The sequence below is a fragment of the Acomys minous genome (assembly GCF_964271855.1).
Source record: "Acomys minous genome assembly, chromosome: 7".
Lineage (NCBI taxonomy): Eukaryota > Metazoa > Chordata > Mammalia > Rodentia > Muridae > Acomys > Acomys minous.
Genome location: NC_140488.1, coordinates 110,273,039 through 110,417,217, shown reverse-complemented (window position 1 = coordinate 110,417,217; position 144,179 = coordinate 110,273,039). Strand labels below are relative to the sequence as shown.

Genomic DNA, 144,179 nt, shown 5'->3' with positions numbered 1-144,179 from the left:
GTAGGAGGGTTAGGTCCAGTCCACAAATGGTCTTTGGTTGATCAGTCCCTGTGAGCCCCAAGATCCTCAGTTAGGAGACTCTGTTGATCTTCTTGTGGACAGGAGTTCCTTCACCTCAAGATCCTTAATCACACTTGCATTGTGATGTTCGCTGTATCTTTAACATAGCCTCAGGTTCTGGTAAATGGTATGGAGACATTTTTTTTGGCAAGGAGGCTAGAATATTTATCACAGCACTACAATAGGTTAACAGCCCTTACCCAAAGAAATGGAGCCCCGGAAGACATCCTTCAGACCACCTGCCACTGCCTTACTGAACAGAAGCTAATTAGAAAGCTGGTAAAGGACTCAGGAGATGACTCCAGGGATGAGAAGAGTGGAAATGGATGGATGCTGGGTTCAATGAAAAGGAGATGGAGTCACTAGCATAGTGACTGTGGCTAGTTGAGGGTCACTTTCATGCTGCAGACTTCAGCCTGTTCATATGCTCAGGAAAGATACTTATTTTGATACATATGGATGTTTCTTGGATGAAGACTGTCAAGAGAATCCTCTGGAGTCCCTGTACCAGTGAATTAAAATAGCCGAACATGGTTTTAGTTATTGCCATCCTTTTTATGTTTCAGAATTGAACCAGAGTCTCACTTTCTCTGGGAACCTATTTTTGATGGCACCAACCCATAATTATCTCTTCTATTCTGTAAGTCACTCATGTAGTCTACCAACGCTTATTGGTGACTTCGTACTAAGAACTGGGCTAAGCTCTTTCTAGTACAGAACTGAGCGTCATAGTCTATGCCCTCAAGAAACCCACAGTCTACTATGGGAACACAAAGAAACAAAAAAAAAATCCTGAGAAATGGAGAAAATAACACTTGAGGAAGATCTTCTGAAATCTTCAAAATTGAAGCATAAAAATGGAAGATGCAAACATATGGAAAAGCATGTTGTTGAAAAATGTCTCCGGAATATTCAGAGAAGAGAGAGAAGTTTAAAGAGGTTGAGCATGGAGAGCATGGTACTCACCTAGCAACTAGGTGTGAAAATTCAGGCTGTGACCAGGCTAAGGACCTCGCATGCAAACTACAACACTGCTTTCCTGTGTCTAAGAGGAAGCAATACAAGCCTGCTCTGATGTGGCAGCAACAGAGGCTCATGTTAGGAGACTGATGCAAGATTTTTATAGAAGTCTCTGATTGTTGGTTTCAAAATATGTTCCTGGAGTCCAAGATTTCATTTGCTTCCAGGTTTAGAGTGTGTGTGTGTGTGTGTGTGTGTGTGTGTGTGTGTGTGTGTGTACGCACATGTGCGTGACCTTAATCTTTATCCATAGTCACAATATTCATCAGCTTCACACCTCAGGATTTAGTATAACAAGTCAGTTGGTGGAAGTGTGGCTGTCAGATTGCTTAGATGCCACTGGTAGGGGGACTGGGATGATGATCTTGGCTAAAGTTGATAGAGAGGTAGACAGGCAAGCAGAAGTGTGATTTGAGCCTCTCTTCTGAACATCTGTGGCAGGCTAGCCTTGGGAAATGAAGAGAAGTATCTGACTATGTGTGCCCTGCAGAGAAGCGTTAGGCTAAATCTGCCACTGAGGTAGATATGAAATCTATCCAGAGCAAATGGGTCATTGGAGGTCAAAATGGCCTGATGCTTCTGGAAAACGTCTTGGTTTATAGAAATTAGATAATCATGCATGCATTCATTCAATAATCAGTGAGAGGGGCTGGGAAGGTCAGCCTAGATTTATCCCCACCCTTGCCCTAAAATGCTTCACAGCTTGGCTTACAGATGGCAGCAGGAGAAGGTCCTGAGTGTCCCTGGATAGAGGTGTAGTGCATGGTTGTCAGGTGTGTGTGGGGGGTGCTATGCACTCCTTCCTGCATGGGCATTTCTTCTTGCCCCACAGTGGCCATCCTTAGTCTCTTGGCACAATGAAGACAGATGGGAAGATGCCAAGTCTCTTCTTTGCCTTAGTCACTGAATGCGCTCACTCAGCTGAGACATTTAGGTGCTTGTGGGGAGCTTGGCGAGAAGAATGGAGAAAGCTTTTGTCCCCCTGCATTGGAGAGCCACTCTAAAATATGGTTTTCTACCTAGAGTCCTCAAGCTAGTCTGTTTTTGAGAGAGAAGTAGAAAAGAAGAAGAGCAAAGTGGGTTTTCATTATGGTTCCTGATGACCATTGAGAATGGGCTCCAAATGTAAAGTAATACAGTCTCCACTGGAGATGCTCAGCCAGATGGATAACCAAGAAGGATTATGTAGCAAAGCAGGACGGGCCAAAAGTTTTCTAGAAGAATCCACAGAAGTTGCACAATTAAGCTGCCTTTCCCCTTTTGATTTCCGAGTCTTCATACTCTGAATGATTTGAAGCCTTCAGGCTTCAGGGTTGCCCTGGTGAAAGACAAGGGGGATACAGCTCAAGAAAATATTCGGTGGAAAATGGTCGTTCATATTCTCAGATAAATAAATGAGGTTGCTATGAAAGGGTCCAACGTTGTCTTTCCAAAGTCCATGTCTAAGTATAGGCGTGATGATGAATCAAAAGATTGTAAGTTGTGTGCTGATTTCTGGATTTTCCCTCCCCCTTGAGCTTTCCCTCCCCCTTGGGCTTTCCCTCTCAAATAACAGACATCCAGAACAACAGAAATGTCCCAACAAAGGCACCCCCAGGGTGGGGGGCTTGAATAGACAGAGGCAAATATTTACAATTCAACAATTTAAAGAGAGATAAGCAGAAGAGTAGCTGATTCTGAACGTTTGACAAACACTGAAGAAGGGGACCCAGTTACTATGGGTCCTGCTGTAATATGGAACCTAACCTTCCCCCCACATCTTATGACTTTGTAGGGTCCAGTCTTCTCCTAAAACTGCTTTAGGGTAGTAGGTATGCTGAATGCCTTATTCAAAGCCGACTGCGATATACTTATATAATAGTTCCGGTTTCAACTGCAGGGGAGCACCACTTCTCAATTGGAGACTTCCTAACCTAGAAGTGCTCAGCTAAAATCCCACCACCTTTCAAGGGAGGCTGCTGCAAGCCTAATATTGATGATATTTTCACTCCACATCAGAAGCATTCCCTGTAACTGTTCTATAGTGAACATCAGAGTGGATTTTTTTTTAATAGTGAAAGGAGTGGCCTATTGGATAGTTGAAGGAGTGTCTGCAATGGGCTGCCTCCATACCTGTAGCAGATGCTGTCAGCATGTCACCCATGTCTCACTGTCCTTACACTTTGGGCATGCCTGAATGTCATCTCTGCCAAATGCCAGCAGATGCACTTCCAAGTTGATTCGTTTTCTTTTGTCATTAGAGCCCACTTTGCAGCCCATGTGGCAAGCCGAAAGAGCCAGGACTCGGATGTCTTCTGACTATCCCTGGATAAATAGCTAATCAGAGTCAGTAAATAAATATCCCCAGCTTCCTCACTCCTCAGATGGGGTAACCCAGAGGCATATGTTTGGTACCAGCTCCCAGCATTTTTCCTGTAGATTTAAGTTGACGTTTTCAATAGTGGTAATTGCCTTGATACTCCTTTTACTTGCTGCCCTTCCTGGGATTCATTTATTTACTCTTTCTGGTGCTTCCTTCATCTCTTATTTGGACAACATACATTTAAACCCTGGCTTAAAGGAAAACCTAAGTGAGAACATGACTAAACCATAAGAACGCAGGAAGTCTGAGGCCGTGTCCACAGGCAGCCCTAGGCTAAACCTCAACATGCTCTTGTTTGTATCCAGCCTTGAGGAGAAGGGCTTCTCCAAGTTCAAGACTTGAGAATTTGGTCTTTGCAAGTTTAAAATTATCCTCAACATTCTAAGCAAGAAGGTGATTGGAACAGAGACTGGGGAATTTCTAAGCCTACAGGTTGTATAAACTGTATCTGCTCTTTCCTTTTAAAAAGTAATAAATGTCCACGGAAGTAACGGAGTGTGCTGGTAGACTTACATTCTTCTGGCAGGTCATAGGAAGGGCACCTAATACTTCCCCCACCTTAAAGTTTCTAGTGGCAATAACTGTCTATGAAAAAACTCAGAAACTGTCATTGCATAGCTATTTGTAATTTCAAGGGACTTATTACTAAATAGGAAGAGCCGTGGTTTGTACACGTCTGAGGAGTGCTTGAAAACAATGTGTATCTTCTTATTAAATTAATGATTAGCAAGTATTGACTAGATTTTTGTTGATTGATGACAATATTCCCTTTATCTACATTCTTGAAATATTTCTGTCCAGTTGTTATACAAGAGTTTGAATAATTAAAATAAAGTATTTTCCTCAGAAAAAAAAGAGCCTGTGCAAAGGACCCTGACTTAGCTTGTCCCTAAAAGCCATAACAGCTTTCAAGAGCCTATGTAGCAGGCTGGAGAGGTAGATCAATGGTTAAGAGCCCTTGCTGCTTTTACAGAGACCCTAATTCATTCTTAGCACCCATGTCAGGCACCTCCCAACCACCTGTAACACCAGCTCCAGGACTTTTACATTAATGTGTACAACCCACAAATTAGACATGAATAAAAATAATTAAATCTTTCTAATGAGCCCATGCAGGCCCTAACAACGGGCATATGTATAGACCAGTTGTAACATTGGGTGCTGCACACACTTTCTGGTTCCTTCAGATGTCTGGGCTGCACCTGTTACTCAAACCTTTTACACAACTTTGCAACAGGGGCACAGTGACTAGTAACTGAGATTGAGGTGTCTTTTTAAAACTACTTCAAACAAGATTAGGTTAAACATAGTAGAATAAAGTGTAATTCACTTCTTATGGTCAGACTTGATTTGTTCATATTTTTCTGTATTGCTAACGAAACTTATACTGTATCCTGACTTGTTAGGCTTTCTACAGTGCCCATTAGGTTAACCTGCTCTCAAATGCATCACATCTTCCCTACACCAAGTGTAATGACTATTCTTGGTTCTCAAGTTGACTACATCTTGAATTAAGTAAAATCCCCAGACAGGGCACACCTGGAGGGATTTTTACTTAATTTGAAGTGGGAAGATCCACTTTGTTGCTGTTGTTGTTGTTTTCGAGACAGAGTTTCTTTGTGTAGCTTTGGCTACACTGGAACTTGCTCTGTAAACCAGGCTGGCCTCAAACTCACAGAGATCTGCCTGCCTCTGCCTCTGCCTCCCAAGTGCTGGGATTACAGGTGTGTGCCATGGTACCCAGTGGAAGATCTACTTCTAATCTGGAATTTTGAGGCAGAAAGACACACCTTTAATCCAGATCTTTTGAGGTGGGTAACCAACCTCTAATCTGAGCTATGCCTTCTGCTGGCAGGCTATATAAGGACATGAAGAAGGAAGCTTGCTCTTTGCCTGCTTGCTCTCACCATGCTAACATGTCCATTTCTTCACTGGCTTTAGAGCCTCCTTCTCTGAAATCCCAGTGTATGCTGAAGACCAGCTGAGACATGTAGCCTCATGGACTGAGAATCTACTGGATTATTGGACCGTCAGTTCATAGGCAGCCATTGCCGGATTATCTGGACTACAACCTGTATATAATTCTAATAACCCACCTTTCTACATAACACATAGAGAGATTCATTCTACAAATTCTGCTACTCTAGAGCACCCAATACAACAACTAATACAACAGGCTAGGGTCCCGCCATACCTTCTAAACTAGGTCTCCTCACCACTCATTCTCCAAACCTCATACTCCATAAGTGATTCTCCTCACTTAAACAAGGATGATGATCCTGGTGCTGAAGAGATGGGGCTCAGTGGCTAAGAGCATTTGTTGCTCTTCCACAGGACCTGAATTTGTATTCTAGTACCCACATGGTTGCTCACAAACATTTGTAACTCTAACACCAGTGAATCTGGACACTCTGTTCACCTGTACACATGTAGCATATGCTCACACAAACATGAATATATAAATAAAATAAGAAATAAAAGCACTCTGAGCACCTTATGGTTTGAAGATGAAAATGCTCCCCTAACCTGAGCTCATGTGTTGAATGCTTGGTCCTCAGTTGGCAATGCTATATTGGGAGGTGATAGAAACATTAGGAGGTGGGTTCAGCTGGAAGAAGTTCATCAGAAGGCATAAACCTATGGAGGCTGTAAGTAAGTCATTGCTGGTCCCTTCCACATCTCTGTGTGCTCTCCGTACAATGTGAGGTGAGTAGCCTCTCTCACAGGCTCATGTTATCATCACATTCTGCCTGCCTCACCATGGGCAGAGAATCAACAGAGCTAAGGACCGCAGACAGAAAGCACTGAAGGCATAAGCTAAAAGTAAGCATCTCTCGGGCATCTTGTCATAGCTATGGAAGTCTAACACAGAGTATATGCCACTTTTCTATGTCTTCTCACTGCTCTGTGGGAAAGAATGGAATCCAGTAAGATAGCTCCAGAAGTGGCCTCTCCTCTAGGTCCAGGACATAGTGGATGGGAGGTATTTTCTTGTTTGTTTTTGTTTTCCTGATGCTACAACAACGTACACAGGCTGGGTAATTTATAAAGACCAAGTAATTCCTTACAGTTTTCGAGTCTGAAAAGTCCAATATCAAGGTATTGGTAAAGTAGAGAAGCTTTCTTACTGTGATACAGTATAGTGGAGGGTGCTCCATGATGCAAAAGTGTGTGATAGTGATCTTATTCTCACGCTAAAAAACACCCTCTACAACTTACTCACTGCCTAAGGATATTAGTCCATTGATGAAGACAGTGCTCTTACAACCCAATCATCTCATTTTAAAGAGATTTATGTTTTTAATCATGTGGATAATGCTATTTGTGTGTGGAGTAAGAGCACGCTAGTGCATGTGCCTGCAAAGACCATAAGTGTCAGTCTCCTGGAGCTGGAGTTACAGGTAGTTATGAGCTGCCTGATATGGGTGCTGGGAACTGAACTCACGTCCTTTGCAAGAGCAGTATGTGATCTTAACCACTGAGCCATCTCTCTAATACCATCCTGAATTCACCTTTTAAAGGTCCTATGTCCCAATACTGTCATAGTGGAAATCACATGTCAACATGAGATTTAGAAAGGGCGCTTAATTGGTGAAGTCTTTTATACCCAGAATGTGATATAAACATTACAGCCTCTGAGTTGTATTTTTTTTTCAAGTACTCTGCCCACCTTGTTCACTACCTTCATCTGCTTATTTTCATTCTTCTTTAAATTATCACCTCAAAGGCTCTTCTTCAAGAAACCTGTTATTGGCACATCATTACTCCCCAGATTGGGTGAGGACTCCAAGTCACTGTGATACATCAATTCCTGTAGGTATTACTTTATATGGATGAGATTAAATTAATGATATTAAGATGAGAAGATTGTTCTGACTTATCCAGATGGTCTCTATATGTAATTAAATGTATCTTTTCAAAAAAAAAAAGAAAAGAAAAGAAAAGATCCAGAGGGAACTGTGGAACTTCTCCACAGAGGAAAAATCCAAGTGAAGAAAGAAAGGAGTCTTGAAGGTTCTGGTCTTAAAAAGTGGAGAGATATGGCCACAAGTCAATAAAGGCCAACAGCTACCAGACACCATAAGAGTCAAGGAAAAGAGCACAGCCCAGTGATGCGGATTTGGGACTTGTAGAAGCTAGAACTAAACAAGAATAAATTTCTTCTTCTTAAACCACCAAGTTTGTAGTTTGTTACAGAAATCTCAGAAAAACATTCATATAACAGGTACCAAAAGTTTATTGTACACTGGTGTTATCATTTCATTAATGTCTGACAGGGATTTTTAAACTTCAGCTACATAGACTATAAACTATAGAATTTAAAATATTGACTACTTTGATAAGAACATCTGTTAGCTTTTACTAAGTCTTACTAAAATTTAGGTCTTTCTTCTATTAACTATGTAGGTAACAAGCAATAATCATAGCATTGATATCTTTGACTTTGTTACCAATATGCCATAGATGTTTTTCATGATACAGGTTTTGGATCTACCCCAGTGTTCTATTTTTACTCATCTCCACCATGAAATTAATAAGACTCACCATTAGATCTGATTAATGTATGAAAAACACATACATTACTATACCTCAAATGTTTTTCAAACTCTTTCAGTAATTGATGCAATATTAATTTCCTTTATGAGTTTAACTATTTTTACATGTAATTGATTTAAAGACCCAATTCTGGTAAAAGATTCAGAGAACTAACTAGAGTGAAAAATTATGGTGGTATGAACAAGATTAATAGCCCCCCAGAAAGACAGAGCTCCTTTGTATGGACCATCATGTCTTAAACATGTAGAAGTATGCGCTCAGCATAGTAGGAGTGCAATAGGGATTAATTTCCTAATCACATCAATAAGTGAATGAATTATGAAAACCCTGTCAAGAGAGGACAGAGGAAGAAAATTTAGCACAAAGAAGTGGCCTTTCTACTCAGAAGTCAACACAGATAGGCATGTCCAAGCAGGCATGTCCAATGTGTCCCACGGGAAACGTATTGTCTGTCTCCCAGGTTAGCTATGAGCAGGACTCACCACAAACTCATAGTAACTTGCAACATTATGAGATGTTGTTGTGATTATTTTTGCTTGATGGTGCAGTTTTCAAACAGAAACTTTGTAGATGACAGCATCATGATATTTTGTCAAGATTTGGACAAGCCTGATAAAGTGGCCGCTGAGGGCCTGGTGTTGATTCTCATTTAGAGACCCAGCACAGTCTGCCTGTTTCGAAGAAGTTTGTTCTCTTAAACAGTCAAGAATTTTTCATGTACTTGGGAAAGAACAAGAAAGTCACTGAATGTTCTATCAATTGTCATATAATAACCTACTGCAAACTCAGCAGAATCAAGCACAACAATTGTATTATATGCATGGCTTCTGATGTTTTAGATTTCAGCCACAGAAGTTGAAATGACTCCATAATGCCCTGATTCGTAATGTGTCTTAAGCAGGGAGACTTAAGTAGCTAGATGAATCCATGGCTGGGGATAGAGATTAGCTAGATGCTTCTTTACTAACATAGGCAGTGCCTAGGCTGGGTTGATTTAAAGGCTTGTCACACCCAGTATAATTGGTCACAACATCTATAAATAAGATTTCCCCTGCTTGCTTGGGTTTCTCTCAGCACAACAGCTAGCTTCTGAAAGGGACACCCTTAGAGAGAGCAACTAGAGAATAAACAATTCAAGAGACACAGAGGAATAGTCTTGATAGTACATGGCCTACTCTTGGACTTCACAGACATAACATGCTTCTACTGTTCTCTTGGTCAAAGCACTCTCTAGACTTCCCGATTCACAAGGAAAAGAGTCAGTTTATCACCTCAAAATAAGAACTTAAAAGTGTTATAAAAAAAGAATTTAAAGACATTTTATCTTAAAGCCAGCAGAATCAGGTTGAGGTAAGAGGTGTCAAAGGCAAATTATCCATGTATTTGGAATCCTCCTGGAACTTCCCCTCTGTGAGTTGGCCCTTCATTGAATGCAGAGGAAGCTCTGGATGTTTGATATCGACTCAGTTCAGGAATGATTCATGTGATTGTTGCTGCCACATCCAGAGGATGAAATGGAAGGGAAGACAGCTGAAATATTAATCTATGGAGGCCTGTCTTTTCATGGGCTCTTATAAATTATACAAAGCGAGTCACTGGTTTTAAGTGGATTAGCTGCCCATCATGGAGGCAAGGTCATGGCCCTGGGCTCCAGTTAAGGAAGATTGTTTCCCTCTAGTTTAAATGATAATGTATCTAGAGAAACTTGGTACTTAAACACAAGTAGGCAGGCTGAAATCTTTTATCACGAAACCAAATGAATTTCCTTATAATGAGGCACAGCAGTAATTTTGTAAATTCTAGAGGACAAAAGTCAGAATTGAAAAACAACAAAAAAATTTCAGTCTATTATTATCCATAGAATTTCAGCTTAGCTATTTTCTAAAATTATCTAGACTAGAGGAAAAATCACTGGTATTAATAACTTCATAGTGGTCTAACCAGGTCACTCAAGATTATCCAAATGATTGGCATAATGCCTTTAACAGTGTATCTTTCATAATAGTGTGACCACATTTTTACATTTAAAGAGTTCCTTTGAGTTTGAGGGGAGGGGAAGCCTCATGTCTATTATGCCATTTTATCTTCATGATTACACCTTAAGATGGGAAAGGAGGTAAAAGTATCTCGCAAATAAAGAAAATTAGTCAGTAAGAGATTTAATGAATTATCCTCAGCTATCCAATAAATTATTGGCAGACCACACCTCAGCATCCTCTATCTGGTTCCCAGGTAACCAGATCATCCTGCAACATCTGTTTAGTCCTCAAGTGAATGATATATATATAATGTTTTCAGTCTCTTACTAGATATGCTCTCCTAACGGCCACAGACCAAAGGATGAGGAAATAGAGTCTTCAAAGTTTCCCTCCTAGCAAGCTTGCTCCGCAAAGTCTACTAAGCATATTGAAATCTTATGGCTTTTTGACTCTTCAAAGATGCTTTAAACTATAACAATAAGAGGCTGTCAAGCTAATGAGTTTGAGAGTGACCATAGATGCCTGTTGCTATTGTCAATTAATCTGGGCACAAATCCCTAGACTTATATCTTGTAATTTATTTACTTGCAGTAGACTGTCACCCTATGGGCTATTTTGTGCCCCCCCTTTCTGTATTAGTTACTTTTCTGTTGCTTTGATAAAACATTATTGAACAGTCCGGCTGGTCAGTTATTGGGGAGCCGAGGAGGGTCGCAATCTGTGAATAAAGAATAGGCGAGAGAACAGGCAGAGCTCAAGGAAACCATAGCTTGTCAAGAGCCGTTTATTGAAGGTGAGGGCAGGCTTTTTAAAACCTGCTTTAGGGAGGGCGGGGGTAGGCGAGGAGGGTAATGGAAAAGTACAGAATCTTCTGGGGTTGGGCCCCAGGAACATGTGCAGGGGGAGGGGTTTTCCTAGTTCGGGGCAAAGCAAGATGTCTCTGTGGTTATCTCAGGGTCGGATCGCTCTCTTCTCAGGGCTAAGCCGGATGCCTTTGTGCCTAGTGAGTGGCCACGCAGGATGTTTGCTGCAGGTGCTGAATGGGTGGGGGTCGGCCACGGGCCGTGTGGTTCCTGGCACATTATGAGAAAAAAAGTCATCTTGTAGAAGAAAGAATTAATGTGGGCTTACAATTCTAGAGGAGTAACAGTCCATGATGGCGGAGAAAAGGCAGGGCACCAAGTGGCAGGCAGGATGACCAGAATAGGAAGCTGATCACTCACATCCGGAACTGTAAGCAGGAAGAAGAGAAGGGCAACTGAAGGTAGGTTGGGGATTTAAACTTCCAAAGTCCACCCCAGCAGTGTACTTCCTGTAGCAAAGCCACATGTCCTAAACTGCTCTCAGAGAGTTTCACCAAGGGGAGACTCAAATGCCCAAGGTTATGGCGAGGGGGACATTTTCCATTTAAACCACCACATCCTTCCTGTGTAATTCACCATCAGATCCTCTCTAATACCGACAAAGAAGCTTCTCAGCCATAGATAGACTGGGGAATGTTGAACCAGCAATTCTAACAACAACAAAACGAAAACCAAAAGCAAACCAAACAGCAACAACAGCACCACGAAACAAACAATTTGTCATCCCTTCTGGGTCGTAACGTTTGCCGATTTCGGCTATGGAAATACAGAAGCGAGGAGGGACATGTTGTCATTGAATATGGAGCTAGGGGAGAGAGATGTGCACAGTTCACCCTCGCAAGTAAGTTCAATCAGCTCTGGCATACTGCTGATTCATTCTACCTCTCGTCTTACTCCTTGTTGTGATTGATTTGAGTACACAGTAAATCACTTTCCAGTAGGATTTGTGCAATATCTTTCCAGTTGGTCTGTCTCTCTCTCATCTTAAAATCCTGTCACATATATCATAACTGCCGTTCCCCACCTACTTATCGCTCAGCACCCAAAACAACTTTCCAAACCAGACAGCTGATGATATCTTCTTGTTTCCTTATGCCCAGACCTGGTTCTTTGGCACACTACAAATCTCAAGATGGTGTTCAGGTTCCTTTTAGGTCTAGAGCAGTGGTCCTCAATGCTGGTTGCACCTTATAACCATCTAAAAAGTCTATCTCTCTTTAAACATTTTGTTTTGCTTGTTGTGGAGTTTTGGCATTAATCCTAATTTCCTAAAATATTGCATTCAAAGTATAATTTATCATGGTTACTGAAAAATTTTTGGTTGTTTCCTTAAAAAATGTATTTTATGTGTTTGAGTGTTTTGGCTACATGCATGTGGAACACATGCATGCAGAGCCCATGTTGATCAGAAGGGGGCATCAGATGCCCTGAAATTGGAATTAGAGACAGTTGTGAACTGCCATGTGAGTGTCAGGAACAGAACCCCAGGATCTCTGTAAAAGCAGCAAATGGCCTTAACTATGAAGCCACCTCTCCAGACCAGTTACTGAGTTTTGTAATGTTCCCTTAAATCTTTTTTAAAAGACAAACACCACAGTATATATGTATATATGTATGTACGTATATATGTATGTATGTATATATGTATGTATTACACACACACACACACACACACACACACACACACACACACACACACACACAAAGTTAGGGTCGCTATTTATGTGACCCATTCTGTTTTTCTTTTTCTTTTCCTTTTTTCGAGACAGGGTTTCTCTGTGTAGCTCTAGCTGTCCTGTTGTGGGCCAAGCTGGTCTCAAACTCACAGCAATCTACCTAACTCTGGGTCCCTAAGTGCAGGGATTAAAGGCATGTGCCAACACACCCTGCTTTTACCTGAAGAATCCTTTTAAAAATCCAATCCCTGTGTCAACAAAGCATCCCACATGCACTTCAACAGAACCTCTGCAAGTGATAACAGACACCAGAATTTTCCAGACACCCGGTTAATTTTAGGATTCTAATGCCCAGTGAAGTTTGAAAGTGACTGTCAAGTTTTCTTGACTTCCTGGATTCATCTCTTACCAGGTACTCCCATGTGTTGTAGTCTAGCAACACTACAGTAGCCAGGACCTTGTATTTGCTGCTTCCTCGGTTGACTATGCTCTTATTCCCCTTTGAAAAAAATATTCTTCCTTACAAACTTCCGCTAAGATGCTTCTCTGGGTGTCTCCATCCCACATCATTCATCATGAGATTAGTTATCTCCTGCTGGGTACCAAATTCCCACAAACCTAACAACTTCAAGCAACAAAACATTGATTGTTTCACTGAGTCTGGGGTCAGGAGCCAGGGTAATACTTTAGTTGAGTTCTTTACTTCGGAGTCTTTCAGGAGGCTACAGCAACATTGTTAGCTGGGCCTTGGGAACAAAGCCTCAGATCTCATCTGCATCCTTATGGCTGCCCTTGACCTTTCGCTCTTTTGTCATAAGGTAAGGGCTTCAGGGTGTTGCTACTCATCTGCCTCTGTTCCTTCACCAATATGTCCTGTGTCCCTGAAGGTTGGAATCCTACAATTTCTTTTCCCTCAGACTCCTTTGCAGCAGACTTTCAGACAGTTTCTGCTAATTGGAAGAACTGGTGAGTATTGGGAAAGTGAAAGGAAGATAGAAGACATTTTTCTTTTTTTCTATTTCTGGTGGCATCTTAATCAGCATTGGGCAGCTCCAGGCTCCAGCGACTTGTGTGATTCAGAAAGGCTTCTGGACTTGGCAGCGATGGCTCAGTTCCAAGCCTGTCAAATGTTCCAGGCATGTCAGTGGTAAGTGGATTCTGGGCTCTGGGGACCTGCCTCCTGCTCTGTAGCTCAAGCCTAGGGGTGTCTGCGACTTCCTGCAATTAGTCACTAATCTCTGGGCTACCTCATGCCACAGGTAGGGTTCTCTGGAAGCTGACACTGAGTTGTAGTTTGGCAGGCTGGATATTTATTATGGCTTAACATTTGTGAGTGGGAGGAAGAGGGAACAATACTGGGCAGAGAGAGAGAGAGAGAGAGAGAGAGAGAGAGAGAGAGAGAGAGAGAGAGAGAGAGTGTAAAACTGGGATACAGGTCTATGACATCCCATGCCAACCTCTCAAGGAGATCTAGAGTAGATAGTGTCCCAAGAGAGCATAGCTTTGGGCAAGATATTGTTCAAAAACTGAGGCAGGTCTTGAAGAATGCCGATGCCTGCAGTCTGCTAGCTTGCAGAACTCCCAGCACGTGAGACAACAAGACCTTCCTTGAAGGGGCTTTGAAGTGTCGCTTCTTTTTTCTCTTTTTTAAAAAAATATTTATTTATTTATTTATTTATTTATTTATTATGTATATAGTGTTCTGCTTGCATGTACACCTACACATCTGAAGAGAGCACCAGATCTCATTGTAGATGGCTGGGGGCCACCCTGTGGTTGTTGGGAATTGAACTCAGGACCTTTGGAAGAGCATGCAGTGCTCTTAACCTCTGAGCCATCTCTCCAGCCACCGCCTTTTGATATCCTCCACATATCCCTTCTGCAAGCCCCTTGAACACATTTATAATCAATTCTCTGTGCCCAGTTTCCTTTCTTTTGAAATACCCGGAGCACTTTATACTTCCTTGGCTGAACATGAACGAATACGGAAGGCACGGTGCCACCTACGAAATGAGAAGGTCATTTCTCATTTAGCATACAAAGCCAGCAGAGTGAAGGTGCAGAGGATTGCTCTGGCAGTGAGAGAAGGGGGCGGCTCAGAAAGAAGGAAGGGCCAAAAGTCAGGTGGCAGCTCTGGCAGGCTCATGCCCTCCACACATCCACAAGCATCACAGTTGAGACAGGCAGCAACCGAGGGATCTAGAAACACTAAGATAGCTTGGGAAAACTCTAAGCCTGGAGCATATGTGTTGTTTCTAGCTTCCTAGAGAAAAGTACAGGTTACTCAGAAGGAACACCAGTGCCATGCTAGTGTGCCATGTTCCTACAAAGGTACTTATTTTAAACTGAAAGAAGGAAAGAAAAAGAAGGCAAAGAACGAAACCAACCAGGCTATGTACACGTGTCTTTCGGAGTGTTCTCGGGGGTACTCCATCCCGATGCCCACGAGAGCGGGGAAAGATAGTGTTGCCTTTGCTATGGCACCACAGGAAGAAAAATAGCACTCTGTTTATCAGGAAGAAGAGGTGGGGGGCAGATATTCAGTTTGCAATTATCAGCCTTGGCTACAGATGGTGTAATTGTAAAGTTGAGTATTTTTTTTCTTGCCAAAACTCAGGGTTCACATCGTTATGACCCACCTCCTTGAATTTTGAAAATTGTAGTCCTTGAAATTCCAAATCCAAACCCACTGTTCTTAATCATTTTTCAGTATGAGTTTGAGCTGTAGAAAAAAAAAGAATACTTAGATGAAAATTAGCACTGATTGAATTGTTGAAGAGAAAAGACAAGAAGACCATCCATTACCCAGGTAGTTTTCCTTTTTGCTGTTCCATAAAGGGGCCTTTAACATTGGGGTTAGTATTTTCTGGGTATAGTCCAAGGAATGGAATAGCTGGGTCTTGAGGAAGCCCTATTCCCAGTTTTCTGAGAAAGTGCCAGATAGATTTCCAAAGTGGCTGCACTAGTTTGCATTCCCACCAGCAATGAAGGAGTGTTCCTCTTTCTCCACATCCTCGCCATTATGTGGTGTCACTTGAATTTTTTATCCTAGCCATTCTGATGGGTGTAAGATGGAATCTCAGAGTCATTTTGATTTGCATTTCTCTGATGACTAACGATGTTGAGCATTTCTTTAAGTGTTTCTCAGCCATTGGATATTCCTCTGTTGAGAATTCTCTGTTTAGTTCTGAGCCCCATTTCTTAATTGGGTTATTTGGTTTGGTGGTGTTTAATTTCTTAAGTTCTTCATATATTTTGGATATTAGACCTTTGTCAGATGTAGGGTTGCTGAGGATCTTTTCCCAGTCTGTAGGCTGTCGTGTTGTTCCACTCCTTGGAATATACCCAGAAAATGCTCCACCACACAACAGGGACATATGCTTAACCATGTTCATAATAGCCAGAACACGGAAACAGCCTAAGTGTTCCTCAACATAGAAGAATGGATAAAGAAACTGTGGTACATTTACACTATGGAATACTACTCAGCTATTAAAAACAAGGAATTCCCGAAACTTGTGGACAAATGGATTGAACTAGAAATGATCATAATGAGTGAGTTAACCCAGAAGCAGAAAGAGTCAAATGGTATATACTCACTTATATCTGGACACTAGCCCAAGGGGCATGTCCCATGAAAGTCTTCACTTACCAGGAAAGTGGGTCAGAGGTGAGGACATATTATTGGAACTTTAGGTGATAGAAGCATGGGAGAATGGGGAAATAGAAGGACCCAGAGGGTCCTAGAAACCTACAAGAAGAACATTATGATGGGCAGATCTGGGCCCAGGGGTCCTGCCTAAACTATGGCACCAGCCAAGGACAATACATGCAGTAGGCTTTGAACCCCTACCCAGATCTAGCCAATGGACAAGGCATTCTCCACAGCTGAGTGGAGAGTGGGGTATGACTTTCACACGAACTCTGGTGCTCCATATTTGACCATGTCCCCTGGATGGGGAGGCCTGGTGGCACTCAGAGGAAGGATAGCAGGCTACTAAGAAGAGACTTGATACCCTATGAGCATATACAGGGGGAGGAGCTCCCCCTCAGTCACAGTCATAGGGGAGGGGAGTAAGGGGAAAATGGGAGGGAGGGAGGAATGGGAGGGTACAAGAGATGGGCTAACAATTGAGATGTGATTTGAATAAATTAATAAAATATTTAAAAATCATTGGGGTTAGCCGCCCTCTTAGAGTTGGAAGTGGTGCATCATGTCACTGGACTATAGCCTAGTCACCCTAAGTGGCTTACTTGGCATTTATCAATCACCTGGCCTTCATTCCCATGCCGAGCCTACATTTCTACTTAGTTTCTGTCACGCTGGACAAAAGTCCTTCTATCTCATCAAGCTCAATTCAAATGCATAACTTTCTGACATTTCTTACGACAGGATCAACCCCGCCCCCCGTCTCCCCCGAGTACCCAGAGAACCTCAATGGTACTCCCCATAAGTAGTATGACTAGTCCATAATGTGGGTGAGTCCTTCATTTAAGTTAAGACCTTTGCCCTATTTATCACTATAAGGCCAGACCCTAGAATAGTAGCTGGTAGATGGAAACTACTCGGGACATATTTATTGGGAGAACATACGATGAACAGACAATATATAATTAATGGTTATAGAATGAATAAATGACCATGTACTAAAAGAAATGGTGGGGAGAGTGTAAAAAGGTCAGCAAGATGACTCAACAGGCAAAGGTGCTTGCTGCCAAGCACGACGACCTGAGTTTGCTCCCCAGGAGCCACATGGTGAAAGATGGGAACCTACTTCAGCAAGTTTTCCTCTGGCCTTCATGAGTGTGTTGAGGTGCGTTCTCGTGTGAACACTCTCTCTCTCTCTCTCTCTCTCTCTCTCTCTCTCTCTCTCTCTCTCTCTCTCTCTCTCTCTCTCACACACACACACACACACACACAGAGTCTACAAATTAACTAAAAACGATTAAAAGAAGGGAAGGAGGAATGGGGAGGGCAAAAGGCGAGAGAAAAAAGGAAGGAGGAAGGAGAAAAGAAAGGAAGGGAGGAAGGAAAGAAAGGAGGGAGGGAAAGACAGAAAGAAAGGAAAAATATGAATGAGGGACTGAGTGAGCCCGCAGCTCACTCTGGGTGAGCATCCCCCGGCATGGGTACTGACAGCTTCCAGGGTGGATAACTCACACTCAGCAGTACTCACACCTTCCTTTTGTCAGATTTTCCGTGACAGGAGCCCTCTCTTGTCACTGCTCATTATCTTTCCTAGATCTGAGCTGCCTTGTATCCTCTTCCCCACAGATAAAGAAGGGAATCCAACTTAGCAGGCTCAGCATGACCACGGGGAAGAGGAAGCCTCAGCTGCCTGCGTTCCAGACAGCGCCTGCACGGCAATGACTGGCTGAGACAGGTCTCTCCGAGGTAGACAAAGACAGGAGAGCAGTCCGAAAGGGACCTGCCAGGGTGACTTGTCATTTAACAAGAGGAAGCCCCCCCCCCACCCTACCCCGTCTTTCCACAAGAGAAGCAGACAATCAGGCCACAAATGCAAAACCAAAGAGCTATGTTGGCCAAACAACATGAGTCATACTTGGCTTAGCTTTATAGTAAAAAAAAAAAAAAAAAAAAAAAAGCAGCAAACTAAGCAAGCCACTAACCAAATAGGCAGACAGATAATGTAAAGCCAAGTAAAACAGTCCTTACCACCTTAACTGGAAAAAGCAGCTGGTTTGAGTTAACAGTGATCATATCTTTTCTAAGACCACATTACATTTGCTTTCAGCGAGCTTTACAAAAATATAAGGGCAGGCTAAAACTCTCTGATTCTGACAATAATTGGCTCTCTCTCTCTCTCTCTCTCTCTCTCTCTCTCTCTCTCTCTCTCTCTCTCTCCTTCTCATCCCCTCCCCTTTCTCTCACCCCCTTTCTCTTTCTTCTCCATTCCCAGTCCCCTGCTTCCATCCTCTTATAATTCATGCTTTCATGGTCTCTTTCTCTCAATATGCCCTCCTCTTATATCATCCTTGGCCACTGGGCAGGGCCCCAGTGCCATGTGTCCTCTCCCAGATGTTGTCCTTTGATCTGGAAGGAAGCGGCAACCACAGTTCCCACAAAGAAAGACCCTCTTCAGAGATAGGAACTACATTTGCCTCCTGTGATATCACACCTAGGGGTGGAATCAGATTGAGTATTTGGGGATAGAAGACATTTCATCTCAAAGCACTCAACAGACATTAGCGAATCCATCCTCCCTGGTGAGCGAAGTGGCTTCCGGCTCTCAGGAAGGTGTTGCTGGGTTCCTAGCCCCCTTAGCACACACAGTGCTTTTCTTTATACAAGCGGGTTAAAATGAAAAGGAGAGCAGAGCAAAGCAAAACCTGTCTTCTGTATTACACTGGTATGCTTTGTGTAAGTCCTCTGTCCTAGAAAGGCACCTTCTTATCAGATTCCAAATCCAAGTCACAGCTTCTATTTCAAGCCTCACCTGAGCAGGGATAATCATTTCCACCCATTTCTCCTTCCAGCTAATGGGAATGAAGGCAGGAGTACTGAGATTAATAACAATGTAACCCAGATCTCTACTAAACACTGGATGGAGATGCTGACACACAAATGACATGAGGTGGGAAGCAGGCTAATGGCTCTGCTCCCCAAATAGAATGACCTCTGAGTGCCCGAGAGAACGCAGACTTGTTAAAATTAAGATTTAGGATATGGTGTGTGTGTGTGTGTATGTGTGTGTGTGTGTGTGTGTGTGTGTGTGTGTGTGTGTGTCCCTACACGTGTGTAGGAACAGAAGGCAGGAACCAATAGTGTATGAGAGAGTGCCCTAAGCCATTATTTGAAAGGCAACCCAGTCCCCATGCTAACTTTCCTCTAGGAGACATCACAGTCTTGAGGGTAAAATGGGTTCCATTTATTTTTAGATTTATTTATTTTATGTATATGAGTGTTTTGCCTGCATGTATGTATGTGCACCATGCACAGGTCTTGTCAAAAAGGAGATCAGATGCCCTGAAACTGGAGTTACAGATGGCTTTGAGCTGTCATGTGGGTGCTGGGAACTGAACTCAGGTCCTCTGAAGGAACAAATGCTCTTAACCACTGAGCCATCTCTGCAGCCCCAAACAGGTTACATTTTTAAATGATTCTGTTTTGTGAGTTTTCCACACAGCCTTTGTTTAAGATCTTCTGAATTTCTGTGGCTGTGCCTCTTTCCAGATTCACACTTTGTCAGAAAGGCAGGGGTAGCCTCATTTGGTTGTTTTCCAGGCCAATTTCAGTGTTGGCCACGTGCCTCATATTCGCATGCTGGAGACTTCAATCATCTAGCTACATAGTAAGCACCAATTCGGTCAAGATATCTAATTCTATGAGGATGTCTTGGAGATGCAACTCTGTTTTCTCTTTCCTTTATATTTATGCACTTTCAAAGCTGGGAGGGACAGTAGTAGCCATCTCAGTTATCTTTTTTTAAAAGATTTATTTATTTATTATTTATTGTATATGAGCATGTTTATCTGCAGAAGAGGGCGTCAGATCACACTACAGATGGTTGTAAGCCACCATGTGGTTGCTGGGAATTGAACTCAGGACCTCCAGAAGAACAGGCGGTGCTCTAAACCACTGAGCCATCTTTCCAGCCCCTTATCTTTTTTAATGCATATTTTATTTATTGTAATTTATTCACATTACATCCTGATTGTTAACCCCTACCTCTTATCTTCCCATTCCCATCCTCCCTCTCTCTTCTGCCCTATTCCCCTCACCTAGACCTCTGATGGGTTGGGGGGGGGGTCAGGATAGCCTGCATCCCCTCCCTCTGTGTTCCCACTAGGCTGTCTTGCCAAGGGGTAGTAACCAAATCATGGGCACCAGAGTGCATGTCAGAGGTTCAGCAGTAGTCCCTCACACCACCATCATGTGGAGAATCGGCAGTTCATCAGTTGCATCTGAACAGGGGGGCTTGGTTCTCTGCATGCATTGTCCTTGGCTAGTGCATCGGTTTGTGCAGGCTCCCCTGTGCTCAGATCTGCAGGCCTTGATGGAGCTCCTGTTCCCTCCAGAACCTTCCATACCCTCACTCTTGCCTACAACTCTCAGCACTCTGCCCAGAGTCCAGCTTCTAGTCCCAGTATCTGTCCAGATACCCCACTGGGTAGAGTCACTCAGAGGACTTCTATGTTAGGTTAATACCTGTTTATAAGGGCATCTCAATTATCTTGATCATCCCATAAGAAACCGCAGCCTGACAGAGTATAGGTATCAGGAAGCTACCCAGATGTGCCTTACTACATGAGTCTCTGCAATGTATCCCTGGTCTCTAGTTCAGGATATGTGAGAAAAATGCACCAAATTGCAAATTTCTTTCTTTCTAACCATAAAAGATTTAAGCTTTTGGGGGAACAACTTGTCTATTCCTCAGCCTGCATTTTCCATGCCTTCCTTCCAAAGTCTTTTGTGGGAAGGAAAGCTTGCACTACAGCTCTGTTTCCTCTGCTAGGAAGATAAGAAACAGACAGCTGAGCCAAGATGGACTTTCCTCCACGAACTCGAGTACATTTGTGCTGTGGCAAATGTCAGGAGTCTCCAGAGAGGCAGAACCAATGGAATAGATAGACGTACACAGGCTAGATAATGGTATAGATTAAAATTATATAGTTATAGAGATGTAGATGTAGGCATATTGAATAATATTTAGTTAAGTCTTTGGCCCATACGATTATGGAGGTTGAGAAATCCCAAGTAAAGCAACTCACTATCTGATACTCAATACCTTTTAATTTCTGTTTCTGTTCTGTTTCCACTCTTCATGTCCTTGGGTTCATGGAGACAATGTCACATTCTTGCAATGCCTGCTCCTTTCTCTTAAAATACTTAAATTAGATTTCTTACATGCTCCAAAGTCCATGTATTACTCATACTTTCATTGCCTCCATCAAATTCAATGTCTTCTATATTAATCATCTTTGGCTGTCTAAAAAAATTCTCACAAAATTTAGAAAATTAGACTTTGAGGATCAAGAACCTAGGTATGACCTAACTGATCTTGTGATAAGCATTCCTCATACGCTTACAATCAAAGTGTCATTTGGGCCACAGTTCAATCGGAAGTTAAAACTTGGAGAAAGTATTCTTCTAAGTTCATTCATAAGGATTTGAAAGTCCACTTCTAAGTTCATTCACTCATATTAATCTTTCTGCATTGTTCTCTGATGATGTGGCACTTGGCTACTCTAAAGCAAGTAATGTAAGAGAGTAAGAGAAGAAGATTCCAGAACAGAAGCCACGATCTTTTCAGTGAACCAATTCTGCAATCCATATCCTACCACTTCTGCTATATTTTATTGATTAGAAGTGAGTCCCTAGGACTAGCCTACTCTCAGGAGAGTAGGAATTTCACAAGGGCATGAATACCAGAAGGTGGGGGTTCTTCAGAGAAGCACGTTCTTAGATACCGCCTGCCACAATTTCCTGACTCTATATTTATAGCAGGTATCCTGTATTTTCTGTACCCTTTTGGTCTCTTTCTGTTTCTGGACATCATCTGATTGTACAGTGAATCTGAAGCCATCCCTCCTCTAGCACATGCTTATACTGATAACTGAGGACACAACTTATCATCAGCTTGCAAATTCTTTGGAAGCAGATGCTATTGCTATACTTTGCAGTGAATGGCGTAGCATGTCAATAAAGATACCATTAGTGACTGACTAGATGACTGGGTAGATCTATAATGACACAGAAGAGAGAGCTCTGCCATGACTCTCTGGCACCTCTACTCTAATTCTGACTGATTTAATCACTTTGACCTTGGGAAAATAGAAGCTTCATAGGGCCCCAGTCTCTCCTTTACCATAAAACATAGAGATTAGATTGGAACTGGAAAACCTCAGCAATGGTATGTTCTAAAGATTTGCTTTTTATTTAAATTCTCCCTGGGGTGGCATAACAGAAATTTCCAGTGGCCCTTTCTATTCCCTTGACCCACTTTTAAGATCTGCAACACCTATGGTGGGCACTCTTCACGCTGAACGTGTCTGTCTTCCTACCTCAGGGCTGTCTCTAATGACTCTGGAGTTTGCCTGTTCTTTGTATTCACATATCTTGCAAAAAGGGAGGGGTATTTACATCCCTGGAGGCAATCCTTAACTGTGGTCAGATTGCAGATAGTGGGTAAAGGCCTCCTGATCTCCCTGTAGACTCCACAGAACATTCTCTGCTCTTTTTTATTTTTAATTTTATTGTATTTACAGTGCTTTGCCTGCATGTACCCGTTTATGCCAGAAGAGGGCACCAGATCTCATTATAGATGGTTGTGAGCTACTATATGTGGTTGCTGGGAATTGAACTCATGACCTTTGGAAGAGCAGGCAGTGCTCTTAACCTCTGAGCCATCTCTCCAGCCCTCTCTGCTCTTTCTTGACAACTAAGGCTGGTTTGGTTGCCCTTCATCCTATTGAAGTTTTGTCCTCCCCTGTCTCCCTCTTTCCCTTAATCCTTTTCCTACGTTCTTTCACATGGATCTACTATTTCACCATGACCTCCCGGGGTCTGTATTTTGCTTTGAAGAGAACTCCAAACTAAACCAGGAGATTTTTTTTTCTCTGTTGGGTCTCAACCATTAAAACCAAAAACATGAAGAAACTTGGATAAAAAAGACAATGTATGTGACCTGAACAAAATCTCAAACAGATCAAAAAAGCCTGGTCCTCTAAGCCAGTTTCAAAGTAGACATTGTCTAAATACAGTGAAGAGCAGAAATGCAGCCACTCTTCTTTGCCTGGCCCTCTAAGAAGAGCCAGGCACCACATTTCCCCCCCCCCCCCCAGCAAGTGGCCTAGAGCAATTAGAGATAAAATACAGAGCAATCCAGAGTCCCCAGTTTTGAGTTGTCCTAGGATACACTGGGCATAGGAGAAATCCCAGCAACATCCAAAGCCTCCTGGGACTATACATGAGGTCAGCCATTGGCCAGAGAGCTTCTTAGAGAGATTTACTACCACGGAGCAAAATAGATCCTGGAGCCAAGTGAATTGATTTGGCCACCTGAACTGACTGGGTTGGACTCATGGCCATGGCTCAATAGGTGTCAATAAAAATCAGGCCTGAGGAGGAGCTGAGACAGGAAGGGGGAAGGACACCACGGCTCCATTCAAATCAACCTCATGAGAACTTTAGCAGCTGGCAGTTGCCAGGCATTGTAAACATCAGTTGCCATGGAGACATGAAGGATTCCCAAAAGGAAACAATAACGCCCTTAAAGAACTCTTTCTTTCATAACTATGAGATGTAACATGCTCCTTCCTCACACTCAGGTGACATCATGATAAAGATGAAGGGGGAAAGAGCAACACAAACTAACCATTGAAAGCAAAAGATAGCAAATTTCTAAGAGATTATTTAAATTATTAAAATGGACCACAGTTCTCAGATCAGAACCAAGTTCAATCATCTCTCTCTCTCTCTCTCTCTCTCTCTCTCTCTCTCTCTCTCTCTCTCTCTCTCTCTCTGTGTGTGTGTGTGTGTGTGTGTGTGTGTGTGTGTGCGTGCGTGCATGCGCGCATACATATACATGTGTTACTTAAGAAATTACTTTGCATAAATTTATGGAACCTGTAGGCATCTTTAAAATTTTCCAGGTGCCAGTGGGGCTGGAAATAAGACTTCTACATCAAGGAGCGGTCTCACTATGGAGATTTCCCCAGGTTTCTCAACTGAGACAGCACTCCCTGCTCAAGGCAGGCTCATTTGTGCTGGAAATCCACAAGCTGCAAATGTACCTCCAGTGTCTGCTTTAACCTGGAAGGCAGATTCCAGGGGTCTGAATACACTCCAGAAGAACTGTGAAAGAAGGATTGAGGTGGAGATGGCAGCACTTATTCATTTCATCTCCTTGGGCAGTCTGTTTCCCTGCCTCCTTCTTCCGCTGTATCAGTGCTCCCTGTGCCTACCTTCTCGCTCCCAGCCTCCTCTGGATGTCTCCTCTGCTGGTGACAGTTGCTGAGGGTTCCCCAGGGCAGGGCAAAGTATGATCTGCTTTTCAAGCTCTACCCACTTATTGATCTCCTGTCTGAGAAATGTCAGCAGCAGCCAGGAGCTCTCCCAGCTAAGGCACTTAGCTTGGCAATCTGCGGGATTTGCCCATATAAAACCCTTCCACTTCTACCTGTTTGGCTTGAAAACCCCGCCCCCCCCACCCGACCACCACCACCACCACCACCACCACCACCACCACCACCACCACCACCACCACCACCACCACTACCACCACCTTGGGAAACGTCTTCTAAGATGAGACGGCGAGAATCAAACAGGAATGTGCTTTGAACACTGGGACGGGAACCAGATTTAAATTGGGCAAGAAGACAGGAGGAGCTCAGAGGCACCGCTCTTCACTTCCTGTCTTCCCTTCCCCTCCACTTATCTTGGTCTGGAGAGCAGGTAGGGACATTTTTCAAAAGAAGACAGCCAGGGACAGATACTCAGTGATTTCAGGAGTCAGAAACCGGGTCTCTGGTCTAGGATCGGGGGTGGGGTGGGGGTGGGGGTGGGGACGGAAGCAGTAACCTGTTATTCCCTTCATCGTCCCCTTCCCTCACCGCCCCTCCCACCTCAGTGCAATTTAAATGCGGGCTTGTAAAGAGGGAGGGGAAGAGAAAGAGACTGTGTGTTTAGTGGTTAAACCTTTTAAAGCTTAAGTGCATAAACAGGGCCTTCTCCGTATCTGTCTATAGCAATTCCCCTGACAGTTACAGCAAAATTACAGAAACTGGGTCGTTTATATAACCCTTTGTATTGTCAAAGCACATTAAACGGCTGCCTTTCTGCACCCTGCTGAGCTGTCTTCAGCTGTCAGATCCCCATACTGCAGCTCCACACACTGAGGGTAAAGGACTCTGGCAATGAGCATGTGGGGAATACTGGACCCTCAGGTGCAACAATTTTTTTTGAAAAGGAGATTTTAATTTCCTTTGTGTATGAAAAGTCCCACAGTTTTAGAAAATACTGGATGCTCTGGTTCTTGGCCAGATGCTTAGCCACCTGGCTAGTGGGCTTTTTTTTTTTCTCCCCAGTGGGCAAAACACTATACCTGTCTTTCTTTTTGGATAGGGTTGAAAGGGTTCATTCATCCATTCACTGCAAGGAGAATTATTGAATGTTTTTGAAACTAATAGTACTTTGAATAACACAAATTGGTCGCTGGTTTTGTCTTATTAAGTTAGCACGGAAAATGATGAGTTCCATTGTTTTACTCTCTCTCTCTCTCTCTCTCTCTCTCTCTCTCTCTCTCTGTGTGTGTGTGTGTGTGTGTGTGTGTGTGTGTGTGTAGAGTTGGGGGGGATAAAGTTCTTTATTAACTCCAGATTCTAATTTCAAACTGGATACTGCTATCACTCTAAGGAAAGCGAAGCACAGAACAGCACGGGGGATGCTGTGGTATGCTGCCAAGAGTATTGACAAGGGGACAGTTCACATTTGATGCCCACCCCCAAAACTGACCTGAAGAGCTTCATTCAAGGACAAAGTGAGGCAACATTTTACTGGTCCATTGATTCATTTAGATTTGGGACACTTCACTCTGGCCACCTTCAGTCCCGAGGGCCCAGTGAGTCAACGGAAGTCTATTTATTGAAGGAGACCCTTCCATGAGCCTCTTGCATTCTTGTCTCTGCCTCCACTGTCACTAGCCGTGTGACCTTGACAAGTTGGATTTGATTTCTCCCTCTCCCTCGGGTGGGATGCCAGAAAACACCGAGCAATGCAGACAGAGATGGAGATGAAGAAGGAGAAGGAGCTGCAGATGCTGATGAAGGTAGAAATAGAGGTGGAGAGAGAAATGGGACTGGGGAGAGTGATGGAGCTAGAGATGAAGGTGGAAAAGTGTTTTCTGGGATCCCACCTGAGGTAGGGGAAAAGCAAAACCAAACTTAAGGTCACGTGGCTAGTGGAGGGGGAGGAAGTTTGAACCTTGTAGCCAGAGAGGTTTCTCCCTGCTCTTCCTGGGGCTGACAACTTCCTTCATATTCTTTGAATTGCTTCATCCTGAGGGGTCTTGAGGACCAATAAGTTCAGCAAGAAGATGGAGCCTGCCTCAGGATGGGTCTCTGCGGATTTCAAATTCTAAAGACCCTGGCTTATTTGGCAGCTCCAGCCTCATCCCAAGGCCTGCCTTGCTCCAGGCCAACCCACTCATGTGGACAACGTAGCATTTTTCAGTGGGACTTCTATTTAACAGAATTCTTCCAGATCCTGGAGCAGGCAATTCTTTCCTTGTCTCTCTGCTCCATGTGTTCATACATGCGTATCAGGAAGTTCACTGCTAGAGGAAGCAGGGATGCTAACTGGAAGATGCGCCCCATGTTGTGATTTGTGGAGCTGTGAGAAAATTTCAAGATTAGAAATGTCCCTTATTCACCAGTAACACCATCTCCAGTTTCTTTCTTTCTTTCTTTCTTTCTTTCTTTCTTTCTTTCTTTTCTTTTCTTTTTTTCTTTTTGAGACAGAGTCTTACTCTATATCCCTGGCTGGCCTGGAACTCACTATGTAAACCAGGATGGCTTTGAACTCACAGAGCTCTACATGCATTTGCCTCCTTAGTCCTGGAATTAAAGGCATATGCCATCAGATCCAGCTCCATGATTTCTTTAAAAGTTAAGTATACACAAATCAGCCCCCTTTCCAGGCATTCACAGAAGACAAGAGGAATCATACATCTACGTGCTTATGTCTGAATGCTGGAAGAAGCTGTACTTATTCCAAGCCCGGAAATAACTCAAGTGTCCATCAGCAAGTGAAGAGCCAACTTGTTGTGGCATATTGATATTTTTCAGCAATAACAACACAAATTGATAAATGTCTCAACAGAGATGAGTTTGAATTCCAACAACATTAAACAAAAGAGCTAGCTGCAAAAGGGTACGTGCTTTCTGCTTTGCACTTAGCGGAAGCTCTTAAACAGGTGAAGCTAATCGATGTTGATAGGACTTAGAATTAATTGGGTTTATGTTGTTGCAGGACATTTTGGGCTACAAAGGAGAAAAGAGAACTTTGAAGAGAGTTTTCCATAACTTGCTGGGGAAAAATGGTTACATGAGTGTACCCGTTTGTCAAAATTCATCAAAATGCACAATTTAAATGGCTACATTTTGTTACATGTGACTTATCATCTCTAAAACTGGTTTTCAAATCGATTGCCGACACAACAGAGGTGACATTCTTAGCACTGATGTACATACATACCAGTGGGAACCTATTGGTGTTTTCAAGAAAAGGCCTTAAATTTTTCTTCTGTTCTGCATTCACAAATGTGCATACCGTCAGTGAACTCAAGCACATAGGAAACAAACACCCCAAAATGCTAGATATGCATTCTTGGTTGCATATGTACATATGTAGCAGATGCCTTGCTAACAAGAATTTTGCCTACCTTGGGGGTCAAATTTTCTCTCTCTTCTTTTTTCTCTTCTCTTCTCTTCTCTTCTCCTCTTCTCTCCCTCTCTCTCTCTCTCTCTCTCTCTCTCTCTCTCTCTCTCTCTCTCTCTTCTCTCTCTCTTGGTTTTTTGAGACAGGGTTTCTCTGGGGAGCTCTACCTGTCCTGTAACTCACTCTGTAGACCAGGCTAGCCTCGAACTCACAGATATCTGCTTGCTTCTGTCTCCCTGAGTGCTGCGATTAAAGGCATCAGCCACCACTCATGGTGGATTCTTATAGAAAGAGTCCAAAATAGGATATTAACTAATCTTGCATTGTGAATGGTAAGGAAGGGCTGAGAGTCAGTTATAAGGCTGAAGAATTACCAGGCTGCTTCACTTGCTTTGCCAGGAAATGGTAGAGAAGCCATACAATCACGCAGATGTCTATGACTTAATGTAGGTTCAAAGTTACAATCTTGTCATGCTTGCTTAATGCACCACAATGCATTGCAATCCTATTATCTGCCATATATTAACTGTGCTGACAGATGCAGGATGGAACTGTGGGCACTGCCAGGCATACTTCATTTTCTTGGGGACCACGGAGCCCAGGAGATTCCGTCTCAGCAAAAGTTTCCATGCACAATCATCTCTGCATCCAGATGCGCACTGGGATGGAATGGGTGTGTCGAGCCGCACCTGGTAGAGAGAAGCACGTGAGTGTGTCTGTGTGTGCATGTGCACATACCCTCGAAAGCAGGGGCAGCATTTTGCAAGCTTTTTCAGAAACAACTACTACTACTGCTACTGCTGCTGCTACTGCTACTACTATTAATAGCAGCAACAGCAGCAGCAGCAGCGGCAACAGCAGCAACAGCACCAGAATCAACAGTTGGAAAGTTGAAATGCTGAAACTTGTGAGACAATCCAGGCTCAAAGCTTTCCATTTCTAGTTCTGTACCTACTTCTACCACCTTGCAAAAAAGTCAATCTGTGCAGAACCTTGCACTTGTGGCATTTTTCATATTCAGTTCTAGAGAGATGCAGGGACAGCAGGTGTCTAAGCCATTTATTTCTTTGAAAAGACATCTTCCCATCAATGATGGCTCTTACAAACACTCAGGAACTTTTCAGTGTCCACATTTAGAAACCTTCAATAAAATATTTTCACCTGGGCTGATCATGCTCCCCCCTAGAGTCAAAGATGATCTAACAAAAAACCCCAACACAAGGCATGAGAAGCCTCTTTTTAGTTGTTGGTCAGGGTTATTCAAGAGACTTGCAAAACATAGCCTATCATTATTGCCCCTGGTTTCCTCCAAGAGGTGGAAAGCATGTCCCTATTGCTGAAGACACCCTGCACTTCAGTAACAGGGCCCAGAGGACAGAGCTGGAACTGGCATGAATGCCTCCTCCCTGAGAACTATCTTTAATGGTACCATGCAAGCTTCCAAAGGAGGGAGACAACCAGCAGCCTTACCTGCACAGCAGGATAACTCTAAGGATATAGGCATGGTGGCACACATACCTCGGTGTTACCAACAGCCCTTTACCTGGACTTGTTTAACAAGAGAAATCATACCTGGACTAGAAATCTAGCTAACTTCTCATAGGTAGTTAAGTCTTGGGTCTTGGAGGAGAACCTACAACGTCTATTTTACTAAAGCAGCAAATTCCCTAGCTACCCGCTAAACGTTTATTCTTATATGCACAGATAAATGTAGTTCCCTCTTCTCGTCTTTTTATCTCCTGGTAATGTCAGAAGCTACACAGCTGAAGTCTCTTTTATGCCTAAGCATGAGTTAAGGACAGCAACAATAGGCATGCCAAATTGGACAGGAGAAAGCCTTTGGGGCCTAAACCCTACATAAAGAACTACAGGCAACCAAAAATGCTAAGAGTGAGAGAAATAGTCTTTCTCAGGGAAGAACATACCAATTGGTTGTCCATTACAAAATGGTAAGCTCTGAATACAAATACCAGACAAATAACATTATACAGACTGAGGAGGTTACATTTCAGAGTTTATATGTACTTACATGTACATAGACGCATGTAACAAGTGTTAATGAAAAAAGAGGCCATGGATTTTAAAGAAAGCAAGGAAGGTTATATGGGAGGATTTGGGGAGAAGAAAGGGAAGGGAAATGTGATTTAATTATAATCTCAAAAATAAAATAAACCCTCAACCTTTTTCTGGTCATTTTTTTTTTACCATCTATTTATCAAGCCTCTACTGCATGCTAGATTCTAATCATATAGCCAGAAACAAGACAAAAACCCCACATCCCCTCAAGAAGCTATATTTTAAAGGATCCATGAATATTTAAATTAAATCACGTGTCTGATAAGTCAGTGGGAGAAAAGTAATGCAGGGTCTCAGTTTTAGGCAACCTTGTTGGGCAAAGTCACAGTGAGGAGAATGCAGTTGAGCAAGGCCTTAAAGAGGTGGGAGGGGTCTGCTCTATAACATCTGGGAAGACAGACACGGGGGTGGGGGGGTGGGGGGGGAGACCAGCCAAGGCAGAGGCTATGGAAAAGGACTGTGCTGGAGCAGGAGACATGAGCAGGTCCATATCTCAGCCCTAATGAGCAAGAGCAACCACAACTAGGAGGGGAAACTGGTGAGGGTCAGACTGTGACGATCCTGGCAGGCAGTTAGAAGATTTGCACTTTGACTTGCGTGAGGTGGAGGCTTTGAGCCAAGGATTTGCGCCAACTCAGGTTTCCAGCCTGTCTCTGGCTGCTATGCTGAGAACATGCTGTCTGTCCTACAGGGGCAGAAGCAGGCCAGCTACAGTTGGGAACATTTTGATTTTCTGATGTTCAATAGATAGATGTTCAACTGAAATGCCGAGTGGGAATTTGAAGGTACAATTCTGGCTGGAGATTAAAAACTTAGAAGATATTGGCACATATATGAAGGTTAAGGTCATGAGAGTGCATTGAATTATTACAAAGCTTGTGATTGGAGCCAGTGAACACATACCTGGTTTCCTCTGCTATTTAAACAGTTAAGATGTTCTCTTAAAAAAAAAAAAGTATGCGTTTTTTCTTAAAAACAAAAATGTCCAGATTGAAACCACACTAAATTATCTTAAGATGACAGTAATCACGGTGATAACTAGCATAGATATGATTAAAAACTCAAGAGTGGTATATATGGAGAGAAAATTTTTTCGACTTATTGTACTTATATAAGTTACTTTTTTATTGTTTCCATTTAGCTTGCTGAGGACCTCCACTGGTGTCTTGGTCCAGGGCCAGTAGAGCAGTGCCAATAAGACAGCAGAGTCTTCCAGAGTAAGTGGGACCACAGGACTGTGTCACCAGATCCAGATTCTTCTTCTTCTTCTTCTTCTTCTTCTTCTTCTTCTTCTTCTTCTTCTTCTTCTTCTTCTTCTTAGTTTTCCTTTTCTTATTTTTAATTCAATTGTCTCACATAGTTTGTCATAGTAACCGAAAGCGAACAGAGAAGATATTCAGATATTATTGCTTCAAGATATTTTTAGCACCATACTTTTACTCTTCGATGGAAATCTGAAGACATGAGTACTAAATCCCACAGATCCCTACACTCTATTTATCTTCTTTAAAAGTCTTTTTCCCCTGTTACTCAGATTAATAGTGGTCTGTCTTCACATTCACAGATGCTTTCTTATGTACATTAGGTCAATTTCTGAAGTTTTAAATTTCACTTGTTTTACTGTTCAGTCCACAAACCACTATTGATTGTTGGGTATGGTGACACAAGTTTGTAATCTCTGCTCTTGGGAAGCTGAGACAGACCAGTGAGATCCATGCCAGGTTTGATTACATAGCCAGATTTAGGCTAACCTCAAAAACAACACCTCATTTAAAAAGCAAAACAAAATTTTCCCTGATCTTTAATGAGATTTTCCACTTGGAATTTGTTCCTGGAGTATTTGTAATTACTTGTTTGAAATTCTTTTTTTCAAAATATTTGTCAGATACTTCCAACAAATGTCTTTGGACTCATCAGTGGTGTTTGTTGTATCTTCCCATGCAAATTGGCTTTAGTGGTCATTTGTATGATGAGCAACTTGGGTTTCTACTCTGGACTTTTTAATTTATTACACTATTAGAGTAGTGAAGTGATGAGAATATTTTTATTTTGAAGGACACTTGATCTAGTTAGGTTCAGGCTGGAAGGCACCACTCACAATCTTTGAGTATCATTCCTAACGGAGTTCAGCTTTTAAAGCCTTTATAGTATACATCAGAACTGTTCTGGGTGTGAGCATCCAGGATTTTGTGTAGGACCTAGGTAGTGATCTATTTATTAGTGCAATTTTCAATGTCATTGGAATGTAAATATGTAGCTTGAAATGAACTGACAAAAAGTATTAAGAACTTTTTTTGGATGATAAATAACACAATGAAGGAGGAAGACAGATATGCTAGTATTTCTAGGGGAAAAACATTCTAGAGTGTTAGAAATATCAGAAATATCAAAATTTAAAGATCTGCCTAGGCTACAGAGAAAGGTGAAGGCCTGCCTAGGCACTTTATAAGATGCTATTTCAAGTTAAATATTTTACAAGTGAGCTAGGGAGCTATAGATAGATATAGTACTTGCCTAGCATGCTCACAGCTCAAGGTTCAATTCCAAATACCAAAGTATGTAACTGGATGGATGGATGGATGGATAGATAGATAGATAGATAGATAGATACATAGATACATAGATACATAGATACATAGATGATAAATAACAGAAAAACAGGACAGGTTTATTTGGGTTCAGGGTTTCAGGGCTTTCAGTCCATGGTAACTTGGATTTATTTCTTTTTGCCTGTGGCAAGGCAAGTATGTCATGGTTGGAGCATGTAACAGAGGAAACTGTGCACCTGATGACAGGCAGGTAGCAAAGAGATAAACAGGAAGGGACAAGGCTTCCAGTGTCCCCTTCAAGTTCATGACTCCAATGTCCTAATTTCTTTTTCTCAGATTTTACCTCTTAATGTTTCTACTACCTTCCAATCCTGAAGGCCATGCATTTAACACTTGGAACTTTAGAGGATATCCTGCCTCTAAACTATATAGCACTTTACAAGTTTGGAAAAACACATAAAACTAAAACATTAAGAAGTTAGTGAAATCAAATAGAATAAATCAAATACATTATAAACTGATATTTTAAAAGACAGAAGAAAGCCTCACATGAAAACTTCCCAAATAAAAAGCATATAAACATTCAGGGTAATAGCAACCTGAATGGACAGTTCGTAATACACGATTAAAGCTAGTAGAAAGTAGGATAGTGTGTATATATATATATAATTTATTTATATTGATATCCCATCCCTTGTATCCTCCCATTCCTCCCTCCCTTCCATTTTCCCCTTACTCCCCTCTCCTATGACTGTGACTGAGGGGGACCTCCTCCCCCTCTATATGATCATAGGGTATCAAGTCTCTTCTTGGTAGCCTGCTATCCTTCCTCTGAGTGCCACCAGGTCTCCCCCTCCAGGGGACATGGTCAAATATGGGGCATCAGAGTTCGTGTGAAAGTCAGACCCCACTCTCCACTCAGCTGTGGAGAATGTTCTGCCCATTGGCTAGATCTGGGTAGGGGTTCGAAGCTTACTGCATGTATTGTCCTTAGCTGGTGCCATAGTTTGAGCAGGACTCCTGGGCCCAGATCTGCCCATCATAATGTTCTTCTTGTAGGTTTCTAGGACCCTCTGGATCCTTCTATTTCCCCATTCTCCCATGCTTCTATCACCTAAAATCTCAATAGGATGTCCTCCCCTCTGACCCACTTCCCTGGTAAGTGAAGACTTTCATGGGACATGCCCCCTTGGGCTAGTGTCCAGATATAAGTGAGTATATACCATTTGACTCTTTCTGCTTCTAGGTGAACTCACTCATTATGATAATTTCTAGTTCAATCCATTTGTCCACAAATTTCGGGAATTCCTTGTTTTTAATAGCTGAGTAGTATTTCATGGTGTATTTTTAAAGTAACTTATCTTAGAGTTTCTGCTGCTGTGATAAAACACTATGACTAAAAGGAACTTGAAGTAGAGAGGTTTATTTCATCTTATAATTCCCAGGTCACAATCCAGCATGCAAAGAAGTTAGGGCAGGAATCTAAGGCAACTAGAGGCAAAAACTGAAGCCAAAGCCATGGAGGAGTGCTGCTTACTGGCTTGCTCAGCCAGCTTTCTTATTCTAACTCAGAACCACAATGGGCTGGGCCCTTCCCCATCAATCGTTAATCAAGAAAATTATCCATCCAGGAGATGCCTGGCGGCACTCAGAGGAAAGATAATAGGTCACCAAGGAGAGACTTGATACCGTATGAGCATATTCAGGGGGAGGAGGTCCCCCTCAGACACAGACTTAGGGGAGGGGAGGGGAGTAGGGGGGAAGTGGGAGGAAGGGAGGAATGGGAGGATACATGGGATGGGCTAACAACTGAGATGTAATATGAATAAATTAATAAAAAATGTATAAAATAAAAAAAGAAAAAAAATAAAGATAATTTCAGATAACAGCATAAAAAAAAAAAAGAAAATTATCCATCCATAGACTTGCCCACAGGCCAATCTATTGGATATATTTTCTTAGTTGAGGTTCTCTCTTCTTGAATATGTGTATATTTGTGTCAGGTTGACAAAAACAAAGCAGCAGAGTACTGAATTTTTTAAAAAGATTATCAGCATAATCATAAATATACAAGTAATACATTTTATGAATAAGGGAAGGACAAATAAAGACATCCCTTGGTGTTAGAAAATATAAAATAGATTGTCTCTAGAATAATTGCTATGGATAGCTCTTCAACAAAATAAAAATGTTAATAGGAGAAAATTAAATGAAATAGTCTGTAACTCAGTGAAGGTATTCTTCTATTTTGAGATATTTACAATATGTTTCATAGTTGAAAGAAATCAAGATTTATAACTTTACTTTCTGGGGTTTTGAGTATAAATAGATGTGATATGTATGACAAATACAACACAAAGGTGTTGTATAAAGGACTACAAAAGAGGTAACATTTCTACATTTTCCATTGTTTTTCTCTCCCCTCTCTTTATTTTTAATTTGTTCACTTTACATTTTGATTGAAGCTCCTTCTCTTGTTGCCTCCAAGTCCCACCTTTCCTCTTTCATTCCCCCTTCCCTAGTCCTCAGAAATGGGGAGCCCTCTTTCCCTATCATCTGTCCTTAGCCTATCAAGTCTCATCTGGCCCGCCTGCATCCTTCTTCCTCTGTGGTCTGGTAAGGCTGCCCAGCTAGGGGGAAATGATCAACGAGTGGGCACCAGAGTCTATGTCAGAGGTGGCCCCTACTCCCACAAGGAACGTTTCTACATTTCAATTAAACTGGAAAAATATTGATTCTAAGTCGATGGCAAAACATTAAGTATGTATTTTGTAATCATTAGAGCCACTAAAATAGAACCACTAAAATAATTATATGACATATAGTAAAAAAAAATCACAAAAGATAATACTGAATTCTTTTTAAAAAGGTTCAAATAATGATATGACTGAACGGTGTGTTATTTTGGATTTAATATCAAAAAAGAAAAGTGGGATGAGTAGGAAAATTAGCAGAAGCAAAGCCTGGAGTTTAATAATAGTAATATATCATGTATATTTTTCTTAATTTTGAAAAACGGACTTAGTAATATAAAGTTCTAATGTTTGGGAAATCTGGGGTATATGTAATAATTTATTTTATTATCACTATAATTTTCTATAAATTGACATTTTTCCAAAAATGAAAATTTTACTTAGATACATTTCAGGTAACCCAAAATTAGGTCAGAAACCTGTAACAGAAGAATTTCTAAAAACTTAAAAATCAAGTGAAAAGCAAATATCAAAATGTGGAAGTATTCAAAACATGTCAGTGATTACTATAAATGGTCTAAACTCATTTATTAAAATAATGATGAGCAGAATTTGTTACTATAAGAATATGACCCATCAATAAGCTGTCTACAAGAAACTCATTTCAAATATAATGATGCAGGTAGGTTAAAAGTGAGAGAAGATAAAAGATGTACTTGACATGCACTAATTAAAGGAAAATGAGCATAGCTTTTTAAATATCAGACAAAGACAATGTTAGGGCAACAAAAATTAGCAGAGATAAAGCAAGGCATTAAGTGCTGACAAAAGGATTAATTCACTAGGAAGATGAAACAATGCTAAATATGTTTGTACTAAACACAAGGACTTCAATTACATAAATTTTAAAACACTGACATAATTGGAAAGAAACAGATTTTAGTGAGAAACTTTTCAACATTTCTTTCTCAGTAATGGAAATGATAGGCAGAACATTGACCAGTACATGAAAGAATCATTCAACAAGAAGGAGAACATGATGTGGCCAACTAGCCTCTGGGCAAAATGTCCTCGTTTCGGCCACAGACAGAATTCTGCCTAAAAATGGGCAAGCTTGGATGCAGGCAGAGTCGAAGGCCAAGCTCTGCCAAGACAGGGTAAGTAAGTCCTCAATAGTTCCTGCCTCACAAATATGTCTGTCAGATATAATGGGCTGGAAGGCTGAAAAACATGTTCCAATGTTATAGAGAGTTTTGGGTGACTATTCAGGTAGAAAACTGTCTCTGTCATCTTCTCATTTGGGAAGCTGCTAACCTGCACTTCCTATCTACTCAGGTAATTAATTTTATTTCTCCTCAAGTCTCTGATGGGGTTGAAGACCAGATAGTTTAGTTTTACAATTAAGCTTAGTTGTTAGGGGTTAAGATGTTTTTAGGTCTAGAAAGATGTTTTAAGTTGATAAAGATGAGATAGAAGAGATATTGATTTACATTCAGAATTTTAGACTCACCAAGATAGGAAAGATGCTTTCTTCAAGGCTGCCAAATACAAATAGCCAAAACACTATGAATGTAACATTTATATAATTCCTGATTGTTTTGTGGCTCTTCTTGCTGTAGGTAGTTTATTGTATATATGTATAATAATATGAATATAAATATATATATGAAAAAAGAAATAGATTTGAACAACTTTCCACAACATTTTTTAAAGGTTTAAAAGGGGAAAAGCCCTGGACCTAGGTCCTCTACACATATATAGCTAATAGGAAGTGTGGTCTTCATGTGGGTCCCCTAGCAATTGAAGCAGGGCCTGTCTCTGACACAGACTCTGTTCCTCTACCTGGGCTGCCTTGTCTGGTCTCAGTGGAATAGGGTGCGCTTAGTCCTGATGCAACTTGACATGCCAGGTGTGTTTGTAAGGGGGGGCTCCCCTTTCTGAGAAGAAGGGGAAGGGGGAAAGGCGAAGAGGGTGAAAGGGTGGGAATGGGAGAAGAGGAGGGAAGGGTCTTCAATAGGGATGTAAATAAATAAAAAGAAAATTTTTTTTTCAAAAAGGAGACCATGCTTGTTACTGAAACTGTAGCTAACTGCCCAGTGCTAGTGAAGCCATGGTTATTAGAGGAGAATCAGCAACCACTAATTTGTTCCACCAGCATATTCCCTACAACAATCTATAAACATTTTCTTCATCCCTCATCAAGGAAACTTCTTTTTGCAACAGACAGTGACCAATACAAAAATAAAATAAAATAAAATAAAATAAAATAAAATAAAATAAAATAAAATAAAACCCCACAACCAATCAATGTCAAGTTGTGGAGCGCAGTCCCAATGGATATATCTATATAACAGTTCCACAACTCAAGTTCCAGGAACATTGCAGAAGAGGGAGTGGAATGATTATAGGAACCAAAGGATTAGCGAGCTGGCTGTGAGATTTTTGTCTCCTAGTAACATCAGAATCTACACTCATGAAGTCCCACCAACATGACTGCCCAAACATGAGCTGAGGAAGGAGGACATCCACAAACATGCCAGGCTGCCTGGGGAAATGCCCAGAAGCCCTTAAGCCAATACAAAGAAGTATAGACACCAGAGGAAAGCTGGAAGCAGGAGAGGTGGCCTTCTCCAGGGTCAGCCCTGAAAACATATATACAAATAATATTTTATTAGCTCAATGGGTTATATTTGGGAATATATGCATATGCAAATCTATACACATACAGTAACAATTGATTCAGAAAAGGTCATGAATTTGAAGGAGAGTGAGGAGTAAGTGGGAAGACGTGGAGGGAGGACGTGGAAGGGAAAGACATAGCAACAAAAATCCAATCTCAAAACCAAACAAATGAAAGGAACTGAATAATAACACCAATCAACTGCCATTTATAGAAAATTTTATCCAACAACAGCAGAATGCACACCGAATTTTCAGGTGACAATGAAATAGTCACCACAATACAAAGCATACAGCAAGTCTTAACAATTTAGAAAGAATTGAAATGATGCGGTGCATACTCTTCGGCCATAAGGAATCAAACTACAAAGCAGTATTAGACAAGCAAAAGGGAAAGGTCCAAACACCGGGAAGATTCTGCTTTTAACCCTGTACATTTAAACAATCCGTGGATCAAAGAAACAGTATGTGAGAAAAATTTAAAGCATTTGAACTGAACAAAAGAATACTACCATACCATGCAATTCATGCTAAGTATATATAAACTGTGTAAAGAAAAATTCATAGTCCAAAATCTTTATAGTAAATAAGAAAAATGCTGCAAATAATAACAAATAATGACTATCATAATGAATTAACAAAAGAAGAAGAAAATCAGCTCCAATTAAGCAGAGGGAATGAAACAATGAAAAATAGAAACCAATGAAATATAAAACAAATAACAGAGAAAAATCAATCAAGCAAAAATGGGTACTTTGAAAAGATCAATAGAATTGATAAATTTCTATTGAAAGGAGAGAGTGAACACAAATCTTCAGTGTCAGGAAGAGAGAATACTACTACAGATCTTTCAAACACTAGTGAGATAATAAAGGAACGAGAAGGACAATTCTATGCACAAGAATTTGGCAAGCTAGATGACATGGATCAAGTCCTTATAAATCACAAATAAGAAAAATTCACTCAAGATGAAGTAAATAATCTAAAGAAGCCGTTCAGTTACTAAATTAACTACATTTTAGTTCAAATCCTTCCATAAACTAAACCTCCAGACAGGTGATAAATTCTGCCTAATACTTAAAGAAATGTCATCAGTTCCAGAAAACAGTAAAAGATGAAGCTCTTCTCAGCTCATTTTCTGAGGTCAACAACGTTTTCCTGATACTAAAACCAGACAAAATGATCACAAGACAGAAGGCTACACATTAATACGTCTCATGAACATACACAAAATCCCAAGTGGAACACTAGAAAGTTGAATCCATCAAATAGTAAAAATCCAAATCAACCCAGTGGGGTCTATCCTAGAAATGCAAAACTCAAACAGTGAATACCTATAATTCATAACACTGGCATTTTAAATGAAGAAAAAGACAATACCACCTAATCTTTTTCCTGACCAACTGATGCCTGAAAGGCAGATGATAAAATATGATGTCCACTCATGATTTAAAAACACAAACACTAAAAATACAGTAAACACACTAAAAATAGAATGGTGCTTCTTCAGCCTGATAAAGCACATGTACAAATTCTTACTGTTTTTTTTTTCCTGGCTGGCCTGAAAAAATTATTTTTTTATTTTATTAATTCATTCATATTACATCTCAATTGTTATCCCATCCCTTGTATCCTCCCATTCTTCCCTCCCTCTCATTTTCTTCTTACTCCCCTCCCCTATGACTGTTCCTGAGGGGGACCCCCTCCCCCTGTATATGCTCATAGGGTATCAAGTCTCTTCTTGGTAGCCTGCTGTCCTTCCTCTGAGTGCCACCAGGTCTCCCCCTCCAGGGGATGTGGTCAAATATGAGGCACCAGAGTTCGTGTGAAAGTCAGACCCCACTCTCCACTCAACTGTGGAGAATGTCCTGTCCATTGGCTAGATCTGGGTAGGGGTTTAAAGTTTACCGCCTGTATTGTCAAAGTAGAAGGATCCATAGGGTCCTAGAAACCTACAAGAAGAACATTATGATAGGCAGATTTGGGCCCAGGGGTCCTGCTCAAATCTTACTGTTAATAAAATATTCAATGGCAAGGAATGAGATCCTTTCTCCCTGTGATGAGAACAAAAGAAGAGTGATCAAAATTGTTCTTTTAATTTGGTAGTGGTGACTTGGGCCCTTTAGTTAAGGAAAAGAAACAAAATGCATATAGATTGAAAAGGAAGACATAAAATTGTCCCTTTATAGGCTATGTTTGTCTATATAGTATATGCTAAGGAACCTACAAAAAAGAGGCAACCCGAAATATACTCACAAAACCAATGAGCTTAGCAAGTTCACTGATATAAGTTAAATGTACTCAAAGACAATTGAAAACAGCAGCACAATTTAGAATAGTTCCCAAAGAGTGAACCACTTAGTAGTAATGAAATGCGGAAAGGATCAATACAATGAAAACTACATAACAGAGAGGGGAAAAATAGAAGCAGTCTTTTGAAAAGTGGAGAAAAGTGGCCTCTTATGGGAAAGTGGCATACTGTACGTGCTGGTTTGAATAGGAATGGCCCTCAAAGGACCATAGGGAGTGGTGCTATTAGGAGGTGTGGCTTTGTTGGAGGGGGTGTGTCACTATGGAGGTGGGCTGTGAAGTTTCATATGCTTAAGCTACGCCCAGTGTGTCACACAGTCTTCACTTCTGCTGCCTGTGGATCAAGATATAAAACTCTCAGCTTTTCCTCCAGCACCATGTCTGGCTGTATTTGGCCATGCTTTCCACCATGGTGACAATGACCTAAGCCTCTGAACTGTAAGGCAGCCCCAATGAAATGGTTTCCTTTATGAGAGTTGCCGTGGTCATGTGTCTCTTCACAGCAACAGAAACCCTAACTAAGACACCATGGTCATGCATTGTTGCAGTTCCACACAATACACTCTTGCCAAAATGATTTATAGGTGTAATGTAATAACCAATCAAGAAGCTAGGAGGATTTATGTGCATGTCGACAAGTGGTTTCTACAATTTATATGGAGAGGCAAAAGAACCAGAAGAGCAAAAACAAATTTGAAATATAATAAAGAATAAATAAAACACACTACTTGATTTTAAGATATATTCCATAGCTGGGGGGCCTCCATCCCTAGTTGAGGAGCTCTAGGCAGTTAATGGCTCCTGGCGAAAGGGTGTCATTTTTCTTCAGTGATGTGGCCACTGATACATTTCCCATGATCCAATAAACAACCTCATAAACTTACACATACAGGTAACTCTAATTAAACTCAGTAGGTTATAAACAACAACAACAACAACAACAACAATAACAATAGTAATTATAATAGGAATGTAGAAGGACTTACAAGGATAAAGCATTCTTGAGGAAGTAGTAGGAGAATAAGGGAAGAGAGAATTGTGTGTGTGTGTGTGTGTGTGTGTGTGTGTGTGTGTGTGTGTGTGTATGAAAATTTCAAAGAATAAATAAGAACTTTTAAAACACAGTTTTATGCACGAAGGTGGAGGGGCAGCTGATTTTTGATGAGGTTCCAATCAGTGAGCACTGGTCCCATTTGGCATTGTTACTTTCATGGAATCCTCAGTCCTCTTGTGGGGTCTGTGAAAGAGGTAACTCTCCCCACTGACCATTTAGAATCCCTGGCCTTCTGGGCCCAGCCAATAGAGAAAGACGGACTCCGCAAGACTTACCCACTCAGTGGGGTTTCCCATCACTAATGGATAGGTCAGCTTTTCTTCATCTATAGGTGAGAAAAGTAGGAGTGTAGAACTGTGGCTGTGTTCCAAGTATCCCGGAATAGTTGGTAGCAGAGAAGTTCAGCTTTTGGCTGTTGGCCTGACATGCATGGGAAATGTTCAGGTCAGACGTCCACCTTCAATTTCTTCTTTTCTTTAGTAATCCTAGATTTCTAGAGATTCCAGAGGCTTTCCCTCATGAGCCTGGTCAGCTGTGCAGTGGTGGTAGCGCAAGAAGTTCATACTCTCTGATACGTTGCCTCCCTTGCCTACTGCCTGTAAGTTTGGGCCTTCCATTGACCAGGAAAGGAAGGAAGTCAACAGAGGCAGCCAGGCACAACGGCAGACCAAAGCAAGATGCTTAAGCACGTGAGGTACTCATCGGCAGGTGTGCTCAGTCTAGGGTACTGATTGGAACACAACTGGGGGCTTGCACTATTGTTAATAGGTGTTTCATGACGATCAAGTTGATATGGGCTTGGTTGCGTGCCCTCTTGGATTCACGTGCTGATGTTCTTACCTCCTGTACTGGGTAGTGTCTGTGGCAACTCAGACACAAGCTAGAGTCATTTGGGAACAAAGAACTTCAATTGAGAAAATGCCCATGCTCTTGCGTGTAGAGCAGTTTCTTAATTGGTGATTGATAGAGCACCCGGCCCAGAACATTTTCTCTCCAGATATCTGCACCCCCAGCATTTTTCCATCCTGCTTGCTCCATCTGCCCTGCAGGGAGTGTCATAGGTAACACTTATGTTGCCAGGGATCTTACTAAAAGGGGCCTTCCCTTACAATTAGCAGCAGATTCCTGATAGCCACGGGGTGAGGATTGGAGGGTTTTGGGGTTCCCGAGCCTTCTCTGCTCTCCTTTAGAGCCATCCACTTTGGCCTGTGGGTACACCTGCCTGGCACTTCCTGGAGAGGAGGTGGGGGCTGTTTTTTAGCACGTGCACCCTTTCTTTTACTTCTTCTGTCTTTCTCCATAAATAAGCAAAGGCAGTTCCTTCAACACCAGGAGCAAAGAAGAGGGAGGGGGGAGAGAAATGAAAAGCTCAAAGAGTGTTACACATAGCAGTGGGCGTATTTTATGGAAAGCAGCCGACAATCAGTGTTTGCAGACGCCTTTTATTTTATATTATTTCCTCATCTGTTCAGCTTTCTTGGGCGGGAGCCAGAAACGTTAATCTTCTCAGCCAAAGTCGGCCTTTTATCTGTCAGGTTCACAATGAAACGGAGACATTGGGTTTCTCAGGCCACAAGCAAGCAGACCCTCAGCACACCAGCCCCAGGTTCAGTGGCTGGGTTAGCACCCTCCATGGCACCTCGTTCCGAGCCTCTCATAGTGGGGCTTTGGATTAAGGGGAGGGGCTATAATTCTTTGGCCGACTGCCAGTGAGCTCCAGGGACCCTCCTGTCTTTTCCTTGTCTGTTCTTCCTAGAGCTGGGATTACAAGCACACGCAACTACACCCAGCTTTTAAAAACTTGATTCCAGAGATAGAATTCAGACCTTCCTGTCCTTCTCCCCCACCCAACCCCACCACCGGGAATTGATTACAGTAAGCAATCATGAAAGTAGAAACAGGTGCCACTGTGATTTCCCAGGTTAGCTCATCAAAGTAATATGGCTTCGACTTTGCTCCCTCTCTGGGGACACTTACCTCAGGAACCTTGGGTGTCATATGAGAAACCCAGCTGTCCCCAAGCTACCCTGCTGTGGGGTGTGTGAAAAGACTGAAACTAGAGCCCCCTCTGTGGCAGTCCCAGATGTGTGAGTCTTGTCATTTGAGAAACGGTCCCCTAGCTATATGTTGTTCGCCTAAAACCCTCTAAACAAACTGTGTGGGACCACAAGGAAAAGCCACTTCGCTGAGTTCAATCCCCTCAGAAAAGGAAGAGCTAATGACAACAATGACAAACCCCATGCCACCTCATCCTGTCTTGGGGTCGTGTATTGTAAAGCCAGGTACTACTATAATGAGTCCTCTAGTCTGATACTGTCGCCTGCAAAACAGCACCTGTACAAAGTAGACCCTTTCTGCTATACAAATCAACCTCGGGCCATTTACCTCAGGCCAATAGGCTTAGATTCCAGCTGTTTCACCACACATGTTGTCTTGGTTCACGCATTCAAACTTCCTGAGCCTTAGTTTTCATGTCTACAAAATGGGGATGATAAAAGTCAGCAACATTCACACAGATGGTAGCCAGTCAAGTGCTTTAGGGGAAGTAGCTGGCTCAGTGACCTGGCATACAAAAACTATCAAGATGTCTTTGTAGGACACCTCCATCCGAACCAGGTGGCAGAAAAAGACAAAGTAGTCCTATAACTGTCACATACGTGCAAACTCAAACAGCCCTGTGCAAATGTGACAGGAAAGGGACTGTTTGGAAGTATCTTCTTACTCTGATGATCTGTGATAGTTACCCAGGGTCAGCCAGTGACACTGTGCAGGTCTGGAGATGAGTTCCAGTGTAGGAAGCGGAAGGCTTCCCCAATCTATGTTACTTCTTAATCAATTTGAGGGCCTGTGTGGTCAACTCAGAGTTTGGGGGTTTCCTAGAATACAGTGGGTCTGGGGTGTAGCCCAATAGCGTTCCAGTGCATGCCTAGCATACACAAATTCCTGGGCTTTTATTGCCAGCAAAATACACATACATTGCCCCCCCCACACACACACACACAGAGAGACAGAGAGAGAGAGAGAGAGAGAGAGAGAGAGAGAGAGAGAGAGAGATGCACAGGCACATACACACAGGCACAGGCACATAGACAAACATGCACTCATGTCCCCACATACACACCCTTAATTTTAAGCTAAGCCAGATGCCTCATGCCTATAACCCAATCACTTGGTATGTTGAGGCACAAGGATTGCCATGGGTTCAAGGCTAGTATAGGTACAGAAAGCTACAATACAAATTTCCAGTGGGCTAGAATTTCAGAATCTTCTAGGCATCACTGTCAGGCTGCCCAACCTCTGACCCAGCAGGACTCAATAGTGTATTCGAGGGTCAAGTACAATTGCAAATGGGTTCTTGAGGAGGGAATGAGGCATGCTAATTTTATGGCATGCTCCATGATGACCACATTGTGCTCGTGCCTAGAAGTCTCGGCAAAACACTCGGCACCAAGCCCTCAGCTCTTCTGGAGGCTTCTCCCTTTCTTACAATATGGCTGCTGCTAATAAAGGCGTAAATGCTGCCAAGCACTTATTACAGTAATATTATCTTTATATTATCCCAGCATTACCAGGCTGTGCATAGGGCTGGGGAGGCGGGAGAACCTCTTCGGTGCTGTCAGTAATCGGAGGAAGGCAGTTTAGTTTAATGATAATGACTTACACTTACATAGCTGCCCTCATCCCAGAGGACCCTGGAGCACTTTACAAATACACTCTCACTCTGAGCCTTTCTAACAAACCTGAGCCACAGCACTGCTTATAAATAAAATATATTCTGAGTGCCTCTATATACTGCAAATGTGTGATATAAATATGTATAAATGTAACAAATATGATTTTTGCATGTTACATTTATAATATTCACAAAAATCGAGACCCATCATGGGGGTACAGCTACAAAAGACATGCAGAAGATGCAGAAGTCCAATAAATACGCATACTGGGCAGCCATTTAGAGCAGGTGCCAGCCTGGGGCTCTTAAAAGCTAAAGAAAACACTCATGGTCTACATTCTTTGGGTTCATTTTTTTTTTTTACCAAGAAGGTCATTCTCAGGTCAGGTTCATTCGACCACGCCCAGCCCAGGGTCCAGCAAAATCAGACATAAATGTCCCTGGTAACTCACCAAGTTGCTTCCGATGCCAAGATGCTGTGTGATCATGGACAAAGGAGAAGACGCCTCCAGCTCTCAGCATGGACAGCTAGCTAGGGTAACTTATGCGATTGCTCCTAATCTTTCAAGGCTGTTCTATATTAGCCCTGATTGGCCATACAAGAAGGCAGACTACTCTGAGAATGCCATGTTCCAAAGAAGCCCAGGCTCAATAGACACTCTGGTTAGGTTAGCTCAGGCTTTGGGCATATGAGGCAACAAAACTTCAGATGATCACGGCTCTGGACTCTGAGTCTCTTCCAGTGTTTACGTTCCTCTAGTTGAAGTTCTAGACATTGTGGAACAGAAATAAGCCTGCATCTTGCTCTGCAGAATATGGGCATGAGAAAACAGTCATTCCTCACTACTACATTGACAATATGTTATGTAATAAGAGTAATCATTAAAAAAAGAGCCATACTCCTAATCCATGAGCTAGCAGAGGAAACTCTGCTTTACTCTAGGGTGAATAACTTGAAAGTCACATGACCAAGGGCATGCACAGGAAGATGTCAGGGAGACTTACTACTCTCCAAGTACATGATGTGAGTCCCACTGTCAGTGGCCCTATGTTATAATTCTTTGAAACTTAAAGTGGGGGATAAGCATGTGACCGAGGGTCAAGAGATGTTGCCTAGCTAGATGCACACAGAGATAGATAGAGAGAGAGAGAGAGAGAGGGATGAAGATGTCCTGGCTGTGTTACTTTGGCAAGTTGCATAACATATACATACATACATACACACACATATACGCTATAAATGTCCTTTATAACCTATTCCTCTGTATCCTTTTCCTGCCTCATCCTATTCTCCCCTTTCTCCTCACTGTACATTGGTGGAGCCATTTCTGTCACCTAGCCTAGTTCCTTGCTGCCAGTTAGTATCTTCTAATACCTTAGCTGACATGATGTCTCCTTGAGTCAACTCAACAGACACTAACCCTTGGCTGGGGGAACTAGTCTTTTCAAAGCACCTTCCTCTCAGTTCCTTTCTTTGGCCTCTTTCTAGCACTTTCTGAAATGGTGTCTTGCTCAACTTAGCCTCAAGAGAGAAAGTGAGGCGTTGAAGGTGGTGCCTTATTTTCCTTTACCTTGCCCTCTCAAACAACCACTGAATCCTACTGTGCTCCATATCGTCTATCTTGGACCTACCTATAGCTTTCCACCTTCGTGGCACGATTGGTTACAGCCACCATCATTGCTGACCAGGACATAGGCGTGGTCCTCCATTGCTCTTATCCTTTGCTTTTGCTTTCTAGTTTCTTTCCACACAGCTTTCAGAACAATTTCCACCTCCCTACCTAAAACCTGCCAGTGATTACCTCAATTCCTGTTGCACCCTCACTTTACTCTTTAGTAATCAAGGTCTTTTCTATCCCAGAACTTGCTCCTACCACTGATCAAAATGACTTGCTCATCCAAGAAGAGTTCTTCTCCTTCATTCTTCAGCCTAGTGTCATATCTGGAAAGTGGCATCTCCTCACTGCCCCCATGTAAATCAAGTCCCTTAGTACCGTTGACATACTTTTCTATCCCCTTGTAATGCCACAATGTATAGTTAAATGCTTCATAATTAAACGTCTGATTCCCCCCCCCCATGAGGCTGGGAAGGGAAGAACTCACAGCCTGGCATATCATTGCCCCGCCTCCAAATGTCTATTAAGTACTATAGGAAGCAAATGAAGGCCTGAGTGAATGTGTATCATTTGACATAGACACGGCTATGCCAATGACTCCAATGCTTTAGCCCTGGGTCTGAGTACAAATGCTGACAGTATGTGCAGAAAATGTCCACTGTCACTTTCTCATGAGGATGTTTATGTTCTGAAGACTATTCTGCTACAAAGATCGGCCTCCTTGTTTCTCTGTATGTAATATCTTGCCTCCTCAGTTGTATGGAAGACCCTTACTTCTCTATTCAACTCAATATAATAAATATGCTGAGTTTCCAGGGTGCTGTGGTTTCTCCATCCAAGAGCCCAGGATATCTAATCCAAGCTTTTCTATGCATGTGTCTGTCCTTTCTTCGTTTTCTCACTGCCCCAGTTAGGTCAAACCTGGGTTTCTGTGTACAGGAGGGTAAAGATAGAGGCTTACCATGGTTTCCTGTTTGAAGCAACTAAAACTATATCATCCAGTGTAGTAAGCACTGCGATGTCCCATTCAGATCCCCATTCAAAGAAGGATGTGCTGCTCAGTTGTGGCTTGGAGTATCCCTGCACAGGCCTCAGAGTTCAATCCCTTATGGGTAGGTCTCAGCTGCTGAGTGACAACAAAGGGCACACCCTCCCAGGCTAGCCTCCTCTCAGAACTCAGATAAGGTACAAAAGTCTGGCCATCTTGACTCAGTTCTTTGTTTTTAATGATGACAGCCCATCTAAGCTCAGGGGTCCTCCAATTTGATCATGTTGGAGAAGTTGTTAAGACACATCTTGCTTAGCCCTATGTTGGAGAATCTTGTTCAGTAGGGCTGAGGTGGGGATTGGGGACATTTTCAACATGTTCCTGGTAATGCTGATGTTGCTGCCCAGGGATCACAGTGTGAGCGTCAACACACAAATTACAACGGTTCTACTTATATGTCTTTAACTTTAGTATGCAATGGTGCCGGTTTATTTGTTTGTTTGCTTGTTTTATTGTCAACGTAACATAAACTAGAGTCACCTTGGAAGAGAGGACCTTCATTGAAAAGATGCCTCCATAAAACATTCTGTAAGCAAATCTGTAGAATGACTTCTTGATTAATGACTAATGTAGAAGGGCCCAGCCCACCGTGAGTGGTACCACCTCTAGGTAGGTGGTCCTAGGTTCTATAAGAAAGCAGGTTGAAGAAGCCATGCAGATCAGGCTGGTAAACAATATTCCTCCATAGCCTCTGCTTCAGTTCCTGCCTCCAGGTTCCTGCCCAGAGAGTTTCTGCCCTGACTTTCATGGATGATGGACCACAAGCTATAGGATGGAATAAACCCTCTCCTCCCCAGGTTGCTTTTGGTCAGCGTTTTAGCACAGCAACAGAAACTAAACTAGAATACTAAAAATGCATTCCAAAACAAACAAACAAAACAAAAAAACTTCAAAATTTGAACTTTGACCTTTCCCTGAGCTAACATTATGTGGTATGACATTCCTTACTTCAGACAATGACATTGGGGCATAGGTCCCAGTCAGTCCTATAGTAAGAGGGAAACATAGCTAAGACTCTCTTCTTCACTAAGCTGGGGTGTATGGTAGGTAGGGTAGAGCTGCTAACTGTCTTTTAAGACAGAGGGATTATTGGAACATAACTTCATTGTAAATTGAGGAAATTCTGCATGAAGAACTGCAACACAGGCTGAAATAGTCATCTTCCGTTCCGTTCCAATCGTTCTAGTCCTTTGGGCTCGATGTTCCACAAGTTCCTCTTCACCTTGGCACGTCCACTTAATTACGTTTTCATTCTCCCAATGAGGTGAAGCGTGAGTGAACACTTGGGAAGTAGCAAGAAGCTGGTCGGGCTGACCACAGAAATATGGTTTCTATTTCCCCAGGGTCGTCCCCAAGTTTTCCTCCACCCAGGGCTTGGCTTCTGGTTTTGGTCTGCTCCCAGCCTTGCCACCTTCGGGAGCTCTGCTTGCTCACAAAGCCACTTCCTAGGGCATGTGTGTAGTAGGGACTCTGAGCAAAGCTAGGCACTGTTTTAATCTACTCTCCACGCCCCTTAAGTGGAAGTCTTGAGCAGCGCACCACAAGAAAACAGCCATGAGGTGGGCTGGGGCTCTGAGAACTAATTGAAGAGCTACTCCTCTGTGAGGCGTTAATACCTTGCAAAGGAGTGAATCTACTGGCACTTTTTTTTTTTTTTTAGAGTTTAATAAAAATATATATGCACCGTGAGAAAATCAGAGCAATGATTCCTTGCACCTTTGTTCTAAGAAGCCCAAAGCACTCCTCATATATTATCATATTCATTATCCTATTTTCTTCACGTTTCTCATTAATTTTTTTCTGAGGTGATATATTAATATGAAATTCTAAATCACATTAAGGATACCACGAACCAAACTTGTTCCCTTCACCCTAACCCCACCTTTCTCTTCTCCCTTTTCCATCCATCATCCTCGTCCCTCTCCCCAGCTGAGGGGAGGTCAAATCAGCAGCTGGTAGGCAGCTGACGGCAGGGGCAGGGTGTGTGTGTGTGTGTGTGTGTGTGTGTGTGTGTGTGTGGTAGATGATTAGAGCAAGGCAGGTGTCAAAGTGCTGCTGTGCCCGCGGGCAGCTTTCCCAGGCCAATTGCCAGGGCTCAAGCCCCTTTCCCAGGGCTACTTGATCAAACCAGGGCTCGGAGATGGGTCAGGGAGAGGAAGCTGCTACCCCCCCCCCCGGCCCCACCCCAGCGCTCCCTCCCTCGTGCAAGAGGGAAAGAATCAGGCTCATTACCGATATTATCATGCTGCACTTCATATTTCAAAGAGCTTTATAATCGCTAATTAGTTATTGCCAGAGAATATGGAAATGGCGCCTTGCTAGAAAAGCACAGGATGGGAAGCCAGAGTTCTGGAAGCAGGTCAGCCTAAGGCTAGTTGCCTGGCCTGGCTGGCACTCAGGACTTGTGGCCATCCACAGGCATGCAAGGCACAAGGGTTGTCAGCTCACAGCCAGTGTCATTCCGTAGGTTCTGGACTCAATCCAAACCGTATTCTCAGCCAGAATAATCAAAGACAGTGCAATACTTCCTCTTCCCAGTGTACTTTGCTTCATTCTTACTTTATTTTTGTTATTTTACTTTATCTTATTTATTCTTATGTTTCTGTTTATGTCTGTGTGAGTGCACACACCTGGAGGCCAGAAGACATTTTTTCAGGAACTGTTTGGCTCAATCTTTTCACCCTGGGTTCCAGGGATCGAACTCAGCTCCTTGGGCTTGTCGGAAAAGTGCCTCCTTTACCAGCTGAGCCGTCTTATGGATGTTATGCTTCATTCATGCCTTGATAGGCAAACTGGTCTTGGGCTTCATTCCAAGGGGATGCTTGTGTGCAAAGCGGAGCAACAGCCCTTCTAGAAGCTTCCTAAAGACCTCATGAACTCATGATCAAGCTCTGAATTCCCTTGAGAGAGAAGAGGAACAAAGAACATGTGTTTACTAAGGATCACCTCAGGCTCCTTGGAATTCCAGTATAATTTCCCTCAAAAGCTGGAGTGGGATGGGGACAAGAAGGCAGCCGGTCTGGGAGCTGAATTGGCTAGCTTTGAGAAGCACTGTCCTTCCCAGGCTGCAGGCAGGGACACTTGTTAATGGGGATTGAGAAAATGCACTCCCCCCCCAAAAAAAAACAACCACAGTACAGGTGGTGATGGCAAATCCTTCCTCCTAGGAAAGGTCAGAAGTAGGGGCATCATGCCTTAGGAAACATTCCTGGCTACTTCAGAAACTCAGTGAGTGGTCGGTCATGTCAACTACAGATTGCCCTAGCCTTCGGTTCTTTCTGGAAATGGGGCCTGGGCTCAATATTCCGTGGTCTGATTCTACTTTCCACCCATCCCAACTGCAATTTCGATGCTGAAGCTAGGCAGCAATAAAGAACTAGAGACATGCATGTGCACCTCTGTCTGTGTGGTGGCACACACCTTTAATCCCAGTACTCAGGGAGACAGAGCTCTGTGAGCTCCAGGCCAGCCTGGTCTACAAAGTGAGTCCAGGACAGCCAGTGCTACACAGAGAAACCCTGTCTCAGAAAAAATAAAAGTCTGTATCCACCAAAACTCAGTCTTTGGACTAAAGACAGCTCTTTCCTCTGTTTTCGGTGGGCTACCTCTCTGAAGCTACTCCTTGAGTGAGAGTGGTGTGCTTTGCTTTTGTAACATTGTAGCCGGAGAAGGAGCCTCATATTTCCTTTGTAGGTGGCATCCTTCACTATGATGGAGTAGCTCACCCTAAGCCAAGGGATCTAGTACTTGGTCCAGCCTGGTCAGCAAGGTCAGGGACAGCGGTGAGGAGTTGAGGTGCACAGAGAAGCTTTTGCAAAGCAGCGTGTGTATAGTACAAGTCTTCCCAGCTCCTAGCAACCAGTCCTTTCCATCTTACCTTCTCTCTGGTTCATGCTGAGTCAGCTGGCAAGGAGGAGCAGCAGTTCTCAGCCTGTGAGCTTGAGGCCCCCGTTAGCAAACCCCTATTGCCAAAAACATTTACAGTACTGTTCCTAACCAACAACGTTCTTCTGTTTCCAAGGTCCCCCCAAATCAAAGAGGATGGGTGTGGGACATCTGCCATCCCTTGTGATTTCTGAGCCCAAATGGCCTCCCACTCCACTCCCACAGGCTACCTAGAACCGTAGCACATTTCTGCTTCCAATGTCCTTCAGTTTTCTGCCTTCCTCTTCAAACTGCCCACTTCTAGACACTTCAAACAGACAAAACACTGCTGTATTATGATGCTGACCCAGAACCTTCTTTTCTGTGCTGAATGCAATGGGAAAAGAATGAGAGGCCATGAAGCTGGGGTGGGCAGACCACAGAGCCATTCACCTGTCTGGCTCCATCTGTCTACCAGCTGCATCACGTTCCCTACAGAGCGCTGTGCAAAGGGTCCTAATGAAAGACTTGATCCACTGAAATCTCTTCTGGCTTTGTTGGAAGAAAAACTGTGTAGGCACACTCACATAAAGATGCTCATGCTCACATGCACACTTACATAAGGCATACTCAAGAGCATAATGCTGTCTCACATACAGGCACACTCTTACGCACGCTTGAATACAACTACACTGACTTGTATTTTGACTATGTCCTCGGCTTTTAGGTTTGGCTTCCGTCTCAATTTTGTCAATGCAAACTGAGTCAAGACTGAAAAGAAAGATGGGACTGTACCAATTTCCCCAAACAAATAACTCCTTTTGTCATAGGTGTCTAAATGAGATGGAATGTGGGAAGCTGTCAGTCTTGGCTTTGCTCAGAGGAAACGTGAAGGACATGACCTTTCTTTAAAGCCAAACGTTACAGTGGCTATAGGTTATATTGTCACCACAGGGATAGGAAGAGTGGGTAGAAAAGGTGAAAAAAGTGGGGCGTGCATGGCCCGAGAGCAGTTATTTCCAAGGGCAAATGACAAGAAGAGAAAAATACACCAATTTCTTCTTGTTCGTAGATAAACCCCTTTCTGTTGCTTTGCTCAGACCCTCCAGGCATGACCAGAGACATGGAAACTGGTAGGTCCAAGGCTCACTCATACAGGACAGAGGCCCGAAAATGCCAGCTTTGTGGCCATGCATAGGGTTGCCTCCATAGCTGTTCTTGAGAAAGTGATCTCTTCTCCCCAGTTCCATGAGCCTCTCGGAGGATTCTGCAGAATAAATACCTAAGCAGGGAGAGGTCACTGTCTGTATGGAGTTAGAGTTAAGGACTCAGATGCTGAGGGCAGACTTCCTGCCTTTTGAATGTGGACTCTACAAAGTGCCATCTGTGTGACTTCGTTTCACCGAGCCTTGCTTTCCTTCTGGGTAAAATGAGAAAACACACGGTATAATGCCATTTATAAGCCCTGCAATTGTATTCTTGCCTTTCATGGGGAAAATATGCATGAAAAAGGGAAATCCTATGGTCTGGCATTCAACAGCATTCTCACAGGGATCTGTCCTGCCTGAGAAACCAGTCCCAGGGCTCACTCTCTCTCTCTCTCTCTCCCTGGCGGCACAGCTTCCTTCTCTTTGCTTGTTTCACAAGGAAGTTCCCAATCCCTAACTCAACCCCCTTCTTGTCCCCTCCCCCTCTTTTCTTCTCATTTCTTCACTTCTTTCTTTTCTCCTCTGTTGTGGAAGTTTTTGGGTTATATGTAAACGTATTTTTTGTTTTAACCCCCGGTGTAGGATATGGGGGCTGCTCCAGTTTGTCCACAGCTGATAACTGCCTCACGAGAGGGCACGTGATCCTTGTCAACTGGGAACTACCTCATGTGGGGGCGTGGTCTTTGCCAGTGGAGATAAAAGCCACGCCCAGAGAGAGACTGGGGTTCCTGAGAAAGAAGGCTGCTGGTGTTTCGTGGCTGCTGCTCCTGGTTGCTGTTGATGCAGTTTAACGAGAAGAAGTCAGAGATATCCTGAAATGGAATTGGCCTTGTTCCAAAGAACCCAACAACCCTAAACAGCAGGAAGTTGTTAAGAAACACTACACCCCCTCTCCTCACTAACTTTCTTTCTCTCCTACCTGGTGTTGGGGTGTTAGAAGGGATTGGGGTGGAAAAGGGAGAAAGAGATATAAGGAACCCAAAATAAAAATAAATTTTAAAAGTACGCCAACTCTCCTCCCCTTCTATCTTCCAGGTCTTTGGGCCTTTCCCACTTGCCCTTTTGCTCTCCCTCTCTGGTCCTGAGGAGCAACAGCAATCACTCAAAGCCCTTATTGCCAAAAACCCTCATGTCAACAGAGAGCATCAGCAACAACATGTGAGCCAAAGGACCCATCTGGAGTCCTCACTCCTTTTCTTACTAGCTACATACCCCTCAAGTGGGTCGCGGCAGTCAGTTTTCTTATCTAACAAATGGGGATAACAACATCTGCCAACCCTATGCCCCAGGCGTGTTTTGGGAAGACTTGGAGTGTCTGTGAAAGTGCTGTTCAGGTTACAAAGCACCAAGTAAACCATACCCCCACAGACCTTCATTCTCTTTGTGTCCCTGCTCTGTTGAGTTATTTTTTCAAAGTGAGACACTCACCCCATTCCTGGGTGCCTAGCGAGCACCCAGATAGCACCACGGCAGAAAATGCAAAGCATGGTTGGCTCTTAAAGCTCTACTGACCCTGGGGTCAGATTTTTGTCTGACTCGGGAATGCCAGCTTTATTTTTTTTTAAATAATTTATTTTTATTTTATGTGCATTGGTGTTTTGCCTGCATGTATGTCTGTGTGAGAGTGTCAGATATTGGAGCTACAGACAGTTGTGTGCTGTCATGTGGATGCTGGGAATTGAACCCAGGTCTCTAGAAGACCAGCCAGTACTCTTAACCACTGAACCATCTCTTCAGCCCCCAAATGTAAGCTTTAAGCGGGAAAACTAATTAGCTAACTTCTTTTGCCTGTTCTCACGGGGAAAAAGCAGGAATGTGCAGGTGCCTCTAAAAGGTATGCTCTCTCAGGACATATGAATGTTTCTCTGGAGCATATGAAAGTCCTTTGGGGTTTTGTAGGGGGTATGGGGGATGATGGGGACATCTGCATTTAACTTGAACCCTAACATCGCCACACCCGCTTGACACCTCTTCTAAGTGAATACGTCTTCCCTGTTTGACTTGTTTCCCTTTATATGCAGAGCAGACACCCTAAACATTAAGTTCTCAGAGACCCTACGCTAGAAAGAGCACACAGAGTCCCTAGCTCTCACAGCCTCATTTCCCTCATCTATACAATGGGGCCAGTGGCTCCTTTGACTCCCATGGTGGCTCTGCCTACCAATAGTGCCAGCTAAGTTACAAGAAAGCCACCCTCAAGCTGTTATAATGCAGAGATGGAAGCTCTTGGTAGAGATGCAAGTGGACTTTGAGTTTGTTCAGTTTCTATCAGGGAACGAGGAAATGAAATTCAGAAGAGAGACGATTACCAAAGAAAGGAGAGAAAGAACTAAGGAGGGAAGTAAGTAGTGGGAAGACCACAGGGCATCCCTGGACTTGTGGCACAAAGAGAACCTAAGGGGGTCAGACTCCCAGACATAGCTGCTCAAGGGCCAGTTGCATGGGCTCTAGGCATCAAGGTTTACTATGTATAGGCGGCAGCAGACTCTTTCTCCTTCAGCCATTCTGTGAAGCTAGTTGCCCTGTGGCTCTTCCTAAGGACCAACGTGGAAATGACTCACCTCCCATTTCAGCCTCTCTAATCTCCCATCGGCTCTTTCTCTTCACCTTGCCTTAAGACTGCCACTCAGAGGCAAATCCTGGTACCACTTCCTGCTCCACACAGACTATGGAATCCTGGTGCCTCCAGGCCACTCACTCAGCTGGCAGTGAAGGGCGGGGGTGGGGGGTGGGGGGTGGGCAGGGGGGGGCCCATTGTCTGGCTTCACCAGCCCACACCTTGAGGTGACAGATCCTCTTCTCCCAAGCCCTTAGGAGCACACTGCTGCAGCTCAACAGCTTCCCTGTTGCTAATCGGGCCAGGACAGGTTCATCTGGGGGCGAAAGCAAGAGTAATGAGTGTGTGTGTGTGTGTGTGTGTGTGTGTGTGTGTGTGTGTAAAGATCAAGAAACATGAAGGGAATAGGAAGGTGGAAGATGAAATGAAACAGAGAGGGAGTGTGAAGGTGAAGATGAAAGGAAGTGGGAGGAAAAGATGACAATGGAAGGAATACGAAGGTGGGGGAAGGGATTGGCAGCGAAGGAAGGAAGGGAATAGGGGAAAAGAAAGAGACAGTGTTTTGTTCCTTGTGACTCTAGTGCCACCTCACAGTTCCATGAAGAAATTTGTAAGAAAGAAGCCATAAGAAAGTGAACATAGGAAAGGGGGGGTCTGAGGAGAAAGCCAGGCCCACGAGAGACTTCTGAAGTATACGTTACATCCTGGGATTTGGAAGGAGCAAAACACAAAAATTGTGGCCCTCTTTGGGTCTGGCCTGGTCTGTGAGAGAACCCGGAAGTGCAGGCTCAAAGGTCATTCTTGTCTGTTCTGCCTTGGATGCTTACTAGCTGGTGGCAATCTGTGCTTAGCAGTAGGTGCCATGTTTATAAAAATGGGGATAATGTAAATTCATGCTTTACAGCGACGTAAAAGGTAAATTAAGTGAGGCAAACAACAACAAAAAATATGCCCGTGGGAGATGCAGCTGCTGTCCTGTCTCTCAGCTGCTAAACACTGGTCCACATTTGCCCGGGATGGGAGGAGAGCTCCTTTGTCCCTAAACATTTGATAAATTACCACCCCTGCCCTTTGAACTACTTGCAGTAACAGACTACAAAGGAGTATGTGTGTGTGTGTGTGTGTGTGTGTGTGTGTGTGTGTGTGTGTGTAATAAAACCACATTCTTTGTCTGAAGAGAGGCAGCTGTGTGGTACCTGCACACTTTATTATTTTCCCTTCCTAGGACTCTGCTTTTAGGAACCCCATCTAAAGCAGAACAATTTGAATAAGTTGAGAGCAAGAACAGGCTTGCATTTGTGAACTGGGTCTCCTGGTGACAGGACGACCACACATGGCTCTGGCTTTACCAAAAGGAGGCACGGTAAGTGTGTGTGTGTATGCTTCAGGCAGGTGTCAGGCTGTCCTAGGCCGGGCTCACTACTCCAAGAAGAATAGACTTAAAGAGAAACTTGAGTAGGAGTCCAGTGAAAATAGGCTGCGTGGAGTGTTCCCCATGGCTCTCTGTGGTTTCCTGGGCTACCAAGCACACACAGCTTTTGCAAATGAGGCTGGCACTGTCCCTCAGACATTGCAAAATGACCGCTGAAAAACGTACAGAGGACAAGGAAGCAAAGGGGAAGAGATGCCTGCTGATCTGGGAAGCATGTGAGAATAGCAGAGTTTGAGACTCCCGTAAAGATTGAGAAGGAGCCAGGGCACAGTTGAATGGGGGATGTGCCTGCAAACGCTTCCATTTTGCGTGCAATTAGTCTAGGGATGCCCTAATTTGCATAAGGTTCATAAATTTGCATAAAATTGCTGGAGGCCTTAACCACCAGTACAGAAAATAAAATAACATGAATCAATTAGTGGGCCTGGCTGCGATGGAAGCAAGTATGGTATGAGGGAATCTCCTTCCTATAACTGAAATCATGTTACGTTGGTAGAAGGGCAACAGCCAGAGAGGGTCTTAGGAGGAGAGCCCTGTTCTACCCTGCCCAAGGAGGGACTGGCCATCTAGAAAAGGGATGCAATCAGATGGACTGCGAATATGAAGAGGTGTGACATCGAGGCCTAAGCCAGCAGGTGTATAGAGGTCATGGCTGATGGGAGAAGCAAGTGGGGTCAGCCACAAGGATGAATGTCTGGAGAAAGTCAACAGTGTGGTCCCCGAATTTCAAACCCATTTTCCTCTGGCCTGAGCTCACACACTTTCCTTCATTTTAGCCTTCTCAGTACCATCTTAGGAAACCTGGGGAGGAAGCCCACTGCGGAGATGAGAAAGCAGAATTAGAGAGCTGTTACAGTTGTGCCTAGTAGACCACTGGCAAATGTCAGAGAGGGGCCTGGTCAGCACCAGGGACTCATAGCAATCTCCCAAGGAGCCTGGCGCTGGGCATCCGGCAGGACCTCAATAAATATTTATTTAAGAAATGACTGATGATTGTGGAGATGAGCTCTGAGAGGAGGTGAAGGTTAAACTGAGGACGCCATGGCAGTGCTTAAGGAAAACGGGTTAAAAGTGAACCACAGGATGCAATTTCCTTTAAGAAAAAAAAATGCCCAATTGGTCATCCCAGGAGTCTGGGGACACGTAAAGATGTAACTTCAGGCATGATGCTTTGGCCCTGTTAGAATTTCTGTAGGAGGGGCTTTTTACCCTGCCCTCTCTGCTTGCCCACCTTTAGAGCCTTGCCATACTTTCCCACAGACCCAATTTTCAATTCAATTATGGTCTGGAACCTGCAGTCCTTGGTGAGTCAGCGTGGCCCTGGTTGACGAGGAGGCTGAGCTGGGGATCCAGCTCTTATCTCTCATTTCCAACCACTCACCAGCTGATGAATCACCAGTTTCTCTTTCCTTCTCTCTCCTTCTCTTTTGCATTGACCCTGCTGGTTTATAAGGACTCTCAGGGTCTTTTTTTTTTTGTCCCTGCTCTCTCCCTGAACCTCTCCCTTCCCCCAGAGTCACTGTTAATGAATCAAATTGCCCTTCGACTTGAATTATGGGGGGAAAGCATCCTCACCTACTACTAGCAGTAGATGGGGTTGGCTGCCCCCAGACCCGCACTAGCCTTGTCGCAATGACTCAGAGTGGATGTTTATTTTTGAATCTCGCATTCTTTAGCTGAGAAAATGGACTACCGATGGGAAACAATTACCTACCACTTACCCCACAGGGCTGATGGGAGCAGATGGCACGTGCGACAGAGAAGCAGCACAGTGCATTAATGTCATCAGCAACGATCACAGCCATAATGAGTCCCCATGATGGGGGACTGAAAACTAGAGAGAAGAGAGAGCAACAGCTGGGCACTTCTTCAGCCAGATCTGGGCACAGCCACCCAAATGGCTTGTCCCAGTTTCCTTAACAGGCAGAGGGTGATGGGAAGCTGTAAGAATTACCACCCCCCCTAAAAGCCCACAACTTCTGCTTTCAACCCTACCTATTATCTGGGAGCTGCTTGGCAGCCAGCACGTGGCTATTCATTGTTTACCTGTGCCCATGGAGTGGCTTTCTTCTGCTCTGTTTGAATAAAGCAAAGCTTGGGTGTATGCATGGGAGGTGTGTGTGTGTGTGTGTGTGTGTGTGTGTGTGTGTGTGTGTGTGTGTGTGTGTAGCCACAGAATAACTCTGCTAACTTGGCCCAAAAGGAAGGGCAAAGGAGACTCAAAGTAAAATTCAGAAAGCTAGAAGTAAGGCCAGAAGCCACATTTCATGATTCAGTGACTTTGGATGCTTTGATACAGGAAACTGCAAAGACAAATCAACGGGTCAATTTCTTAGCTATAGAAAAGGACAAAGAGGAAAGTCTTAACTCAGGCCTGAATTCTTGATACTTTGAGGGATTTGGGCAAGAAAGGAAGAGCCATTCCTCTTCTTAGTATTCCCCTCTTCAGCTTGTATCACAACTATAATTGTGCTGCCTACCCCCACGCCTTAAAGCATGGGGCAATCATGGAATCTCATTCTGAGCCCTACACCATAGCCATAATCACTAGGTTTGGGCAGGAGGATCCTTAATTGATAAGGTTTTTTTTTTATTAATTTATTCTTGTTACATCTCAATGGTTATCCCCTCCCTTGTATCCTCCCATTCCTCCCTCCCTCCCATTTTCCCCTTATTCCCCTCCCCTATGACAGTTCCTGAGGGGGATTACCTCCCCCTGTATATGCTCATAGGGTATCAAGTCTCTTCTTGGTAGCCTGCTGTCCTTCCTCTGAGTGCCACCAGGTCTCCCCATCCAGGGAAAATGGTCAAATAGAGACACCAGAGTCATATCCAACTCTCCACTCTACTGTGGAGAATGTCCTGTCCATTGGCTAGATCTGTGTAGGGGTTTAAAGTTTACTACCTGTATTGTCCTTGGCTGGTGCCTTAGTTTGAGCGGGACCCCTGGGCTCAAATCTGCCTATCATGATGTTCTGCTTGTAGGTTTCTAGGACCCTCTGGATCCTTCTACTTTGCCATTCTCCCATGCTTCTCTCATCTAGGGTCCCAATAGGATGTCCTCCCCTCTGTCCCAGTTTCCTGGTAAGTGAAGGCTTTCATGAGACATGCCCCTTGGGCTAGTATGCAGATATAAGTGAGTGTATACCATTTGAGTCTTTCTGCTTCTGTGTTAACTCACTCATTATGACCATTTCTAGCTCAAATTGATAAGGTCTTAAGACAGAATTTGGCCTTGGAGTTGGCCGTCTCTGAATTTAGAGGCCCATGGCAGCTACCCATAGTTCGCTTACTTGGCTTTCAGCAAAGGTCATAGGACCTATAACTTCTATGCCTTTTTCCTCAAGGGTCACAGAAACTTGAGTTCCCTGAAAGGCAAGTTAACGGAGTGTCAGGAATATGAGCAGCTCATGGGCCACCTTTCCAGTTTTCTGACGCAGAATTCTGAAGCACCTGGGATGCTGCTGTGATCCAAATAAGCTCTCATCTCTATGTTTTCACTATAGCACTTATGGTTTCTAATGGTTGGGGGGGGGAAGAGGCAGGTATATCTTACTAATCCTAACACATTTTTTTTTGGTTTATGCCTATCTATAAGTAACATGTGGGCACCTGAAGATGTGCAGCCAGGTTAAACAGATTCAGTAATTTAGAGTTTTGGCATGAAGTGTCCCTTCTGCAGGCTCATGTACTAAAAGGTTGGTCCTCAGCTACTGGTACTGTTTTGAGAGTTCTGGAAAGTATCAAGAGGAGCAAGGGTTAACTAAAGAAAGCAGATTGATTGGGCCATGTGTTATCATGTCCTAGGTCTCCTCAAGCCTCTCAGTTTGCTTTCTAGCAATGAAGAGTTAAGCATCTCTGTTTCACCATGCCCACCCCCCCCCCCACAATCATGGATCAAACTCTTCGAAATCTCTGCTTCAGTTGCCCATGCAAGGCATTCTGTCATAGCAAAACTAGAAACCCAGCACCCGTTCCAAATGAGTTGCTTCACTTTCAGAAGCAGCAATGGCATGCTTATTTCAAAATATAAGGTCATCGAATGCCAACGTTACAAACAAACATGGAAAAGAGATGGTGCATAGCTTCTGGATCTGTCAGAGAAGGAACCTGAGGGTCAGAGGGGATGAGTGTGCAGTCACAAGGTTTATGATGCCCTAACACCCAGTCTCTGGAGAGCGCGACACGTTGTCTATTAAATTATATATACTTTCCTCCATCATTATGTGCTCCTAGTTTATGTTATGATACAGTTGTTGCTGTTTGACACAAACAAGGATGATGCTTAGCAAGAACAAGCAGTACTTTTATAGTCCTGTATTTGTCAGTCTTAATAAAATGCTCAGAGCTCCTAAGCACACTTGGGACTTGGTGTGGCTTCTGTCTCATCCACTCTTCTGAAACTTCTCTCTGCAAATATCTATTTGTTGCTCCATTCAAAAGGCACTCGCCAGACCTCATTGACTTAACACTTTGGCAGCATTTGACACTACCGACCCCATCTCTTTTTCTGAACGCTCTGGCTTTAGACTCTTCAGAAAGCCTCATCTGTGGGCTGGGATCAGTGAGCAAACTAACTGCTAATGGCTTGCAGAGAGATGACCACATGAACTTCTAATCATAACCGTTTTGTGACACTTTGACCAAATAATTTGTACCTTCTAAATTTAGTAGTTAAAAATTGGCTTCTATTTTGAATACACATCTAGATTTTTAAAATTAATTTTTATTGCATTTTATGACTTAAGTATTGATTAGAGGGCAACAGATTGGGGAAGGGGCGTGCTCTTCAGCTAAAATAGGCCTTTTGTCATTCCTTATCTTTTCTGATGCTGAGCCTCATACCTACTGCATTGTTTTCCAATATTTACATTTTTTAAAATCTTAGATTCAAACTTCTGGATACTTAGAACTCAGGAAAGCAGTCCCACCCTCCAGAAGGCATTTTTTGTACTGTCTATGCTGGATCCCATCATGTCTGTAAAGCATCACTGTGTTTCTAGGTCCTAGTCCAGGATATGGCCCACAGAGGAAACACTATCATCCTTTTGGGTGAGAGTGAGTTCCATTTGAGGCAGTCATGGAGTCACCTTCTGGTGAGCATTGAATTCACAAAAGGCATGTCTTTCCCATTTGTTCCCTCTGTTTCATCTGCCCAGCCTCACTCATGGAAAAGACATCCTGACTGTGAAAAATTAGCAGTCAGTTAAGAGTGGATCTGTGCTCCATGGCAAAACAAAAAGGCCCCACACTATAAAGTATCCTGTTTCGTGGATAACGTCCTTTTCCTGGGGAAAGGAAAGAGGCAGTGGGGAGCTTTCCAACCATAAAACTCATTCTTGGGGTTTCAGTACCATCCAGGGAAATTGACAGCTTAGGTTGGGACTGTATCACCTTGGTAAATACACAGATGAAGAAGAGTCAAGAGCCTGAGTTTAAGTCTCAGCTAATGAGACTAATGCTCGACTCAACTGATGGCATTCCACAACCTTCCATTTCAATGCCTCAGCATCCTGTAGGATGAGGGAATGGCAGGTGGTGACCCCTGGAGCTAAACTAAGGAGGGTGCTAATTAGTGACTGCCCCACACTGGAAATAGAAATGTCAAGTGCTACTATTAGCAGTCATGTTTCCTGTGCTCTGGCTTCCAAGGTCCTTTATGCCTTCACTCCAGAACCTCTGGCAAGAAACAAGAAACATAACACAGAGGGGGGAAAGTTGTGTCATTGTAGTGTGCCTCAGTATGGCTGGAACAATGGGAGCAGATAAATGTGCTCCCATTCTGCAGTGGCCTCACAGACTGGAATCCAAAGAAAAAGATTAATGCAGAAAATAGACAATATTGACATGGAAAACATTCCAAAAGTAATAAAAGAGCACATGGAAAAATGAGGAAAACAATTCTTATATAGACAACAATTGGATATTGATCTATTAAAGAGTACTTTAATATGTAAAGTGCTCTTACAATCAATAATAGAGTGAAGAGCATTCAAAGGGTGGGGAGGGGGGACCTAAGCACAAATAGGCAATCCATAAGAGAACAACTACAGATTAACTTTGTGTCTACTGAAGATTCTTATATGACTGGTAATCAAAGCGATGCCAAATGTAGCAGCATCATAGATGTTTTTTCATTAATCAGGTTGGCACAATAATCATACTCAGGTCAAGTGAGGAAATATAAGCATTTACATTTGTCAGCAGTGAGTCTTTAGGCAGATGTTACCCTTCTGAGGAGCACTTTATTTTGTGATGGCAATATGCAGCAAAAGCTTTGCCCTTTGATACAGGGATCCCATACTTAGGAATGAGTCCTGAGGAATAATCAACCATCTACAAAACTGTATATAACAAGATCTCTGAGCAAAATGAGGTCTCCAGTAGTGAAAGTGAAACCATCTGAATGAATCTCCTTCCTAGCTGATTGGCTTAGCACACACTAGTATACTACAAAGTTATCCTCAACAGATGAATAGCCTAGTTATTATATGAAAGTCTATGATATGTCCTTACCATTAAACAGAAAAGAAGTCTGAAAATGGAGTGCGAATCTATTTGATTTTGAGCATGTTAAGTGTGTGTGTGTGTGTGTGTGTGTGTGTGTGTGTGTGTGTGTGTGTGTGTGTGTAAAATCTGGGCAACAGTGTTCTATAGTGCCTATGTAATTATGGCACTATGGGATATTTCACTTTTTCCTTTTATACTTTTCCACAATTTACTGAAAATTTCAGTGAAATTTTTTAGTTAGCATCATTAAAATATTTTAGGGTACACCTTGACTGTTTATCCTGGCTGTTTTGCAGAAGTGCATGAAGCAACAAAAATATAGAAAAAGAATTAAGAAGTTAAAAATCGAATCCACAGTCATTTGGGCTGCTCTTATCTGGAATCACTAATTCAATACTCTCAATGCAATTCACTTAACTTTCTTCTTGGGAGCTTCCCTAACCCTAGCAGCTATAACTTTTTCTTTTGGACGTATCATGGAACATTATATCATATTAGCTGCCTTTGGATTCATTATTGAGTATAAGATTAGCATTTGCATTTTTAAAATTGCTAATAAAAATAATTGCCAATTAACTTATAAATTCTTAATGAAAAAATAGACTCTACCCCTAGGGATGAATATTACCATCTCAAATCTCCAAGTGAGGCTGGAGAGAGAGCTTATAGAGCCTTTTTCTGCCGTGATCTTTCTTGACAAGTTCATGGAAGACAACTTTTCCCTTGGGTGGGAGCCAATAGTGCCACGATGCCTCTAAGTGATCATTCCACAGGCTAACTTTGCATTATTTTCTCCTAGAAACAAAACAGAATTTGTGTCTATGTTTAAGAATGTAATTGCAAGGTATTTTATATTGTTATATGTAATTTTAGTCCAAGACTTATGACAGAGATATGAAGGGTTTACTAGCTTCGTTAGAAAATTAAGAACATAGAAAAACCACTGTGTTAGTTGTTTTTCTTCCTCTTGTTGTTGTGATGTAACCCTATGACCAAGGCAACTAATAGAAGAAAAAGAGTTTATTAGGATTATGACTCCAGAGGGATACGAATCTTTCATGGCAGAAAGTCATAGCAGGTGGCAGGCACGGTGACAGGAAAAGCTGAGAACTCATGTTCCAAATCAGAAACTGGAAGTACAGAGTGAACTCAGAATGCTATGAGCCTTTACACTCTCAAACTCGCCTCTAGTGACACACATCTTTAGACCAGGCCACATCTCCTAAGCTTCGCAAATCAGCACTACCAACTGGGTAGCAAGAGCTTAAATGCATGAGCCTATGAGGAACATTTCCAATTCAAAGAACCACATTCACTGCCTGGTCCTATAGTCTCATGGCGGTATCACAATATAAAACATATTTTTTCCAATTCTTAAAGTACCCAATTTTCAGTCACTGTTTCAAAGTTAAAACAACCAAAACCAACCTATTCTCAGACTCCAGGCAACCTAATAATTATAACATCGTATAAAATGAACAAAAACAAAAACAAACAAAAAACAAATCACATACTTCCAAGATAAAATTGCAGAGACTATGCAATTCTGTATTAGTTACTTTTCCATTGTTGTGGTAAGTCATCACGACCAAGGTGACTTATGGAAGGACAGGTGTATTAGGACTTACGGAAGGAGGGGTTTATTAGGACTTAGAGTTCCAGGGGGATAAGAATCCCTCACCATCAAGAAAGTGTGACAGCAGGCCTGGCAGTTGGAGCAGCAAGCTGGGAGGTCATATCTTAAACCTCAAGCAATAAACAGAGAATGAATTCAGAATAGCAAATGGCATTGAAAACACAAAGCCTGCTCCCAGGGACAGCATGTTTCCTACAGCAAGGCCGCTCCTCCTAACCTTATTTAAACAATGACACCAACTGGGGACCAAGTATTCAAATATATGAGCCTATGGGAGACATTCTAATTCAAAGCACCACAAAACAGTTCTCTTTGAAGTATATTCTTAGTATCAAAAGATGTATATACAAATATGTATAGTAATCATATAACTTATATGATCACAATAGTTTTCCTTACAAATACCCAAGAGAAACAATCCATAAGATGTAAGGGTTTATTTTGGCTTATGATTTCAAAGGTTTCAGTCCATGATTGCTTGGTTCCATTACTTTAGGGCCTGTTCTGACACATAGCATCACATCATGGCCTGGGGGTGGGGGCTGTAGGTAACACAATGAAGCATAGCTATTCACCTTATACAGGAGGAAGAAGGAAGCGAGGGAGCAGGGGCTAAGGCTCCAATATGTCCTTCAGGGTCACACCCATAGTGAGCTCACTTAGTACCACCACCTAAAGGAATTACTACTTCTCAATAGCACCACAAGCTGGGGGCCCAAGTCTTTTACCACAAGGGCCACTGGGGGACGCTCCAGGTCCAAACTACAGCCTACTATACACTACTTCAATAATGTATGATATTTCAGGTATACAATTCTCTTAGTCCTTTTCAGATGGCAAAATTATATGGTCCAACTTATATATTTTCATTGTAGCTATAATATGTGAGAGGAATGAAAAAGACACTAATATTCTTATAGTGTTGTCATGGTTTTGGAGGAGCTAACATCTGTGTTTTAATAGGTAGGCAGAAAAACACGCATTGTATTTAGGTGTTCCTATAATAAATGTCTGTGTGTAAGTGTGTATGTGTGCATGAGTGTGTGTGTGTGTGTGTGTGTGTGTGTGTGTGTGTCCTTCATACCTCAATAGAAGCCCATCCCACATGTTTGTAAAAATTATTCTTAATCTCACTTCAAACTGTGCCCTGACCGGTAATTGCTTAATTGAAGTTGCCTTTCAACTCTGCTGCTTTTTTTTTTTTAACCACTTGTATTTTTTTTTTAAGGGAAAAAAATTCCCAGGTGACATTACCAGATTGCTTTGATTTTGCTCATTCATTTCATCTCTGCTGATTCCCCTTAAAAACCATTCCAGCCTTCGACAGCAGGCCAGAGAGATTAAGCAATCTACTCAAGGTCACACAGCTAAATTGGTGCAGAGCTGTGACTGGAACTTGGGCCTTCTCTACCTCTCCATCATGAAGAGGACCGTGAGGGCTGTTGCCATGAAGGACAGGTCGCTGAAGTTAAACAGCAGGGCCAGGGACCAGATGCTCAGAAGGTCTGACAGAAAATATCATCGTTTGACAAATTATCTTGATCGTTATTAATGTTATTATTCATATGCTATGTCTGCAGCAGAAAACAGGTTTATTTAAAATGCACATAATCATTTGCATTTTCTCCAACATTTATTTTGTCTAAATTATTTTTTAACTGATACGAATTCAAAGACTTGTGAGGACAAAAAGCTAGGCTTTTAAAAAATCCATAACCTTAAATTAAGACCACATTTATTCACACTGCCGTTTGTAGCCCAGAACTTTCTCCCTTTAACCCTTCGGTGGCACTGGCAAACGATATTTCTACCTCTTCTCCACTCAATTTTTATTATTTTTTTCTAGTAATAATTGCATTGGATTACCAAAGTGCAATGCATCTCGTGGGAAGAATTTTAATGGGATTTACGGGGAACTGGCCAGATCAGTCCACTTTGCCAGCAAAAAGATGCGTCTAATTGATGTCTATGTAGAAACAGCAGCTGGTGGTGAGAGCCACTGTACTCAGATGGATAATTATTTTAGCGGGATAAGCACTTCTGTCGTGATAAGGGAGAAGCAGCAGAGCCTGGGGCGAAACACACCGGACAGACAGACACAGATAAAGACCCAACAAGAACGTGACTGCTGGACCCCGCAGCCCAGCAACCTTAAATGGCAAGTGTCTAATAAGTCCTGATGGATTGCAGCCAGGTGGGGGCGGAAGAGGGGCCTGGCGAGGCAACTGCCTAGAGTGGCAGGTCAGAAAAGGCCTGCTCCCCAGCCAGCCAGCTCTGAACCAGAGCTTTGTTAGGGGGCGCTGTGGGGCAGCAAGTGCCATTTCACCACCCTCCAGATCTGCAGGCTTCTGGTGCCTGCTGGCCTGCCTGCCTGCCGGTGGTTAAAAACCCATAGCTCTTTTGGCAAAGAGTAGGTGTGTCCTGGCCAGGTTCCAGTTTGGGTAATTACAGCCTGTCAACCTAAATTCCCCCCAGGATTGCAGTTAAATATGGTACCCGTCTTCACAATTAAATTTTAGCTCTAATAGGACACTCGGTTGTCATGTTACGTGACAGTTAAATAGCGGCCACATCGTACCCCAGAGAACTACAGAGAGTTCTCTAGGGCTAATGAGTGACCTGTCTGGGCAGAAATGGGGTGCTCTTTCTGATATAGACTAGTTGCTCACGATAGGATTTTGCTCATGACTAAAATTTCTGCTCACTTTCTTAGAAAAGGAGGTCCGTAAAGCATGGCCACCATTTGTTATTTCTTTACTTGTTAAGACCCATCAAGACTCTAGGTTGCTGTAGGACGGATGAACCCCTTCCTGTCCCCATCCGCACCACTTGCATTAGGCTCTGCTCTTGCATTCCTCCAAGATCTCCCCATTCCTGCTTCCCCCACAGGCTAGAATGCTTTCCTTTTGTCCCCCCCCCCAACCCGCTTCCAGAAACATTGGATTCTAGAGAAGTCCAGCTCAAATGCTCCTTTCACATGGAATTCCCAATCTCCTATTCCAATTAAGCGTTTCTGCTTATGGTCTCCATCTTGTGTTTCTATTGTTCTCGCTGGGCAGTTATTGAAATCTGTCTAAAATAAACGGCTTGCCCATCTGGCATGCACTAAAGGGAAGCTCCCTGAGGGCAGGGGCCGTGACTATGTCTCCATGTAACTGCACACTGTGCTTAAAAAATATTGAAGTTATAAATATAATGCTCTGCTGTCTACTGAGTATTTTCGATAGCCATTGCTATTTTTCTATTAGCTTCCTGGGAATCAAACCCAGGGTCTCTTGCATGCTAGGCAAGTACCACCGAGTTACATTTCCATCTTTCTCTTTACTTCTGATTTTGAGTCAGGATCTAAATTATCCAAGCTGGTCTTTAACTCAGTCTGTAGGCTACCCAGGCTTTGAACTTGTGATCCTATTGCCTCTTCCTCCTGAGTAGCTGGGGCTACTGTGCAACTACAGATGGTTTGTGAACCAATCTTAAGTATAGTGCATATACTAATTCACCTTGCCATCTCATAAAGTGTTATTATTACTGTCCCGTTTTTAGAGAGGGATAAATATTGAGGCACAGAGAGGTTAAGTAATTTGTCCAAGGTCACACAGTCAGTAAATGGTGGCAGCAAGAGTGAAACCCATGGGGCCTATCCCTAGGTACTTCTTCTGCTCCTTACTATAGATATTTAATTAAGTACATCAATATCCCAATTGTCTTTAAAATTGCACATCAATCCAGGCTTGGGAAAACCGGAGTCCTTTTCAAAATACTATAAAGAGAGGAGAAATCTGGATTTTTAGGATTTTTTTTTTCTATTTCAGCTCTCCTAAATAATAAGAGGGCTGCCTTCCCAAATTCACATTCATGTTTGTCAGTTTCCATCCTTGGGCAATTATTTCACACTGAAAATGGGAAGGTGATAATCTGGAGTATTCGCAGCCAGTCTAGCCTGCAGAGGTGTGAGCAAGGAGGAAGATAGCATGTTGTGATTAGAAAGAGAAGAAACAAACCCCAGTGATTGCAACGTGAAAGGAAAGGGTCAGCCTCATTATTCTAATGCATAGTTTTCTGCACCCATAGAAATATTTTATTCCAACAAGTTAATTCCTTTAAGTGGTGAGCGCCGAGTGTGGCAGACGCGATTATCTTCCTTAGGTTTCTTGCCGCTTTCTCTGTACCCCGGCTAGGGGAAGGATTTCTGTGGCTCACCTCCTGCAATTAGAAACAGCCCCACAGGGCAGAGGTGCAGCCTGCGTTCCCAGATACTCTGCTGCTGCTGCTGCAATAAGAACAGCCTTTGAGAATATTCTCCTGCCAAAATCATTTTAGCATTTCACTGTCACACAGCGGGAGGGACGGAAAGAGAGAGAGGAAGAGGGAGGGGGGGGGAGAACTTCATGCGCACACACAATCGCCAAGACTTCGTGAGTCTTCCCTGTGTACTAGGAAATTAATTAATTTCCTTTTTTATTTTTGTAAAAAGAGGCCATAAAAACATAGTTCAAGATGTTACGTTTTCATAAGGAAGAAGTCTCAATTGTAAATGAGTTTCTCTTTTAAGACAAGGCTGTAATTAGATTGCCCGTGGTGATGATGAATGGGGAGGGTGAAGGGTCTGAGCTTATTTTCTGGGGAAAGAAACATCCTAGAAGGTGGAGGCCAGGGCTGCCTCAGGCAGCCACGCTGTCGCTAGCTCCAAAGACTGTGCTCTCCCGCAAAGCTGAAAGAAGAAAGGCAGTTTAGAAACCCTGGGGTTGGGGGGGGGGGCGGATAAAATAGGCAAGGCAATTTAGAGGATGAGTCAAGGTGGTTGCTTAAGCGGGACCAGCGGCGCCAACAGGGGGCGCTGTGTCTTCCGATAGTGGGTTGAGCTCCTTGATTTCTGCACGAAATTGTTTCTTTCCTTACTTGCTCCATCCCCCCCTTAAGTTGCCTATATTCTCTTTCTTGCAGTTGAAAGAAGGGGGAATAGGGTGGGTGGCTGATACTCCTTTAGAAATCATCCCCTTTCTCCTTCCCTCCCTTTCTCCCCTCTCCACGCCTACATGCCTATTATAGGCGGAATTCTGACCCCTTCCAAATTTCATGTGCTTCAGCCTTAACCCCATGACCTCAGACTACAACTGTTTGGTGAGGCAATTTATGAGGTCTTTAGGGTGGACTTCATCTGATGTGGCTGGCTTCCTTACTAATGGACGAGATTTGGATGCACAGAGAAATGCCAGGGGCACATACACAGAGCAAGAGCCATCCTGTATTGGCTAGGGTAGAAAGTGGCATTTTTGCAAGCCACAGAGCCTCAGGAGCAACCAAACCTGCTCACACATTGATCTGGGACATCTAGCCTTGACACACACACATATCACAGCGCTGATGCATTCTCCTAAAATATGGTCCACTGGCCACCTTATCAGAAAGCGAGAGGTGGATTAAAATGCAGATTCCTGGGCTCTATTCAGATGGAATCGAATCTCTAGCGTCCAAGAATCTGCAGTCTTTCATGAATACTCGAGTTCATGTCCGAGCTCACTGAAGTTGGGACCTCCTTGCAGCATCAGTCAGCTGAGAGAACTGCCCCCTCTGGGTTGATCTGAAGGAGACTGCCCAAAAGCCGACCTGCCTGAACCACCCCCGCCCCCTCCCCATTAGAAAAGCGTTCTTTGCACTTAAACATTGCCCTCTCCCTGGCGGTTTTCTTTTCAGTGCAAATAGCTCCTGGATGGAGGTGACAAATTAAGTCAATAACCTTTGAGTATGAATTCATTTATCAGCTGAATTCCTGTGGGATTGGACGGATGCCAAACCTAGAGAAACCAGAGAATGGGACTACAAAGGCGGGGAGGGGGGGTGGGGGAGGGGGAGGGGGAGGTTGGCAGAGCAATGCTTGTGTGGTCCACACCAGAAGCTGCCACCTTGACAAGTTTGCTCCGGGGTTAGTCCCCAGTGGTAACAAGGTACCTCGGATGCCTGCTCTCTGTCAGGGAGGGAAGAGATGGAAGGAGGGAGACAGAGAGGGGGAAAAACAGAAAGGGAGGGAAGGGAAGAGAGAGAGAGAGAGAGAGAGAGAGAGAGAGAGAGAGAGAGAGAGAGAGAGACTTTTGAACTGACTCCCAGCTGTCTCCTGTCGTCTTGTTTGTTTGCTTCTTAAAAGGCAAGGGCAAAGTCAAGCTGGCTCCCCCTCCCTTTGAGGGAGGCAGCGCGAGGAAAGGATGGAGGTGATTGGAGATTGGTGCATTAAGGACTGGAGTGGATATTAGCAGGAGCAAGGTGCAATGTTGTTCATCCCTGCCACAGTATCTTCATGGGCCCACCAAAACAGAAGGCAGGGGCTGAAGCTAGGATTTTATATTCCCTTTGCTCCGGAAGTTAACCTCTCAGTTACAGGCAAGCCTGAGCTCCTGACTTAGAGCCTTTCTCCACTTTTGTGGTCTCGACGCAAGGACAAGCCCCAATGAGGGAGGTTTGGGACTCTGTCGATCTGAGAAGGATGCTCCTGTGTTTCTATGGCTTTTGTTGTTACTCATTTATACATTTATAGGGATAAAAGTGGCACCCTCCCATCTCCTTCCAGTTTTGCAGTTCAAGCACAGTGTCATTTAGCCAAAGCAATTCACACTGATTATAACATACTGTGTCCACCACTCCCTGAATCCCCCAGGCGCACTAATGGCCTGAGAGCATCAACCAGCTGGCAAGGGCTAATATCCCAACTGCCGACAAGTGGCCATTCTTAGAGAGGGTGGCCGGGGGCGCCACATAATAAATGACTACCTCATCTTGGAAAACACATCATGGGGAAAGCACTGATAATGAGCAGGAACCCAGAGCCCTCTTCAGGCCTAAGTAGATCTCAGTCTGCTCTCCCTTCCTCCCCATCCCACAGCAGTAATGCTCTTCCACATGGCATGGATCCTGGTTTCCCATTTCCCACGACAAAGGGAGAATCCAAAGTAAAGGCAGCAACAGGCGATAACTCAGGATTCCAAATCCTGTTTCTTGGGAGCAACAGTTGGCTGAGGATGAGAGGGGTGGGGCAGAGAACCAAACAGACCAAAACCCTGGACAATATTCATGTTGATGGCTGATAGTTGCAGTCACATCCAGGTTTCTGTCCTGTGCCCCAGGCCTTTGGTACACACCCCACTCCCCTTCTCTATATGCTGTTCCTTTACCAGCCTGTGCTTGGCTTCAGAAGGTCAGTACTCAGACTGAGGGAAAGAGAACCACTTGGGCTTTGTATGTAAGCCACTACAAGGACCTGGGAGCTCACCTATTCCAAGAAGCCTAGAGTGGTTGACCGATAGGGACAGGAGCCTGAAACCTCTGCTGTCTTGCTTTGGAAAGGCTCATTTTACTCTTCCCATGCATAGCCCTTGGGGCTGAGTCTGAGAATCCCAGAGTGTGTCTTTGCCTGCCTGCTTCCTTTTCCTGCTCCCATTCCCCCGCCTTGCAGTTCTGCCCCTGGGACTACTTCTTAGCCAACTACCTGTACGCACACTCTCTCATTTTGTATTCTGCTTCTGGTACCTAGCCCAGGTCTTGCATATAAAATCTTGTTTTCCTTCTGTATGGTCCATCTTTGTGCTGGCTAGTTTGGGACGTCAGAGGGCCACAAGCAAGAACTACCTGGGAAGAGAGTTTCGATTGAGGAATTATTCGGGTCAGGTTGGCCTGTGGTCATTTCTGTGGGAGACTGTATTGATTATTAATGGACATAGGAGGGACCCGCCCACTGTGATTGGCACCATTCCCTAGACAGAAGAAAGCTAGATGACAGCAAGCAGACAGTGTGGTCGCGTTGGTTTCTTTCTGCTCGTGACTGTGCACGGGATGGGACTATCTCCTTAAGTACCTTACGTGCCTTGGCTGCCCCTCCGTGATCCTCTGTATCCTGGAACTGTAACCCAAATAAACCTTTTCTTACCTAACTGGATTGTGGTCCAGACCCTTTATCACAGCAACAGAAAGGAAACTTTGAAAATCTCCAGTGCTCAACTTGAAGCAATTTAGAATCACCTAGCAGAAGAGACCTAAATGAGGGAAGGATGCTCACCCTGACTGGACGGTACCACTGATGAGCTGGTGTCTCAGGCTGAAGAGAAAAGAGAGCATGAGCTAAGCAGCAGCACTCACCTCTCTGCTTTCTGCCTGCAGACATGATAAGCTTCTCGATGCTCTTCCTGCCATGTCTTGCCCTCAAAGACTGAGCCAAATAGTACCTCGGCTCTTTCCGTTGCTTTTTTGAACTATTTGGTAATTGTATTGTAATTACTAATATAGCTTCCATTGGTACCATATAAGCAAAAGAAATGCTCCCTTGTCCCACTTCCCTCTCCAGAAACATTTTAAACCAAGCCAAATCCTCCTTTGACTCCTCTGTGTTAGAAGGCACGCGACTATCCTTACCAGACACTTGGATGCTTTTCATGGGCCCTTCCCAAACAACATTTTGTTCCTGTTGCTGCCCTCAGGCCAGGTGTCCTTCCTCATGCCCTAGACTAGGAGAGTGGGGGATCAGTGTCGAGTATTCATTCCCCCCTTCCATGGTTGAAGAATATCCATGAGGGTGGTGTCAATATCAGGTACCCACTTCCCACTTCTACTTCCTAGATATTTAGGGATATCTAGGAGAGTATTGTCAAATGACTCCTGCTAAAGTTCAGGTAGGATTTCTTTACCCTTCCCTGATCACAGAGCTGTCAGTGACTCTCAAATTCTTGCCAAAATAAAAGCATCCCCCTTGCCTCAGCACTGAAGGCCCTCTGCCATATACCTTACATGCTAGTGTCTTAGGGTTTCCATTGCTGTGAAGAGACAGCATGTCAAGGCAACTCTTATATAGGAGAACATTTAATTGAGACTGGTTTAGTTTCCAAGATTTAGTTCATTATTATCATGGCGGGAAGCATGGCAGCATGCAAGCATGTCTTGGTGCAGGTAGACTTGGTGCTGGAGGAGCCTAGAATTCTGCATCTTGATTTACAAGCAAAGAGGAGACTGGCTTTTGCACTGGGCAGAACTTGAGCATAGGAGACCTCAAAGCCTGTCCCCACAGTGACACGCTCCCTCCAACAAGGCCACACCTACTCTAACAAGACCACATCTCCTCAGAGTGCCATTCCTTATGGGCCAAGAATTCAAACACATGAGGCTCTAGGGGCCATACTTATTCAGATCACCACAGTAAGCTAGTGTTTTCTCAACACAAATGACACAGCTAGATTCATTTGGGAAGAGGAGCCCTCAACTGAGAAAATGTCCCCATCAAATAAGCCTGTGAGGACAATTTCTTGATTAATGATTGATGTGATATGGAAGGGCTCACCAGGTGCCACCCCCTGATCTGGTGATCTTGAGTTGTATAAAAAAGCAGGCTGAACAAGCCATGGGGAGCAAGCCAGTAAGCAGCACCCCTCCATGGCCTCTGCATCAGCTCCTGCCTCCAGGTTCCTGCCCTGTGAGAGTTCCTCTCCTGACTTCCCTCAATGATGGAATGAGATGAAATTGTAAGCTGAAACAAACACTTTTCTCGCCAAGTTGCTTTTGGTTTCAGTACTCAGGGAGGCAGAGGCAGGTGGATCTCTGGGAGTTCGAGGCCAGCCTGGTCTACAAAGCGAGTCCAGGACAGCCAAGGCTACACAGAGAAACCCTGTCTCAAAAACAAACAAAAAACAACGACAAAACAAAACAAAAAACCCCAACAAAAAACAAAAGAAACAAAGAAAGAAGCAAATAAAGAGAAATCCTAACTATGACACTTTGTAATGTTAGACACATTATACTGGTAAATTGTCATATGTTGTTTGTGCTCACTGAAAAGCTGGTTCTAGAAGCATCCTTCTTTCAAGTGCTCTCCAAGATCTCTTCTCTGGGGAATGGCTGGTCAAACTGATCTAACTCTGTGAAAGTAAAGAAAGCAAAAGCCAAACAGCCTAAGAGTAAAAGCCTTGGCACCAAAAGGAACAGTAGGACATTTTCTGTGCATAAATTGTATTGGTGTCAGCCAACAATATTAGCAAAGCACCATTATTAGCTCTCTTTTTATTTACTAGGAACCTAAAACGAAGTGAGTATACAAACCTCCATAGTCTGATTTTGGGCCAAAGGTTCTCATCACTAAGTCAGAGGTCAACTCGAGAGTGAAGACCAAGGGGTAGCTAGCAATGGAGAAGAATCCTATGGTGACACAAGGTTGTATTAGAAATCCAGAGGAGAGACCAGCCACAAGCTGGAGGAATAAAGATTAACAGGGAGTACAAGGGGGAAAGGCAGGTTCAAAATTTTGGCAAGAATGAATCTCTTTGGACAACATTCTCTGTTCCCTCCCTTAAAACTTGTGGGATCTTAGAGGTATTCAATCTCCCTATGGTCCAAAACAGAAACAAACCCAGAGAGGTGAATATCCCCAAGGCCACAAGAATAGTCAGTGTCTAGCTTTTTAGACCAACTAGGGTTCCATCTCCTTTCTCCCTGGTCTCCACACCATAGGTTACCGCTGTCTTGTAAGTGATGGCTGGATGTTGAGGCAAGAATGGAACCTCCCACTTGGCTGGTAAATCTTAGAGCCAGCCTCTTGTCTGCATTCTCAGTTATATCTCCCTTGTTCATTCATCCCTATCAGTATGCTGAGCACCTCAAGAGTATAAAGCTAGGGGCTTGAAAGCAGGGTAGTCACAAGAGTGATGCAATAGTGCACCCTTGTTTTTATTGCTATGGTGCTCAAGTTCTATTATGAAATCCCTCACTTCCCCTCACCATTAAAGCATAACAGCACCATGGCAAGTGGTTAAGTGCTAGGAAATCAAACAAGCCTTGTGAAACCTGCTTTACCTCTTGCTAACAGGGTGACCTTGAGACATTCGCTGAAATTCTTTGAGCCTCAATTCCTTCCTCCGTAGAGTGAGACAAGTAATGCTCAAGAGTTACCCCCGGGCTCCCAGCTCAGTAAGGATCCTATAAATTGTAGCCATTGTTATTTTTATTAAAGTACATGGAACCTAGTCATCATTAATCTGAAGTCCTCAGCAGGGAAGGACAAATCAGCATGTGCATTAATTAGGGTTTCTCAGAACAGAAAGGATTTAGCTGATAGGGGCAGTGTCTCTCAGGATAAGGGCAGGGCCAGACTAAACACCATGAGAGCAGCTGGGCGTGGTGGCGCATGCCTTTAATCCCAGCACTCGGGAGGCAGAGGCGGGCGGATCACTGTGAGTTCGAGTCCAGCCTGGTCGACAAAGTGAGTCCAGGACAGCCAAGGCTACAAAGAGACCCTGTCTCGAAAAACAAAACAAAACAAAACAAAACAAAACAAAACAAAACAAAAAACCACCATGAGAGCAGAATCTATCCCAGGGCACAGTGTCTTCCTTCTTCAAATTCACTACTGCTACATCAAATCTGTAACCCTCCCAATTCAGGCTTCCTTTGAGTCGGAAGGAAGACAATCCATGCGAATCCACAAGCATGGGGGTGGAAGGGTGGTGCAATGGGAGAGACATAGGATGTTTCAATACCTTGGTGAACGGAGCTCATGGAAAGGACACTCCCACTGCAAACAGAGACAGCTGATGAACTATAAGGAAAAAAAGGTGAGTATACAGCTTGAGAAGGAGGGAGGAAGGGAAGAAAGGAGGAAGGGAAGAAGGAAGGAAGGAAGGAAGGAAGGAAGGAAGGAAGGAAGGAAGGAAGGAAGGAAAAGGGCAGTGGGAAAGGAAGGGACAGAAGAAACTAGTATTTTCCAGATACTATATCAGTGTTCTGGCTTCCTCGCCCCTGAGTCAAGATGAGATGTCCAGTCCTCATCTACATCAAGGTTTCTTTAGCTTTATGTAGTAAGAACACTTTGGCTTTCTAGTGCCGCCTATGGATTCCTTCTCAGAAGTATGCTTTCCAACAAAGAAAATAAAATGCTCTTGAAATGTATTTAGCAAGACATCAATTTCCTACAATGCAAAGTATCCTGTGATTCACTGGGGACGGGCACTCCTAATATCACAGCAGCCATGTGCCTACAATGCAATGTGAAGGTAGTGATGCTTTGAATTTAGTGTTAGTGAACATGAAGATGATCTCAAACATAACTGGCGACTTTAATCTCCCCTGTGCAGTGATAAAGGAAAACAGGCACATGGTAGGACCTCTCTCCTCCAAGGAAGAGAGGAAGGGAAACAAATTCTGGATTATAGCTGGTGGTCTATACCCAAGACTGCATATCCATATAGCAGGAAGAAGGCTCCCGCAAGTTGCATACTTTGGAAGAAGCTCATCCGATTGCTGTTTTGTCTGGTCTTCTCCAAGGTGAATACAAGAACTAAATCTGTTCAAAGGATGCATTTAGTTAGCACCCCAAGGCTAGCCAGAACAGTTACTGGAGGCTTATTGCTTGTCTAGGAGCAGAATAGTCCACACACCTCTTTGCTTTCCAAACTTTGAGGTGCTGTAGCAAGACTGTACCACTAGATATTTCACTTAAGTATCCTGTCATTAGAATTTTCAATGAGAATAATAGAAACTTTTGTCAGTAATCCGAACTGATGTGGACCTTGGACTCATGAAATGACAATCTTAGTTTGATCTTCTTGTGCCAGGTGTGCCTGGGCTTTGGAATTGCTTTCTAGAAGCGTGTTCCACATCCCTTTGATACCTGAATTGGCCCACAGTACTGTGTGGACATGGCCTCACCTCTGCACAGCCTGGCCCCATATGGGTTCTGGCCACTGAAAATATTTTCCCCAGTATTTTCTATGCCTCTGCCCTATGTCCTCTGTGGAGCTCCTGGAGCCCAGTCTAGGACTTACATAGACTCTGGTCTTTGCTTCTCCCTTCACTTCTAATCCCCTTCAACAAGCTCCAACCCTCTGGGGGAGGTGGTCTTATCTTCTAGGGAACTCTGAGCCTTCCTTTGCCTATAGGACTGCCCCAGGTTTCCTTTCAAGAGGGAAGCCTGACAAGTTCTCACCTGTCCTTGTTTCGACTGCCCTGCCTTTGTGCTATGCTGTTCTTATTTCTGGCATGCTGGCATCTCTCACTCCTCTTTGCACTCGGAATCACTCATCGTTCATGGACTAGCATTCCCACAATCTCCAAGGGCTCCCTAGATGGTTCAGCAATCAACTTTTCTGAGCTGTGTTGTCTCTTACCTCCAACTACTGTCATAGCATGCTTTCCTGGATTGATCACAATCCATGCAGGAAAAGGGGATACATATTCCTTGCCCAAATTAGACAACTCTTCATTAGCTGTCTGTGGATTCACCTCCCATCTTCACACTGGTAGGTGAAGTGTGAAGAGCAGAACTGAATTTATATGAACTTTACCTGGATAGACAAATAAATGTCCAATCACACCAGATAGGGCACTAATAGCCCAAAGAAATAATTCCACCCGAGTCTAATTTGGTGGACCAATAAACTTAATTAAAATTACTTATAGAAGAGTGGTTGAGGGCTTGTGTACAGAAGCATGGACAATTTATAAGTAGCTACACCCCTGAAGAAAATCAACCTTTCCTCTCTTCATAACAACATTAATAGGCCTACTCTATGCAGGTGCTGTGGGAGGAATTACAGACACCAGGAATTCCACTGAAGTCCACGTTATAGCTGGAAGATAGAATTCCAAGGCAGAGATCAACATACAAAGTAGTCATATTGTAGACATGCAGGGGTGCCAGAGATCAAGGGGAGAGATGATTGGAAGGTGTATATGGTTTTATGTTTCAGCTATGACATTGGGAAGAGTTACATGTGACGTGATCACAAAATGACTCACCACTTGCATTTTCTCACATGCTCAGTAAGACCTTAATTTGTGACCATCAGTGAAGCTTATTAATGGTCTTTGAAACAGACATTGAAGGTCAGTGCCTATGGGTAGCAATCTGGATGATATAGCATCGTGGGTATAGTAATCAGTTCTGATAAATGCAGTAAGGGGGGAGAGGGTCCTGAAGAGGCATGAAGATCTATAGAGTTACAAAAATAGATTCTGAATGGCCATGACATTGTGAGCAGCAGTGGCACTGAATGCTACCTTTTTCTTGCAATGAGGGATAAGAAATTATCCAGGAATGATGCTTTTGGCAGTAAAGAACACAAAGAGATGGTTCTTGGATCTGAACAGGAAGAGATGGTGCCAGGACACTATGAAGAATCTTCCCAAGTATTGATTGGATAGTAAATAAATATGCAAATTTCTCTTCAGGGCTCATTATTCTGAATTCTTTGTCAATAAATCACTCTACTTCATAGAAGCCCATGAATTTTGTAGCAACTTAAGTTGCTTCTATAGCTGGCTCCTCCAAAAGTATTTGCACAGGGTTCTCACACAACATAGAGGCGACTCTAATCAAAACTCTAGGTCTTCTTGAGTTACAGCACTTAAATCTGGACTCGAGCATTGAGAATTCAGTTTCTTTTTCATAATCTGTCTCAGTGTGCATAAGGTGACCCTTTGTTCTTAGTCTAACGGCTTCTGTTTTGTCATCTGCATTTGAGCAATAAAAAAACCTACAGGCTAGTTTAGAAGCCTAGTTAATATGTCTGTTGCTTCCAAGTTCAAAGCTCCTATGCAATTTGAGTGAATGCCCTGTTACAATAAGGATAATTATTACCTCTTCCAAGCAAAGAGTAATAACTGAGGGCTTAGATTGTTCAAAACCTACTTTATTTAGGGTTCTTAGACACTTCAACTTCACTTCTAACCCAGCGGAAAGGGAGGAAGTATGTTAATAGGAAAGAGGGGTTGTAGACCTGCTTAGATGCAGTTCCTTGCGTCAGGTCCACTCTGTGTTGTCAGGATCCCAACAGTCCAGTCCAAAAGCCAACACCAAACAGTCACATGAATCCGTAGAGGTGGCACAATCTAGCAGAAACAACAAGGCTCCAGTGAATCGGCAGCCGAGGCAGACACAATCAGCCAGAGTACCACAAGAAGTTCTTGGGAACAAAGCCAAGACCAGTGAAGACCAGCAAAGCATTGCATGACAGCAAAAGGGTCCACCCTCTGTGCATGGCATTCTATTTGTATTCCTTCCAAGCATCACATGTCCTCTCACCTGTCTTTTCCCAGCAAAACATCACATGCCCTCTCACAAGACATCTTCCATCAAAATACCAGGTGACACTACTGAGTCTTCACAGGAACCAGAAACTTCCACTTCAACTAACCTAGATATCTTTGGAAGAGCCAATGGTTTGTGATTTTCTATAGATCTTCTTGGCTGTAATTTCCCCCGCCTCCATGTTCTTCCCTTCTCTTTGTTTTAGTGAGTTCTAGCTTTAGCTTGACATATAGCATGGGTTGTTTTGTTTTGCAGTCTCCTTAGGGCGCTGGATTTTCTCAAGCATTTGAGACTGCTGAACATATTAGGAAGAGTCTGTCTCAGCAAAGGCAAATGAATACTCTTACTTTTCCTCCATATGAAATGGACTTGTTGCAGGGTTGTGAGAACTGCAAGCAGTTCCCACAGTCCAACCTCCTCATTCTTCCCTCTTAGGTTCAAAAGTTCCTGTGCAGGTGACCAGAATGCCTGTCTATTCTGCAGAAACAAGGGGTGACAATCCAGCAGATGTGTTGCTGCCTTGAAGTGACTGGTTATCTCAAGAGGAAAGTGCGAAAGCCTTCACTTACCAAGAAACTGGGACAGAGGGGAAGACATACTATTGGGACTCTAGATGAGAGAAGCATGGGAGAATGGCAAAGTAGAAGGATCCAGAGAGTCCTAGAAATCTACAAATAGAACATTATGAAAGGCAGATTTGGGACCAGGGGTCCCACTCAAACTAAGGCACCAGCCAAGAACAATACAGGCAGTAAACTTTAAACCCCTACCCAGATCTAGCCAATGGGCAGAACATTCTGGAGAGTGGGGTATGACTTTCACACAAACTCTGGTGCCCCATATTTGACCATGTCCCCAGGATGGGGAGACCTGGTGGCACTCAGAGGAAGGATAGCAGGTTACCAAGAAGAGACTTGATATCCTATGAGCATATACAGGGGGAGGAGGTCCCCCTCAGGAACAGTCATAGGGGAGGGGAATGAGGGGGAAATGAGAGGGAGGGAGGAATGGGAGGATACAAGGGATGGAATAACCATTGAGATGTAACAAGAATAAATTAATAAAAACATTTTAAAAAAAGAGGAAAGTGATACAGTTCTTAGTCTGCTCACTAAGTCAGAACAAACTAGGGTAGACTCAATGTCTTAAGCTCAGATCTGAAATCAAGATGCTGTAAGTCAGAGTCTAGTGACACCTCTCTTCCTGGGTTCCAAATGGTTGGTTCCTTGTAGTCTTGCCTAGCTTTCCTTGGTTTGGTCATGTCAACTCTCTGTCTTCCTTTTTATAAAGCCGCTAGTTTTATCAGATTAAACCTTCACACTTGTGACCTACTTGGTCCTCTGAAAGCCCTGTTTTAGATATAATCACAATAGCAATTAGGGCTTTCGCATATGAGGTTGTAGTGGTACACAACGCAGTCCACAGCAGTACTTATTAGATACATTCAGGAGGGCTCATGTGCTGACTACTCAAGACAAATTTGATCTTGGGCCGTTTAGAATCATGACAGCTCCAGGAATAAACCCAAGGAATGCATAAAGCATAGTTTACTAGCACTGGCTGTATGAACATTCAGCTGTACTTCCTTTGGCAGGTGTTTAAAGCCCTGTATGCAAATTTTCAGGAAGAGAGTGTGATTGGCCAGGCTTGGATCATGCATTCCAATCATAGTCTCAAAACTAAGCGACAATGTATTTATTTGTTTAGGGGCTGATGTTTTCTTACTGGCTGAGTTGACCTGTGGGCATGCCCATGCACCTATAGGAACCAGGGTAGCCTTTTCCAAACCACACAGAATGGTTTTTGTCTCTGGCAAGAGAGGTCTTGTTAGGTGGAGAAGGGAATACGTTTGATGAGCAGGTAAAACCAATGCACATCCACCAAAAGAGTGCCAGGATTTGATAGAAAAAAAATGTTGAAGTATAATACTTTTGAAGGGGAAATATTGTTGGGCTCAAGGACTGAGGAAGTTATGCATGCATTGTCAACTTTATCTTTTCTTTTCACTATGACAATGGTATGAATAATCAATCATAGATCTTCTGAATCTTCCCAGGCTCATGGAGTTCATTTCTCATATAGATTCATTTTCAATAAAGAAAGAGAAAGGAAGATTAAAGGAAGAAGAAAAAGAGGAAGCGGTCCACCTGACCAAGCCCCAATAAGGAGAATGTGCTGATAAATCCTGGTCAGCATCCTGACTGGGTCGCTTATGCCCCTCCCTGAGTATGTGAGACAACACATTTCCCAGGCAAGCCATTTGACTCAGATACTGTGCGGAAGTAACTACTTTATATGCATTCTCTCACTTTATTTCCAGACAACTGCAGAGGAAATAGCATTAGTATCTCCATTTTGAGATAAGCAAATGACTGATGATCTAGAGGCAAATATATCATCAGGAAAATTTCCCAAACTTTGAAAAGTGGATGCTACTTTTAAGGTTTAGTTTTCTTAAGAACAGGCCTTGTAAGCTGGAGAGGATTCAAATGTCAAGCTCAAAGTCTCAGGGTATCAAATTGTCGACAAGCTAGTGGTTAAGTTTTGAGAGAAGGAAAAAAAATGTAGCTGATCTCTCCTTGCCCTCTAGCCTATGGATTTTACTCTATTAAGAAAAGATATGGGCCATCAAGAGGCTGCAGCTGGTGAAGGCACTTGCCACCAAGCTGGTGACCTGAGGTCAGTCCCTGGAATCCACATGGCAGGAGAGCAGCTGCTCCCTCATGCTGTCCTCTGACCTATATACACACTAAGGTAAATAAAATATAAAATAAACAAACAGGTACAGAGACGGGGCAATGGAATTCACTCGTATTTCCAGCAATCAGCAGGCTGAGGTAGTAGGATTGAGAGTTCTTGGGCCTCTTACCAAGACCCCTTGTTAAAATTTTCATGGGTCAGTTTTCAAGTCTTTAAAAGACAGGATTCATAAAACTACCCCCATGGAGCATTACTGAGCTAAGTGAAAAATACTTTAAGAGGTCTAAAATAGCCAGTTGCTGCTACAAATTAAATGACAAACAGAAGAACCATTAAATTGCACAATGGTAGCAGCTGATCTAGACTTAGTTCTGTAAGGCAGCCCAACTTCACACCACAGATCCAGCTGCTTCAAGCTACAAGGGAATCGTTGGGTTTGGCCCACGCATTTTTATTTTGGAGTTGGGATAAATAGACAGCAGCTACCAGGCATATATGATGGGGGAAGCTTTCCTATTACAATAGAACTAGGAGGAGAGGGCTGAGTCAATAGCATCTATTTCAAGTCCTTGCTTGCCTCACATCTGCCTATAACCTTGTTGGCCTAGCAGCTCACATGGGTAAATTCAAATCAGTACAGAGGAAGGGACTGGAAAGTTTTATGGTAAAAGTATATATTAAAAAAAAAAAAAGAGGGTCTTAGCAGTTAAGAGCTCTAGCTGCTCTTCCATAAGACTGGCCTTCAAATCCCAGCAACCACATTGACTCTAGCTGGAAGAGATCTAACATTCTCTTATGGTCTCCACAGGCACCCATATACATTTAGAATATATATATATATATATATATATATATATATATATATATATATATATATATACACATTTGTGTGTGTGTGTAAATAAATAAAAAGCCATGTCTCCAAAACAGAAAAAAAGGAGGATGAGAGAAATTGGGAGTCACAATGCCATGAATCATGAGCTTTTAGAACAATGGCCAAGTCAGAAACTGGAAGGCATGGCTCTGGATGGCTAGGAAATCCTTGGCAGGCCCAGAGATGCTACATTGTCCATTCTGGATGAGCAAAGCACAATGACAGATAGACTCTTCACAATTCAGGTGTTAAGAGAAAGGAATTGCTTCTTAATGGCTTTTTGCATGAATAAAGATATGTCCCTGTGGGAATATGCATGTTCTTAAAACGTACTTTACCTACTAAGCAGTTTGTGAACTATGGAAAAGCATCACGGAAACAAGTGGCAACATGAATCTTGGTACTTAAACAGTTTGAGAAGTGTCAGCTAGGAAGTAGCTCTTTTTCCCTCCATTTATAATTTACTTATTTAATTCATTCATTTCTTGTTGGAGGTTGGTCTGGTGTATTTTGATGCCAATTACTGCTTGTTGTCTCCGTGCCCCACCTGTACCTTGCCTAAGAGTCTAACTTGTTTGACCACTAAAAGGCCATCACACTTGGACAGGGCAAATGGGATAGGCAATGGCTAAGGTTCCAGGGCTTGGGGAGACAGAGGGAATCATGGGAGGAGGAGAGACCAGAGAAGAGGGGAGGAGAAGAAGGTTGGGCCATGGGTTAGGTAGAGGAGAAGCACATGGCTGCCATGGATGGAGACTTAGCCCAGATGATGGTAATTAGAAGGTATTTGGGATTAAGGATGGGACGTAGCTTGATAGAAATTATTAGTAGCAGATGGCATGGGATTGGAACAGGTTGTCCAGACCTGCCCCACTATGGGAAGTAGTTTAGAGGATTAATATCTGCTCTGCCCCAGGTTAACTAAGGCTATTTAAAAAATAACAGGTGTCTGTGTCTTGACTGATTGCTAGTGGGTTAGAAAATACTGCCGTAATAATAATTATAGGCCTAATGATAAACATTATTAGGCCATACTGGTAAAATAACTGCAACGATTCCTTCATTTTGCATCCTAATCGCATTTCCCCACCTCTCCTCCCAGTCCCACCTTACACACACCTCTCCCATTCTCCCCTCTCCTCCTTAGAGAAGAGGAGGTGTCCCCTTGGATATCAACACTCCTTGGCACATTAAGTCTCTACAGGACTAGGCACATTCTTCCCCATCTAGGCCAGACAAGGCATCCCAGTTAGGGAATGGGATCCAAAGGCAGGTATCAGAGTCAAAGAGGGCCCCCAGTCCAGTTGTTGGGGGACCCACAGGAAGACCAAGTTGTACATCTGCTACCTATGTGCAGGGGGCCTAGGACCAGTCCATGCATGCCCATTGGTTGGTGGTTCAGTCTCCATGAGCCCCCATGGAGGGCCCAGATAAGTTAACCCTGTAGTTCTTCTTATGGAGGCCTTGACCATTATGGCTCCCTCAGTAGTTCCCTCAACTCTCCATAGGACTCGCTGAGCTCTGTCTAAAGTTTGGCTGTGGGTCTCTGCATCTCTTTCCATCAGCTGCTGGGTGAAGCCTCTCAGAGGACAGTTATGCTAGGCTCCTGTCTACAAACGTAGCAGAGTAACATTAATAATGTCAGGGATTGGTTCTTCTCCCCTGGGATGGATCTCAAGTGGGACCAGTCAAACAGGGCCAGTCATTGGTTCGCAATTCCCTCAAACTTTGCTCCATATGTGTCACTGCACATCTTGTGAACAGGACAAATTTGGGTTGAAGGTTTTGTGGGTGGGTTTGTCTTCCTATCCCTCCACCGGAAGTCCTGCCTGGCTTCAGGAGGTGGCCACTTCAGGTTCCCTATCTCTTGCTGCGAGGAGTCTCAGCTAGGGTGACACTAGAGGCTTGGTGGGGTTTCCCCTGTCCTAGGTCTCTGGCACATTCCAGAGATGCACTCCACCTCTGATTTCCATTTGCAAGCCTGGCCCTCTCTCCCCTGCTTTTCCTACTCATAAGCCCCATTCCTTCCCCCCTCTCCATCCCCTCTCTTATCCAGTTCCTTCATCCATCCACAACCAATGCCTATTTTATTTCCGCTTCTGAGTGAGATTCAAGCATCCTCCCTTAGGCCCTCATTGTTACTGAGCTTCTCTGGGCCTGTGGATTGCAGCGTGATTATCCTGTACTTTATGGCTAATATCCACTTATAAGTGGGTACATACCATGTGTGTCTCTCTGGGTCGGCGTTACCTCACTTAGGATATTTTCTAGTTCCATCCATTTGTCTGCAAATTGCATGAGGTTTTTTGTTTTTAAAAGCTGAGCAGTATTCCACAGTGTAAATGTACCACATTTTCTTTAACCATTTGATGGTTGAGGGATCATCTAGGTTGTTTCCAGTTGCTGGCTGTTACAAATAAAGCCTCTGTGAACATAGTTGAGCAAGTGTCCTTGTAGTGGGGTGGGCCATCTTTTGGGCATATGCCCAGGAATAATATAGCTGGATCTTGAAGTAGAGCTATTCCCAATTATCTGAGAAACCAGATTGATTTCCAAAGTCGTTGCACTAGTTTGCACTCCTACCAGAAATGGAGGAGTATTCCCATTTCTCCAAATCCTGGTTTGTGCTGTCACTTGAGTTTTTGATCGTAGTCCTCCTGACATGTGTAAGATGGAGTCTCAGAGTAATTTTGATGTGCATTTCGCTGATGACTAAGGGCATTAAACATTTCTTTCTGTGTTTCGCAGCCATTAGAGATTCCTCTGTTGATAATTCTCTGTTTAGCTCTATACTACACTTTTAATTGGGTTTTTGGTTTGCTGGTGTCTAATTTGTTGAATTCACTATATAGTTTGGATATTCTTCTGTCAGATGTAGGGTTGGTGAAGATCTTTCCCCATTCTGTTGGCTGCCACTTTTCCCTATTAACAGTGTCCTTGGCCTCATAGAAGCTTTTCAGTTTCATGTAGTCCCATTTATTAATGATTGATCTTAGAGCCTGAGCTGTTGGTGTTCTGTTCAGGAAGTTGGGGCCCAGCAGGTCTCCTTGGAAAGGAGGATAAGTGTTGTGGGCTGGAGACTGAGTGACATAGCTTTTTTTTTCCTTTTCTTCCTAGTATGGGGTAGTAGGCTTGCTTTGAAGCTTAGGTAAGTAGTGCTTACTCTACAGGTTAGAAATAAGCCATCATTAGTTCTCCACTCTATCATATTGGCTACAATAAGACAAGAACTTTCAGCCACTCCTTTTCTTCAATGGAGGTCCCCAGTACACTCAGATTTACATAGCTTTGGCATCAGTCACAGATAAGCCTACATTTTCTCTGATGGCATGTGGGCTTTTCCCAGCAGCTCTCTCCAGTTTACCCTTCCATGATCCTCTCTTTGTCCTCCACCTCAGACAAAGCCTATGAGCTGTTCCAATGCTCTTCTCTTTGAAGGCACTGCTACCACACAGCTTGCCATAAACCTTCTGCATAGATTGCAATAGTTTCTTTTTGGGTAGTAGATAGAAAGAAAACACAACTTAGGCCTATTGAAGAAAAGTTTTTACTTTAGTTACCTAGAGACTGGTTATCCTTATTCACCAGGCTTGTAGTGGTGATGATTGTAGATGGTTGCCAGCTTCTCTTTATAGAGGTAAGGTTCTTAGTAAACCTACAATAAACATTTCTTTTGTCTTTGATTTTATTTTTTTCCAGACAGGTTTTCTCTGTACAGTCCTGGATGTCCTGGAACTTACTCTATAGTAGACCAGGCTGGACTTGAACTCTGAGATCTGCCTGTCTCTGCTTCCTATGGACTGAAATTAAAGGCTTGTGTCACCACTGCCTGGCCAACAAACATTTCTTATAGGGCCTTAAAATGTTTGCCATTTTATAGTTATTATATATATTCTATCCATATCACACTAGGACTCTGGAACTTCAATACATGCCAAATAGGAGAATTCTAATTCATTCAAAACCATTTTTGAAACCAAGAGATTGGAAATGAAAGGCTGGTAGGCAACTATCCTTCCTTCTCTTGTCAGTTATGAGGATGGAACTTTTGATTTGAAGACAAGAAAAAATATCCACGTTGGGAGATCCATGTACTTTGAGAATATAGTACACTGATGTGTGCACGGGAGTGACACCACTTGCCATGTCCAACCCAGTCATATAGTGTGCCAGTCAGACTGAGTGCTTTAACTAGACTGTAGAAAGCACCTGAAGGGACACAAGGGGACCAAGTCTCTAAATCACCCCACCTTGTAGGGTCAGTGAGCAGCAGGACAGAGGTTGAGAGATGACTGAGCCCACCCCTGTAAGCTTCCATCTTTTTAAGGATACAATTTTGTCTCCTTGTAAAGCTACATTAACCTCAAATTGGCTACCTCCTGGACAGAAAACACAAGGGAAGTGAAGGACCTAGCCAGGTCTAGTTTCTAGCCTGAGAAACTGATTCTCTCCCTAGGTGAAAGGGCGGCTGGTGGTGATTTGCACAAGGTGCGGTTGCCTCCTCCCCTCTTTCTCACTGGCTTTGTCTCTATCTACAGCCAGCTTTTTCTAACATAACTGCATTGCATATACGAAGTGCAAATAGCAACTGCACAGTAAGGACACCCGTCGAGCAAAGTGGCAAGGCAGGAGGCATCGTTGCAAGTGGCTTTGCAAGCACTACAGACCATACAGGTTTGGCATGTCAAGCATGTTAAGGCAGGAAAAGCAAACCAGTCAGGAGAAAAGCATGGCTCCTCCCATGGTAGGACTGAGTTCAGAGGAAGTTCAAGGTTGCTGCAAATAAACTATGTCAGCATGTGGGAAATTGAGAAAGACACTGCTTTGTATCTCAATGAAGGCCACCTGGCTGGAAGAGATTTGGAAATGCTGATTTGTAGTAATTGGGTGACGAAGAGACGAAGAAGTGTATAAGATCAACAAAGTGATGGGAAGCTGATACGAAAAGTGAAAAGAAACAAATTCAAAACACAGCACAATGTGAGATCAACACCCACCCACCAGAGTAGCTAAAATGAAAAAGGCAATACCAAGTATTGGAAGGAAAGCAGCCAGACCTGTCATATACTGCTGGTGGAATGATAATTTAGGAAAAATCACTTTCGAATGATGTTGCTTTATATAATTTCAAGCTGACCCCAGGCCTATCTTGTTACCCAGCAATTCTTCTCCCACATAGATACCAACAAAAACATAGATACAAACAAAAATTATACACATACATTCATCAAAATGAATATGCTTGAATATTCACAGCGACTCTACTTGTGCTGGCATTAGTCAGGAAATTTTCTAAATGTTCAACAACAGTATGATAGGTCAAGAAATCATAATATTTCCATAAAATGGAATGCAGTGCATCAGGAAGATTTAACCATGCACCTATAGCTACATGCTACGTCATGGAAGAATCATGAACACTGGATGGTGTGAAAGGAGCTGGCTGTAGGAAGGTGCCCAATGTAGGGTTCCATTTTCTTTCTTTTGGATGGTCTTGTGGCTTGGAAGATATCCCCTATAAATACTGATGGTCTAACCCTTGGTGCCTGAGAAGGGGAACTTAATTGGAAACAATGGCTTTATATGTAATTACTTTGGATGAAGTCAAACTGGGGTAGGGCATTCCCTTAATCCAGTATAACTGGAGTTCTATTAAGAAGGCGAGCATCCTAGAGTTGCAGACGTACTGGAGAATGACAGCGTGATGGCAAAGACATAAACTGATGAGCTGCAGACACCAAGCCTGGGGATGCCGAAAACTGCTGCCTGACCCTCAGAAGTTAGGGAGAGACAACAAAAAATTCCTCCTTACAGGTTTCAGAGGAGTCATGGCCATGCTCACACCTTGGTGTTGGATGTTAGAACCAGAAGGCTATACATTTCTGTTATTTCAAGATGCCCAGATTTTAATGGCTTGAAACAACCTCCTAGTTTGTTTTGGTTGCTCTGGAAAGCTAATATGGAGGAAAAAGCAAATCATGCTAATTAAAGCCCAGATATAGTTGGCTTTAGGAGTAGGCGTGATATCTGCCAAGGGTCACTAAGGGAGTTTTCTTTTGTGTGTGACACTGTAATGAGAAGTTAGCGCATGTGTTTTGGACCATCTGGATCAGGGTGGGTCCAGAGTCCCTAAGGAAGGGATCTACATGCAATGGGCAGATAATTGTGTCATGGAAACTCAAAAATAATATGAAGCTTGGTGTGCTCATGCATGCTTGTGGTGCTAGCAGCAAGATCATTAATTCAAAGCCAGCCTGGGCTCTGTTGTAAGACTGCCTCACAAATCAGAAACAAATGTACTAAAAGTCGGCTACACGTCCAGCACTATACAATGACCAGCTACTTTTTCCTTTAGTCCCTGTCATGTAGCTCTGTTCATAGTTAGGAATGCTCCATCATTTCTCGATGCACCCATCTCCTCCAGCCCCTATCCAGTTAGCAGTGATCTAGTCTCTAGACAGGAAAGCAGAGTTGAGTCCCTATCCAGATTCTAATAGCAGTCTACTAGCCCACTTTACAGCTGTGTGATCTGAAGTAAATGAATTACAAGGGCTGCTCCCCCCCAACCCCGGCTTAAGTTGTACATATGAAAAATGGAGACATATATGCCCTAGAAGATTATCATAAGGATTAAATCTATTGATAGATGATACACAAAAAGGGCTCTGGCTAACATATGCTGGCTGTTGGGCCATTCTTACTTTCTCAGTCTTCGACTTTGGGAGGCATACAGCTGTACCACATACTAAGATCCTGTGTGTATCTAAGGGTAGGGGAGACTTAGGCTCTCCACTCTTCTGTTGATCAACAATTTATATATAAAGAAATGCTATTATGCTATTATGATGGGCCAAATTGCCACTCCCATTACCTCAAAACATGATTGTATTTGAAGGCGGAGAATTCTGATGTTCAGTTGAGAATGTCAGCCTAGATGATGAAGATTGGCTGATCAGATGAGGAGACAGCAGAAGTATGTTATCCACCTCATAAGAAAACTCTTTTATCTACCCCCACAGACAGTTTTTTGTTTCTAGACGCTCATAAAAATGGAATTACATAGTACCTTTTTTTTTTAGCCTGACTCTTCTGATCAACCAAATATATACATTTAATTTTTAAAAACTCAGCATACAGGGCTGGAGAGATGGATTAGAGGTTAAGGGCACTGAGTGCTCTTCCAAAGGTCATGAGTTCATTCCCAGCAACCACATTGTGGCTCCCAACCATCTATAATGAGTTCTGGTGCAGTCTTCCAGCATGCTGTATACATCATAAATAAATAAATAAATAAATAAATATTTTTAAAATTCAACATACAAAGTATTAGATACCATGATGGCTTTGGGGGGTGTTTTAGCAGATTCTACTCTTTTATTTCCCTTACTTCTCCCTTTCCTCCTAACTCCTCTTGTTACTGCCTCCTATATCTCCTATCCACTTTTATGCCATGCATTTCCTTTTGCCCTTTCCCTGTCCCTATGCATTCCTTTTCACCTTCTTGGTTTTCTTTCTAAATTTTTAAGGCTTTATTCGTATTTACACCTATTTATATACATGTGTGCACACATCACAAGCTTTTGTTTGTTTGTTGTCTTTCTGTGTTTTGATCACTTTGCTTAATATTCTACATTCCAGATGCATCTATTTTCTTGAAATTTTCAATTTTCTTTGCAGCTAAATAACATTTGTGTGTGTGTGTGCGCGCCCGTGTGTGTGTGTGTGTGTGTGTGTGTGTGTGTGTGTGTGTGTGATGTTTTTGTTATCCATTCATCTGGTGATGGACATTTAGGCTAGCTACAGTTCCTTGCTATTGTGAATAGAGCACCAATAAACATGAATGTACAAATGTCTTTGTGGTAGGGTATGTAGTTTTTGAATACTTGCCTGGTGTAGTATAGTTTCAAAAAAGTATTTTTAAGAGTGACCCAAATTGTTGTGAGAATTATCAATTGATTCATTTTTATCATTGGATACTTTCCACTGTATGGGCATACCACAGTTTGTTACTTTATCTGCCTATTGGTAGACATTTTGTAGGTTCTTGTTTGTGGCTATCATCAATGAAGTTGCTATCAATGCTAATGTCTAAGTCTTAGTGTGAACCTATTCTCATGTCACTTGGGTAAATGGATTATCTAGGGATGTAATTGCTGGGGAATAGGGCCAGGTGTGTGATTAGAGGAAATTTCCGGTTTCCCAAAGAATTTCTACCTTTTTTTTTTTACCCCAATTAGCAAAGTATGGGTTCTGATCGTCCTTTATCTTTGTCAGTAGTTACAGTTGTCGCTTAAAAAATTCTAGTCATTTCATTCTTGTGTGGATTTGTTTGTGCTTTCTGAGCCACAAGTTGGCAAATGCACCAGTTCAGTTTATAACAAACAAAGAAAGAAAACAAGGACACCAATCATCTATTTTCTTTATGAAAGGACTAGCCTATTGATAGGTCATGACTGGGACTTGAAAATATTCATGGGATACCTCCAGAGAGGTCAAACCCTCACTAGTAGGAAAAGGCCTGTAAAGCTCTTAGGAAGTCACTGACCAGGGCTGTGAATCTACTGGTCTGAGGATATGGAGGACATGAAATTGCAGAGACAAATATCAATCCATACCAATCGATGCTCATTGCTGAGTAAATATCTACTGTAAGTGAGTGGCTCCCAAGGGATCCAGGAGGGGAGTAGATCAGACTCAGGAAGATTTACTCCTCTTGATTTTGCATTATCTGTGCCTCCAGCCCCTTCCATTAGCATGAATAATTAACAGCTGACAGAGCTGCCATCAGCCACAGTAAGAATGCTTAGGATTCAAGATTTGTCATGGGCTAAGGAAAAAAGGCTCAAGTGTTTAAATGGGTGATCAGGGTGAGCATAGTGTTGGTGAGGAGGAAGATGAAGTATATTAAACACAATGGCATACAGTCCTTTAGTTTCTGTTCGTCATATAAAATTGCCTCTAAATATTCACATAACACATGAGTGCTAAATTAGAAGGAGATGCAAAAAAGCCTTTTTAACTACACTTGCCACCACCACCCTTTAATTCTCCTCCCCAGGTAGATGATGAAGTTAATAGTTGAAGGGTACTTCTAGAAAAAGACTTATCTATGTAAATGTACAGTTCCTTCGCAAACACACATACATGTGTGCATATGTGTAATGATGCCATCCTGAATAGTCCTCAATTATTATGCCCATGCTATGGTGTCTTTCCTTGTCAGTATATACCAAGGCCTTCATTGTACAGATAAACTGTAATTTATTAACCATTTCCCCGTGGATAGGCATTTAGGTCAATTGCATTTTTCACTCTGCATACATACGTATATCTTTATCGATCTATCTACCCAGATATCATTTATCTTTGTGTACACCCATAAATGTATCTATCAGATAGAATTTTAAGAAGCTGGATTAAAAGAGGGTTTGCTGAGCCAAGCACTCTGACCATTTTGAATGTTTCCAGAAGCTGCCAAATGGCCCTCTACAATGCCTTTGCCAATTAAAACTCCCAGCAAGGTGTACAACAGGGGCCATTTCCTTCCCAGTCTCCTCCCAACATTGGATGTTGTCAGTCTCTTTGATGTTTGCCAGTCCAGTGGGTGAAAACTAGCCTCTCGTTCCTGTTTATAATTTCACCGTACCAATTTCTGTTGGAGCCTAATATCTCCTCGTATTTTCTATAAACCCCATCAAATCTGTAGGCAAGAAAATGGATTATGCTGCAGGATTAGGAAGAAAGCAGAACCATGAAACTATCTGTCTTGTCAGCAATCTGAGCTTTGGTCTGTGATGTTGAAATGTAGCCAGAATAAGGGTCTTCAAACCTCTGGCTCGGGACGGTGGATTTGTTTAGCTGTATTCAAACCTAAGCAATTAGCTGGTCGTTTTGGCACTAACCTAGAATATCCTGCTGAGATGCTGTTTGTTTTAAACTCCCAATGAGCAATTGGAGCTAGCTTATCACCTGACTACCTTCTCAGTTCTTGAAGGAGGCTCTTCTCCTCTTACATACCATATTCTAGGTGCCTTTCTGCTGGTGACCAAGGTGGATCAGAACCATCAGCTAGCTCAAGGGCTGCCTCTGAAATCAGGTCCCATGGGTTATTCAGAAAACAAATGAATGTTTTTCTGCATCTACTAAAGAGCAGTAGACTCAACACACTGTACTGACAGAGGGCTACAGCCCTTCTCATTGGCCTTCATTCACCCCAGTGTCCGTTCTTCTGATAAAAGTAGAGCCTTTCCAAACCTGTCCAGCTGAGCTCTGCTAATGGCAATCGTTTGTCAGAAGTGAGCTTGTGTGTGGTGCTAAGCATTTGCTAGCACTGTTGTTTAATATAAATCCACTGGCTAAAAATTCTAAGATCTTGTCATCTTTCTGAAACACACACATACACACACACACACACACACACACACACACACACACACACACACACACACACCACACACCACACACACCCCTAAGCCTGTTCTTTCTCCTGACTTCAGTGTTTTCACCCACCCCACGCAATATATGGCGTTCTCTTACTTCATTCAGGCTTCTCACCAAATGTTACCTCTCCAAGAGCTGTTCTCTAAAGACTTTCTACAATGGCTCTTTTGATACTCTCTGACCCCAACACCACTTTATTATTTTTTTTCTGTGGTAATTTTCTCTTGCTATTTTATTATACATTTAAAAGTTTTGCAATTTCTTATACCCAACTACAAATTCATTGAGGAAGAGACTTTGCTCACTATTAAATTTCCTATGACTAGACTAGTGCTTGGAATGTAACTACATTTGGTTTTCAAATACATCTTTCCTGAAGACATGTGCATTGAAAGTACTTTACAAATATCTTGTAGCATTAAGTATGCCCATGCTTCATGACCCAGCAATCTCAACCCTGGGGTTATAGCTAAGGACCATTCATGCATAGACCTGTAAGGAGACCGCTGTGAGGATGTTCTTTAGGGGGGGAGTAGAGCGATTTCGATGTGATCTAGGTTGTTTCTAATAAAGGATGGGCTGATGAAAAAGATGTGGCTTTTCTGAAGGCCAGAGAGCACTGCACTGAAGTAAAAGAGAGAACATCAACACTCTTTGATTTTTAAAAAGAACCATGAGAGAACAATGTAGGGAAAGGGATGGTATTTATAGCATGAAATACAATTTATGTAAATAAAAATAAATAAAAACATCATATACATTAGAATGTCCTGTGTACTACACAAAGTACACAGTTGGCCTTCAGTATATGCAGGTTTCGTCCTTTGGCATTCAACAGATTTTGGATAGAAAATATTTGGAAAATGCATTTGTATAAAACACGTACAGATTTTTTTGTTATTTCCTCAAAATGCAGATTAGCAATTATTTACATAACATTTGCATTGCCTTTCATATTGTAAGTACTCTAGAGATGGTTTAAATTATATGTCCTATTATGAGGCTGGAGAGATTGCTCAGCAGTTAAGAACACTGACTGGTCTTCCAGAGGGCCTGGGTTCAATTTCTAGCATGCACAGGGCAGCTCAAGACTATCTGTAACTCCAGTTTCAGGAGATCTGGCACCCTCACGCATACACATACATACTTGCAAAACATCAATGCCCATAAAATAAAAATAAATGAATCCTTAAAAAATATGTAGGGTTCAGGTGAGACTTGATAGGCTGAGGTCAGATGTTAGAGGAGGAGGGCTCCCCCTTTCTGAGGACTAGGGGATAGGGAGGGGGATGTGGAAGAGAGGATGGGACCAGGAAGCGAAGAGGGAACAGGCTACAATAGGGATGTAAAGTGAACAAATTATTAATAAAATAAGAAATAAAATATGTAGGATACCAAAGAAGTCTCCCTTTATCACAAATAAAGACTATCACAGAAAACCGCAACACAAGGCTCAACAGCACTAAGGCTCCCACACCACAGCTCCTGCATCATGGCTCAGAGAACAGTGTGAAAGAGAGGGCAGAAAGATTAAAAGAGGCCAAATGCCAGGAAGTCGCCTTGAAGCAGTCTTTCCTGTAAATAGCTACACAAGCAAGAGTGGAACAATGGCAACACTGATAGACATACATGGAAGGGAGAAAATTTCACAAGGTCCCACCCTAGACAAAGAACTATAGGCAACCTATAACTACTGGGAGAAGAAGAAATAGCCTCTCCCAGAATGAGCCTGCTTAGCGGTTGACTGACGAAGAGTGATCACTACTGAAACCGTATACACAACGACAACAAAATTAGGCTTATGTAGGTGTACATAGTATACATATTATGTATTATGTATGTAATGAAATATAAGAAGAGAGGCCAACAACTTGGGAGTTGGCAGGACTTGAGAGCAGTTGGAGTGAATGTACTTATGAGGGGCTGAAGGGAGGAAATGGAGGAGGGGAAAGTAGTGTAATTCTATTCCAATCATAAACATATATGAAGAAAAATATTATATGACAGAATGTGCCCAAGTTACATGTAACCATCACACCACTGTATACCAAGAATTAATCATCCCTGGATTTCCGTAGCTCTACAGTTCTTGGAGCCACTTCCCTGAGGACATGAACAATTGTACTCGGGGATACCACTGCAAGGGCCTCCTGGGGAGTTGAAAACTTAAAGGGAAAGAGGAAAAAGAGCAGAAAAAAGGGGGAAATTCTGATGGAGTGTTGAAGAGTGTTTGCAAAGTAAGAAGAGCTGGCAAATCTCTCCTACCCTAAGGTTAAAAAGGAAAGAAAAATAAAAATCTAATGGCTCTCCCCTGTCCTATCTGGTAATGCTCTATTCACCTTTTAAACATAGCTCAGACATCAGATCTATTTTGAAGCTTTCTTTGCCCTTTCCCCATAGGATTAATTCTTCAGTTATTGACATTCCAATAGCATTTTAAGGATATTTTATTTTATCATTTATAACCCCATATAACTGCCGCTTGCTTACACATCCGCCTTCTTTATCAGGAGATAGTGGATGTGACTTATTAATATTTACACCTCTGTCGCCTAGAATTGATGATGAAAAATTGATGGTGAATTTGAACAGAGTTTCAAGAATTGCTCTAGCTTAAACTTGATCTACAAATTTCATGGTTTTAGAATCAACTGGTATTGGATTGGATAGAAATGGGGTTTCCAAATCTAAGGCTGATCTCCAAAGCTAGAAGCCATATTTGTTCATCATAGGTGGGGAAAAGTGAGCATGGTGAAGTTATCTTGGACCGAGACATCTCCACAGGCTAGTAGGTCCATTACCTGTCAGAATCACAAAGTTTAGCACAGGAATGGAAGTAGGCTACAGCAGACACACCTGCAGGACCCAAGTGGGTTCTGTGGGTGCTGCCTCAGCTATACATGCTATAGAGAAGGTTTGTTCTAGAATCTGGGTCTATCAGAAATTGTAGTTGCCGTTTTACTCTACTCAGGCAAATATTTAATGAATGGGGTCAAGGTAACAAAGACTGAGCATGGGGCAGGCACAAGAATCCATGATAGAGTTTTCACAGACACCCACGCAAAGAGGACAGAGTTCCCAAGGTCCAGTAATGGAGCATCCCCGTGCTACTGGCAAGCCTCATATTTGCTAGGCAGACCACTATACTATAATACATCTGTGTCTGACAGCAGACACAAGCACCTCCCTAGGGTTAGGCTTCATTCTGAGTTCAAGGGAAAAGAGGAGGAGAGATGGTGAGAGAAGCTGAAGCATGGGGATTGAGTCCTGGGAGGATATGGCTGGGATTGTCAGACTTAGGATTATGACCCACATGTGGTTGGAATGGAAGCTGCAAGGAAGTTGGTGCTGAAATTCCAGACTCCATAAGGATTGGTGTTATCCACATGACTGAGGATAGGAATCATCTCCGGATATGGATATGTAGAGGAGAAAGTGTCGAATTAGAAGGTAGCAGGGTCTCCCAGCCACACTACCTTCCTGTTCTAAATCTAATTTGCTTTGTGAGTGATATGATTTGAATGTGTCTTCTAAATCGCATGCATTGGAAACTCAGTCTTCAAATTCCCATGTTGATGGTGTTTGGGCGGTAGTTATGGTTACATGAGGTATAAGGGTGGAATCTCTATGATAGCATTAGTAGCCCTATCAGAAGTTGCCTTATTCTCACCATGTAAAGCCCCCACCATGTTTTGATTCAGTAGAGTAGCTCACACAATGCTGGCCTTGTGTTCTTGGACTTTCAGGTCTCTGAAAGCAGGGATCAAATAATCTTCTATTCTCTATAAGTTATCCAGTCTCCGGAAGTTAGTTATAGTCACAGAAACAGATTACGACAGTGATCGTGGGTGCACGTCCACACTTCTAGTATTTTAATTTTGTTACAAATAGAATTTTAAAGATTTACTTCCATTCATTTATAACTATATGTATGCATGCATCCATGTGTGGGTATGTGGATGTAAATGCAGGTATTATCTGTGGTATTAGAAGAGGGTGTTGAATCCCTTGGATCCAGAGTTAAAGAAAGTTATGTGTTGCACAACTTGAGTGCTGGGAACTAAATATGTGCTCTCTGGAAGCCATTTCTTCCAGAGGAAGCCATTTCTTCAGCCCCATAAATATAATTTTTATCATGGACTTCCATGTGGTTTCTGGGTACAGCATGGGCCACAGACATAAACATGGCTTCAGGTAGCAACACAGACCGTGGATATTCCCATGGTCCTTGGTGGGAACATGAGCCACGGACATCAACATGTCTCCTAGCCACAGCAGGGACCACAACACTGATATTGCACTCGGTGGACAAATGGACCACTGACAACAACAGTAGCACATGCCATGTATATCAATGCGGCTTCAGATGGCAGCATAGATCATGGACTCTAACATGGGTCGTGGACATCAACATAGCCGTCAACAAATGGCTTGGACCATAGATATCAACATGGTCCTCAATGACAAAAATAACAATAGACAGACAAAAAGTTGCTGTTTAATAGGTATTTGCTCAGTGCTCTTAGAATTATCTTGGACATTTTCTGTAACTCTTTATTGCACTAGTTCTCTGAGATGGTGATATGAAAGTGAAATCAAGGCTTTAAAGAGTTTAAGTGGCTTGGAAAGACAGCAAATCCAGCATTTGAAACCATCAGTTTAAGAGTGCCACATACACATTCTCATCCATTCTACAATGGTCTCTTTTTAAAATGTGTGTTTTCAACGGGACATCAGGAAGGACCAAATCTTCCTGTCACCACACAAGGATCCCATTATAATTAAATATATGCTAAGAGCTTAGATTGACCCATTTTCTTTGGTCATTGAGTCTCCATTTGGGAAACAGAGTAGCTTAGAAATCAGAATTGATGGTAGTGGCTGGACGCTCTGGCTTCTGTTTTCAGAGGCGCAAGGGACCTCAGTGCATGACTGTGCATGACTAGTTACACCACCCACTGCCTTTCTCTGAGTAAAACGCAAATGTTGGTCTCAGAACAGCCAACAGCACACCTGAGCACTGTTGGTGGCTGTAACTTCCATATTATTCGGGGCCAGAAATAAGTGATACCTGATCCCCTGAGTAAATAATGGTCACTCTGACATTGTAGAAACAAGACCGTGAGGCCTTCAAACACAAGAAGAAATTAGCCATGTGTGACAGAGGCTGTTAGTCCCTCACCATACTGCCTCAATGTACTAAAACCTTGCTTGCAATAGCCAGACCCACATCCCCTGAGTATCTTCTCTGCCTCCAAGACTCTACGTCATCCACCTGTATGGAATGGTCCTGAGGCCAATATACACAAGCCTAGAACATGGGGCATGTGGAGAAGGAGCAAAGATTCTTATCTTTCAGGATGCATAATTCTAAGATGTCTATTCTGTGCTCTCTCCTACCCATGTACAGTAAGGTCACCTACTGATACCCATAGAGGTGGTTTGTTTGATAAATCACTGGATTTTTGTTTGTTTGTTTGTTTGCTTGCTTGCTTGTTTTTGTTTTTCCTTCTTTTTTTTTTTAAAGCTCCCTTCCTTTCTTTCATTTCTGACATAGCCCATTAACAATCCTTTCTGAGTTTCCGCTACCACCTAACTATATTAATTACCCTCCAATTCAAGGTTAGTTTCTAGAAAGCCCATGTTAAGAGATCAGAGAGGATCCCTGATATCACGTTATTGCATATCCTGAGAAACCCCAAGTTTGCGAAGGAGCCATTCTTCCAACCTTCTCTCCAAATAGATCAGATGTGGAAGATAAGTCCAGAGGAGTCTTAGGAAGGCATTTTTAAATTGGGTCTGAAGATGGACCCAAACCATTCGGAATTTCCATGGCATCCGCAGTACCTTCCAGAACCCTGGAAACTATTCCTAGACTGCAGTCTCTACCTTTGAAATCAGCAGAAGAAGCGGTCTGTCTTGTTTATAGGAGGGCTCCCCTTCTCCATGCTCTGGTCTTCTTTTGCTGCAGCCACGTGGAAATTACTTTTCTGCTCCAGTTAGCAACAGTCTCTGCTTTCCGGGTGAATACATATCATTCTCTGCAGGGGGCACAGGGAGGGGGGCCGGGAGCATCCAAGTCAATTCCCATGGTTGGTTCTCGCTGCCCTCACATTTACCCAGGGCGCCTTCTCCTGGCTACCAAGCCCCTCTTCCTTTTGCTTAATGAAGCCGCCAACTTGCCAATATCAAGACTGCTTGTGCTAGCCTCATCAGGTGAAGACCTAGGATTTCCTTTGGAGATGTCTGCACAGAGAAACTCAGCAGATGTGGTGCTTCTCTGGGGCAGTGCTTTCTAGCCATTTTGCATGTCATGAGACCTGAAGTAAATTTAGAATATTTGGTTGACACACTGAAGAAAATGGAGGAGACTCTCATCTCGAAGCAATTGAGAGAATTTTCTGCACTCCAGGCCCCAGGCAGCTGCCCTGGAGAGCTGTAAGGATCAGCAGTGTCCTGGCATATCTGTGACCTATGTGGCATGCCAGTTGTACTAACAGCATATTAACAAGTATTCTGAATCTCTCCGGTAGCAAGGCTCAGTGTATTGCACAGCAAAACCACAGATGGCTCTTTGCAGAAGCCACAGGTCCCCTCTGGGTCCTAGTTTTGCTGCTTACCAAGCCTTCCTCCCAAACAAATGGCTGAGTTTTTAATAAATAGCTTGATTGAGATAAAATTTACATAACATCAAATTCATCTGTTTTTAGTGAGGAATTCTATGAATTTTAGCATATTTACAGAGTTGCACAACCATCACATCATTCTAATTTTAAAAGACCTTTTATCAATGCTCCCGCCTCCCCGACCCCCACCCTGTGCCAAAAGAAACCACTCCAGCATTTGAGATCTATAGGCTACTAAAAAAGAACCTTCTAAACCGCTTGCTTTTCATCAGGCCTTCTAGGAGTGCACAGAGGGTGTTTACCAGGTGGGTATACACATGCCTGTTTACTCAACCTCTGAGTCTTTGTCTGATGTTGGCACCTACTTCAGTGCAGCAAAGCTAAAACATGTGTTCAGCCAAGCATGCACATCAAGAAATCTGAAACAGTCTTCAACAGACCACAAAGCTCTGGTCCTATTTCTCTCTTTCTTGTGCACTTGCTATGTGCTGGAGACTCAAGACAAACATGGAGTTCACATGCAGAAAATTCCCTGGCTCTGTCAAATGTAGCTGGCTAGAGGCTCTTTCGATCCATCTGGATAGAGAGTAGAGCTAGGGAAAGGAACAGCTCTCTTAGAATGGGCAGTCCTGCATTCCAGAGGCTCCAAGCAGGCACTCCAAATGTAAGGGGTTATAGCTGTAAGCTTTGAGAACAAGCAGCTTATGGTCCCAAGCTCTCAACAATGGAGACTTTCTGTCTTAGGTGCTCAAGACAGAAGCATTGAATACTAGTACCCAGAAGCTAGAGTTGCAGCTCTCCAGCTTTCAATGCTGGGAACCTTGGCCTTTTCACCCTTGGCAGCAATACTGAAATCATCTGGCAATCCGGTCTTGCAATCCTCCTGGACTAGACTCCCATTTTCAGCTCCTGTCAGCCTTTCATCATTTGGATTGTCAGCATTTTCCCCATATCATTTGTTCCTCTGGTATTAGCTTATTGAAATGTCTGCCTTTAGTCAGAGGAACATTACATGAGACTTTTAAGTCCCCCTATCTCTATATAGATATGTATATATAGATATAGATATAGATATAGATATAGATATAGATAGATAGATACATAGATAGATAGATAGATAGATAGATAGATAGAGCCTTCTGGTAGATGTAAAATAGGGAAAAACAAAAGCACTGAACTGGACTGTTCCATGGTGTAAAGAGGAAAAGTTTATTGTAAATATGAAACTTCCATGTAGCCATCTCTCCAGTGGAGAAAGGATGACCAGAAGCATCTGAGGGAGTCTAAAGCTTCCATGGCTATCTCTCAGGGGCAGAGAAAAATGCAGACTGGCAACATCCAGGGCTATCTCTTGGGAGCAGAGAGAAAAACAAAGGGGGCATTGGTTGTGGATTTTTAAGGTAGCAGGCAGCTGCAGGGTGGGGGATCCATAAGCTGGAATAGCCAAGAAGTTAGGGCCAGAAGAGCCTGGTGGCATTGATATGCATCATGGGTACATGTTAATAAGGACCAAAGGAACCTGGAGGTTAGTGTGACGTTTTGATTTGTAACTAGATACCTCATCTGCCTGAGGTAGGAATAGACAAGGGAGGTGGCTCTGTAGACCCAAAGTCAGTTCACAGGTTTCTGAAGAATGCTGCCTGTGAGCTCATGTGTGCCAGCAATCTTTCTGTGGGGCCAGCCTTAGCGGAGCCCAGATTGTCCTTTTGGATAATGCCACTGGCACTGCATTATTTTTTTCAGGGGAGTTGAGACCCTAACAGTAGAGACTTCTTAGTTGTTCTTGGCAGCTTTTTGGTACTGTTAGCTACCTCCCAGTATTAGGGCTTTGAGCCTTAGGTGCTAGGGCCATTAGCTTTCTGTAGCTCTTTAGACCTCTTATGCTTTCTTGCTCCTGCTGCCAGTTCTGGAAGCCTCAAAGGTCTCGTGTGCCCTTTGCCCTATCAGTCCAGACTGCTCTACCCATAAGGAAGACCACAAATACATGAAGAGACCATTTGGGAGAAGCCTGTCTTAGTACCTAATGTTGCACATTATGGGATAGTTTGTGAATAGGAAAGAAGACTTCCAGACTAACTTCCAAACAATGATGAACAGACTGCTTATATGACCAAAGAAAGGGCACAGCGTGCTTGTGCATGGACTGTGAGTCCATCAATGATAGCCTTGTGTATGCACAGCTTCTAATTCTACCCATCATCACCCTGGCATGAAGATCAACCACAATCCTTGTATCGGACTAGTTGATGGCTGTTTGCTGAGTCATTGGTAAGGTGCCCTTATCCTCAACCCTTTCTGACCTAGAATAACTGTAGGGTGACAGGACCATCCAGTTTACAGATGATCTTTCCCAGAGTGGGTCCTGCAAGGCTACTGTGAGTTGCCTTCTTCAGCCTTGTGTAGGACCAAAGGGTCATGATGGCAGTGATGGCAGTGATGGCAGTGGTCCTATACAGGAGTGAGATTTCTTCAGCGTGACTGTAGAGTTCATCATAGCTAGACTGACAAAAGAAAGGAGAGGCTTACTGATAGAAGCCCATTCAAGGAAGCCAGGCATTTGGGAAGGCTATGTCAGCTGTCATTCAGGGGGCAGGATGGCTTATTCCTAATAGCTTAGCTTATTTAAAGAAAACAAAACTGCAGCCACAAATGGCTAACATGGAATCAATATTCTCAACAATGCTTTTACCCTCCAGCAAAACACACTTAGAGAGTGCTCTGTTCCCTGTTGTGTTTCATTTGGGAGACAGCATCTCATTATGTAGCCCAGGTTGGCCTGGAACCCTTCAGACCTCCCTAAGCCTTTCAAGTGTCGGGGAGCATACGAATGTGACTCCACCTCTGGCTTCAGATCTTCTTGAAGACCAAGTCCTAGGATTGATTATTGTCTCCTTTCCTGCAGCCATGGCTGACTGCATTTGATGCTTTGTGAACGTGTATAAAAGGATCCTAGTTTTAGACATATATTCATCATCATGCTTTTCAAGTAAAATACATAAATCAATGGAGGCATAGACAGTTCTCCTCCTACCCCTCCTCCAATGAAAACTATATCTTTATTTAGTGTCCCTCTGTTGTATTTTTTACACTTATTCCAAGCGCTCTCAATCCTCCATCCAAACCCTTAGATACTTTTCTACCTTCTGAACTTAAGCAGAATGTCCCTTACTGAAGACTTGGGAGATTACCTGTGAGTTCCAGCGCCGCCACACCTTCAGTCACAGTCCGCCAGAAGGGCCTGATCATTTATGTCCATACCGTACAGGGGGCCCCCAGAGTCAACAACGAGCCAAGGTGCAAGCAAAGGCAAGTCTGGGGCTCCCTTTCTGCTTCAGCCCAGACTGCCTTCCCCTTACCACCACCCCCTACCCCACTCTGAGCTTAATTCTCACTCTGTTGCTTCTGCCAGTCTAGCCTGCTTCCACAGCTTCTGGCATGGGGGTACTCTGTTTAGAAACCACTGCAACATCATGAGTGCCACTAATGAAAGCAGCTTCATTTGGTATAGAAAGGCATCTCTTTCTGCATAGGAGTGCCATTCTCTCTAAAGGGGAAGCTGAGTGCAATTGCTGGCACAGTTCCCATTTTACCAGGTGTTTTCCGAAGTGCTTGCACTAATTCATGGTGCTTGCTCATCCCTGCTTCCCCCCCCCTTTTTTTTTAAACCTGCAGTATTGTCAGACGTAATGTTTTGCCAACGGAATGGTTGAGAAATGGTACCCCATTGTTTTACTTTGGCATCCTCATATGTGTTCCTTGCTCTTTCGGCTTGTGTGTACTGGGAAAAAGCTCATCAACGCCACTTACCCTTTCTTTTGAACTGTTTTTCCTTCTTTATTTGTTGTGCAGAAATTCTTGCATGTTCAGTGTTTCTTTATCTATCACAGTACGTGAGAACTTTGTGCTGTTTCAAAATAGAAATACAATGTAAAAATCATAAAAATGATATGTGTTCCCTTTAAAATGAAAATAATTCAGAAGCTGAACAATTATAAATATAGAAGTTGTTTTGAGTAATTTCCACTATGGCTTCAGGTTTAAACCCCACACAATAACAACAACGATAGCAATGCCAAAATCTCTGTTAGCACATAGGTATATACATTCCAAAATATATAGTTCAAAAAATAGCATTATATAAATTAATTTACTTAATTCAATTGAGCATCTACTATGAATCAAGTATAAGTGGTACCACAATATGCAAATCATTGAAAATACACAATATGATAAACATACCTTTATTAGCTTAATCAATTCCCAGCTTATTATAGATATCCTTCCGTGCTAAACATAAATCCCCAATGTAGCATAATACCCCTTTAGAAAAATCCATCATATCTTATTAAACGAAATTTCCATTAAACAACGTTTTGGCTATTTCTACTTTTCACATTTTAGGAAAAGTCCTTCAGTAAACATTCTTGGGCATATGTCTTCTAGCAGTCTCTGAGTCTTTCCTTAGGATAAGTGTGTGTGTGTGTACTGAATTTCTAGATCAAAAGAACCCATTTTCAATTTTGATATATAGTGTCAGAAATCCTCCAGAAATCTTACAGCAACTTATTCTCTCACCAGAAGTATGCAAGTACGTCTATTTTCTCATACTATTAACCTTTTCTTTGGAATACAAACTTTGATAACTACTCTAGAACATCCCCCATTGAGTCCATGTAACTGTATTTTCTTATGGATTTTATAAGTAGGTGAGAATAATCCAGATACATATTTAAGTCTTTTCATTAACTTACCATATCCTCTCTTGAAACTGCTTTTCACAAATTGAAATCTGTTTCCAACAAGAGATCTAAATGTGAAATCCACAGGGATCTCGAGAGCTGGCTCAGTGGGTTAAACATGCTTTTGTGACCAAGGCTGATGACCTAAATTTGATTCCTGGAAGCCTCACGGCTGAAGAAGAGATCGGCTCTCAGAAGTTGTCCTCTGACCTCCACATGAACACTGTGGCACACACATATCTCTCCTCCCATGAATAAATCAACATATTTAGCAAAAATTCAAAGGCATTTGGTTTCAAATACCGACACAATGTTTTGTTTTGTTTTGCTTTTTTTTTTCTGTAAAGTATCTTATCCTTATGTGTCCCCACAGCAAGAATATCTGTCATTTAATGAAAGACTCCCTGGTCTACCTACAACTCCTGTGGGTCTTTTAGAGATAGACATTTCTGTGGCACATAAAAACACATACTTGCTCTGCTGGGTTCTTCTTATTAGATCCTTATTCTTTTGGTAAAATTTGAAGCCTGGTAAAAATATACAGAGGGTAACAGAGTGTGAACAATTCACTTTTCACAGCAGAATCCAAGAGCCGTTTGGTGTCTCCCAACCAAAGCATTAACCTTTGTTTACTGTACCTATTGAGTTGAGTTCTAGATCAGCTTTGCCTAAGCAGCAGTCAGACAACCCATGAAAAATAAACTAACAATACAATAAAATGAGAGTAATGATTCATATTGTGACAAATTCTAACCCACAAATTTCTTCCTCACCATGATTTTTATTTTAGATCTCCTTCCCTAGATAATCAAAATTAATTACCCCAATGGAGATTCCTTTTTGCTTCTCTGGGTGGTCTTTCCAATACACCTTTAGGTTAGTTTGGAAAAATATGCAGTGAGGATGGTAAAATGAAAGAAATAGATACATCAGTATGATGTCATAGGATTAAAAAAAATGTCTGGTTAGTGTTGACATCCAAAGAGGGCCTTACTTATTTTGGTTTAAGCTTGTAGGCTTGATGGATAGGTTTTCTAGAAGAAGCCACTGTTGAGATCCATTGTAGGGACTAGAAACCATTATATTATATAAAGAAAGAAATTTAGTACAGAGAATTGGAGAATTTCACCATCATTGGAAATCTTAAAGCAATGTTTTCTAAGATGCATGCCTATTAGTGACTGAGGCATGCTATAGTACTGACCCTACCAGAGTAGTGCTAACCATGGTGCCACTTCTACAATGCTGAGCTCAAGAACAGAGCATTCCAGCTGGGAACAATGGAATCCGAAACTCAGAATGAAGAATGGGCCATAATCCCTTAACAACTGTTTCTAGAGACTAACAGGCCCCAGAGGCATGAAGCGTAGATGTGGAAACCTCACATTCTTACAAATAACCTTGCCTAGAGAAAAATGGCCCAAAGGCCAAGGCTATGACTTCTGCCTTACATTTGCTTTTCTGAAGTCTGTCTGAGCAGAACCTATCTGCTCTTAATTAAAATTCTGTAATTAAAATTCCCAAGCTTGGTATATAGGGAAATATAGTTTTTTGTTTCTAGCCTTTGCAATATGGAAAGACCATTAGAGAGAGCTAGGAGGCTGAACTAAAATTTGAGCTATCCAATTTGAGCATCTACCGGCAAAGGCAAGTGACTTCATACATGATAACTAAACACACACACACACACACACACACACACACACACACACACACACACACACGAGAGGGGGGAGGGTAAGTGATAAGAATGATGGCTTCCAACGGATATTCTAATTCCCACCTCTGTGATATCCTGTATTCTCTAGCAAGATTATCACCTTCAGGAATTCTAAATGTTGATATTGACATTATCTTTTGAGAAATTTAAGGTTTACTGGGACACCAATAGCTTACCTTTCTTTGTTTTTGCATTCAGGCAACATCTCTGTCTAATCTGAATGTCCTGTTATCTTTCCATTACAGATGTGGGGAGGGACGCTCTTCTATGGGTGTCATTTATTGCAGACTTTTTGCAAAATATAAATATTTGCAAGGCTTATTGGTTTGTCGTATTATAAGCTATTGGGATAGGAGTTACCTCAGCAAGCAACTGGTAGAACACTTCCATTTTGCAAACAAGCAAGCAAATAACAGAGACTCAAGGGGAGGAAATATGTTGTCTCCAGTCTCAACTCATATTAGCGTCAGAGACAGACTAGGAACCTAGATCTTTGCAATAAACTGACTGGAGTGTTGGCTGCCCTCTCCTATAAGCCCTCTCTCAAATCTCTCCAGGATAGAGAATATGTTTCCTACTGTCAAGGGATGTATCAAGCCCTATTATTGGCCAACTGAGCAGTCACGATCATTCCTTTCCTCCTGATGTATCTGACTATATGAACTGGAAGCCACACACTCATTTTCATTCTGATTTCTAGCTGGAACAGACAAATAGTGTAAGGGAGGAGTCTTTTCAGAGGCTGCTGTGTTAATAGTCTCTGGATAGCTAATCCTTTTCATATGTTTGTTTAGTCACTATCCCTTCTTCTTGTCCTTGAGTAAGGTTGTAATCCTTGGAGTTGTGGCAGGCACCAATAGCCATGAGTATACAAATATGAGGGCAAAATGCCAGCACTCACAGCCTGGTAGAGCAGAAAGGAGAGAAAAGTGTGTCACTGGTGACGTCACTTCACTGCCTGAGATACTGAAGATCACTGCTTTTCAAGGTGAGGCTGAAATACAGAAAGAGACAGTTAATGGCATGATGTGTAAAACTCATTAGCATTATCCAAGTAGCATTATACATTATGGAAAACTATCAAAAGCTCAGCTGAATAAATAAAAGAAGATAAAAATTACGTGTACCCTCACCACCTCACCATCTAGAAAAGAGTCTATTTCCTTCTCTCTCTCTCTCTCTCTCTCTCTCTCTCTCTCTCTCTCTCTCTCTCTCACACACACACACACACACACACACACACACACACACACACACACACACACAACGGTATAATGTGTACAGAACAGGCTTTCATTCAAGATTGCCCTGCTTCAAATAACTAATATAATATCTTTTAGGTTGTGTAAATGTGGGGCCAATTAACGAGGTTCTCGTGCCTCAGTTTCCTTGTCTTTTGATAGCATCACCTTACCTCCAAGGAATATTAGAAAGATTAAATAAGTTCATCTTGTCAAGCCACCTGGCTAAGTGCCTAGAAAGTAATCATTATTTAGCAAACACTGGTTATTATTACTGTTACATCTTTACACAAATAGAAATCCCAGTGTACACACAGCCTCGTGATGCCTTAGTCCCCGAACAGCTCCATCCTGAACAGAAGAGAATGGGCTACTCACACATTTCAGTCACAGTTCAGGGTCAGGGTGAGCCAATTGGTATTGTTTATGGTTTTCTAATGGCCCTGGGATAGTTCCTCCCATCAATATACCCTCCCGTCAGTCCATGCTTACCACGGGAGGTGGAGCATCATTGTGCGGTAAGAATTTTAAATGGTTTCTATGTTGTTTTGTCACGGCTGGTGCTACTCCATTTCCTTTAGTGGGTCCCCCTGTTTGGCTGCTTTTCACCACCACTGCAGTGGAGTGCAGCTATTGTGCTCCTTTTAAACAGACGGAGTTTCTTATTATCTTCTTTTGGTTGTTGAGATTTCAAGTGTTCATCTTAGTGTCAAGAAGATGGCAAGAAATACCAGCGTTACAAAATCAAATGACAAGCCCAAACACATGTAAATGCTATTTACAGTTTTCAATGGCTTGTGAGTCTAAATCTTCCCCAGGCAAAAATAAGTTGAAAGGCAGAGTGATTAGTTTTGTATTTCTAGTCAGAAACGCCGCTGCAGTATAATTTATGTGAGAGTGATCAATATCAATCAAATAAAACAAAGTTCAAGGGATTATCCAATAATTTGGCCATATCAACGTTTGACAGAATGAAATACTGTTCATAATAAACATGCTATTAGTTAGCGGTTTTCACTAGATTGCAAAAATGCTCATAAAATATTTATGGCACCTCCCAACAAAAGGTGTAACCTATTTTTCTACCCTGTGAATTTGGACTTGGCCGTGTGACCTGCTTTGATAAACAGGACTTCAATTAGAAACTTGGAAAGTGGAGGCTGGAGAGAGATGGCTCGGTGGTTGTGAGCACTTGTTGCTCTTGGAGAAGACCCAGATTTGACTCCTAGCATCCACAGGATGGTTTAGAGCCATCTATGACTCCACCAGGTATGCACATGGTGGGCATACTTACATATCAACAAAGCACTCATATACATAAAATAAATAAATCTAAAAAAAAGGGTTAAAAGAAACTTGAAAAGCATTATGTACTGGGGCTTCATCAGTAAGCTACATTTCCTAACACGTTAAGTAGCCAGAGATAGCCATTCAGAGAATGAAAGATGTGTGCTACTCATATAATCACTCCAGACATTTTAGTGAGTCTCCAGACATGCTAATAAAGTCTTCCTGGACCACCATCTCTAGCCAATTCAGCTCAGATCAGAGAACTAACCAAATGATCCACAGGATGATGAGTATGAAAAATGCCTTCTTTTCTCAAGGCACTAACTATAGTCAGGTATATAGCACCATGTACCATTTATGTAGTCTTTGGGCTCAAACTAATGGCTTTGGTCCTGCTAGTTAGCACTCTATAGACCGATCTACAGCCCCAGCCTTCCAAAAAAAAAATCAGTAGAAGTTACAGTGTCTCTGACAAATTCAGTGCCAAGAACACTGGCAATTAAATGGTAAAAGAATGATTTCATAGTACTGTATCAGACTGTCTTCCAAGTCAGTACAGCTCAACATCACTGTGAGAAAACAGATATGCATAGCTTTTCTTTGAAGAGAGAGACAGTAGACCATATATGAAATGATCTGACTTATGGGGTTTGCCCAAAGAAAAGATTTCTGTCTCATCAACTCAGAATGTTGACAGAGAAATTATGTAGTTGGGTGATTGAAGGTTTCTAAGCATAAAACAAGTAGAACATTATGATAGGCAGATTTGGGCCCAGGGGTCCCGCTCAAACTAAGGCACCAGCCAAGGACAATACAGCAGTAAACTTTAAACCCCTACCCAGATCTAGCCAATGGACAGAACACTCTCCACAGTAGAGTGGAGAGTGGGATATTACTTTCTCACATACTCTGGTGCCTCACATTTGACCATGTCCCCTGGAGGGGGAGACCTGGTGGCACTCAGAGGAAGGACAGCAGGTTACCAAGAAGAGACTTGATACCCTATGAGCATATGCAGGGGGAGGAAATCCCCCTCAGGAACAGTCATGGGGGAGGGGAACAAGGGGAAAATGGGAGGGAGGGAAGAATGGGAGGATACAAGGGATGGGATAACCATTGAGATGTAAAAAGAATAAATTAATTAAAAAAATAGTTTGGTGGCTTCTTGTAGGAGTTCCAGGATTCAGGAAAAGGCATCCAGATAGTGACTTCTGAGCAGAAAGAGGAGTGGAAAAAATACATCCAACATTCTCAATTTTCAAGTAGTTTCCTAAGAGATATTTTTCCCTGATGTAGAATACCAGTCAGAAGAAAGCATACTCAAATACCCAGAAGCCACAGAGACCAAAAGAAACCTCTGTGGTCAGTGACGCTAGATAATCTAAAATAATATAAATGTGCACCAAAGGGAATAAGAGATTATAATTCCTGAAAAATAAACTGGGAAACTGTCTTATTGGGAAATTGTATGTAGTGGTCTAGAGATTATTAATTTACATAAAAGACTTAAGAGGGCAACAAATGATTGGCAAATGCTTTCCTATGTTCAATGCTAGTCCAGAAGGACTAGCAGAAATTGCTGTTTTTTAAATGCACAAATCACAAAAATAAAATAAACACAAAATATGAGAAAATGTGACCCAAACAATGGAATAAAAGAAATCCATATAAATTCTCCCAAAGAAAGAGAGACTTGCAAATTATGTCAAACTATTCTGTGTAAAGTTACTCAATCCACTATGTAAAAATGTATACAACCAAATCACATCAGGAAATACAATAGATGGACAGAGAGAGCAAAGAGAGAGAAGCTAAATTAGGTGGTAAGAGTTTATTGATGGAGATAGCACACACTTCAGCTGCAGGGCAGAAAGAAATCAAGCTGGAATCGAACTAGAAACATCCTTTCAGCCAACTAGCATTCGTTGTGCAATCATTGAGCTGGAAGGTACTATATAGGCTACAGAGAAGAAAAGCCATAAACATTATTACCTATCTCTGGACCCTGCATGCAACAAAAAAGACCTGCCAAGCAAGATATGAGTACCAATGCAATAAATGGCATGAATGTTATGGGAACAAACAATGACTTTTTGCTTTGAGGTCAGGCCTGTTGCATAAGTGACATTTAATGTCTGGGACTATATATCTTGTCAAAAGTCCATGGTTGGAGAGCACAGAAAACGGGGAGTGAATCTCCTACAGTCAGCTAAACAGACATGTTGTAAAATGCTTAACAAATATTTATATTTATACCTACAAATAAGTGTAACTCTTGGGGCTGGAGAGATGGCTTAGAGGTTAAGAGTACTGACTGCTCTTCCAAAGATTCTGAGCTCAGTTCCCAGCAACTGCATGGTGCCTCACAGCCATCTATAATGAGATCTGGTGCCTTCCTCTGGTGTGCAGGTGTACATGCAAGCAGAGCACTGTATACATAATAAATCTTAAAAAAAATAAGTGTAACTCTTAGCTTTGGTAAGAGAGGCTTCTTTTTGCTGTGAGTAGTCATTATTTGACCCGGAGACTCACAGCTTGTCAGAATGTTAAGAAGAAGTGACTGCTGAGTGCTTACACAGAAATGTCCCATCCATATCACCTTCTCCAAGGAAGAGCGTATGGAAAGAATGTATGGTACAGGATGGGGAGAGTCCTATGAAACATTGGCTTGTGGGTGTGATAGGGCCATTGCAATCTCAAACTCACAGAAGCTCTGATTGCCTACAAAAGGCTGACACAAGATCTAACATAGATGTGGGAGGAGCTCACTAGGGTTGGGTCATTTCATGCATTGATGTGGGAGTGGGGGGTGTCAGTCATTTTCCTAAGTGGCATAGCTACATGTAGGTTGTAAAGCCTCCAAAAACAGGCTCCAAAACATCTACAAACAACCACAGTGAAATTCAAAGGGTCGCAAAATAAAGACACAAAGTAGGGAGTGGGACTAATTTGTAGGAAGAGTGCATTCCACAGGAAAAGGACAAGAGAGAGTGATGAGGAGCTACTTTGATCAAAATACATTGTATATATGTGTAAAACTGAAAAAAATTGCATTGCATACATGTGTGAAATTTTCAAAAGTAGAAAGAAATAAATAAACCTTTTTGGGAAAGAAAAGAAATGGATACTTGAACTGAAGAGTATAGTAATTTGAATATAAAACTTCCTTGGTAGTGAAGTGGATTATGTGATCAGGCAGAAGAGTAAATTTGAGGATAGGTCATTAAATGTTAGCAGGTTAGAAAAAAATGAAAGAGTATGCATGTCTAAGGAAGTTTTGAATGCTATCAAGGAGATGAACAAATTTATTATAGGAGTTCCAGAACAAAAGAAAGAAAGCAATAGGCAGAGAACTCATTTGAATACATAATAGCCCAAACATCCTCAAGTCTGAGGAATAAAATAAATATCAAAACTCATCAAGTTAAAAGGACTCCAGTCTTATACACTCAAAAGAGGTCCATATTGTGACACTTCATAATCAAAGACTCTTGAAAAGCAGCAAGAAAAAAGAACTTCCTGTAGACACAGGCCACTCATAAAGTCCTCAGTAGTTTTCTTAGAAGAAGCATTCTAGGCCAGAAGAGAGTAGAATCATATATTCACAGTGTGGAAGGACAAATATGCTAAACAAGAATACTTATTCAACGAAACTCTTCTTCAAAAATACAGGAAAAAATGAAAACTTACTCAGATTGGAAAAAGAAGCTGAGAGAGTTCATAACCCCCTGGTCTGCCCTACAAATTTGGGATGCCCTACAAGTTGGGATGAAAAGGCACTAGATAGAAACATAAAAGCACATGAAAACATAAAGCCTTATATAAAAGTAAATATATAGACAAATGCAGAATGCTATAATACTATAATTTTGGTGCATAGATAACTTAATTCAGGTATATAATTTAAAATACAAAAGCAAAGAAAATAACTACAACTATGAACTATACTAATGGGTATATAAGTTAAAAGATATAATTTATAACATTGATAGTCTAAAGTCAGGGAGGGAAGATGTAAAAGAATAGAGTTTTTGTATGTGATTGAAAAATTGTCATCAGTTTAAAATAGAATGCTATAACCACATGCTATTTCATACAATCTCCATGGTAACCACTAAGCACCAATAAAAGATGTGCAAAAGATAATAATAAATCAAATCATGTCCCTATAAAGTCAATACTTATGAAAACCATCAAATTAGTAAAAAGGGCCAACATAACTATAAGACAAAGAAGAAACAAAAAGATGGCGGCAGTATGTCGTTTCCTAATGGATGAAACTGTCCAGTCAAAAGGCATGCAGTGGATAAATGGATAAATACATCTCCAAGACCTAACTGTATACTGTCTATAAGATATCAACTTTAAACATTTTATTTATACATGGAGAAAAATTGAAAATAAGAGAATTAAAAAAAACAGTACAAATGGCTAATTTAAGGAAAAAGTAGTGTTGATACTATCAAATAAAATATAATTTCAGTAAAAACTTTTATACAAAACCAAAGGTATATAATTAAGAGTTGCCAATTAACTGGAAATATGTTACAATTATAAAAATGTATTCAATTAGTTGTGGATGAATAATTAAAAGAAACCCATACCTGACACTGTTAATGAAGCTGAGATCCTGAGACTAGATAGGCCACAGGCCTAAGAGAAATCTTATAACTATTATTCTACTAAAGGAACATAGCAATAGAATGTCTCCTAATGACATACTTCTATATCATCATCAACCCTCATTAGTGAAGCTTTCTCTTGCAGTAGTTGGGAATAAACACAGAGACCCACAACAATGTGCAGAACGTGAGAGACTTTGGAACACTCAGTCTCCTTAATGGAATGTCATAAACATCTCCCCCTCAAGGCTCACAGATCTATTCAGAAGAGAAGATGAAAAGATTATTAGAGGCAGAGATGGTAGATGATTCCAGGAATTGGTATCTTCCAGACACAACAGGACTGATACATATTTGAACTTACAGAGACTATGACAGCATGCGCAAGCTCAAACTAGACCAAATCCCAGCACTGGGAAAAGGAAGTGAACATAAAGTTCCATGCCTAACCAAGAAGATATTTACAATTGATAGATTCCGACACAGGGAAAATTCGGTTTTCTTTAATGAGATGGTATTAGGTCTATCAACTGCACTCCAGGCCAGGCCTCATATGTAAGAATAGTTGGCCAGCACAAAATCACTCTGTGTGTGTGTGTGTGTGTGTGTGTGTGTGTGTGTGTGTGTGTGTGTGTGCGTGCATGTGAATGCTTTATGCTTTAGTTTGGGGTTTTCTTTTAGAGAAAGGAAGAACATAAAGTTGAGTGGGTGGATAGTGAAAAAGGATCTGGGAAGAGTTGAGGGAGAGGAAGAAATGTGATAAAAATAAATTGTATGAGATAAAAAAAAAACATCAAAAGGACCACTGAGATTGTTTTCTGTTTGTCATCTACTGCTGGCAGGGGACCTTCCTCAGTGTCCTCAGTGAGACTCCATTGAATAGAACTAATTGTCATTTGCAACTAGTTATCATTTAGAGAAAGCTATTGGGTTAGAGATAGGGGCATGTGTCTACTTCTCTCAGCATTGAGACCCCACCTGGTGTAGACCCTTGCAGGCCCTGAGAAGGGTAAGAAAAAACTTGGAGGAGTTGAGGGAAGGGAAACCATAGTCAGAATATATTGTATGAAAAATGTATCTTAATAAAAGAAAATAGAAAGAAATTGTATGAAAAATTCATTAAACTCAATAATTTTAATTGCAAAAAGATAGATATCATATATTTTATAATCATTAAAGCAAAACCAAGTTTTCAGATTTCCTAGGATTTAAAGTTCCTTATGCTGCTATAGATTAATTCACTTCAACTGAGATAATAAAAGTGCAACTGGAAAAAAAAAGACTGACAGAAGAAGAAAAGAGATAGTAATATCATAATAGTAGGATATTTCAGTGGCCAATTTTCCTCAATGAATAGAGCAAATAGACAGAAAATCAGTAAGGACAGTAGACATTTGAACAACTACAGACCAATTAGACAAAATAGATGTACAAAGAACACTCCAGATCCCAAAAAGCAGATTGCACATTCTTCTCCGGGACACATAGAGCACTGTCCAGGAATGTTAGGTCATAAAGTAAGTCTTAAGCAAGTTAAAAAGAACAAAATCTTGCCAGGCATCATATCTGACTACTGCAATAAAAAAAACAAGAAATCATTATTTAAAGAGAAAAAGCCATACCATGCTAAATCAAATAGCATATTCTTAAAAAGTAGATAGATTGAGGAAGTCACCAGATAAATTAGAAACTATCTTAAGACAAATACAAAATATGGCTTGTCATTTGCTTTGTTGATCTTGGCCATTTTGATGAGATTAAAGTAAAATTATAAAAGCATTTTAAAATAATTTTTAAAAACCATGGTTTGTATCAAAAACAACAGTTACTGCTACATTAAAAAGGAACAAAAAAAAACCCCTTAAACTCAAAGTTAGCATCATTATTGAACACTTAGTGTACTTATAGCATTTAAAATAAATTAGAGCAGAAATGAATTGGAAAATCAATACAAATCAATAGAAAAAGAACATCAAAACTGAGTTGTCCCTGAAAATAACAACCAAACTGTGACATCTTAACTAGGCAGAAAGGAAAAGAGAACACAGAAAAACAAACAAGAAACAACCAACCAAAAAGATAACACTTGGAAACTACATTCATGAGCCTACCCTTAGCTTAATTCCAAAGCTGGATATTGGTACCAAAAATAAAATTACACTCTAACATTGATGATTGAATGTAGATGTAAAAATTTCTTCAATACTAAGGAATTGAATTTTAAAACATACAAAAGGAACAATGAATGTATTATGACTGAATCAGATTTGCCCCTTCACACAAGGTTATTTTCTCTACAAATAAGTTCTTGGCCCACTAATCTATCCTCCAACCCCTTCTAGGACTCCCATGATGCAAAAATCAAAAGACTTTGGTCCAAGTTAAACAAATTATAGAAAGATGCAGTGCTCCTTAATGTAATATAGAACATATATGACAGGTCTACAGCCAGACTCAATGATAAAAAGACAAAGGCTTGTTCCCTAAGACTAAGAACATACTTGTTACATGCCTTCTTCATTACTTGAACTTGTTGAGGATGTATTTGTCTTTTCGCTAAGGCTTGAGTATATAGCACATGGTGCTGTGGCTCCTTTTCTTGTTTGAAACAATCTCCTTACATAGACCAATCTAACCTTGAACTTGCCTTGTAAATAGGGCCAGTCTCAAACTCAAGACCTGCCTGCCTTGGCTTCCCAAGTGTTGAGATTGAGGCATGCATTCCCATGGCCAGCTCCAAACTGTGTTTCATTAAGGGATAATTTTATATATATATATATATATATATATATATATATATATATATATATATATATATATATATATATATGACTTCTCAGTTGATTAGTCCCAGTGCTTTACCATTTCAAATTAAATGTAGGCATTTATCTATTTTACCCCATTTCTTTTATTCCTATATTGTAACTCGATGCTTTCAGGTATTTCTTCCCCATAGGTTGAGGCAATTCAAGATAAGCACATCGTTGCAGTACGCCACCGGGGTACCCTAGTGGGCACCAAGTCCCAAAATGCAGAAAAAGCCATGACTGCCTTGGCAAGATTTCATCAAGCTCAGCTGGAAGAGGGAAAAATCATGGAACTGAGACTCTTCCTTGCTTCTGAATGTACTGAGTTGGCCAAAGCTGAGAAATGGAGAAAACAGATCATTGGAGATATCTCAAAAAAGTTGCTCAGATTCAGGATGCTGATTTAGGGGACTTCCAAATTTGAGACAGGAATGATGAAATTCACAAGCTGCTAAGGGAATAAGGACACTGGGAGGTCCAGATCAAGGAGCTGGGTGGTCCTGATTATGGAAGTGTTGGCCTTAAGATGCTGGGTCCTGGACATAAAGAAGTCCCAGGAAACCGTGGTCACAAGTATTTTGAGGCAGCAAAAGATTTGCCAAATGTCAGAGAGCTATTTGAGAAAGAACCCCTTTCTTCTCCCAGAAAGACACGTGCTGAGCTCATGAAGACAAGTGACTTTGAATACTACAGTTACCTGAGATGAAGACGATGGAGTTATTCTGTCTTTGGAATAAGAGTATGAAGAAACTCGGAGCTGAGCTGGTAGAAAAATGGAAAGCAGAGAGAGGAGTGAGCTCGGTGGTCAAAGGGGGGAAAGGAAGAGAAGGAAGAAGAAGAAGGAGGAGGAGGAGGAGGAGGAGGAGGAGGAGGAGGAGGAGGAGAAGAAGAAGAAGAAGAAGAAGAAGAAGAAGAAGAGATAAACATCTGTGCTGTGACCAAGAAGGGAACGGATGAGGAAGGCAGCCAGGAGGAGGTCAGGGAAGATGGCCAGCAGAAGTTTCTTGCTCATGTTCCAGTGCCATTGCAGCAGAAGACTGAGGAGGAAGAAAATGGAACTGCTCCAGAAATATGTAAGTAAGACCCTGCTGGCCCTGCAGGCACAGAGTAAAGAAGCCAAGGGACTCCTTGGTTACTAGGATGAACCAGAGTCCTTCTCCGACTCTGCAAGATCTGGTGGGTGTGCTTGTGACCACAGGAGCGTGCCATCCTCATAGCTGCTCTGGGCTGAGGCTAGGCTGGCTGGTGCTGGAAGACCTTGTGTTGTGAGTCTCATTCTTCATCTTGCCTCTCTTCTTTTCTGGACATGTGAGCTGGCCTGATGGTAGGACTCTGACCCCAATTTCCCAGTTAGCTGTCAGGGTACAAAGACTGTAACCATCACCTTTGTGCAGATGTGTTTGCTACATACGGATGCATTCATTTTCATTTGCAATGTGTATAAATCAGCTCTTGGAAATTTTATTTCTGTCTTGTTGTGATATTGAAAAGTGAGAAAGATCAATTAGTAGCCAACATTAAAAATACACGATTTTATTCAAATCAGATTTAAATTCAAAGACTTATCTTTGGGAAACAGATGGTGTGTCTATCCCAGGTGGAGTTCCATGGTCAGTGGTGGAGCCACTGCTTTGTGCCCGTCACTGCTTTACTTTGCCATGATCCTTCTCTGTGAGAGCCTGGTTCACCTTCTCCTGTCTTGTGGACAGGGATTTTGAGTTTGCAACTTTACCTTTATAACTTGTTTCAGAGAAAGCTACTTTTATTAAAGATCTTTAATAAGAAAGGAACAAAAAGATAAGCATATCGTATACTGTAGTACAGGAACCCACACATTTCACCTTTCTGTTGTCCTGCCTTTCCTTATTTCTAATGTGATACAATTCCTCCTGTGATCACTCCTTTCTGTTTTAAAACACTCTTCCTTTAAGATGGTTCTATTGGCAATAAATTTTCTCTGTTTTCCAAGAGAGTCTTTGTTTCCTTTGTTCCTGGGGCCTATTTTCTTCGCTCTTGTTTGTTAACTTTTTTATTGCTGTGAACAAATACCTGAGAAAATCAACTTAGAAAAGAGCTCCACAAGAAAACCAGCAGAGCCAACAAACCAAGGCACAGAGGGGCCTGTGGAGTCTGAAGCACCAACTAAGGACCATGCATGGACTGGACCAAGGACCTCTGCACAGATGTAGCTGATGGGCAGCTCAGGCTTCATGTGGGTCCTCTAGTAAGGGGAGCAGGAGCTGTCTCTGATATGAATGCTGTTGCCTGCTTTGTGATCCCTCCCCCCCCCATGATGGGATTATCTTGCCAGGCCACAGGGGAAGAGGATGAGCTTGATGAGCTCGGGTGGAGGGGATATGAAGGCTCCCCTTTTCTGAGGAATGGGAGAGAAGGGGCGGGGGACTGGTAGAAAAGACAGGAGGGGGCTACAACTAGATTGTAAAGTGAAATAATTTTCAAAAGAGGAAGAGTTATTTTGACTCATGGCTTCTGATGTTTCAGTCTATAGTTAACTGGCTCCATGATTAATGGCCTGGGGTGAAGCAGAACATGACAGCAAGGAGTGTGTGGCACAGAAAAGAGTTGCTTACCTAATTACAGCCAGGAAGCAAAGGAAGAGTCATCCAAAAGTTTGGGTCTCAGTATCTCCTACAATGGCACATTGCTAATGACTTTTTGATAAGCCCGACCCCCTACAAGTTCCTCCACTTTCCAACAGAGTCTCAGTCTGGTGATCTAGCCTTTGGCATATGGGTCTTTCAGGTGACACTTAAGGGCCAGATCATAATAACGTGGGTAGACAATGCTTTCAGTACATGGAAAATGCCACAGCATTTTCTTATGAAGTGACGAGAATTGTGGATTTATGTTACTTAAATTGACCTTTTCTCTGGAGAAGGTATATAATTTCTTTCTAGCTGATTTTGAAGTATGTGTGTGTGTGTGTGTGTGTGTGTGTGTGTGTGTGTGTGTTTACTTGTGTCTTCCACCAAATTCAGGACATTTTCAACCATTATTTTTCTGAATATTTTTTCAATCCCATACTTTATCTTCTCTTCTGAGTGTCTAATAATATCACTTTTAGGTTTTTTAGAGTAGCACATGTCTGTATTTTCTGTATTGTTCAGGCTATAATTTCTGTTACTTTATCTATTTTTCTATAATCTCCATTCTCTTACTGTAAGCTTTAAAAAACTTTTAAAAAAGTATTCTTTGAAGAATTTCTAGTCAGTTTTCTTTTGTCCTTTGTGTCTTCCTTTTCTTTGATAAGAATTTTTGTTTCAAAATAGTGATTATTCACAATAACATTTTATGATGGTTGCACTTAAATGGCTGTCAAAAATTATGACATCTGTGTCATCCTGGTGTTAGTATCAATTCATCTCCATCTATTGTTCTAATGGAAATGTTCATAGTTCTTGATATGTGGATGATTTTCATTTTTATCCTGAACAATTTACAGATTTCACTTCTGATTGTTATTTACATCTCAATATGAATAACTTCCCTGATTGTGGATATCTTTTGCTTGCATATGTAACCTATACAATTGTTAACTGGTCAGGATGAGTAAGGACATTATCTTATAATGGCTTGGGCAGAATGCTAACAGATGCTGACCTCATTATTGCTTGTCTGGAATGGTAGTCAGGAATCTTCTGGCACACAGGATTTGTAGATACTCACCAACCTGCCAGTTACTGTCATTTTCAGAACTGTAGTAGCAGTCAAGGGTCTCCCTGCACAGTTCTGTTGCTGACTACCATGCAAAATCAGAGAAAGGAAAACACATGTTTTGGGGAGTCTTCAAATGGAGTAGGACTTGTGTTGCCGAAAGGGTTTTGCCCTGAGGGAAATTCTACTTTCTCAATCATTTGTGCAGGGAGAGATGGCTTATTTGTCTGAATGTTTTGTTTTTATTTGGTTACTATATGATTGGTGTTTCTGTTCCATGAGCCTCTCTTGCAAATAGGTCATCCTTGAAATCTCACAGAGAATAGCCAAGCCCATTGCACCTCTCTTATTTTCATTGTCTTATGCTTACCTTATCAGCGTTTTCAAGCATATTATGAAATGTGTTTACTCAGTTTTGTCTAAAACCCAAAGCTCCATTTACTTTAATGGGAGAGATTATTCCATTCCATATTAAGATGTTGAAGGAGGTTTTGTAGATACCACTGTCCCCTGTCACCACTTGCTGCAGCCATGATCAACCCCACTGTGTTCTTCAATGTAGCAACCCATGGCGAGCCCTTGAGCCACATCTCCTTCAAGCTGTTTGCAGACAAAGTACCAAAGGCAGCAGAGACCTTTTGTGCTCTGAGTACTACAGAGAAAGGATTTGGATAGAAGGTTTTCTCTTTTCATGAAACTATCCCAGGATTCATGTGCCAGGGGGTGACTTCCTATGCTGTAATGACATTGGTGACAGGTCCATCTATGGGGAGACAAGTAAGGATGAGCACTTCATCCGGAAGCCTACAGGACCTAGCACCTTCTCCATAGAAAAATGCTGGACCAAACTCCAGTGGTTCCCAGTTTTTCACCTGCACTTCCAAGACTGAGTGAGTGGCTTGATGGCAAGCATATCATCCTTGGTGAAAGAGGGCCTGAGAATTGTGGAAGCCATGGGGCCCAGGAATGGCAAGCCTACCAAGAAGATCATCCTTGTTTACTGTGGACAACTCTGATGCTTTTGACTTGTGGGCATCTTACTCACCGCACCATTCCTCCTGCAGCTCAGGAGAGTGCCCTCCACCTCATCTGCTCTCAATACCCGTAATCTCTGCTCTCACTAAAGTTCTTTCAGTTCCAGGTTTTTCCTCATTCCTTTCCAACTCGAGCGGAATTTCATAGTTGAGTTTGTGATTATAAACAAAAATTAAATAAGAAAAATAAGACATAGAATGGATACCCATGGAAAAAGCATATTACTCACACGATAACAGTTTTCATACAACTATAATATTCTAAAGGAAGGCATATGATGTGTGCCCCAAGTTCCATGCCATTAAGAGTTAGTGTTCTTCCCAAGTGACCAAAAGAAGAAATGAATAGGGATGTGATGGAACACATGCATGGTGGAGACTCATTCTTAGTCTTAATCTCTCTTTGGTTTGTTCTTTCGAAAGCTTAAGTAGGCTTTTTTTTTATGCATACCATATATTTTCATGCCCATTCTTCTCCCAAGCCTCTCACTCATATTCATGTCTGCTAGTTTTGTTTTGTGGCCCATTAAGATTAATTGGAGCTGCATGTGTGAGCATGGATTGGGAGCTATCTGTTGGAGTCTGGTGGGCTCAGCAGTGGGTATACAACTAAAGACAGTGACCCCTCCTCTCCTTGAATCTCGCACCATGCAATAGTTCAGAGGTCAAAGGCAGAGCTCCATGAGCCCCTCTTGCTTCTTTGCCTGAAGCCTAGAGAAAGGCATTTTGCAGCCCATCTTCCTAGCTTTTGGCTCTTCTAAACGTTCTTTACTCTCTTCTTCACCATTTTCTTCACTGAAATTTTAACCTGGTGAGGCTCAGGAATATATTGAATCCAAACTCTGCCCCACCCCCCACCAAACAAACTTTTAATCTAGAAGAATACCTCTAGGATAAAATAATGGCTGTGGAGCACAGTACACATGGGCAGCACAGGGAAGTTAGACAAAGACATGACCTATTCATTCTGTCTAAACTTGTGTGTGTAAGGTGAAAACATGTTTATCCAAACATGGTGGTCAATACAGATTTGGGCCATATAATGCATTCCAAAAACCACTACTACATCATTTAATTTGGTGTGTGTTTCCTTGTAGCCATTACAACAATGGAAAAATAACAATTCTTACAGTTTATTTATTTAGTGAGTCTTATTGTGAGAAAATAATTATAATAAAATGAAATAAAGAAGGAAGATAATTAAGAAGGAGACAGCTGTTCTAAATGTGCCATCTTTCTGAAGGTCATTAACTGCGTGGCTATTATGAAAAGTAAAATATATTGTTTAGGTCTAATTGGTGTTTAAAATCTGTTAATGGAATAAAGGAAGGTGGTATAACCTCAGTGGGATTTTTCTGGCATCTTCCCAGGAAGAAGAGAAAAATAGATGCTTTTCTTTGCTCATATTCTTGCAAGATGTGATCCTAACTACAGGTGATAGAGGCCACTTCAATGCATTTCAATCCTTGTTCCAAGGGCTAGTGGGGCAAAAGGAGCCATAAGCAACAGTGTTTAAACAGAGTAACTAAGTATGTGTAAATGCTCCTTTTTCTTATGGGCCTTGATATTGTTTGTCTTGTCACAAAGGACCTGGATATGGTGCTACGCTGTGGTGGCACCCGGCTCCTCTCTGAGAGATAAAAACCAGTGGCTCTTAGCAAGTTTGTTACATGGCATTAACCATGTTCCTTTCTTGTATTGGTACCTTCTTGCATCCTGAGAAGAATTTAGTTCTCCTCGATTGTGGCTTCACCCAGGTAATCACTTTGCCCCAAGAGAATAAGATAAATATGGTAAGTCTATTTTCTGATCCTTTGCCATTACCACAAGAAAGAAATGGCTGGACTTTGGTCTCATGTCGGGAAGATGAGACATGTGTGAGGCAGAGTGCAATCACCTTGAGCTTAAACTCAGCTGAGATTTCTTAGAAACTCTAGATATAATGTATAAGAAGTCCAAGCAAGTCTAGCCGAATTGCCCTCTTGATTCCAGCTTAGATCAGCCAAAGTTTATGACAAAGTTTATACAAAGTTTATTTGGATGACAAATAAATATTACAGTTGAGTGCTAGAGACCCTTTGGGTTAATTTGTTTGTGCAACAATAATGTAAAAATACAATAGCGGAGGCAATGAAAACATTATATTTTGGGCCTGTACTGTCTGCTGAAGCCCACAGTAAAGGCTGAGGTCCCCAGGGTCCCAGTACTATAGATGGTAATGGAGGATTTAGAAAGTAAGGTTTGGTGAGAAGGAATTAGGTCACATGTTCAAGAGGTTTGTGGAGCCCTGATTTGATTCTATTTCATGTCCCAGCTATGAGGTGAATTTGTCATACACTCCCTGCCACAATATGCTACCATAATATATACTCCAAAGCAATGAGGTGAACCATATATAGACTGAAACATCAAAAAACTCAAGCCCAAATCACCTTTTATTTTTATAAGTTGATTATTTTTTTCAGGTGTTTTGCCATAGTAATTGAAAACTGACTAACACAGACTCCTTCGTGGGCCCATAAATAACACATGCAAGATTACTTGTAGAAGTGCCCTTATGACAGTAATGAGGCAAGAAGTGATGCCATTTGATAAATGTCCTTAATGGTGAATTCTACTAGTATCTATTTTAATATAGATATAGTATAGGAATTGAAGAAAAGTTTCAAAAGCCTATAGAAAGTATATGTATGCACACACAGATACACAAATATATATGTAACACATATACATATGGGAATAAGAATTTAAATCACATTTCAAATATATGTTATTGTAATATACAAATTATACCTTGTTTTAAAAATAAATCAAAATAAAAAAAGAGCAAAACTGTGTGTCTGGATAGCTCATAAATCAGGTCAAAACGAAAAGATTGTGTTTGTCCCGTGTCTCAAGCTCTACTGACCTGAGTCAATCACTACACTTTGGCCATTGCAGAAGCAAAACGGTCACACACACACAGCAAAACCGTCACACACACACACACACACACACACACACACACACATACACACACATAGTCCCGCTTAGTGTGCAGTATTCTATAAAACAAGAGAAGGCAGTGAACTCAGAAATCCACCCTCATCAGAGGATCCTACCCCAAATCAGGACAGCCAGACAACATGCAAGCTGTCACAGTCAGATCTGCACAAAACGAGGAACCCTTGCTGCCAGTGAATACTCAGCAGGCTCCTTTCACACAAGCCACGCATGCGTCCGTCGGAGTCCTGAACAGCTCTGGCTTGCTACCAGCTAGGGGGAATTAGTACCCTGCTGATAGTTCCTTTATTATGGAGAGCAATTATCCCCAAACACACTACAGCCAGAACCTGGGCATTTTCTCCATTTACTTCCCAGGCTCCTTGAGTGTCCATTCATTTGTTTTCAAACAAGTTTGTTCACTTCTCCCTTTCCTTTTCCCTTCTCAGATGGGACACACTGATGTTGCCTGAGTAGTCTCAAGACATTCGTCTTTAAATGTTCTGTCCTGAAGCATGACATCAGTTCTGCTGGGTCTAGACAGCTAACTACTTGTAGCCATGTCTGCTTATGGGTAGAGAAGTAATCATGAAATGGGGGTGGGGGATGCTTTCCATCTTCTGCAGCATACAACCTTGCTCTGAAACTGGCAACCTGTAATTAACTCTGCTGAGTCACTTTCTATCAAACCGCAGCATGAGCGAGAGAAAAAAATCGGTGTAGACAGCAGCAGTGGAATAAGAAGCCAGCTGGGACTCATCTCTGGCGATCAGAGTGTGAATTTTGTTCCTGACTCACTTGCCATGGAACAGTAAGCCCTGGCTTCTTAAAGTGTGGTACACGAACCAGCAGCAGCAGCTTCCCACAGAGAATTTCAGGGCCCAGCCAATTCTTGCTGCATTTTAATGTGCATTTTAACAAGATCCCCAGGTGAAGCATGGGAAAATCTGACATGGGAAAATTACTGGCTATTACTGCCCATGTGTGAGCTAATGCATAGAGAGAACTTGAAACATTGCCTAGAATACAAGAAGGCTATGTGAGGGCTACCAACAGCATGGTTATGGTTAGCAGGGTTTTTTATCCGCACTTTCTCATGTTCAAAATTGCATGCAGCCCTTGCCATGCTAACCATTTGAATGTCCACAGTTCATTGTAGAATTTATGAATTTCCAGATACGTGTATGACTTTATGCTGCCATCCTCAACCACCATGTCCATCACATCATGGCTTTCATTTAGTTCTTGAAGACTGGCATTCTATGTTCTGGATCTATGGTAGTGACCTCTTGAACTATTCACCACAAATAAAACAATATACTATGTGTCCTTTGGTGTGTGACTACCTTACTTCGCTTTGTATAATGTCCTAAAGGGTTATTCATGTTGCAACACACTGCAGCACTTCCTTTTGAAAACAGAATGGTAGTCCATTTGGTAGATGACATTTCGCTCATCGACTCATCTGTCAGTAAACACTGGATGGCTTCTATGTTTTAGCTATTTTGAATGATGCTACTATGAACTCAGTCAGAGTCATAGGGGAGGGGAGTAAGGGGAAAATGGGAGGGAGGGAGAAATGGGAGGATACAAGGGATGGGGTAACAACTGAGATGTAATATGAGTAAATTAATAAAATATATTTTTAAAAAAGATATCTTTGAGATTCTGGTTTTAATTATTTCAAATGTATATGTGTAAGTAGAATTGCTGTATTATATGGTGCCTGAGTTATCAACAACTGTTAATTTGACATAGCCTACAATCTCCAAGGGGAAAAATAGTCTCGTCTGAGTGATGGTCTTTATTAGGTTGATCTGTGGGCATGTAGTAAGGAATTGTCTTACTTGTTGTTAATGTGGAAGGGTCCACCCCACTGTGGGCAGTACCATTCCTTGAGCAAATGTTCCTGGACTATATAAAGAGGCTAGATGACCAATCCAGAGAGCAAGTCAGAAAGCAATGTTCTTCATAGGTGCTGCCTCAGGTTATTGCCTTGATTTCTTGCAGTGACTTCCTTAAGTGTTGGATTGTGACCTGGAAGTGTAAGGCAAATGACCCCTTTCCTCTTCAAGTTGCCTTTGATCAGAATGTTTTATCACAGTGTCAGAATGAAACTAGAGCATACAGTAATCGTCCTTTTAATTTACTGGGGAGTTGCCATATTGCTTCCTTCAGTGGCCCCACGATGTTACATTCCTACCAACAGTCCATAAGATTTCCAATAGCTATACTTCCTCAACAAAATTTATTTCCTGTTTATTGTGTGTGATGGTAGGCATGCTAATGGATTTGGCATCTCATTGTAGTTTCATTTACACTTCTTAATAATTTGTGATAGTCAACATCTTTGCCTGTGCTTATTGGCCATTTGTATGTCTGCTTTGGAGAAATGTCAATTTAACACCTGTGAATTGAAAATATTGTCTCCAATTATTTAGGTTGCCTTTGAGTCTCAACATTTTTGATATGGAAAACAATTCTAAATTCTCATTAAATCTGGTACTTGTGTGTTTTGAGAAGTGCTTTATAGTTTTAGGTATTATACATTTAGGTCTTTCATCCTTTTGGGACTTATTTTTAATACAATGTTAGGCAAAGAACTATGGTTTAAAAATATGCAATTTCAGCTTTTTCTACTATGCTTGTTGAAAAGATCTTCCTTGCTGAAAGGCTTAGACTCATTGGAATATGTTGTGAGAATATTTACTTATAAGATCTCTATTGTACCTAGTATATATGTCTTATATATGTGTGTATTATGCCAGCACCACACTTTTGATAACTACAGCTCTATAGGACTGTTTTAAGTCATGGGATTGTGGGTCCTCTAGTTTGTTTTAACATGGTTTTGGGGTATGTGAGGTCTCTGGAGACTCCAGATGAGTTTTAAGATACTTTTCTATTTATGAAAAAAAAATGTCACTGAGATTTCTCAGAGATTGCACTGAATCTGCATATTTCTCTGTGTAGTGAGGACATATTAATAAAATTGTTTTTCAATCCATAAATATGAGATCTACTTCCATTTACCTTGTTTTTCTTGGTTTTAACATTGTTTTTAGTTCTTCTGGTATAATTTTTTTTTACCTCCCTACATAATTCTTAAATATTATTTTGGTGGTATTACAAATGAGGTTATTTTTTATACTTTCTCTTTCAGATTGCTTATTAGTGTACAGAACTTGCAGCTGAGTTTTTGTGCATTGAATTTGTTTCATGGTACTTTGTTCCATTCATATAGTGGCACTATAAAGAAATTTTGTGTTAGAATGTTTAATGTTTATACAGATAAAATTAGAATATCTGCAAATAGACATTTTTTCCTTCTCTTACCAAGTTCTATGACTACAGGTGCATGCCACCATGCCCAATTCCCACCTGTTTCCTTAATAAAAATACTTATATCTATAAATTTCCGACTAATCAGTTGTTTTTGTTAAGTCCTAGGAGTTTTGGTATGATGTATTTTCATTTTATACCTCTCCGTGTTATCTAGCTTTTGTTATGATTTACTTCTTGATCTGTTGGTTGTTGAGACCATTGTTTAATTCCCATAAGATTGTGACTATTTCACTCTTACATCTGACACTAATATTTTAAATTCATCCCATCATAGTCAGAGAATATACCTTGTATGGTGTGTGCCTTTTCCAAATCAGACTTAATTTGTTGCCTGATGCATGCTCTACCCTAGAAAACACCTCTCTTCTTTTGCCTTTTATTCTGTAACACACACCATTAACAAAAACAAGTTGGTGAGGAAAGAGTTTATTGGGCTTTTATGTTCACAGTCTATCATAGAGCAACAAGGTCAAGGCCGAAACCTCGACTCAAGAACTGAAGCAGGACGACTGATGCGTGCTGCTTGCTAGCTTGCTCCTCGTGGTTTGTTCAGCCTGCTTTCTTACACAACTCAGGGCCACCTGCCCAAGAGTGACACAGTCCACAATGGCCTGGGCCTTTCCACATCAAACAGTAATCAACAAAATGTCTCATAGAGTTGCCTACAGGCCAACCTGAAGGAGGCAGTTTCTTAATTGAAGTTACCTTCCTCCCAAATAACCATTACTGTGCCAAGTTGACAAAAAATTCTGTCCTGCATAACACCCAATGTGCACTCAAGGAAAATATATTTGTTGTTAAGGTGACTGACTGTTCTGTACATGTTTGTAAATCTACTTGATTTATTATGTTTAAAATTTTGTTCTTTCATTCCTCATATTCTATGTGTTTTTATCAATTATTGAAAGTAGAATAGTGACATATCTAATCTATTATTGTAGTAATATCTATTTACTTATTCAGTTTTATTGGGTTTTTTTGCTTTATTGATTTTCATGGTCTTTTTTCAAGGCATAATTGTTGATGAATGTTACATATTCTTGCTGGTTTGGCCATTTTGTCAATGCACTAACTTTATTTGTCTCTTGTAAGTTATTTGGATCTAAACTCTATTTAGTATATCTACCCCCTTCTATTTTTATTATTATTTAATTAGAATATTTGCTCCATTATCCCACTCTAAATTATTTGTGGTTTTTTGGATTTAAAGTGAATCTGATATGGGAAGTATATAATAGCATAATTTTAAAAACTCATTCTGAGCTTGATGTGGTAGCTCATGCCAAGAACCACAGCATTCAGAGGCTTGAAGCAAGAGGACTGCTGGCAGTTCAAGGCTAATCTGGACTACATAGTGAATTTCAGCCATCATGGGCTCCGAGTGTCACACAAAACCAAAAGAAGCAAATAAATTAAACAAATAAAAATGCATTTTGCTAATCACTGTCTTTTGATTACAGAGTTTAATCTATTTGCCTTTAGGGTGACTGCTGATAAAAAACAGAATTAATTCTGCTCTTTTTGCTGTTTGTTCTCTGTATACCTTTTAGGGATTTTTTTTTTTTTGTTCTTTATCTCCTATGTTACTGTGTTACTATTTTGAGCGTTCTTTATTGTTTTGGAGTGAAATGTTTACATTCATTTTGTGAGTATTCTACAGCCATATTCTTTGTTGTTACTGTGGGGGAAAATTTTTAACATCTTACAGTTGTAATACTCTAACTTAAATTCATACCAGCTTATCTTTAGGAACATGTAATATTCTTGAGACAGCTCTGTCCTTTTAATAGTTTCTTTTGGTCATTTAATGTCACAAAGTTACATCTTTATGAATTATGTGTCCCAAAACATAAACAAATAATTCTCTTAAAGGCAATGGTCTCTTAAACAATACAGGAAACAACACACACTTATAACTGTGCTGCTAGAATAATATTAGATCTGAGACTAATAACTTTTAAAGGTCTTAATCCCTTAAATCACAAGGGAAAAAAAGTAGAGTTACAAACTATTAACATAGTACCATTTTTTTTTGTTTTTAAAATTTTTATTAATTTATTCAGATTACAACTCAATTGTTATTCCCATCACTTGTATCCTCCTGTTCCTCCCTCCCTCCCACTTTCACCCTACTCCCCTCCTCTACGTCTATGACTGAGGGGGACCTCCTCCCCCACTATGTGGTCATAGGCTATTAAGTCTCATCTTGGTATCCTGCTTATTCTTTCTTTGAGTGCCACCAGGCCTCCTCACCAAGGGGAGGTGGTCAAATATGGGGCACCAGAGTTCATGTCAAAGTATCACTTTTATAATTGCTCACATATTAGCTTTTACTGCGATTGGTCTTTATTCACAGAGCATTACCTTACTGTTTAGTAAAGCGGTTCTCAACCTGTGGGTTGCAACCCCTTTGACAAACTTCTATCTCCAAAAATATTTACATTCTGATTCCCAGCAGTAGCAAAATTACAGTTATGTGGGAGCAATGCAGATAATTTTGTGATTGGGGGTCACCACCACGTGAGGAACTGTTTTAAAGGGTCTCAGCGTTTGGGGGAGGTTGAGAACCACTGCTCTGATGTCTGCTCAGTTTTCACTCCAGGAGTCTTTAAGGGAAAGTCTGATAAATTTCAATGTTTGCTTATTTTGGACTGTCCTAATGTCACTGTCACTTTTTTCAAGGCAATATTGCTGGATGTAGGATTGCTAGATGACATGATCATTTGATCCTCTTTGACTACATTGGACTACAGCTTGTTGGGCTCCAAAACTATCCTAGCTGATGATCTTTATGCAATCAAACTGCTTTTTTGACAACTCTTTGTGTTTTAAAAATGTGCTCAGAATGTATCTTGGTGTGTCTTAGTTTACATTTCTTGTATTTATTAAACTCCTCAGATATTTATGTTCATATCTCTTATTAAATTTGGGAGGTGCTCAGTCATTCTTCAATTATTCATTATATGTATCTTCTATTTCTGGGAATCCCACTATTTGTGTGTTAGACCATTTGGTGTTCCACGGGTTTCTTAGGCTATTCACTTCAATGTCATTTTTGTCTGTTCCTCTGGCACGGTAATTTTCCTTGTCTTATCCTCAAGTTTAGTCTTTCTTCTGCCTCCTGACCTCTACCTTTAAATTCGTCTAGTGATTGCCCGTGTGTGTGTGTGTGTGTGTGTGTGTGTGTGTGTGTGTGTGTGTGTGTGTAATTTTCAATGCTGCAAGTGCTTATTTTTGTTTGTTACTTTTTATATTTTTCTCTTTATTGATATTTTGTGTTGCTCATACATCATTTCTTGATTTTTGTCATGCATTCCTTTAGTAAATTAGCACTTTATGTAAAGGGTTATTTTAAAGTCTATCTAGCAGTTTTCTATTTGGTCTTTTTTCAGAGACTAGCCTTTGTCAATTAGTTTTGACTGTCCACACTTCTCTGCTTCCTTGTTCACCTTGTAGGTTTTCAGCTGAGTCTATGTAGAAATTCTAAAATTCAGATTCTCTTCTTTTCCCAGAGATCACTGTCCTTTATTATTATTATTATTATTATTATTATTATTATTATTATTATTATTATTATTTCTTTTATCAGGATTTCTGGGTAATTTATGCTATGTCTGTGCCAGGTATCAGCCTGAGGTATCAACTCCAGATCTTCTTTGGTCTTTCTAGACTCTGCATTTTCTCTGGCATGTATGGTTCCCTTTTATTTTGTTCTGCAAATGTAGTTGTTCTTTAACCTACTAGTGTCTGGTGTTTGGCTCTACAAATGAAGGTAAAAAGGAAAAAGCCCCAAGGAATAAAAAAAAAGGTGGATGTATACTGATTTAAGTCCACCAGAAATCCCTTCAACTAGATTGAAAGGGGCTTGCAATAATGGCTCCATTTCTGTCATCTGAAGCTACAATGATCAGAGAATAGATCCCTAATACTCAAAGGAAAAAAAATGTTCCTTGTCCATACTGCGCTCTGTAAGCTGTGTGTTAGTTATTGCAAGGAAGGAAACACAGCTGCCTGCTACAGAGCCAGGGATATTGGGTGGGTGACTGACACTCTCCTGAGAGTTCATCTGAGCACAAATGTAGTACATAGATCTCTTTTTGGATGTTAAATGCCTTCCCTAAATTTCCGAATAGATGACATCAACAGATTCTTCCAGCATATTTGTTGTCTACTTGAAGAGACAGATTCCTGGTGGTTCCTGTTTTTCTCTTCTCATCTTTCTAGAATCCTTTTGTGTGTGTGATGTGTGTGTGTATGTGTGTGTGTGTGTGTGTGTGTGTGTGCACCTGTGTAGGGCCTTCCTTATGTATCCATGGCTGGAAGCTACACTTTAATTCATCATCCTGAGTATCGTGGCTAAATGTGCACACCACCACACCCAGCTGCAGGATTCCTTTTCTTAATGTTACAGTTTAAATTTTATTTTGAGTTTTAGATTAGTTGATAGAAAATTTGAATTGTGTGTAAAATATGCATTTCTATCCATTGTGAATGTATGTCCTCATCTATGTGGCCATCAGAACTGTCTATAGAAACATTTCCCTCAATAAGAATCCTTATGAAGTTGCTCTATAGATGGTCGCTCCTTGCTCTTATTTGTATCTCCTGGAAACAATTGATCTGTTCGCTATCATTATACTTTTGTCTATCAGAGGATATTCTATAAAATAAGACCATGTAGGTTGGTTTTTTTTTTTTTGAGGCTGACTTTTCCTATGCAACATTTTGTAGTTAATTTATTTTTATCTATAGTATATTTCTTTATATTACTCAAAAAAGTTTTTTCCTGTATCGTTATACCATAGTTTACATTTTGAAAGACATTCGTATTGTTTCCAGTTGTTGGTGATGACAATGTAGAGACAATTCAAACATTAGTGTATAGGTTTGTTATGATTTACACCCCCCCCAGCACCGCATTTTATTCAGAGGTATTAGAAATGGTATCATTCACATTTCACTTTCCAAATGCTTATTGTGAACATGCCAGAGGAAAATCAACATTTTGTTTCATCTGTGTATTCTTTATCCATGCTGACTTCATGCACTTCTTTAGAATTTTTTTTCTCTCATTTTTGACAGAAACCATTTTATCTTTGTTCACAGAGCCCATTTCATTTCTTCCTCCCTAACCTGTGTGTTTGTCATACTGATTTGGCTAGGACTTCCACCATGATGATCAGTAAGAGCAGCATGGACATGCTTCGAATCCGACAGGAAAGCATTGAGTCTGTCGTCATTAAGCATATTATCTTCATGGTCTTTAAATGCCCTTTGGCAGGTTGTGAAGAGTTCCTTCTGTTTCTAATTTGTGGAGAGGATGTTTTTCAAGAGGGGCTTTTGAAATTCCGTTGAATGAATCTGCTGCATCCATTGATAGGATCATATGATTTGCTATCTTTTGACGGCATGTGAGGTTGATTGCATTGGCTGAAGCTCTTGAGTACGGAAGAGGGCTTGTCTTGCCAGGTTAAAACTTACTTGTATACTCTTTATTTTAATATTACTGGATTGGATTTTCAAATACATTTTTGGGGATCTGTATGCCGTTCTTTTTTTTTTTTTAAATAAAAATACCTTATTTTTGCAACTGTCTAAATTTATGTTCTGCTGCTATTTAAACTATCCGTAGTTGAGAAATTTATCAAGAAAAGAAGTTTATTTTGGAGTTTTGAAATCTGAAAAAGCTAAGCTTAGATGCCCACATGCAGTGGGGCACCTACGTTGTATCATCACACACTAAATGGTGAGAATTTAGGAGGCATGGGAGAAAGCATCTACACATGCCATTGCCTTATTTTGATACAACTTGTCTCTCGAAGCAACTGCTTTGTTAGGGTTTCTGTTTCTGTGATAAAACATCATGACCAAAAGTGACTTGGGGAGAAAGGTTTGATTTAATCATTCAGCCTGTAGTCCATCATTCAGAGAAGTCAGGGCAGGAACCTGAAAGTGGGAACAAAGGCCATTTAAGAGTGGTGGTTGCTTTAAAGCTTGCTTACTCTTGGCTTCTTATCACCATCTAGGACTAGCTGCCCAGAGGTTTCATCACTCCCGGTGAGCAGATCCCACCCACATCTATCGTTAATCAAGAAAATACACTACAGGCTTGCCTGCAGGCAAATCATATGGAAGCATTTTCTCAACTGAATGCCCCTTTTCCCTGGTGACTCTAGTTTGTGTCAAGTTGACCTAAAACTATACATCACAGGGATTGATCAAGTATCCTAAAACTGAACCCAGCCCTGTGAAACAGCTTTAATGCATCCCCACTGTGGTGTGTCCATAACCTAATTACTTCCCATTAAGTACCATCTCTTGTAGGTTTCACCATCTCTGCATAAGAGTACACATGGTTATTTGAGAGACAAAATATATCTAAGCCATGGAAGTATTTTTCTATTCTTTTTTTTTTTTGTCTTTTTATTTTTTATTTTAATTTTTTGCATTTTAAATAATTTATTCACATTACATCTCAGTTGTTATCCCCTCACTTGTATCTTCCCGTTCCTTCCCCCAGCCTCTTTTACCCTATTCCCCTCCCCTAAACCTGTGACAGAAAGAGACCTCCTCCCCACTATACGATCACAGCCTATCAGGTCTCGTCCAGATAGCCTGCTTCCTCTTCCTCTGAGTGCCACTAGGCCTCCCCAGCAAGGGGGAAGTGATCAAATAGGAGGCACCAGAGTTCATGGTAGAGGCAGTCCCCACTCTCTCCACAACCGTGGACAAGGAGCTGTTGGAACAGGGGGTCTAGGTTTACTGCATGTCTTGATCTTGGTTGGTACAGCAGTTTGTCCAGACCTCCTGGGTCCAGATGCTCCAGCTTTGATGGTCTTCTTGTGAGGTTCCTGGACCCTATGGGTCCATCTATGTCCCCTTTCTTCCGTACCACTCTCACCTGGAGCCAAATAGTCAGTCCCAGCATGTGTCTCAGTACCCCATTGAGTGAAGACTCTCAGAGGATACCCATATTGGGCTAATATCCACTTATATATGAGTATATACCATGTGTGTCTTTTGGGTCTGGGTTACCTCACTCAGGATGATCATTTCTAGTTTCATCCTCCTTTTTCTAGTTTTAAATCAGAGTAATGTTGGCTGTACAGAGCCAGTTTGGAAGTGTTCCATATTCTCCTATATTCCAAAAGAGACTGCATGAAATTGGTGCTATTTATTTATTTATTTATTTATTTATTTATTTTGCTTTAAGTGTTCGGTAGAATTATGAAAAGACTTCATCTTAGCTTGGGATTTCTTTTCTGAAAAAATTTTTCGCTCTACGTTTAGGTAATTAACAGGTTGAGGTTATTCAAATGATGTTTCACCTTAGGTAAATTTGGGTCATTTTTGGTTTGTTAAGTTTGGTGTGTAAAGTACCATCTATGTCTCCACAGCTCGGTAGCCAGTTAGTTGTCACAGCCTTCCCTGATCTTCTGTGTGTCTGTGAGATATGTAGTCAGTTGGTATCATTTGATTCTCAGTAGTGTGAATTTGCACATTTAACATCTCTGTCAATATTCCTAGAGGTTTATGTTTTATGAATCAGAGACAAATTGGAATTTTTTTCTGTTGCTTTTTTCTACCTTTATCGAGTATTTTCTTGTTTCTGATTGCACTAGCTTTAGTTTATTTTCTTTCCCTAGGTTCTTAATGTGTAAACTCAGGCAATTAATTTAGACCTTTCTTCTTGCTTAGTATAAACTTTTAATGCTACGACTTTTCTTGAAACATCATTTATCTATATTGCATAGATTTTTAATAATGATTGTTTATCTACATTGAGTTTAGACATTTTTATAATTTCTCTTACGATTGCTTTCCCGACCAATAGATTTTTTTTATGGTGGTGTGTTTAACATTCGTATGTTTCAATATTTTGTTTTTTATATTTGTGTTTTTGAGTCATAGAATATAGTTTGTATAAGTCCAAATCTTTCATAGTAGACTGATTTTTTAAAAATAAAGAAGTCATATATTTGGGTGTTTTGCCTGCATGTATACCCCACTTGCATGTCCTGTGCCCACTGGGGTTAAAGGAGGGCACCCCTGAAACTGGAATTACAGATGATTCTGAACTACCACTGGGTCATTGGAAGAAAGCCAGCGATCTTAACTGCTAAGCTAAATCTCCAGCCCCATGGATTAGACAGTTTTTGCTTCATGGCATTTGTTCTTCTGTTCCTAATCACAAATGCATTTAATATTATGCTTTCTCAACTATTGATTCTCTCATCATTGCATAGTTTTTCCATTGATCTCTGGTGGATTTCTCTGTTCTGAAGTCCATCTGATATTAGCATCATCCATCTCAGCTTTCCTTTGATTGGTACTTATATTTTTCTACATTATTGTTGTTGTTGTAGATTTTCTTCCTAAGACAGTGTCTCACAGAACAGCCTATAACGACCTGGAACTCAATCTGTAGATCAGGCTGCCTTCAATTCTTGGAAATTTTTCTGCCTCAGCCTCCTAAGTGCTGCAACTAAAGATGTGAGTCACCACAACTGGCTTATCATTTTGTTTTAAAAGTAGGCACATCCAAGTAGCCACATCACTGTGTTACAAGAGGAGGATTTTGTGTAAACATCATATACTTTATTCTATAAATTATGTATTGACAATCTATATCTTGATTGATAAATTTAGATTATTTATTAATGAAATTTGTGGTATGTTTTGATTTATACATTTCATTCTTTTATGTTTGCTCTATTTGTCATCCCCATTTATTCAACCCTGACTTCTTTTGGCTGTTTGAGTCATGTTTGATTACATTTTAATGAACCAATCTGTTGACTGTATGTCTGTGCAGATTTTTGGTTGGGTGACCCAGGTGTTAGAATATACAACCCTTCCCCAGTGTACTTAGAATAAATATTTGCTCAATTCCAACAGATTTTAAACATTTGTTATTATGGAGGGATCTTAACCCTGTCCCATTTGTATTCAATATCATAAAATGGTATAACTTTTCTTTCGATCATTGACCATATTTTTTTTTCAAAACTCAAGAAACTAATTTCTTGAGCCCATTTTGTTTACTGAGTAGATTTCTTTTTTTAAATGCATGATGAGGTTTTGCTATGTTGCTGGGAGACCAGTTGTAAACTACTGGGCTGACGTAGTCCTTCTACGTCAATCTCCTGAATAGCTTGGATTGTAGCCATGTACCACCGCCACACCTAGCATTATTCAGGAAACATACATTTCCACAATAGTAAATATGTACTGTTTAACACTGTGAGTACTCTTCCTTTTGGTGATCCTTCTGTTTGAGGAAATTCTTTTCACAATTGTTCAATAGGAATTTTGGCAACAAAGTATTTTTTTACGTGAAACTATCTTTAATACTTTTAATGAACACAGGAATTAATTCACCATGCCCTTAGCCCTTGAAATTGTTTCCTTTTGGTTTGCATAATCTCTTAGTGGAAATCCGCAGTCATTAAAAACCATTGTTCTGTTATAAATAGTGCATTGTTTTTTCCCTATTTTAAAAGATATTTTCTTTGTTTTTAGTTACCAGTTTGATTGGTATATTGTGTTTAGTTTTATTTCATTGGGAATTCACTCATGTTCTTAAATCTATAACTGATCATTTTTTCAAGCTATGTGAAATTTCAGCCAATATTTCTTCAAATAAGTTCCCTTTACTTTCTTCCCTTTCTTCTGGAAGAGACTCACTGGCAAGGTAAGTACCATGTGCATGGCTTTGAGAAAAACCTTAAATAGTTTTCAACACAGAATTCATCTTCCTCTGGGACTCTGATGGTATTATACGTTTTAGAATTATCTTTTAGCCTCATGAGGTAAAGTTAATTTTTTCAACCTTTTTTCCTCTCTGTTTTCTATTGATCTCCTTTCCATTATCTGCATTCTGTTATTGAGCACCTCCACTGAGGGTTTTCTGGTTTTCCTTTTTTAATCTCAGCTACTGTATATCTTAGATTAGAAAAAAAAAACCTTTGCAATCAAGTCTCACATAGCCCGGGCCAGCTTCAAATGTGCTATGTAGCTAAGGATGCATTGGAACTGCTTTTCCTCCTTCTGCCTCCTGAGTGCTAGGACCAGAGGCATGCACCATCACACCTGCCTTTACATAGTGCTGAGGAGCAAACCCAGAGCTGGGCAACACTCTAAAAACTTAGCCATATCCCCCATCCTGTTGTAGCTCTTAGTTCTATCATCTACTATTCCTGCATATGTGTATGTGTAGTGTGTGTGTATGTGTATTATATGTCTATGTGTATATGTCTATGTGTACTGTATATGTATGTATATGTGCTTTGTATGCGTATATGCAGGTATGTATGCATATCCTTACCTGGTATTTTTTGCTGTTGTCCAGACTCAACCTTTTCGTCTATTTTACAGGTGGTCGCCTGTATTAGTTAAATTTGTATAATTGTTACCAAAATACTATCAAGTAAACATCTTAAGTAAGGAAGGGTTTATTCTAGCAGATAGTTGCAGAGACATTTCAGTCTATCGTGACAGGAAAGTCATGCTGACAAGAACAGCTTGGTCCGGGCTGGTGGGAGGATAAGGTGGTAGCTTGTTTACATCGTGGCAGAAAGGACACAGAACTCTGGCGGAAACCAGACATGGCTATAACATTCAAAGGCCAGCCCCTAATAACCTACTTTCTGTATTGTTAAAAAAAATAGAATTATTTAAGGGATGGAGGTATAGATCAGTAAGGGATGTGTACTGCTCTTAAAGAGGACCTGGGTTCAGTTCCCAGCATCCACAAGGGCTGGCCTACAACTGCCTACAACTCCAGTTGCAGAGAATCTGACATCCTCTCTAGGCTTCTGCAGGCACCTACATGCACGTTCACATACCCACAAGCAGACACATGCCTGACATAATAATTAAAACAATAAAATGTCTTTACTTAACTCATTAGGTTGCATGTGCGAGTGCAGCTGTCCATGGACTATAACACTCATGTGAAGGTCAGAGGACAACTCTTGGGAGTTGGATCTCTCCTGCCACCTTGTGGAATTACCAGGATCAGACTCAGGTCAATGTCCCTGCAGGCGAGCAACTCTAGGAGCTGAGCCACCTTGCTGGCCTGACCTAATTTTATTAGCTAGGCTCCGTAGCCTTTAAAAGTAGCACTATAAGCTGAGAAGCACACACTCCAACTCTGAGCTTATGGAAGACAGTTCTGATTCCAACCTCAGTTTCTTCGGTTATTTTTGTCATAGCCATTTACATTTTTACACAAATAATTCTAGCATCTCTGTCATCTCAGCATTATAACTTGATTATCTGTGGACTTGGTAATTTTTATTGTATCCTAAGTGTTTTGAATACCATGTATATTAAATTCTTGCTCTTCTTTATGTTCTATAAAGAGTGCTGCTGGCTTATCTGTGTGCATAGGCAATCTGCCTGGTTGTGTTCAGTCTGTAAGTCCTCTGTGCATTGTGGTCTCGATGTCACTTGTGTTTCCAAGTCTCTGCCTTACATTTTAGCTCTTTCCTGCATGTGCACCACCAGCAGTGGCTGGTGTTGGGCTTGTACACCTCTCTGTTTCTTTATGAGTTTTTCAAAGTCTTTGATATACAGTTTGGGTTTGCATTCAAACATGAACACCTATGGGGCGAGTTCAGCAACTCCTCATAACTTCGGGCTTCTTTTCTGTAAACTTCTCAGGATAAACTCCAACTTTTCAATTCCCCATGTCTTCCCCCTTTTGAGTTCTCAAGGCAGACTTAGTCAGAATCCATCTGCAGCACACTGGTGGGGAACCTCTGAACTAGAGTGGCTCATCGTAGGGAAGTTCCTCCTCAGTACAGTGTGAGTGTCTACTATCGGTTTTATTCTAGACACTTAACATAGATTACATCACAGATGTCTTTTTTTAAAAAAAATTCTTTTGATGATAGAATTGTTATTACCATCCTTGCATTACAGACGGAGACAGTGACTCTCGGGGCCTAAGCAATTTACCAAATGGGTGCAGCTATTTATGACAGAAAAGTAGTAGAGGAGGATGTGAAATCTGATAATGTTCTTCATTATTACAGAGGCCTGCACATACTGTATCATTTCTTTATATGAGCCCTTCTTTATTTCCATATCACTTTGGTCCTAATTCTAGGAAAACAAATGTGCAATAATTGTTCTTTTAGAAACACCATCTTCTCCCGTTATCTTTAGAGCAATGAGTTTCCCCAGCTTTATGAATGTAAAGCATTAGTAGGCATCTAGGTTTGAAATTCCCTAAAGCTACCATAACAAATCACCCCATGCTAGGTGTCGATTGTGTAGCCCCATCGCTCTCTCCATAGGACTGGCTGTCTTAGAACTCACGATCTAGCCTATGCTTACCATGAGCTTGCAGTCCTCTTGCTTCAGCCTCCCAAATGCTGGGGTCGTAGACAAGTGCTCTCGTGCTTACTTACACTGCATGTCTTAAAGCAACAGAAATGCATTCTGCTGCGTTCCTAGAGGCCAAGCTTCTGAGGTTAAGGTATCAGCAGGATTGTACTCCATCCTGGAGGATCGCTCGGCGACTTTTCCCGGTTATCTTCAACTTTCTAGTGAAAGTAGGCACTTTGGGTAGGCTTCTTAGGAGGTTCTGGTCAAACTGGCCCTGCTACTTACTGACTTTCTCCCCATCCCTTTCCCTTAGTCTTCCTCTTTGAACTCTCCCACCCCCTGAAGAAGATACCTGTTGTCAAATACTTGATTCAGGCTCCTCTTTGGGGTTACCCAATTAACACATAAGCTCATTTGCCAAAAGAAGAAGGCACGATCTCACTGCTTTCCCAACCCCACTGCTCCCCCTAGTATCCAGTGATAGGACCCTAGTATCTGGCTTTAGCTGTGGATTTCAGAACAGTAAATAGGGGATAAAGAGGAGGAGCTTAAGTGGACAGGCATTGTGGTCTACAGAGTGACAGCATCACATTAGTTCATTACTTAGTGCTAGATTTGTATTCTCAGTGTCATCACTTCCTGGTGCTGGCACCTAAATTGTGGCTCTCAATTTGCCCTATGACCCTTTCAGAAATCATACTCTGACCTAGTGAAGAATATTCACTTGCTACATCTATGTTTTACTAAATCATGTTTATAATCCACAAATCCAAATGACTTGTTCCTCATAGTTGTTGATGCTACTGGACGTGGCTAGGGCTTTTGACATGGCTTTTTCTTGAAGCCATCTCCCTTTGAGGATGTGACACGCTTCAGCATCATCTTTTTCTTGGATCTATTAATCAAGGTCTCCCAACCAAACGATGTTCTTGGACTACTTTCCTCTTCAAGGACTTTTCTATTACACTGGCAGTGAGGGAAGATTCTGCATCATACAGAGTCAGGCAGTCTTTTCTGGTACCTGAGAATGCATGGATCACAGCAGCATGGCCTGGGCACCTGAAGGAGGCATTTCACTGTATTTTTTGATGAGTGTGTGTGTGTGTGTGTGTGTGTGTGTGTGTGTGTGTGTGTGCATGAGTAGCTCAATTTGGCAATCCCCCATCATCTCAGAAATAAGCCCTAGAAGCACCGGCCCAACCCAGCATTCAAAAATGACTTCAGATAGCTTTCATCTCCCAGGCCCAGAGGACAAACTCTTTCCCTTTGTGTTCTCTTTTGACATTATTCTGCTTCTTTGTTCCCATTTTAGGGCAGTGTGAGGGCCGATGTGCATTAGCTTTTGTGGGATTTAATGAAGCAAGACTTGACAGCATTTCATATCAGGTATCATCTTTTGTGTGCATGGGGAGAAGGGATGAGAAATGTTCCTTTAACTGGTGCCAAAAGAGAAAGCAGAAAAAGACAAAAAAAAAATCCCTGATAACTGCTTCTTTTCCATTAAAGTCCTGGCCCCTTTCTAAAACACACTATTCGTCTATATTTCAAATCAACTGGGAATCGTATCTTTCCACAACAACATTTCCTTACTTCCTGGAAACATATATCACAGGTTGTATAATAAATGTTTATGCTAGCTGTAAAGAGGAAAGTAACATTTCATAAAATTTCCCATAGACCCCAAGGTGAATTTAATATAGGAGCCTGAGTAACGAATCCCAAAGCAAGTGAATTTGGGCTGGGAGCCTATCCTGAACTGACTTCATTATGCTCAGCTGATGTTGGGGGTGGAGAGCAATGCAAGAACAGAGCTAGCTGAGGTCCCTGCATGATAAATTGGAATGTGACTCCTGCACTTTCTCATGTGTCTCTCCCCTACCACACAGGATGGGTTGTTCATGAGCACTTTGTGGCTGGCTCCCTGCTGCATCACGGAAGAACAGAACAAGAAGAAAGAAACACTCAGAACAGTCAGAGATAAACTCACAGTGACCGTTTCACTTATACAGGCCCAATTCTCCCAAGGAATCTGAGGCTAGCAAGAGATGGCCTTGTTTCAACATGTTGACTTCTATGGGACTGCTTTGCTATACTGTGCCCTCTCTGGCCAAGGCCCAATTCACCTCAAACAAAGCATGTATAAGAGGTCCCAAGAAATCTGTATTTATTTGTAAATCAGTATAGCTAGCATTTGAATCAACTCATTTTCTTTTATCTGATTTTATTTTATTTTTAAATACCTTTTGCTATTTTAATGAGAGAAAGAAAGGGTATGGATTTGAGTGGATGGGGAAGTTGGGGGGAATCTGGGAGAAGTTGGGGGAAGGGAAACTAATCAGAATACATTGTATGAAAAAATGAAAAAGAAGTTACATTTTATCTATCTGTCTGTCTACCTACCTACCTACCTACCTACCTACATATCTATCTACCTACCTATCTATTTACTGTATGTCCTAGTTTGCTTTTCCATTTTCATGGTAAATAGCATGACCTAAAGCAACTTGGAAAAGAACTGGTAGCCAAGGCAGGAACGCAAACACAGCAGGAGTCTGGAGGCAGGAACTGAAGTACAGGCTGTAAGTGAACCCTACTTACTGCCTTTGTCTTCCACGGTTTGCGCAGGCTGCCTCTTCTATACAATCCAGCATCACCTGCCCAGAGATGGTGTTACCTATAGTGAGATGGGTCCTCCCACATCAATCATTCATCAAGAAAATGTCTCCACACACTTGCCCACAGGCCAGTCTAATGGAGGTACTTCTCATTCGAAGCAGAATTGTTTGTGTGTGTGCATATATGTACATGTGTCCATGAATGTACACACACACACACACACACACACACACACACACACACACACACACACGCATGTGCATACTACAGCATCCGATAGAGGTCTGAGGACAACTCAGTGGTGCCAGGTCTCTCTGCCATACATACATAAACCAAACTCAGGTCCTCAGGCTTGGCAGCAGAATTTCTTTATCTGCCGAACTATCTTGCCAAGCCCCATCAAGTGCTTTGCTAGAGAACTGTAGGTGGAGCCATACTGAGCAAATGAACCAGGAAGCCATTCTCCTGTATTTGCTCTGCTGATGGTGTTTTATGAATGGTCAGGGACAAGAAACGTGAGGATAAGGTCTGATATGAGTAATTTTCATGGGGCCTGAAACTCTGAATAAGCATCTTTGGAATGAGGGACAGTAAGAGAACCTGAGTGCAGTCCTGTAAGGCCTGCTTATGCCACTGTGATTTGGACATGTGAGTAAAAGCCTTGGAGCTGGGCACACTGTGGTCAAGAGCTAACGTGTCCTATGATTCATCCCTTCTCATTCTGCCATCCTGGCCCCAGGAAATAAATGCACCTCATCCACTTCTAGCATGGCTCAAACAAGGGCGACTTGGAATACTATGTCTCTAGCACAAATGCAGTCACAGTTCATCCCGAGAGAACGTTTCATAGCAACGCCAACAGCCAGAGCCTCCCACTTATCGGTTGAGAGGTAGCAGGGTGAGGATGAGGCTGTCAGCAATGATATGTTTTCTCCTCCGTTGGTTTGCTGGTAGCCAACCCAGACCAAATGGGGCTCAATGTTACCCAAGAACAGAAAGAGATCTTCCCATGTTTGCAGCACTCTTAACCCCAGCAAGCTGTGAAAGTACAGCTTTGCATTTCTGAGCCTGTTTTGCTTGGGAGGGATGTAATCTGAACGCTATGTACTGAAACTGCTCAAGATGCTGGCCTCCCGCATTGAGCCTAACCGCAGACATTTCTCTAACTCAGGAACAGTTGCACTTGTCTTTTAGTATGTCCAGAGCTTTGTACTTCCCAGTGGTTCTCAGGACTAGGTTTTGATCCTAATAGAAAGCT

General features: G+C 41.8%; 1 long non-coding RNA gene and 1 pseudogene across 2 annotated transcripts; both read left to right on the top strand.

The window, feature by feature from the left end:
• Positions 1–26,253: 26,253 nt before the first annotated feature.
• LOC311601270 (pre-mRNA-splicing factor ISY1 homolog) lies at positions 26,254–118,151 on the top strand (annotated as a pseudogene). The gene is made up of 5 exons: positions 26,254–26,399; positions 66,140–66,325; positions 66,669–66,980; positions 69,910–69,943; positions 117,083–118,151. The product of its transcript is annotated as a pre-mRNA-splicing factor ISY1 homolog (transcript).
• Positions 118,152–137,532: 19,381 nt separating this feature from the next.
• Positions 137,533–142,475, top strand: LOC311602121. The gene is made up of 3 exons (XR_014780686.1): positions 137,533–137,663; positions 141,618–141,691; positions 142,192–142,475. It is a non-coding gene; the product is annotated as an uncharacterized lncRNA (long non-coding RNA).
• The last annotated feature ends 1,704 nt before the right edge of the window (positions 142,476–144,179 follow it).